Here is a 144,179-nt window from a genome sequence, read left to right as displayed (position 1 = left end):
GGTTGGCCAAGAGACAAGTGGTCCACAGCTTTGAGATATTTTGTACATGTGGTCAGAGGACATTGTTGGCCATGAGAAAAGTGGGCCACAGCTTTGAGATATTTTGTACATGTGGTCACTGAACAGGGTTGGCCAGGAGAAAAGTGGGCCACAGCTTTGAGGTATTTTGTACATGTGGTCACAGGAAGGGGTTGGCCAAGAGAAAAGTGGGCCACAGCTTTGAGATATTTTTTACGCGTGGTCACAGGACAGTGTTGGCCAAGAGAAAAGTGGTCCACAGCTTTGAGATATTTTGTTCATGTGGTCACAGGACAGAGTTGGCCAAGAGAAAAGTGGGCCACAGCTTCGAGATATTTTGTACATGTGGTCACAGGACAGGGTTGGCCAAGAAAAAAGTGGGCCACAGCTTTGAGATATTTTGTACATGTGGTCACAGGACAGGTTTGGCCAAGAGAAAAGTGGGCCACGGCTTTGAAATATTTTTTACGTGTGGTCACAGGACAGCGTTGGTCAAGATAAAAGTGGGCCACAGCTTTGAGATATTTTGTACATGTGGTCACAGGACAGGTTTGACCAAGAGACAAGTGGGCCACAGCTTTGAGATATTTTGTACTTGTGGTCACAGGACAGGGTTGGCCAAGAGAAAAGTGGGCCACAGCTTTGAGATATTTTGTACATGTGGTCACAGGACAGGTTTGGCCAAAAGACAAGTGGTCCACAGCTTTGAGATATTTTGTACATGTGGTCACAGGACAGGGTTGGCCAAGAGACAAGTGGTCCACAGCTTTGAGATATTTTGTACATGTGGTCACAGGACAGGTTTGGCCAAGAGACAAGTGGGCCACAGCGTTGAGATATTTTGTACATGTGGTCACAGGACAGGGTTGGCCAAGAGAAAAGTGGGCCACAGCTTTGAGATATTTTGTACATGTGGTCACAGGACAGGTTTGGCCGAAAGTCAAGTGGTCCACAGCTTTGAGATATTTTGTACATGTGGTCACAGGACAGGGTTGGCCAAGAGAAAAGTGGGCCACAGCTTTAGGATATTTTGTACATGTGGTCAGAGGACAGGGTTGGCCAAGAGAAAAGTGGGCCACAGCTTTGAGATATTTTGTACATGTGGTCAAAGGACAGGGTTGGCAAAAAGAAAAGTGGGCCACAGCTTTGAGATATTTTGTACATGTGGTCACAGGACAGGGTTGGCCAAGAAAAAAGTGGGCCACAACTTTGAGATATTTTGTACATGTGGTCACAGGACAGGTTTGGCCAAGAGACAAGTGGGCCACAGCTTTGAGATATTTTGTACATGTGGTCACAGGACAGGGTTGGCCAAGAGAAAAGAGGGCCACAGCTTCGAGATATTTTGTACATGTGGTCACAGGACAGGGTTGTCCAAGAGAAATGTGGGCCACAGCTTTGAGATATTTTGTACATGTGGTCACATGACAGGGTTGGCCAAGAAAAAAGTGGGCCACAGCTTTGAGATATTTTGTACATGTGGTCACAGGACAGGTTTGGCCAAGAGACAAGTGGGCCACAGCTTTGAGATATTTTGTACATGTGGTCACAGGACAGGGTTGGCCAAGAGAAAAGAGGGCCACAGCTTCGAGATATTTTGTACATGTGGTCACAGGACAGGGTTGTCCAAGAGAAATGTGGGCCACAGCTTTGAGATATTTTGTACATGTGGTCACAGGACAGGTTTGACCAAGAGACAAGTGGGCCACAGCTTTGAGATATTTTGTACTTGTGGTCACAGGACAGGGTTGGCCAAGAGACAAGTGGTCCACAGCTTTGAGATATTTTGTACATGTGGTCACAGGACAGGGTTGGCCAAGAGAAAAGTGGGCCACAGCTTTGAGATATTTTCTACATGTGGTCACAGGACAGGTTTGGCCAAGAGACAAGTGGTCCACAGCTTTGAGATATTTTGTACATGTGGTCACAGGACAGGTTTGGCCAAGAGACAAGTGGGCCACAGCTTTGAGATATTTTGTACATGTGGTCACATGACAGGGTTGGCCAAGAAAAAAGTGGGCCACAGCTTTGAGATATTTTGTACATGTGGTCAGAGGACATTGTTGGCCAAGAGAAAAGTGGGCCACAGCTTTGAGATATTTTGTACATGTGGTCACAGGACAGGGTTGGCCAAGAGAAAAGTGGGCCGCAGCTTTGAGATATTTTGTACATGTGGTCATAGGACCGGTTTGGCCAAGAGACAAGTGGTCCACAGCTTTGAGATATTTTGTACATATGGTCACAGGACAGGGTTGGCCAATAGAAAAGTGGGCCACAGCTTTGAGATATTTTGTACATGTGGTCAGAGGACAGGGTTGGCCAAGAGAAAAGTGGGCCACAGTTTTAGATATTTTGTACATGTGGTCACAGGACAGGGTTGGCCAAGAGAAAAGTGGGCCACAGCTTTGAGACATTTTGTACATGTGGTCACAGGACAGGTTTGGCCAAGAGACAAGTGGTCCACAGCTTTGAGACATTTTGTACATGTGGTCACAGGACAGGTTTGGCCAAGAGACAAGTGGGCCACAGCTTTGAGATATTTTGTACGTGTGGTCACAGGACAGGGTTGGCCAAGAGAAAAGTGGGCCACAGCTTTGAGATATTTTGTACATGGGGTCACAGGACAGGTTTGGCCAAGAGACAAGTGGTCCACAGCTTTGAGATATTTTGTACATGTGGTCACAGGACAGGTTTGGCCAAGAGACAAGTGGGCCACAGCTTTGAGATATTTTTGACATGTGGTCACAGGACAGGGTTGGCCAAGAGAAAAGTGGGCCACAGCTTTGAGATATTTTGTACATGTGGTCACAGGACAGGTTTGGCCAAAAGACAAGTGGTCCACAGCTTTGAGATATTTTGTACATGTGGTCACAGGACAGGGTTGGCCAAGAGAAAAGTGGGCCACAGCTTTAAGATATTTTGTACATGTGGTCAGAGGACAGGGTTGGCCAAGAGAAAAGTGGGCCACAGCTTTGAGATATTTTGTACATATGGTCACAGGACAGGGTTGGCAAAGAGAAAAGTGGGCCACAGCTTTGAGATATTTTGTACATGTGGTCACAGGACAGGGTTGGCCAAGAAAAAATTGAGCCACAACTTTGAGATATTTTGTACATGTGGTCACAGAACAGGGTTGGCCAAGAGAAAAGTGGGCCACAGCTTTGAGGTATTTTGTACATGTGGTCACAGGAAGGGGTTGGCCAAGAGAAAAGTGGGCCACAGCTTTGAGATATTTTGTACATGTGGTCACAGGACAGGGTTGGCAAAGAGAAAAGTGGGCCACAGCTTTGAGATATTTTGTACATGTGGTCAGAGTACAGGGTTGGCCAAGAGAAAAGTGGGCCACAGTTTGAGATATTTTGTACATGTGGTCACAGGACAGGGTTGGCCAAGAGAAAAGTGGGCCACAGCTTTGAGACATTTTGTACATGTGGTCACAGGACAGGTTTGGCCAAGAGACAAGTGATCCACAGCTTTGAGACATTTTGTACATGTGGTCACAGGACAGGTTTGGCCAAGAGACAAGTGGGCCACAGCTTTGAGATATTTTGTACATGTGGTCACAGGACAGGGTTGGCCAAGAGAAAAGTCGGCCACAGCTTTGAGATATTTTGTACATGGGGTCACAGGACAGGTTTGGCCAAGAGACAAGTGGTCCACAGCTTTGAGATATTTTATACATGTGGTCACAGGACAGGTTTGGCCAAGAGACAAGTGGGCCACAGCGTTGAGATATTTTGTACATGTGGTCACAGGACAGGGTTGGCCAAGAGAAAAGTGGGCCACAGCTTTGAGATATTTTGTACATGTGGTCACAGGACAGGTTTGGCCAAAAGTCAAGTGGTCCACAGCTTTGAGATATTTTGTACATGTGGTCACAGGACAGGGTTGGCCAAGAGAAAAGTGGGCCACAGCTTTAGGATATTTTGTACATATGGTCAGAGGACAGGGTTGGCCAAGAGAAAAGTGGGCCACAGCTTTGAGATATTTTGTACATGTGGTCACAGGACAGGGTTGGCAAAAAGAAAAGTGGGCCACAGCTTTGACATATTTTGTACATGTGGTCACAGGACAGGGTTGGCCAAGAAAAAAGTGGGCCACAACTTTGAGATATTTTGTACATGTGGTCACTGAACAGGGTTGGCCAAGAGAAAAGTGGGCCACAGCTTTGAGGTATTTTGTACATGTGGTCACAGGAAGGGGTTGGCCAAGAGAAAAGTGGGCCACAGCTTTGAGATATTTTTTACGCGTGGTCACAGGACAGCGTTGGCCAAGAGAAAAGTGGTCCACAGCTTTGAGATATTTTGTTCATGTGGTCACAGGACAGAGTTGGCCAAGAGAAAAGTGGGCCACAGCTTCGAGATATTTTGTACATGTGGTCACAGGACAGGGTTGGCCAAGAAAAAAGTGGGCCACAGCTTTGAGATATTTTGTACATGTGGTCACAGGACAGGTTTGGCCAAGAGAAAAGTGGGCCACGGCTTTGAAATATTTTTTACGTGTGGTCACAGGACAGCGTTGGTCAAGATAAAAGTGGGCCACAGCTTTGAGATATTTTGTACATGTGGTCACAGGACAGGTTTGACCAAGAGACAAGTGGGCCACAGCTTTGAGATATTTTGTACTTGTGGTCACAGGACAGGGTTGGCCAAGAGAAAAGTGGGCCACAGCTTTGAGATATTTTGTACATGTGGTCACAGGACAGATTTGGCCAAAAGACAAGTGGTCCACAGCTTTGAGATATTTTGTACATGTGGTCACAGGACAGGGTTGGCCAAGAGACAAGTGGTCCACAGCTTTGAGATATTTTGTACATGTGGTCACAGGACAGGTTTGGCCAGGAGACAAGTGGGCCACAGCGTTGAGATATTTTGTACATGTGGTCAGAGGACAGGGTTGGCCAAGAGAAAAGTGGGCCACAGCTTTGAGATATTTTGTACATGTGGTCACAGGACAGGTTTGGCCGAAAGTCAAGTGGTCCACAGCTTTGAGATATTTTGTACATGTGGTCACAGGACAGGGTTGGCCAAGAGAAAAGTGGGCCACAGCTTTAGGATATTTTGTACATGTGGTCAGAGGACAGGGTTGGCCAAGAGAAAAGTGGGCCACAGCTTTGAGATATTTTGTACATGTGATCACAGGACAGGGTTGGCAAAAAGAAAAGTGGGCCACAGCTTTGAGATATTTTGTACATGTGGTCACAGGACAGGGTTGGCCAAGAAAAAAGTGGGCCACAACTTTGAGATATTTTGTACATGTGGTCACACGACAGGTTTGGCCAAGAGACAAGTGGGCCACAGCTTTGAGATATTTTCTACATGTGGTCACAGGACAGGGTTGGCCAAGAGAAAAGAGGGCCACAGCTTCGAGATATTTTGTACATGTGGTCACAGGACAGGGTTGTCCAAGAGAAATGTGGGCCACAGCTTTGAGATATTTTGTACATGTGGTCACATGACAGGGTTGGCCAAGAAAAAAGTGGGCCACAGCTTTGAGATATATTGTACATGTGGTCAGAGGACATTGTTGGCCATGAGAAAAGTGGGCCACAGCTTTGAGATATTTTGTACATGTGGTCACAGGACAGGGTTGGCCAAGAGAAAAGTGGGCCACAGCTTTGAGATATTTTGTACATGTGGTCACAGGACAGGTTTGGCCAAGAGACAAGTGGTCCACAGCTTTGAGATATTTTGTACATGTGGTCACAGGACAGGTTTGACCAAGAGACAAGTGGGCCACAGCTTAGAGATATTTTGTACTTGTGGTCACAGGACAGGGTTGGCCAAGAGACAAGTGGTCCACAGCTTTGAGATATTTTGTACATGTGGTCACAGGACAGGGTTGGCCAAGAGAAAAGTGGGCCACAGCTTTGAGATATTTTCTACATGTGGTCACAGGACAGATTTGGCCAAGAGACAAGTGGTCCACAGCTTTGAGATATTTTGTACATGTGGTCACAGGACAGGTTTGGCCAAGAGACAAGTGGGCCACAGCTTTGAGATATTTTGTACATGTGGTCACAGGACAGGGTTGGCAAAAAGAAAAGTGGGCCACAGCTTTGACATATTTTGTACATGTGGTCACAGGACAGGGTTGGCAAAGAAAAAAGTGGGCCACAACTTTGAGATATTTTGTACATGTGGTCACTGAAGAGGGTTGGCCAAGAGAAAAGTGGGCCACAGCTTTGAGGTATTTTGTACATGTGGTCACAGGAAGGGGTTGGCCAAGAGAAAAGTGGGCCACAGCTTTGAGATATTTTTTACGCGTGGTCACAGGACAGCGTTGGCCAAGAGAAAAGTGGTCCACAGCTTTGAGATATTTTGTTCATGTGGTCACAGGACAGAGTTGGCCAAGAGAAAAGTGGGCCACAGCTTCGAGATATTTTGTACATGTGGTCACAGGACAGGGTTGGCCAAGAAAAAAGTGGGCCACAGCTTTGAGATATTTTGTACATGTGGTCACAGGACAGGTTTGGCCAAGAGAAAAGTGGGCCACAGCTTTGAAATATTTTTTACGTGTGGTCACAGGACAGCGTTGGTCAAGATAAAAGTGGGCCACAGCTTTGAGATATTTTGTACATGTGGTCACAGGACAGGTTTGACCAAGAGACAAGTGGGCCACAGCTTTGAGATATTTTGTACTTGTGGTCACAGGACAGGGTTGGCCAAGAGAAAAGTGGGCCACAGCTTTGAGATATTTTGTACATGTGGTCACAGGACAGATTTGGCCAAAAGACAAGTGGTCCACAGCTTTGAGATATTTTGTACATGTGGTCACAGGACAGGGTTGGCCTAGAGACAAGTGGTCAACAGCTTTGAGATATTTTGTACATGTGGTCACAGGACAGGTTTGGCCAAGAGACAAGTGGGCCACAGCGTTGAGATATTTTGTACATGTGGTCACAGGACAGGGTTGGCCAAGAGAAAAGTGGGCCACAGCTTTGAGATATTTTGTACATGTGGTCACAGGACAGGTTTGGCCGAAAGTCAAGTGGTCCACAGCTTTGAGATATTTTGTACATGTGGTCACAGGACAGGGTTGGCCAAGAGAAAAGTGGGCCACAGCTTTAGGATATTTTGTACATGCGGTCAGAGGACAGGGTTGGCCAAGAGAAAAGTGGGCCACAGCTTTGAGATATTTTGTACATGTGGTCACAGGACAGGGTTGGCAAAAAGAAAAGTGGGCCACAGCTTTGAGATATTTTGTACATGTGGTCACAGGACAGGGTTGGCCAAGAAAAAAGTGGGCCACAACTTTGAGATATTTTGTACATGTGGTCACAGGACAGGTTTGGCCAAGAGACAAGTGGGCCACAGCTTTGAGATATTTTGTACATGTGGTCACAGGACAGGGTTGGCCAAGAGAAAAGAGGGCCACAGCTTCGAGATATTTTGTACATGTGGTCACAGGACAGGGTTGTCCAAGAGAAATGTGGGCCACAGCTTTGAGATATTTTGTACATGTGGTCACAGGACAGGTTTGGCCAAGAGACAAGTGATCCACAGCTTTGAGACATTTTGTACATGTGGTCACAGGACAGGTTTGGCCAAGAGACAAGTGGGCCACAGCTTTGAGATATTTTGTACATGTGGTCACAGGACAGGGTTGGCCAAGAGAAAAGTCGGCCACAGCTTTGAGATATTTTGTACATGGGGTCACAGGACAGGTTTGGCCAAGAGACAAGTGGTCCACAGCTTTGAGATATTTTGTACATGTGGTCACAGGACAGGTTTGGCCAAGAGACAAGTGGTCCACAGCTTTGAGATATTTTGTACATGTGGTCACAGGACAGGGTTGGCCAAGAGAAAAGTGGGCCACAGCTTTGAGATATTTTCTACATGTGGTCACAGGACAGGTTTGGCCAAGAGACAAGTGGTCCACAGCTTTGAGATATTTTGTACATGTGGTCACAGGACAGGGTTGGCCAAGAGAAAAGTGGGCCACAGCTTTAGGATATTTTGTACATATGGTCAGAGGACAGGGTTGGCCAAGAGAAAAGTGGGCCACAGCTTTGAGATATTTTGTACATGTGGTCACAGGACAGGGTTGGCAAAAAGAAAAGTGGGCCACAGCTTTGACATATTTTGTACATGTGGTCACAGGACAGGGTTGGCCAAGAAAAAAGTGGGCCACAACTTTGAGATATTTTGTACATGTGGTCACTGAACAGGGTTGGCCAAGAGAAAAGTGGGCCACAGCTTTGAGGTATTTTGTACATGTGGTCACAGGAAGGGGTTGGCCAAGAGAAAAGTGGGCCACAGCTTTGAGATATTTTTTACGCGTGGTCACAGGACAGCGTTGGCCAAGAGAAAAGTGGTCCACAGCTTTGAGATATTTTGTTCATGTGGTCACAGGACAGAGTTGGCCAAGAGAAAAGTGGGCCACAGCTTCGAGATATTTTGTACATGTGGTCACAGGACAGGGTTGGCCAAGAAAAAAGTGGGCCACAGCTTTGAGATATTTTGTACATGTGGTCACAGGACAGGTTTGGCCAAGAGAAAAGTGGGCCACGGCTTTGAAATATTTTTTACGTGTGGTCACAGGACAGCGTTGGTCAAGATAAAAGTGGGCCACAGCTTTGAGATATTTTGTACATGTGGTCACAGGACAGGTTTGACCAAGAGACAAGTATGCCACAGCTTTGAGGTATTTTGTACTTGTGGTCACAGGACAGGGTTGGCCAAGAGAAAAGTGGGCCACAGCTTTGAGATATTTTGTACATGTGGTCACAGGACAGATTTGGCCAAAAGACAAGTGGTCCACAGCTTTGAGATATTTTGTACATGTGGTCACAGGACAGGGTTGGCCAAGAGACAAGTGGTCCACAGCTTTGAGATATTTTGTACATGTGGTCACAGGACAGGTTTGGCCAGGAGACAAGTGGGCCACAGCGTTGAGATATTTTGTACATGTGGTCACAGGACAGGGTTGGCCAAGAGAAAAGTGGGCCACAGCTTTGAGATATTTTGTACATGTGGTCACAGGACAGGTTTGGCCGAAAGTCAAGTGGTCCACAGCTTTGAGATATTTTGTACATGTGGTCAGAGGACAGGGTTGGCCAAGAGAAAAGTGGGCCACAGCTTTGAGATATTTTGTACATGTGATCACAGGACAGGGTTGGCAAAAAGAAAAGTGGGCCACAGCTTTGAGATATTTTGTACATGTGGTCACAGGACAGGGTTGGCCAAGAAAAAAGTGGGCCACAACTTTGAGATATTTTGTACATGTGGTCACAGGACAGGTTTGGCCAAGAGACAAGTGGGCCACAGCTTTGAGATATTTTGTACATGTGGTCACAGGACAGGGTTGGCCAAGAGAAAAGAGGGCCACAGCTTCGAGATATTTTGTACATGTGGTCACAGGACAGGGTTGTCCAAGAGAAATGTGGGCCACAGCTTTGAGATATTTTGTACATGTGGTCACATGACAGGGTTGGCCAAGAAAAAAGTGGGCCACAGCTTTGAGATATATTGTACATGTGGTCAGAGGACATTGTTGGCCATGAGAAAAGTGGGCCACAGCTTTGAGATATTTTGTACATGTGGTCACAGGACAGGGTTGGCCAAGAGAAAAGTGGGCCACAGCTTTGAGATATTTTGTACATGTGGTCACAGGACAGGTTTGGCCAAGAGACAAGTGGTCCACAGCTTTGAGATATTTTGTACATGTGGTCACAGGACAGGTTTGACCAAGAGACAAGTGGGCCACAGCTTTGAGATATTTTGTACTTGTGGTCACAGGACAGGGTTGGCCAAGAGACAAGTGGTCCACAGCTTTGAGATATTTTGTACATGTGGTCACAGGACAGGGTTGGCCAAGAGAAAAGTGGGCCACAGCTTTGAGATATTTTCTACATGTGGTCACAGGACAGGTTTGGCCAAGAGACAAGTGGTCCACAGCTTTGAGATATTTTGTACATGTGGTCACAGGACAGGTTTGGCCAAGAGACAAGTGGGCCACAGCTTTGAGATATTTTGTACATGTGGTCACATGACAGGGTTGGCCAAGAAAAAAGTGGGCCACAGCTTTGAGATATTTTGTACATGTGGTCAGAGGACATTGTTGGCCAAGAGAAAAGTGGGCCACAGCTTTGAGATATTTTGTACATGTGGTCACAGGACAGGGTTGGCCAAGAGAAAAGTGGGCCGCAGCTTTGAGATATTTTGTACATGTGGTCATAGGACCGGTTTGGCCAAGAGACAAGTGGTCCACAGCTTTGAGATATTTTGTACATATGGTCACAGGACAGGGTTGGCCAATAGAAAAGTTTGCCACAGCTTTGAGATATTTTGTACATGTGGTCAGAGGACAGGGTTGGCCAAGAGAAAAGTGGGCCACAGTTTGAGATATTTTGTACATGTGGTCACAGGACAGGGTTGGCCAAGAGAAAAGTGGGCCACAGCTTTGAGACATTTTGTACATGTGGTCACAGGACAGGTTTGGCCAAGAGACAAGTGGTCCACAGCTTTGAGACATTTTGTACATGTGGTCACAGGACAGGTTTGGCCAAGAGACAAGTGGGCCACAGCTTTGAGATATTTTGTACGTGTGGTCACAGGACAGGGTTGGCCAAGAGAAAAGTGGGCCACAGCTTTGAGATATTTTGTACATGGGGTCACAGGACAGGTTTGGCCAAGAGACAAGTGGTCCACAGCTTTGAGATATTTTGTACATGTGGTCACAGGACAGGTTTGGCCAAGAGACAAGTGGGCCACAGCTTTGAGATATTTTTGACATGTGGTCACAGGACAGGGTTGGCCAAGAGAAAAGTGGGCCACAGCTTTGAGATATTTTGTACATGTGGTCACAGGACAGGTTTGGCCAAAAGACAAGTGGTCCACAGCTTTGAGATATTTTGTACATGTGGTCACAGGACAGGGTTGGCCAAGAGAAAAGTGGGCCACAGCTTTAAGATATTTTGTACATGTGGTCAGAGGACAGTGTTGGCCAAGAGAAAAGTGGGCCACAGCTTTGAGATATTTTGTACATATGGTCACAGGACAGGGTTGGCAAAGAGAAAAGTGGGCCACAGCTTTGAGATATTTTGTACATGTGGTCACAGGACAGGGTTGGCCAAGAAAAAATTGAGCCACAACTTTGAGATATTTTGTACATGTGGTCACATAACAGGGTTGGCCAAGAGAAAAGTGGGCCACAGCTTTGAGGTATTTTGTACATGTGGTCACAGGAAGGGGTTGGCCAAGAGAAAAGTGGGCCACAGCTTTGAGATATTTTTTACGCGTGGTCACAGGACAGCGTTGGCCAAGAGAAAAGTGGTCCACAGCTTTGAGATATTTTGTACATGTGGTCACAGGACAGAGTTGGCCAAGACAAAAGTGGGCCACAGCTTTGAGATATTTTGTACATGTGGTCACAGGACAGGGTTGGCCAAGAGAAAAGTGGGCCACAGCTTTGAGATATTTTGTACATGTGGTCACAGGACAGGTTTGGCCAAGAGAAAAGTGGGCCACAGCTTTGAGATATTTTTTACATGTGGTCACAGGACAGCATTGGCCAAAATAAAAGTGGGCCGCAGCTTTGAGATATTTTGTACATGTGGTCACAGGACAGGGTTGGCCAAGAGAAAAGTGGGCCACAGCTTCGAGATATTTTGTAGATGTGGTCACAGGACAGGGTTGTCCAAGAGAAATGTGGGCCACAGCTTTGAGATATTTTGTACATGTGGTCACATGACAGGGTTGGCCAAGAAAAAAGTGGGCCACAGCTTTGAGATATTTTGTACATGTGGTCAGAGGACATTGTTGGCCATGAGAAAAGTGGGCCACAGCTTTGAGATATTTTGTACATGTGGTCACAGGACAGGGTTGGCCAAGAGACAAGTGGTCCACAGCTTTGAGATATTTTGTACATATGGTCACAGGACAGGGTTGCCCAAGAGAAAAGTGGGCCACAGCTTTGAGATATTTTTACATGTGGTCAGAGGACAGGGTTGGCCAAGAGAAAAGTGGGCCACAGTTTGAGATAATTTGTACATGTGGTCACAGGACAGGGTTGGCAAAGAGAAAAGTGGGCCACAGCTTTGAGATATTTTCTACATGTGGTCACAGGACAGGTTTGGCCAAGAGACAAGTGGTCCACAGCTTTGAGATATTTTGTACATGTGGTCACAGGACAGGTTTGGCCAAAAGTCAAGTGGTCCACAGCTTTGAGATATTTTGTACATGTGGTCACAGGACAGGGTTGGCCAAGAGAAAAGTGGGCCCCAGCTTTAGGATATTTTGTACATGTGGTCAGAGGACAGGGTTGGCCAAGAGAAAAGTGGGCCACAGCTTTGATATATTTTGTACATGTGGTCACAGGACAGGGTTGGCAAAAAGAAAAGTGGGCCACAGCTTTGAGATATTTTGTACATGTGGTCACAGGACAGGGTTGGCCAAGAAAAAAGTGGGCCACAACTTTGAGATATTTTGTACATGTGGTCACTGAACAGGGTTGGCCAAGAGAAAAGTGGGCCACAGCTTTGAGGTATTTTGTACATGTGGTCACAGGAAGGGGTTGGCCAAGAGAAAAGTGGGCCACAGCTTTGAGATATTTTTTACGCATGGTCACAGGACAGCATTGGCCAAGAGAAAAGTGGTCCACAGCTTTGAGATATTTTGTTCATGTGGTCACAGGACAGAGTTGGCCAAGAGAAAAGTGGGCCACAGCTTCGAGATATTTTGTACATGTGGTCACAGGACAGGGTTGGCCAAGAAAAAAGTGGGCCACAGCTTTGAGATATTTTGTACATGTGGTCACAGGACAGGTTTGGCCAAGAGAAAAGTGGGCCACGGCTTTGAAATATTTTTTACGTGTGGTCACAGGACAGCGTTGGTCAAGATAAAAGTGGGCCCAAGCTTTGAGATATTTTGTACATGTGGTCACAGGACAGGTTTGACCAAGAGACAAGTGGGCCACAGCTTTGAGATATTTTGTACTTGTGGTCACAGGACAGGGTTGGCCAAGAGACAAGTGGGCCACAGCTTTGAGATATTTTGTACATGTGGTCACAGGACAGGTTTGGCCAAGACAAGTGGTCCACAGCTTTGAGATATTTTGTACATGTGGTCACAGGACAGGGTTGGCCAAGAGACAAGTGGTCCACAGCTTTGAGATATTTTGTACATGTGGTCACAGGACAGGTTTGGCCAAGAGACAAGTGGGCCACAGCGTTGAGATATTTTGTACATGTGGTCACAGGACAGGGTTGGCCAAGAGAAAAGTGGGCCACAGCTTTGAGATATTTTGTACATGTGGTCACAGGACAGGTTTGGCCGAAAGTCAAGTGGTCCACAGCTTTGAGATATTTTGTACATGTGGTCACAGGACAGGGTTGGCCAAGAGAAAAGTGGGCCACAGCTTTAGGATATTTTGTACATGTGGTCAGAGGACAGGGTTGGCCAAGAGAAAAGTGGGCCACAGCTTTGAGATATTTTGTACATGTGGTCACAGGACAGGGTTGGCAAAAAGAAAAGTGGGCCACAGCTTTGAGATATTTTGTACATGTGGTCACAGGACAGGGTTGGCCAAGAAAAAAGTGGGCCACAACTTTGAGATATTTTGTACATGTGTTCACAGGACAGGTTTGGCCAAGAGACAAGTGGGCCACAGCTTTGAGATATTTTGTACATGTGGTCACAGGACAGGGTTGGCCAAGAGAAAAGAGGGCCACAGCTTCGAGATATTTTGTACATGTGGTCACAGGACAGGGTTGTCCAAGAGAAATGTGGGCCACAGCTTTGAGATATTTTGTACATGTGGTCACATGACAGGGTTGGCCAAGAAAAAAGTGGGCCACAGCTTTGAGATATTTTGTACATGTGGTCAGAGGACATTGTTGTTAATGAGAAAAGTGGGCCACAGCTTTGAGATATTTTGTACATGTGGTCACTGGACAGGGTTGGCCAAGAGAAAAGTGGGCCACAGCTTTGATATATTTTGTACATGTGGTCACAGGACAGGTTTGGCCAAGAGACAAGTGGTCCACAGCTTTGAGATATTTTGTACATGTGGTCACAGGACAGGTTTGACCAAGAGACAAGTGGGCCACAGCTTTGAGATATTTTGTACTTGTGGTCACAGGACAGGGTTGGCCAAGAGACAAGTGGTCCACAGCTTTGAGATATTTTGTACATGTGGTCACAGGACAGGGTTGGCCAAGAGAAAAGTGGGACACAGCTTTGAGATATTTTCTACATGTGGTCACAGGACAGGTTTGGCCAAGAGACAAGTGGTCCACAGCTTTGAGATATTTTGTACATGTGGTCACAGGACAGGTTTGGCCAAGAGACAAGTGGGCCACAGCTTTGAGATATTTTGTACATGTGGTCATATGACAGGGTTGGCCAAGAAAAAAGTGGGCCACAGCTTTGAGATATTTTGTACATGTGGTCAGAGGACATTGTTGGCCAAGAGAAAAGTGGGCCACAGCTTTGAGATATTTTGTACATGTGGTCACAGGACAGGGTTGGCCAAGAGAAAAGTGGGCCGCAGCTTTGAGATATTTTGTACATGTGGTCATAGGACCGGTTTGGCCAAGAGACAAGTGGTCCACAGCTTTGAGATATTTTGTACATATGGTCACAGGACAGGTTTGGCCAAGAGACAAGTGGTCCACAGCTTTGAGACATTTTGTACATGTGGTCACAGGACAGGTTTGGCCAAGAGACAAGTGGGCCACAGCGTTGAGATATTTTGTACGTGTGGTCACAGGACAGGGTTGGCCAAGAGAAAAGTGGGCCACAGCTTTGAGATATTTTGTACATGGGGTCACAGGACAGGTTTGGCCAAGAGACAAGTGGTCCACAGCTTTGAGATATTTTGTACATGTGGTCACAGGACAGGTTTGGCCAAGAGACAAGTGGGCCACAGCTTTGAGATATTTTTGACATGTGGTCACAGGACAGGGTTGGCCAAGAGAAAAGTGGGCCACAGCTTTGAGATATTTTGTACATGTGGTCACAGGACAGGGTTGGCCAAGAGAAAAGTGGGCCACAGCTTTAAGATATTTTGTACATGTGGTCAGAGGACAGGGTTGGCCAAGAGAAAAGTGGGCCACAGCTTTGAGATATTTTGTACATATGGTCACAGGACAGGGTTGGCAAAGAGAAAAGTGGGCCACAGCTTTGAGATATTTTGTACATGTGGTCACAGGACAGGGTTGGCCAAGAAAAAATTGAGCCACAACTTTGAGATATTTTGTACATGTGGTCACAGAACAGGGTTGGCCAAGAGAAAAGTGGGCCACAGCTTTGAGGTATTTTGTACATGTGGTCACAGGAAGGGGTTGGCCAAGAGAAAAGTGGGCCACAGCTTTGAGATATTTTTTACGCGTGGTCACAGGACAGAAAAGTGGTCCACAGCTTTGAGATATTTTGTACATGTGGTCACAGGACAGAGTTATCCAAGACAAAAGTGGGCCACAGCTTTGAGATATTTTGTACATGTGGTCACAGGACAGGGTTGGCCAAGAGAAAAGTGGGCCACAGCTTTGAGATATTTTGTACATGTGGTCACAGGACAGGTTTGGCCAAGAGAAAAGTGGGCCACAGCTTTGAGATATTTTTTACGTGTGGTCACAGGACAGCATTGGCCAAGATAAAAGTGGGCCACAGCTTTGAGATATTTTGTACATGTGGTCACAGGACAGGGTTGGCCAAGAGAAAAGTGGGCCACAGCTTCGAGATATTTTGTACATGTGGTCACAGGACAGGGTTGTCCAAGAGAAATGTGGGCCACAGCTTTGAGATATTTTGTACATGTGGTCACTGAACAGGGTTGGCCAAGAGAAAAGTGGGCCACAGCTTTGAGATATTTTGTACATGTGGTCACAGGACAGGGTTGGCCAAGAGAAAAGTGGGCCACAGCTTTGAGATATTTTGTACATGTGGTCACAGGACAGGTTTGGCCAAGAGGAAAGTGGGCACAGCTTTGAGATATTTTTTACGTGTGGTCACAGGACAGCATTGGCCAAGATAAAAGTGGGCCACAGCTTTGAGATATTTTGTACATGTGGTCACAGGACAGGGTTGGCCAAGAGAAAAGTGGTCCACAGCTTTGAGATATTTTGTACATGTGGTCACAGGACAGGTTTGGCCAAGAGACAAGTGGGCCACAGCGTTGAGATATTTTGTACATGTGGTCACAGGACAGGGTTGGCCAAGAGAAAAGTGGGCCACAGCTTTGAGATATTTTGTACATGTGGTCACAGGACAGGTTTGGCCAAAAGTCAAGTGGTCCACAGCTTTGAGATATTTTGTACATGTGGTCACAGGACAGGGTTGGCCAAGAGAAAAGTGGGCCACAGCTTTAGGATATTTTGTACATGTGGTCAGAGGACAGGTTTGGCCAAAAGTCAAGTGGTCCACAGCTTTGAGATATTTTGTACATATGGTCACAGGACAGGGTTGGCCAATAGAAAAGTGGGCCACAGCTTTGAGATATTTTGTACATGTGGTCAGAGGACAGGGTTGGCCAAGAGAAAAGTGGGCCACAGCTTTGAGGTATTTTGTACATGTGGTCACAGGAAGGGGTTGGCCAAGAGAAAAGTGGGCCACAGCTTTGAGATATTTTTTACGCGTGGTCACAGGACAGCGTTGGCCAAGAGAAAAGTGGTCCACAGCTTTGAGATATTTTGTACATGTGGTCACAGGACAGAGTTGGCCAAGACAAAAGTGGGCCACAGCTTTGTGATATTTTGTACATGTGGTCACAGGACAGGGTTGGCCAAGAGAAAAGTGGGCCACAGCTTTGAGATATTTTGTACATGTGGTCACAGGACAGGTTTGGCCAAGAGAAAAGTGGGCCACAGCTTTGAGATATTTTTTACGTGTGGTCACAGGACAGCATTGGCCAAGATAAAAGTGGGCCGCAGCTTTGAGATATTTTGTACATGTGGTCACAGGACAGGGTTGGCCAAGAGAAAAGTGGGCCACAGCTTCGAGATATTTTGTACATGTGGTCACAGGACAGGGTTGTCCAAGAGAAATGTGGGCCACAGCTTTGAGATATTTTGTACATGTGGTCACATGACAGGGTTGGCCAAGAAAAAAGTGGGCCACAGCTTTGAGATATTTTGTACATGTGGTCAGAGGACATTGTTGGCCATGAGAAAAGTGGGCCACAGCTTTGAGATATTTTGTACATGTGGTCACAGGACAGGGTTGGCCAAGAGACAAGTGGTCCACAGCTTTGAGATATTTTGTACATATGGTCACAGGACAGGGTTGCCCAAGAGAAAAGTGGGCCACAGCTTTGAGATATTTTTACATGTGGTCAGAGGACAGGGTTGGCCAAGAGAAAAGTGGGCCACAGTTTGAGATAATTTGTACATGTGGTCACAGGACAGGGTTGGCAAAGAGAAAAGTGGGCCACAGCTTTGAGATATTTTCTACATGTGGTCACAGGACAGGTTTGGCCAAGAGACAAGTGGTCCACAGCTTTGAGATATTTTGTACATGTGGTCACAGGACAGGTTTGGCCAAAAGTCAAGTGGTCCACAGCTTTGAGATATTTTGTACATGTGGTCACAGGACAGGGTTGGCCAAGAGAAAAGTGGGCCACAGCTTTAGGATATTTTGTACATGTGGTCAGAGGACAGGGTTGGCCAAGAGAAAAGTGGGCCACAGCTTTGAGATATTTTGTACATGTGGTCACAGGACAGGGTTGGCAAAAAGAAAAGTGGGCCACAGCTTTGAGATATTTTGTACATGTGGTCACAGGACAGGGTTGGCCAAGAAAAAAGTGGGCCACAACTTTGAGATATTTTGTACATGTGGTCACTGAACAGGGTTGGCCAAGAGAAAAGTGGGCCACAGCTTTGAGGTATTTTGTACATGTGATCACAGGAAGGGGTTGGCCAAGAGAAAAGTGGGCCACAGCTTTGAGATATTTTTTACGCGTGGTCACAGGACAGCGTTGGCCAAGAGAAAAGTGGTCCACAGCTTTGAGATATTTTGTTCATGTGGTCACAGGACAGAGTTGGCCAAGAGAAAAGTGGGCCACAGCTTCGAGATATTTTGTACATGTGGTCACAGGACAGGGTTGGCCAAGAAAAAAGTGGGCCACAGCTTTGAGATATTTTGTACATGTGGTCACAGGACAGGTTTGGCCAAGAGAAAAGTGGGCCACGGCTTTGAAATATTTTTTACGTGTGGTCACAGGACAGCGTTGGTCAAGATAAAAGTGGGCCACAGCATTGAGATATTTTGTACATGTGGTCACAGGACAGGTTTGACCAAGAGACAAGTGGGCCACAGCTTTGAGATATTTTGTACTTGTGGTCACAGGACAGGGTTGGCCAAGAGAAAAGTGGGCCACAGCTTTGAGATATTTTGTACATGTGGTCACAGGACAGGTTTGGCCAAAAGACAAGTGGTCCACAGCTTTGAGATATTTTGTACATGTGGTCACAGGACAGGGTTGGCCAAGAGACAAGTGATCCACAGCTTTGAGATATTTTGTACATGTGGTCACAGGACAGGTTTGGCCAAGAGACAAGTGGGCCACAGCGTTGAGATATTTTGTACATGTGGTCACAGGACAGGGTTGGCCAAGAGAAAAGTGGGCCACAGCTTTGAGATATTTTGTACATGTGGTCACAGGACAGGTTTGGCCGAAAGTCAAGTGGTCCACAGCTTTGAGATATTTTGTACATGTGGTCACAGGACAGGGTTGGCCAAGAGAAAAGTGGGCCACAGCTTTAGGATATTTTGTACATGTGGTCAGAGGGCAGGGTTGGCCAAGAGAAAAGTGGGCCACAGCTTTGAGATATTTTGTACATGTGGTCACAGGACAGGGTTGGCAAAAAGAAAAGTGGGCCACAGCTTTGAGATATTTTGTACATGTGGTCACAGGACAGGGTTGGCCAAGAAAAAAGTGGGCCACAACTTTGAGATATTTTGTACATGTGGTCACAGGACAGGTTTGGCCAAGAGACAAGTGGGCCACAGCTTTGAGATATTTTGTACATGTGGTCACAGGACAGGGTTGGCCAAGAGAAAAGAGGGCCACAGCTTCGAGATATTTTGTACATGTGGTCACAGGACAGGGTTGTCCAAGAGAAATGTGGGCCACAGCTTTGAGATATTTTGTACATGTGGTCACATGACAGGGTTGGCCAAGAAAAAAGTGGGCCACAGCTTTGAGATATTTTGTACATGTGGTCAGAGGACATTGTTGTTAATGAGAAAAGTGGGCCACGGCTTTGAGATATTTTGTACATGTGGTCACAGGACAGGGTTGGCCAAGAGAAAAGTGGGCCACAGCTTTGAGATATTTTGTACATGTGGTCACAGGACAGGTTTGGCCAAGAGACAGGTGGTCCACAGCTTTGAGATATTTTGTACATGTGGTCACAGGACAGGTTTGACCAAGAGACAAGTGGGCCACAGCTTTGAGATATTTTGTACTTGTGGTCACAGGACAGGGTTGTCCAAGAGACAAGTGGTCCACAGCTTTGAGATATTTTGTACATGTGGTCACAGGACAGGGTTGGCCAAGAGAAAAGTGGGCCACAGCTTTGAGATATTTTCTACATGTGGTCACAGGACAGGTTTGGCCAAGAGACAAGTGGTCCACAGCTTTGAGATATTTTGTACATGTGGTCACAGGACAGGTTTGGCCAAGAGACAAGTGGGCCGCAGCTTTGAGATATTTTGTACATGTGGTCACATGACAGGGTTGGCCAAGAAAAAAGTGGGCCACAGCTTTGAGATATTTTGTACATGTGGTCAGAGGACATTGTTGGCCAAGAGAAAAGTGGGCCACAGCTTTGAGATATTTTGTACATGTGGTCACAGGACAGGGTTGGCCAAGAGAAAAGTGGGCCGCAGCTTTGAGATATTTTGTACATGTGGTCATAGGACCGGTTTGGCCAAGAGACAAGTGGTCCACAGCTTTGAGATATTTTGTACATATGGTCACAGGACAGGGTTGGCCAATAGAAAAGTGGGCCACAGCTTTGAGATATTTTGTACATGTGGTCAGAGGACAGGGTTGGCCAAGAGAAAAGTGGGCCACAGTTTGAGATATTTTGTACATGTGGTCACAGGACAGGGTTGGCCAAGAGAAAAGTGGGCCACAGCTTTGAGACATTTTGTACATGTGGTCACAGGACAGGTTTGGCCAAGAGACAAGTGGTCCACAGCTTTGAGACATTTTGTACATGTGGTCACAGGACAGGTTTGGCCAAGAGACAAGTGGGCCACAGCTTTGAGATATTTTGTACGTGTGGTCACAGGACAGGGTTGGCCAAGAGAAAAGTGGGCCACAGCTTTGAGATATTTTGTACATGGGGTCACAGGACAGGTTTGGCCAAGAGACAAGTGGTCCACAGCTTTGAGATATTTTGTACATGTGGTCACAGGACAGGTTTGGCCAAGAGACAAGTGGGCCACAGCTTTGAGATATTTTTGACATGTGGTCACAGGACAGGGTTGGCCAAGAGAAAAGTGGGCCACATCTTTGAGATATTTTGTACATGTGGTTACAGGACAGGTTTGGCCAAAAGACAAGTGGTCCACAGCTTTGAGATATTTTGTACATGTGGTCACAGGACAGGGTTGGCCAAGAGAAAAGTGGGCCACAGCTTTAAGATATTTTGTACATGTGGTCAGAGGACAGGGTTGGCCAAGAGAAAAGTGGGCCACAGCTTTGAGATATTTTGTACATATGGTCACAGGACAGGGTTGGCAAAGAGAAAAGTGGGCCACAGCTTTGAGATATTTTGTACATGTGGTCACAGGACAGGGTTGGCCAAGAAAAAATTGAGCCACAACTTTGAGATATTTTGTACATGTGGTCACAGGACAGGGTTGGCCAAGAGAAAAGTGGGCCACAGCTTTGAGATATTTTGTACATGTGGTCACAGGACAGGTTTGGCCAAGAGAAAAGTGGGCCACAGCTTTGAGATATTTTTTACGTGTGGTCACAGGACAGCATTGGCCAAGATAAAAGTGGGCCACAGCTTTGAGATATTTTGTACATGTGGTCACAGGACAGGGTTGGCCAAGAGAAAAGTGGGCCACAGCTTCGAGATGTTTTGTACATGTGGTCACAGGACAGGGTTGTCCAAGAGAAATGTGGGCCACAGCTTTGAGATATTTTGTGCATGTGGTCACTGAACAGGGTTGGCCAAGAGAAAAGTGGGCCACAGCTTTGAGATATTTTGTACATGTGGTCACAGGACAGGGTTGGCCAAGAGAAAAGTGGGCCACAGCTTTGAGATATTTTGTACATGTGGTCACAGGACAGGTTTGGCCAAGAGAAAAGTGGGCCACAGCTTTGAGATATTTTTTACGTGTGGTCACAGGACAGCATTGGCCAAGATAAAAGTGGGCCACAGCTTTGAGATATTTTGTACATGTGGTCACAGGACAGGGTTGGCCAAGAGAAAAGTGGTCCACAGCTTTGAGATATTTTGTACATGTGGTCACAGGACAGGTTTGGCCAAGAGACAAGTGGGCCACAACATTGAGATATTTTGTACATGTGGTCACAGGACAGGGTTGGCCAAGAGAAAAGTGGGCCACAGCTTTGAGATATTTTGTACATGTGGTCACAGGACAGGTTTGGCCAAAAGTCAAGTGGTCCACAGCTTTGAGATATTTTGTACATGTGGTCACAGGACAGGGTTGGCCAAGAGAAAAGTGGGCCACAGCTTTAGGATATTTTGTACATGTGGTCAGAGGACAGGGTTGGCCAAGAGAAAAGTGGGCCACAGCTTTGAGATATTTTGTACATGTGGTCACAGGACAGGGTTGGCAAAAAGAAAAGTGGGCCACAGCTTTGAGATATTTTGTACATGTGGTCACAGGACAGGGTTGGCCAAGAAAAAAGTGGGCCACAACTTTGAGATATTTTGTACATGTGGTCACAGGACAGGTTTGGCCAAGAGACAAGTGGGCCACAGCTTTGAGATATTTTGTACATGTGGTCACAGGACAGGGTTGGCCAAGAGAAAAGAGGGCCACAGCTTCGAGATATTTTGTACATGTGGTCACAGGACAGGGTTGTCCAAGAGAAATGTGGGCCACAGCTTTGAGATATTTTGTACATGTGGTCACATGACAGGGTTGGCCAAGAAAAAAGTGGGCCACAGCTTTGAGATATTTTGTACATGTGGTCAGAGGACATTGTTGTTAATGAGAAAAGTGGGCCACAGCTTTGAGATATTTTGTACATGTGGTCACAGGACAGGGTTGGCCAAGAGAAAAGTGGGCCACAGCTTTGAGATATTTTGTACATGTGGTCACAGGACAGGTTTGGCCAAGAGACAGGTGGTCCACAGCTTTGAGATATTTTGTACATGTGGTCACAGGACAGGTTTGACCAAGAGACAAGTGGGCCACAGCTTTGAGATATTTTGTACTTGTGGTCACAGGACAGGGTTGTCCAAGAGACAAGTGGTCCACAGCTTTGAGATATTTTGTACATGTGGTCACAGGACAGGGTTGGCCAAGAGAAAAGTGGGCCACAGCTTTGAGATATTTTCTACATGTGGTCACAGGACAGGTTTGGCCAAGAGACAAGTGGTCCACAGCTTTGAGATATTTTGTACATGTGGTCACAGGACAGGTTTGGCCAAGAGACAAGTGGGCCGCAGCTTTGAGATATTTTGTACATGTGGTCACATGACAGGGTTGGCCAAGAAAAAAGTGGGCCACAGCTTTGAGATATTTTGTACATGTGGTCAGAGGACATTGTTGGCCAAGAGAAAAGTGGGCCACAGCTTTGAGATATTTTGTACATGTGGTCACAGGACAGGGTTGGCCAAGAGAAAAGTGGGCCGCAGCTTTGAGATATTTTGTACATGTGGTCATAGGACCGGTTTGGCCAAGAGACAAGTGGTCCACAGCTTTGAGATATTTTGTACATATGGTCACAGGACAGGGTTGGCCAATAGAAAAGTGGGCCACAGCTTTGAGATATTTTGTACATGTGGTCAGAGGACAGGGTTGGCCAAGAGAAAAGTGGGCCACAGTTTGAGATATTTTGTACATGTGGTCACAGGACAGGGTTGGCCAAGAGAAAAGTGGGCCACAGCTTTGAGACATTTTGTACATGTGGTCACAGGACAGGTTTGGCCAAGAGACAAGTGGTCCACAGCTTTGAGACATTTTGTACATGTGGTCACAGGACAGGTTTGGCCAAGAGACAAGTGGGCCACAGCTTTGAGATATTTTGTACGTGTGGTCACAGGACAGGGTTGGCCAAGAGAAAAGTGGGCCACAGCTTCGAGATGTTTTGTACATGTGGTCACAGGACAGGGTTGTCCAAGAGAAATGTGGGCCACAGCTTTGAGATATTTTGTACATGTGGTCACTGAACAGGGTTGGCCAAGAGAAAAGTGGGCCACAGCTTTGAGATATTTTGTACATGTGGTCACAGGACAGGGTTGGCCAAGAGAAAAGTGGGCCACAGCTTTGAGATATTTTGTACATGTGGTCACAGGACAGGTTTGGCCAAGAGAAAAGTGGGCCACAGCTTTGAGATATTTTTTACGTGTGGTCACAGGACAGCATTGGCCAAGATAAAAGTGGGCCACAGCTTTGAGATATTTTGTACATGTGGTCACAGGACAGGGTTGGCCAAGAGAAAAGTGGTCCACAGCTTTGAGATATTTTGTACATGTGGTCACAGGACAGGTTTGGCCAAGAGACAAGTGGGCCACAACATTGAGATATTTTGTACATGTGGTCACAGGACAGGGTTGGCCAAGAGAAAAGTGGGCCACAGCTTTGAGATATTTTGTACATGTGGTCACAGGACAGGTTTGGCCAAAAGTCAAGTGGTCCACAGCTTTGAGATATTTTGTACATGTGGTCACAGGACAGGGTTGGCCAAGAGAAAAGTGGGCCACAGCTTTAGGATATTTTGTACATGTGGTCAGAGGACAGGGTTGGCCAAGAGAAAAGTGGGCCACAGCTTTGAGATATTTTGTACATGTGGTCACAGGACAGGGTTGGCAAAAAGAAAAGTGGGCCACAGCTTTGAGATATTTTGTACATGTGGTCACAGGACAGGGTTGGCCAAGAAAAAAGTGGGCCACAACTTTGAGATATTTTGTACATGTGGTCACAGGACAGGTTTGGCCAAGAGACAAGTGGGCCACAGCTTTGAGATATTTTGTACATGTGGTCACAGGACAGGGTTGGCCAAGAGAAAAGAGGGCCACAGCTTCGAGATATTTTGTACATGTGGTCACAGGACAGGGTTGTCCAAGAGAAATGTGGGCCACAGCTTTGAGATATTTTGTACATGTGGTCACATGACAGGGTTGGCCAAGAAAAAAGTGGGCCACAGCTTTGAGATATTTTGTACATGTGGTCAGAGGACATTGTTGTTAATGAGAAAAGTGGGCCACAGCTTTGAGATATTTTGTACATGTGGTCACAGGACAGGGTTGGCCAAGAGAAAAGTGGGCCACAGCTTTGAGATATTTTGTACATGTGGTCACAGGACAGGTTTGGCCAAGAGACAGGTGGTCCACAGCTTTGAGATATTTTGTACATGTGGTCACAGGACAGGTTTGACCAAGAGACAAGTGGGCCACAGCTTTGAGATATTTTGTACTTGTGGTCACAGGACAGGGTTGTCCAAGAGACAAGTGGTCCACAGCTTTGAGATATTTTGTACATGTGGTCACAGGACAGGGTTGGCCAAGAGAAAAGTGGGCCACAGCTTTGAGATATTTTCTACATGTGGTCACAGGACAGGTTTGGCCAAGAGACAAGTGGTCCACAGCTTTGAGATATTTTGTACATGTGGTCACAGGACAGGTTTGGCCAAGAGACAAGTGGGCCGCAGCTTTGAGATATTTTGTACATGTGGTCACATGACAGGGTTGGCCAAGAAAAAAGTGGGCCACAGCTTTGAGATATTTTGTACATGTGGTCAGAGGACATTGTTGGCCAAGAGAAAAGTGGGCCACAGCTTTGAGATATTTTGTACATGTGGTCACAGGACAGGGTTGGCCAAGAGAAAAGTGGGCCGCAGCTTTGAGATATTTTGTACATGTGGTCATAGGACCGGTTTGGCCAAGAGACAAGTGGTCCACAGCTTTGAGATATTTTGTACATATGGTCACAGGACAGGGTTGGCCAATAGAAAAGTGGGCCACAGCTTTGAGATATTTTGTACATGTGGTCAGAGGACAGGGTTGGCCAAGAGAAAAGTGGGCCACAGTTTGAGATATTTTGTACATGTGGTCACAGGACAGGGTTGGCCAAGAGAAAAGTGGGCCACAGCTTTGAGACATTTTGTACATGTGGTCACAGGACAGGTTTGGCCAAGAGACAAGTGGTCCACAGCTTTGAGACATTTTGTACATGTGGTCACAGGACAGGTTTGGCCAAGAGACAAGTGGGCCACAGCTTTGAGATATTTTGTACGTGTGGTCACAGGACAGGGTTGGCCAAGAGAAAAGTGGGCCACAGCTTTGAGATATTTTGTACATGGGGTCACAGGACAGGTTTGGCCAAGAGACAAGTGGTCCACAGCTTTGAGATATTTTGTACATGTGGTCACAGGACAGGTTTGGCCAAGAGACAAGTGGGCCACAGCTTTGAGATATTTTTGACATGTGGTCACAGGACAGGGTTGGCCAAGAGAAAAGTGGGCCACATCTTTGAGATATTTTGTACATGTGGTTACAGGACAGGTTTGGCCAAAAGACAAGTGGTCCACAGCTTTGAGATATTTTGTACATGTGGTCACAGGACAGGGTTGGCCAAGAGAAAAGTGGGCCACAGCTTTAAGATATTTTGTACATGTGGTCAGAGGACAGGGTTGGCCAAGAGAAAAGTGGGCCACAGCTTTGAGATATTTTGTACATATGGTCACAGGACAGGGTTGGCAAAGAGAAAAGTGGGCCACAGCTTTGAGATATTTTGTACATGTGGTCACAGGACAGGGTTGGCCAAGAAAAAATTGAGCCACAACTTTGAGATATTTTGTACATGTGGTCACAGGACAGGGTTGGCCAAGAGAAAAGTGGGCCACAGCTTTGAGATATTTTGTACATGTGGTCACAGGACAGGTTTGGCCAAGAGAAAAGTGGGCCACAGCTTTGAGATATTTTTTACGTGTGGTCACAGGACAGCATTGGCCAAGATAAAAGTGGGCCACAGCTTTGAGATATTTTGTACATGTGGTCACAGGACAGGGTTGGCCAAGAGAAAAGTGGGCCACAGCTTCGAGATGTTTTGTACATGTGGTCACAGGACAGGGTTGTCCAAGAGAAATGTGGGCCACAGCTTTGAGATATTTTGTACATGTGGTCACTGAACAGGGTTGGCCAAGAGAAAAGTGGGCCACAGCTTTGAGATATTTTGTACATGTGGTCACAGGACAGGGTTGGCCAAGAGAAAAGTGGGCCACAGCTTTGAGATATTTTGTACATGTGGTCACAGGACAGGTTTGGCCAAGAGAAAAGTGGGCCACAGCTTTGAGATATTTTTTACGTGTGGTCACAGGACAGCATTGGCCAAGATAAAAGTGGGCCACAGCTTTGAGATATTTTGTACATGTGGTCACAGGACAGGGTTGGCCAAGAGAAAAGTGGTCCACAGCTTTGAGATATTTTGTACATGTGGTCACAGGACAGGTTTGGCCAAGAGACAAGTGGGCCACAACATTGAGATATTTTGTACATGTGGTCACAGGACAGGGTTGGCCAAGAGAAAAGTGGGCCACAGCTTTGAGATATTTTGTACATGTGGTCACAGGACAGGTTTGGCCAAAAGTCAAGTGGTCCACAGCTTTGAGATATTTTGTACATGTGGTCACAGGACAGGGTTGGCCAAGAGAAAAGTGGGCCACAGCTTTAGGATATTTTGTACATGTGGTCAGAGGACAGGGTTGGCCAAGAGAAAAGTGGGCCACAGCTTTGAGATATTTTGTACATGTGGTCACAGGACAGGGTTGGCAAAAAGAAAAGTGGGCCACAGCTTTGAGATATTTTGTACATGTGGTCACAGGACAGGGTTGGCCAAGAAAAAAGTGGGCCACAACTTTGAGATATTTTGTACATGTGGTCACAGGACAGGTTTGGCCAAGAGACAAGTGGGCCACAGCTTTGAGATATTTTGTACATGTGGTCACAGGACAGGGTTGGCCAAGAGAAAAGAGGGCCACAGCTTCGAGATATTTTGTACATGTGGTCACAGGACAGGGTTGTCCAAGAGAAATGTGGGCCACAGCTTTGAGATATTTTGTACATGTGGTCACATGACAGGGTTGGCCAAGAAAAAAGTGGGCCACAGCTTTGAGATATTTTGTACATGTGGTCAGAGGACATTGTTGTTAATGAGAAAAGTGGGCCACAGCTTTGAGATATTTTGTACATGTGGTCACAGGACAGGGTTGGCCAAGAGAAAAGTGGGCCACAGCTTTGAGATATTTTGTACATGTGGTCACAGGACAGGTTTGGCCAAGAGACAGGTGGTCCACAGCTTTGAGATATTTTGTACATGTGGTCACAGGACAGGTTTGACCAAGAGACAAGTGGGCCACAGCTTTGAGATATTTTGTACTTGTGGTCACAGGACAGGGTTGTCCAAGAGACAAGTGGTCCACAGCTTTGAGATATTTTGTACATGTGGTCACAGGACAGGGTTGGCCAAGAGAAAAGTGGGCCACAGCTTTGAGATATTTTCTACATGTGGTCACAGGACAGGTTTGGCCAAGAGACAAGTGGTCCACAGCTTTGAGATATTTTGTACATGTGGTCACAGGACAGGTTTGGCCAAGAGACAAGTGGGCCACAGCTTTGAGATATTTTGTACATGTGGTCACATGACAGGGTTGGCCAAGAAAAAAGTGGGCCACAGCTTTGAGATATTTTGTACATGTGGTCAGAGGACATTGTTGGCCAAGAGAAAAGTGGGCCACAGCTTTGAGATATTTTGTACATGTGGTCACAGGACAGGGTTGGCCAAGAGAAAAGTGGACCGCAGCTTTGAGATATTTAGTACATGTGGTCATAGGACCGGTTTGGCCAAGAGACAAGTGGTCCACAGCTTTGAGATATTTTGTACATATGGTCACAGGACAGGGTTGGCCAATAGAAAAGTGGGCCACAGCTTTGAGATATTTTGTACATGTGGTCAGAGGACAGGGTTGGCCAAGAGAAAAGTGGGCCACAGTTTGAGATATTTTGTACATGTGGTCACAGGACAGGGTTGGCCAAGAGAAAAGTGGGCCACAGCTTTGAGACATTTTGTACATGTGGTCACAGGACAGGTTTGGCCAAGAGACAAGTGGTCCACAGCTTTGAGACATTTTGTACATGTGGTCACAGGACAGGTTTGGCCAAGAGACAAGTGGGCCACAGCTTTGAGATATTTTGTACATGGGGTCACAGGACAGGTTTGGCCAAGAGACAAGTGGTCCACAGCTTTGAGATATTTTGTACATGTGGTCACAGGACAGGTTTGGCCAAGAGACAAGTGGGCCACAGCTTTGAGATATTTTTGACATGTGGTCACAGGACAGGGTTGGCCAAGAGAAAAGTGGGCCACATCTTTGAGATATTTTGTACATGTGGTTACAGGACAGGTTTGGCCAAAAGACAAGTGGTCCACAGCTTTGAGATATTTTGTACATGTGGTCACAGGACAGGGTTGGCCAAGAGAAAAGTGGGCCACAGCTTTAAGATATTTTGTACATGTGGTCAGAGGACAGGGTTGGCCAAGAGAAAAGTGGGCCACAGCTTTGAGATATTTTGTACATATGGTCACAGGACAGGGTTGGCAAAGAGAAAAGTGGGCCACAGCTTTGAGATATTTTGTACATGTGGTCACAGGACAGGGTTGGCCAAGAAAAAATTGAGCCACAACTTTGAGATATTTTGTACATGTGGTCACAGGACAGGGTTGGCCAAGAGAAAAGTGGGCCACAGCTTTGAGATATTTTGTACATGTGGTCACAGGACAGGTTTGGCCAAGAGAAAAGTGGGCCACAGCTTTGAGATATTTTTTACGTGTGGTCACAGGACAGCATTGGCCAAGATAAAAGTGGGCCACAGCTTTGAGATATTTTGTACATGTGGTCACAGGACAGGGTTGGCCAAGAGAAAAGTGGGCCACAGCTTCGAGATGTTTTGTACATGTGGTCACAGGACAGGGTTGTCCAAGAGAAATGTGGGCCACAGCTTTGAGATATTTTGTACATGTGGTCACTGAACAGGGTTGGCCAAGAGAAAAGTGGGCCACAGCTTTGAGATATTTTGTACATGTGGTCACAGGACAGGGTTGGCCAAGAGAAAAGTGGGCCACAGCTTTGAGATATTTTGTACATGTGGTCACAGGACAGGTTTGGCCAAGAGAAAAGTGGGCCACAGCTTTGAGATATTTTTTACGTGTGGTCACAGGACAGCATTGGCCAAGATAAAAGTGGGCCACAGCTTTGAGATATTTTGTACATGTGGTCACAGGACAGGGTTGGCCAAGAGAAAAGTGGTCCACAGCTTTGAGATATTTTGTACATGTGGTCACAGGACAGGTTTGGCCAAGAGACAAGTGGGCCACAGCATTGAGATATTTTGTACATGTGGTCACAGGACAGGGTTGGCCAAGAGAAAAGTGGGCCACAGCTTTGAGATATTTTGTACATGTGGTCACAGGACAGGTTTGGCCAAAAGTCAAGTGGTCCACAGCTTTGAGATATTTTGTACATGTGGTCACAGGACAGGGTTGGCCAAGAGAAAAGTGGGCCACAGCTTTAGGATATTTTGTACATGTGGTCAGAGGACAGGGTTGGCCAAGAGAAAAGTGGGCCACAGCTTTGAGATATTTTGTACATGTGGTCACAGGACAGGGTTGGCAAAAAGAAAAGTGGGCCACAGCTTTGAGATATTTTGTACATGTGGTCACAGGACAGGGTTGGCCAAGAAAAAAGTGGGCCACAACTTTGAGATATTTTGTACATGTGGTCACTGAACAGGGTTGGCCAAGAGAAAAGTGGGCCACAGCTTTGAGGTATTTTGTACATGTGGTCACAGGAAGGGGTTGGCCAAGAGAAAAGTGGGCCACAGCTTTGAGATATTTTTTACGTGTGGTCACAGGACAGCGTTGGCCAAGAGAAAAGTGGTCCACAGCTTTGAGATATTTTGTTCATGTGGTCACAGGACAGAGTTGGCCAAGAGAAAAGTGGGCCACAGCTTCGAGATATTTTGTACATGTGGTCACAGGACAGGGTTGGCCAAGAAAACAGTGGGCCACAGCTTTGAGATATTTTGTACATGTGGTCACAGGACAGGTTTGGCCAAGAGAAAAGTGGGCCACGGCTTTGAAATATTTTTTACGTGTGGTCACAGGACAGCGTTGGTCAAGATAAAAGTGGGCCACAGCTTTGAGATATTTTGTACATGTGGTCACAGGACAGGTTTGACCAAGAGACAAGTGGGCCACAGCTTTGAGATATTTTGTACTTGTGGTCACAGGACAGGGTTGGCCAAGAGAAAAGTGGGCCACAGCTTTGAGATATTTTGTACATGTGGTCACAGGACAGGTTTGGCCAAAAGACAAGTGGTCCACAGCTTTGAGATATTTTGTACATGTGGTCACAGGACAGGGTTGGCCAAGAGACAAGTGGTCCACAGCTTTGAGATATTTTGTACATGTGGTCACAGGACAGGTTTGGCCAAGAGACAAGTGGGCCACAGCATTGAGATATTTTGTACATGTGGTCACAGGACAGGGTTGGCCAAGAGAAAAGTGGGCCACAGCTTTGAGATATTTTGTACATGTGGTCACAGGACAGGTTTGGCCAAAAGACAAGTGGTCCACAGCTTTGAGATATTTTGTACATGTGGTCACAGGACAGGGTTGGCCAAGAGACAAGTGGTCCACAGCTTTGAGATATTTTGTACATGTGGTCACAGGACAGGTTTGGCCAAGAGACAAGTGGGCCACAGCGTTGAGATATTTTGTACATGTGGTCACAGGACAGGGTTGGCCAAGAGAAAAGTGGGCCACAGCTTTGAGATATTTTGTACATGTGGTCAGGGGCAGGGTTGGCCAAGAGAAAAGTGGGCCACAGCTTTGAGATATTTTGTACATGTGGTCACAGGACAGGGTTGGCAAAAAGAAAAGTGGGCCACAGCTTTGAGATATTTTGTACATGTGGTCACAGGACAGGGTTGGCCAAGAAAAAAGTGGGCCACAACTTTGAGATATTTTGTACATGTGGTCACAGGACAGGTTTGGCCAAGAGACAAGTGGGCCACAGCTTTGAGATATTTTGTACATGTGGTCACAGGACAGGGTTGGCGAAGAGAAAAGAGGGCCACAGCTTCGAGATATTTTGTACATGTGGTCACAGGACAGGGTTGTCCAAGAGAAATGTGGGCCACAGCTTTGAGATATTTTGTACATGTGGTCACATGACAGGGTTGGCCAAGAAAAAAGTGGGCCACAGCTTTGAGATATTTTGTACATGTGGTCAGAGGACATTGTTGTTAATGAGAAAAGTGGGCCACAGCTTTGAGATATTTTGTACATGTGGTCACAGGACAGGGTTGGCCAAGAGAAAAGTGGGCCACAGCTTTGAGATATTTTGTACATGTGGTCACAGGACAGGTTTGGCCAAGAGACAGGTGGTCCACAGCTTTGAGATATTTTGTACATGGGGTCACAGGACAGGTTTGACCAAGAGACAAGTGGGCCACAGCTTTGAGATATTTTGTACCTGTGGTCACAGGACAGGGTTGGCCAAGAGACAAGTGGTCCACAGCTTTGAGATATTTTGTACATGTGGTCACAGGACAGGGTTGGCCAAGAGAAAAGTGGGCCACAGCTTTGAGATATTTTCTACATGTGGTCACAGGACAGGTTTGGCCAAGAGACAAGTGGTCCACAGCTTTGAGATATTTTGTACATGTGGTCACAGGACAGGTTTGGCCAAGAGACAAGTGGGCCACAGCTTTGAGATATTTTGTACATGTGGTCACATGACAGGGTTGGCCAAGAAAAAAGTGGGCCACAGCTTTGAGATATTTTGTACATGTGGTCAGAGGACATTGTTGGCCAAGAGAAAAGTGGGCCACAGCTTTGAGATATTTTGTACATGTGGTCACAGGACAGGGTTGGCCAAGAGAAAAGTGGGCCGCAGCTTTGAGATATTTTGTACATGTGGTCATAGGACCGGTTTGGCCAAGAGACAAGTGGTCCACAGCTTTGAGATATTTTGTACATATGGTCACAGGACAGGGCTGGCCAATAGAAAAGTGGGCCACAGCTTTGAGATATTTTGTACATGTGGTCAGAGGACAGGGTTGGCCAAGAGAAAAGTGGGCCACAGTTTGAGATATTTTGTACATGTGGTCACAGGACAGGGTTGGCCAAGAGAAAAGTGGGCCACAGCTTTGAGACATTTTGTACATGTGGTCACAGGACAGGTTTGGCCAAGAGACAAGTGGTCCACAGCTTTGAGACATTTTGTACATGTGGTCACAGGACAGGTTTGGCCAAGAGACAAGTGGGCCACAGCTTTGAGATATTTTGTACGTGTGGTCACAGGACAGGGTTGGCCAAGAGAAAAGTGGGCCACAGCTTTGAGATATTTTGTACATGGGGTCACAGGACAGGTTTGGCCAAGAGACAAGTGGTCCACAGCTTTGAGATATTTTGTACATGTGGTCACAGGACAGGTTTGGCCAAGAGACAAGTGGGCCACAGCTTTGAGATATTTTTGACATGTGGTCACAGGACAGGGTTGGCCAAGAGAAAAGTGGGCCACATCTTTGAGATATTTTGTACATGTGGTTACAGGACAGGTTTGGCCAAAAGACAAGTGGTCCACAGCTTTGAGATATTTTGTACATGTGGTCACAGGACAGGGTTGGCCAAGAGAAAAGTGGGCCACAGCTTTAAGATATTTTGTACATGTGGTCAGAGGACAGGGTTGGCCAAGAGAAAAGTGGGCCACAGCTTTGAGATATTTTGTACATATGGTCACAGGACAGGGTTGGCAAAGAGAAAAGTGGGCCACAGCTTTGAGATATTTTGTACATGTGGTCACAGGACAGGGTTGGCCAAGAAAAAATTGAGCCACAACTTTGAGATATTTTGTACATGTGGTCACAGGACAGGGTTGGCCAAGAGAAAAGTGGGCCACAGCTTTGAGATATTTTGTACATGTGGTCACAGGACAGGTTTGGCCAAGAGAAAAGTGGGCCACAGCTTTGAGATATTTTTTACGTGTGGTCACAGGACAGCATTGGCCAAGATAAAAGTGGGCCACAGCTTTGAGATATTTTGTACATGTGGTCACAGGACAGGGTTGGCCAAGAGAAAAGTGGGCCACAGCTTCGAGATATTTTGTACATGTGGTCACAGGACAGGGTTGTCCAAGAGAAATGTGGGCCACAGCTTTGAGATATTTTGTACATGTGGTCACTGAACAGGGTTGGCCAAGAGAAAAGTGGGCCACAGCTTTGAGATATTTTGTACATGTGGTCACAGGACAGGGTTGGCCAAGAGAAAAATGGGCCACAGCTTTGAGATATTTTGTACATGTGGTCACAGGACAGGTTTGGCCAAGAGAAAAGTGGGCCACAGCTTTGAGATATTTTTTACGTGTGGTCACAGGACAGCATTGGCCAAGATAAAAGTGGGCCACAGCTTTGAGATATTTTGTACATGTGGTCACAGGACAGGGTTGGCCAAGAGAAAAGTGGTCCACAGCTTTGAGATATTTTGTACATGTGGTCACAGGACAGGTTTGGCCAAGAGACAAGTGGGCCACAGCGTTGAGATATTTTGTACATGTGGTCACAGGACAGGGTTGGCCAAGAGAAAAGTGGGCCACAGCTTTGAGATATTTTGTACATGTGGTCACAGGACAGGTTTGGCCAAAAGTCAAGTGGTCCACAGCTTTGAGATATTTTGTACATGTGGTCACAGGACAGGGTTGGCCAAGAGAAAAGTGGGCCACAGCTTTAGGATATTTTGTACATGTGGTCAGAGGACAGGGTTGGCCAAGAGAAAAGTGGGCCACAGCTTTGAGATATTTTGTACATGTGGTCACAGGACAGGGTTGGCAAAAAGAAAAGTGGGCCACAGCTTTGAGATATTTTGTACATGTGGTCACAGGACAGGGTTGGCCAAGAAAAAAGTGGGCCACAACTTTGAGATATTTTGTACATGTGGTCACTGAACAGGGTTGGCCAAGAGAAAAGTGGGCCACAGCTTTGAGGTATTTTGTACATGTGGTCACAGGAAGGGGTTGGCCAAGAGAAAAGTGGGCCACAGCTTTGAGATATTTTTTACATGTGGTCACAGGACAGCATTGGCCAAGAGAAAAGTGGTCCACAGCTTTGAGATATTTTGTTCATGTGGTCACAGGACAGAGTTGGCCAAGAGAAAAGTGGGCCACAGCTTCGAGATATTTTGTACATGTGGTCACAGGACAGGGTTGGCCAAGAAAACAGTGGGCCACAGCTTTGAGATATTTTTTACATGTGGTCACAGGACAGCATTGGCCAAGAGAAAAGTGGTCCACAGCTTTGAGATATTTTGTTCATGTGGTCACAGGACAGAGTTTGCCAAGAGAAAAGTGGGCCACAGCTTTGAGATATTTTGTACTTGTGGTCACAGGACAGGGTTGGCCAAGAGAAAAGTGGGCCACAGCTTTGAGATATTTTGTACATGTGGTCACAGGACAGGTTTGGCCAAAAGACAAGTGGTCCACAGCTTTGAGATATTTTGTACATGTGGTCACAGGACAGGGTTGGCCAAGAGACAAGTGGTCCACAGCTTTGAGATATTTTGTACATGTGGTCACAGGACAGGTTTGGCCAAGAGACAAGTGGGCCACAGCGTTGAGATATTTTGTACATGTGGTCACAGGACAGGGTTGGCCAAGAGAAAAGTGGGCCACAGCTTTGAGATATTTTGTACATGTGGTCACAGGACAGGTTTGGCCGAAAGTCAAGTGGTCCACAGCTTTGAGATATTTTGTACATGTGGTCACAGGACAGGGTTGGCCAAGAGAAAAGTGGGCCACAGCTTTAGGATATTTTGTACATGTGGTCAGAGGACAGGTTTGGCCAAGAGAAAAGTGGGCCACAGCTTTGAGATATTTTGTACATGTGGACACAGGACAGGGTTGGCAAAAAGAAAAGTGGGCCACAGCTTTGAGATATTTTGTACATGTGGTCACAGGACAGAGTTGGCCAAGAGAAAAGTGGGCCACAGCTTCGAGATATTTTGTACATGTGGTCACAGGACAGGGTTGGCCAAGAAAACAGTGGGCCACAGCTTTGAGATATTTTGTACATGTGGTCACAGGACAGGTTTGGCCAAGAGAAAAGTGGGCCACGGCTTTGAAATATTTTTTACGTGTGGTCACAGGACAGCGTTGGTCAAGATAAAAGTGGGCCACAGCTTTGAGATATTTTGTACATGTGGTCACAGGACAGGTTTGACCAAGAGACAAGTGGGCCACAGCTTTGAGATATTTTGTACTTGTGGTCACAGGACAGGGTTGGCCAAGAGAAACGTGGGCCACAGCTTTGAGATATTTTGTACATGTGGTCACAGGACAGGTTTGGCCAAAAGACAAGTGGTCCACAGCTTTGAGATATTTTGTACATGTGGTCACAGGACAGGGTTGGCCAAGAGACAAGTGGTCCACAGCTTTGAGATATTTTGTACATGTGGTCACAGGACAGGTTTGGCCAAGAGACAAGTGGGCCACAGCGTTGAGATATTTTGTACATGTGGTCACAGGACAGGGTTGGCCAAGAGAAAAGTGGGCCACAGCTTTGAGATATTTTGTACATGTGGTCACAGGACAGGTTTGGCCGAAAGTCAAGTGGTCCACAGCTTTGAGATATTTTGTACATGTGGTCACAGGACAGGGTTGGCCAAGAGAAAAGTGGGCCACAGCTTTAGGATATTTTGTACATGTGGTCAGAGGACAGGGTTGGCCAAGAGAAAAGTGGGCCACAGCTTTGAGATATTTTGTACATGTGGTCACAGGACAGGGTTGGCAAAAAGAAAAGTGGGCCACAGCTTTGAGATATTTTGTACATGTGGTCACAGGACAGGGTTGGCCAAGAAAAAAGTGGGCCACAACTTTGAGATATTTTGTACATGTGGTCACAGGACAGGGTTGGCCAAGAGAAAAGAGGGCCACAGCTTCGAGATATTTTGTACATGTGGTCACAGGACAGGGTTGTCCAAGAGAAATGTGGGCCACAGCTTTGAGATATTTTGTACATGTGGTCACATGACAGGGTTGGCCAAGAAAAAAGTGGGCCACAGCTTTGAGATATTTTGTACATGTGGTCAGAGGACATTGTTGGCCATGAGAAAAGTGGGCCACAGCTTTGAGATATTTTGTACATGTGGTCACAGGACATGGTTGGCCAAGAGAAAAGTGGGCCACAGCTTTGAGATATTTTGTACATGTGGTCACAGGACAGGTTTGGCCAAGAGACAAGTGGTCCACAGCTTTGAGATATTTTGTACATGTGGTCACAGGACAGGTTTGACCAAGAGACAAGTGGGCCACAGCTTTGAGATATTTTGTACTTGTGGTCACAGGACAGGGTTGGCCAAGAGACAAGTGGTCCACAGCTTTGAGATATTTTGTACATGTGGTCACAGGACAGGGTTGGCCAAGAGAAAAGTGGGCCACAGCTTTGAGATATTTTCTACATGTGGTCACAGGACAGGTTTGGCCAAGAGACAAGTGGTCCACAGCTTTGAGATATTTTGTACATGTGGTCACAGGACAGGTTTGGCCAAGAGACAAGTGGGCCACAGCTTTGAGATATTTTGTACATGTGGTCACATGACAGGGTTGGCCAAGAAAAAAGTGGGCCACAGCTTTGAGATATTTTGTACATGTGGTCAGAGGACATTGTTGGCCAAGAGAAAAGTGGGCCACAGCTTTGAGATATTTTGTACATGTGGTCACAGGACAGGGTTGGCCAAGAGAAAAGTGGGCCGCAGCTTTGAGATATTTTGTACATGTGGTCATAGGACCGGTTTGGCCAAGAGACAAGTGGTCCACAGCTTTGAGATATTTTGTACATATGGTCACAGGACAGGGTTGGCCAATAGAAAAGTGGGCCACAGCTTTGAGATATTTTGTACATGTGGTCAGAGGACAGGGTTGGCCAAGAGAAAAGTGGGCCACAGTTTGAGATATTTTGTACATGTGGTCACAGGACAGGGTTGGCCAAGAGAAAAGTGGGCCACAGCTTTGAGACATTTTGTACATGTGGTCACAGGACAGGTTTGGCCAAGAGACAAGTGGTCCACAGCTTTGAGACATTTTGTACATGTGGTCACAGGACAGGTTTGGCCAAGAGACAAGTGGGCCACAGCTTTGAGATATTTTGTACGTGTGGTCACAGGACAGGGTTGGCCAAGAGAAAAGTGGGCCACAGCTTTGAGATATTTTGTACGTGTGGTCACAGGACAGGGTTGGCCAAGAGAAAAGTGGGCCACAGCTTTGAGATATTTTGTACATGGGGTCACAGGACAGGTTTGGCCAAGAGACAAGTGGTCCACAGCTTTGAGATATTTTGTACATGTGGTCACAGGACAGGTTTGGCCAAGAGACAAGTGGGCCACAGCTTTGAGATATTTTTGACATGTGGTCACAGGACAGGGTTGGCCAAGAGAAAAGTGGGCCACATCTTTGAGATATTTTGTACATGTGGTTACAGGACAGGTTTGGCCAAAAGACAAGTGGTCCACAGCTTTGAGATATTTTGTACATGTGGTCACAGGACAGGGTTGGCCAAGAGAAAAGTGGGCCACAGCTTTAAGATATTTTGTACATGTGGTCAGAGGACAGGGTTGGCCAAGAGAAAAGTGGGCCACAGCTTTGAGATATTTTGTACATATGGTCACAGGACAGGGTTGGCAAAGAGAAAAGTGGGCCACAGCTTTGAGATATTTTGTACATGTGGTCACAGGACAGGGTTGGCCAAGAAAAAATTGAGCCACAACTTTGAGATATTTTGTACATGTGGTCACAGGACAGGGTTGGCCAAGAGAAAAGTGGGCCACAGCTTTGAGATATTTTGTACATGTGGTCACAGGACAGGTTTGGCCAAGAGAAAAGTGGGCCACAGCTTTGAGATATTTTTTACGTGTTGTCACAGGACAGCATTGGCCAAGATAAAAGTGGGCCACAGCTTTGAGATATTTTGTACATGTGGTCACAGGACAGGGTTGGCCAAGAGAAAAGTGGGCCACAGCTTCGAGATATTTTGTACATGTGGTCACAGGACAGGGTTGTCCAAGAGAAATGTGGGCCACAGCTTTGAGATATTTTGTACATGTGGTCACTGAACAGGGTTGGCCAAGAGAAAAGTGGGCCACAGCTTTGAGATATTTTGTACATGTGGTCACAGGACAGGGTTGGCCAAGAGAAAAGTGGGCCACAGCTTTGAGATATTTTGTACATGTGGTCACAGGACAGGTTTGGCCAAGAGAAAAGTGGGCCACAGCTTTGAGATATTTTTTACGTGTGGTCACAGGACAGCATTGGCCAAGATAAAAGTGGGCCACAGCTTTGAGATATTCTGTACATGTGGTCACAGGACAGGGTTGGCCAAGAGAAAAGTGGTCCACAGCTTTGAGATATTTTGTACATGTGGTCACAGGACAGGTTTGGCCAAGAGACAAGTGGGCCACAGCGTTGAGATATTTTGTACATGTGGTCACAGGACAGGGTTGGCCAAGAGAAAAGTGGGCCACAGCTTTGAGATATTTTGTACATGTGGTCACAGGACAGGTTTGGCCAAAAGTCAAGTGGTCCACAGCTTTGAGATATTTTGTACATGTGGTCACAGGACAGGGTTGGCCAAGAGAAAAGTGGGCCACAGCTTTAGGATATTTTGTACATGTGGTCAGAGGACAGGGTTGGCCAAGAGAAAAGTGGGCCACAGCTTTGAGATATTTTGTACATGTGGTCACAGGACAGGGTTGGCAAAAAGAAAAGTGGGCCACAGCTTTGAGATATTTTGTACATGTGGTCACAGGACAGGGTTGGCCAAGAAAAAAGTGGGCCACAACTTTGAGATATTTTGTACATGTGGTCACTGAACAGGGTTGGCCAAGAGAAAAGTGGGCCACAGCTTTGAGGTATTTTGTACATGTGGTCACAGGAAGGGGTTGGCCAAGAGAAAAGTGGGCCACAGCTTTGAGATATTTTTTACATGTGGTCACAGGACAGCGTTGGCCAAGAGAAAAGTGGTCCACAGCTTTGAGATATTTTGTTCATGTGGTCACAGGACAGAGTTGGCCAAGAGAAAAGTGGGCCACAGCTTCGAGATATTTTGTACATGTGGTCACAGGACAGGGTTGGCCAAGAAAACAGTGGGCCACAGCTTTGAGATATTTTGTACATGTGGTCACAGGACAGGTTTGGCCAAGAGAAAAGTGGGCCACGGCTTTGAAATATTTTTTACGTGTGGTCACAGGACAGCGTTGGTCAAGATAAAAGTGGGCCACAGCTTTGAGATATTTTGTACATGTGGTCACAGGACAGGTTTGACCAAGAGACAAGTGGGCCACAGCTTTGAGATATTTTGTACTTGTGGTCACAGGACAGGGTTGGCCAAGAGAAAAGTGGGCCACAGCTTTGAGATATTTTGTACATGTGGTCACAGGACAGGTTTGGCCAAAAGACAAGTGGTCCACAGCTTTGAGATATTTTGTACATGTGGTCACAGGACAGGGTTGGCCAAGAGACAAGTGGTCCACAGCTTTGAGATATTTTGTACATGTGGTCACAGGACAGGTTTGGCCAAGAGACAAGTGGGCCACAGCGTTGAGATATTTTGTACATGTGGTCACAGGACAGGGTTGGCCAAGAGAAAAGTGGGCCACAGCTTTGAGATATTTTGTACATGTGGTCACAGGACAGGTTTGGCCGAAAGTCAAGTGGTCCACAGCTTTGAGATATTTTGTACATGTGGTCACAGGACAGGGTTGGCCAAGAGAAAAGTGGGCCACAGCTTTAGGATATTTTGTACATGTGGTCAGAGGACAGGGTTGGCCAAGAGAAAAGTGGGCCACAGCTTTGAGATATTTTGTACATGTGGTCACAGGACAGGGTTGGCAAAAAGAAAAGTGGGCCACAGCTTTGAGATATTTTGTACATGTGGTCACAGGACAGGGTTGGCCAAGAAAAAAGTGGGCCACAACTTTGAGATATTTTGTACATGTGGTCACAGGACAGGTTTGGCCAAGAGACAAGTGGGCCACAGCTTTGAGATATTTTGTACATGTGGTCACAGGACAGGGTTGGCCAAGAGAAAAGAGGGCCACAGCTTCGAGATATTTTGTACATGTGGTCACAGGACAGGGTTGTCCAAGAGAAATGTGGGCCACAGCTTTGAGATATTTTGTACATGTGGTCACATGACAGGGTTGGCCAAGAAAAAAGTGGGCCACAGCTTTGAGATATTTTGTACATGTGGTCAGAGGACATTGTTGGCCATGAGAAAAGTGGGCCACAGCTTTGAGATATTTTGTACATGTGGTCACAGGACATGGTTGGCCAAGAGAAAAGTGGGCCACAGCTTTGAGATATTTTGTACATGTGGTCACAGGACAGGTTTGGCCAAGAGACAAGTGGTCCACAGCTTTGAGATATTTTGTACATGTGGTCACAGGACAGGTTTGACCAAGAGACAAGTGGGCCACAGCTTTAGGATATTTTGTACATGTGGTCAGAGGACAGGGTTGGCCAAGAGAAAAGTGGGCCACAGCTTTGAGATATTTTGTACATGTGGTCACAGGACAGGTTTGGCCAAAAGTCAAGTGGTCCACAGCTTTGAGATATTTTGTACATGTGGTCACAGGACAGGGTTGGCCAAGAGAAAAGTGGGCCACAGCTTTAGGATATTTTGTACATGTGGTCAGAGGACAGGGTTGGCCAAGAGAAAAGTGGGCCACAGCTTTGAGATATTTTGTACATGTGGTCACAGGACAGGGTTGGCAAAAAGAAAAGTGGGCCACAGCTTTGAGATATTTTGTACATGTGGTCACAGGACAGGGTTGGCCAAGAAAAAAGTGGGCCACAACTTTGAGATATTTTGTACATGTGGTCACTGAACAGGGTTGGCCAAGAGAAAAGTGGGCCACAGCTTTGAGGTATTTTGTACATGTGGTCACAGGAAGGGGTTGGCCAAGAGAAAAGTGGGCCACAGCTTTGAGATATTTTTTACGTGTGGTCACAGGACAGCGTTGGCCAAGAGAAAAGTGGTCCACAGCTTTGAGATATTTTGTTCATGTGGTCACAGGACAGAGTTGGCCAAGAGAAAAGTGGGCCACAGCTTCGAGATATTTTGTACATGTGGTCACAGGACAGGGTTGGCCAAGAAAACAGTGGGCCACAGCTTTGAGATATTTTGTACATGTGGTCACAGGACAGGTTTGGCCAAGAGAAAAGTGGGCCACGGCTTTGAAATATTTTTTACGTGTGGTCACAGGACAGCGTTGGTCAAGATAAAAGTGGGCCACAGCTTTGAGATATTGTGTACATGTGGTCACAGGACAGGTTTGACCAAGAGACAAGTGGGCCACAGCTTTGAGATATTTTGTACTTGTGGTCACAGGACAGGGTTGGCCAAGAGAAAAGTGGGCCACAGCTTTGAGATATTTTGTACATGTGGTCACAGGACAGGTTTGGCCAAAAGACAAGTGGTCCACAGCTTTGAGATATTTTGTACATGTGGTCACAGGACAGGGTTGGCCAAGAGACAAGTGGTCCACAGCTTTGAGATATTTTGTACATGTGGTCACAGGACAGGTTTGGCCAAGAGACAAGTGGGCCACAGCGTTGAGATATTTTGTACATGTGGTCACAGGACAGGGTTGGCCAAGAGAAAAGTGGGCCACAGCTTTGAGATATTTTGTACATGTGGTCACAGGACAGGTTTGGCCGAAAGTCAAGTGGTCCACAGCTTTGAGATATTTTGTACATGTGGTCACAGGACAGGGTTGGCCAAGAGAAAAGTGGGCCACAGCTTTAGGATATTTTGTACATGTGGTCAGAGGACAGGGTTGGCCAAGAGAAAAGTGGGCCACAGCTTTGAGATATTTTGTACATGTGGTCACAGGACAGGGTTGGCAAAAAGAAAAGTGGGCCACAGCTTTGAGATATTTTGTACATGTGGTCACAGGACAGGGTTGGCCAAGAAAAAAGTGGGCCACAACTTTGAGATATTTTGTACATGTGGTCACAGGACAGGTTTGGCCAAGAGACAAGTGGGCCACAGCTTTGAGATATTTTGTACATGTGGTCACAGGACAGGGTTGGCCAAGAGAAAAGAGGGCCACAGCTTCGAGATATTTTGTACATGTGGTCACAGGACAGGGTTGTCCAAGAGAAATGTGGGCCACAGCTTTGAGATATTTTGTACATGTGGTCACATGACAGGGTTGGCCAAGAAAAAAGTGGGCCACAGCTTTGAGATATTTTGTACATGTGGTCAGAGGACATTGTTGGCCATGAGAAAAGTGGGCCACAGCTTTGAGATATTTTGTACATGTGGTCACAGGACATGGTTGGCCAAGAGAAAAGTGGGCCACAGCTTTGAGATATTTTGTACATGTGGTCACAGGACATGGTTGGCCAAGAGAAAAGTGGGCCACAGCTTTGAGATATTTTGTACATGTGGTCACAGGACAGGTTTGGCCAAGAGACAAGTGGGCCACAGCTTTAGGATATTTTGTACATGTGGTCAGAGGACAGGGTTGGCCAAGAGAAAAGTGGGCCACAGCTTTGAGATATTTTGTACATGTGGTCACAGGACAGGGTTGGCAAAAAGAAAAGTGGGCCACAGCTTTGAGATATTTTGTACATGTGGTCACTGAACAGGGTTGGCCAAGAGAAAAGTGGGCCACAGCTTTGAGGTATTTTGTACATGTGGTCACAGGAAGGGGTTGGCCAAGAGAAAAGTGGGCCACAGCTTTGAGATATTTTTTACGTGTGGTCACAGGACAGCGTTGGCCAAGAGAAAAGTGGTCCACAGCTTTGAGATATTTTGTTCATGTGGTCACAGGACAGAGTTGGCCAAGAGAAAAGTGGGCCACAGCTTCGAGATATTTTGTACATGTGGTCACAGGACAGGGTTGGCCAAGAAAACAGTGGGCCACAGCTTTGAGATATTTTGTACATGTGGTCACAGGACAGGTTTGGCCAAGAGAAAAGTGGGCCACGGCTTTGAAATATTTTTTACGTGTGGTCACAGGACAGCGTTGGTCAAGATAAAAGTGGGCCACAGCTTTGAGATATTTTGTACATGTGGTCACAGGACAGGTTTGACCAAGAGACAAGTGGGCCACAGCTTTGAGATATTTTGTACTTGTGGTCACAGGACAGGGTTGGCCAAGAGAAAAGTGGGCCACAGCTTTGAGATATTTTGTACATGTGGTCACAGGACAGGTTTGGCCAAAAGACAAGTGGTCCACAGCTTTGAGATATTTTGTACATGTGGTCACAGGACAGGGTTGGCCAAGAGACAAGCGGTCCACAGCTTTGAGATATTTTGTACATGTGGTCACAGGACAGGTTTGGCCAAGAGACAAGTGGGCCACAGCGTTGAGATATTTTGTACATGTGGTCACAGGACAGGGTTGGCCAAGAGAAAAGTGGGCCACAGCTTTGAGATATTTTGTACATGTGGTCACAGGACAGGTTTGGCCAAAAGACAAGTGGTCCACAGCTTTGAGATATTTTGTACATGTGGTCACAGGACAGGGTTGGCCAAGAGACAAGTGGTCCACAGCTTTGAGATATTTTGTACATGTGGTCACAGGACAGGTTTGGCCAAGAGACAAGTGGGCCACAGCGTTGAGATATTTTGTACATGTGGTCACAGGACAGGGTTGGCCAAGAGAAAAGTGGGCCACAGCTTTGAGATATTTTGTACATGTGGTCAGAGGGCAGGGTTGGCCAAGAGAAAAGTGGGCCACAGCTTTGAGATATTTTGTACATGTGGTCACAGGACAGGGTTGGCAAAAAGAAAAGTGGGCCACAGCTTTGAGATATTTTGTACATGTGGTCACAGGACAGGGTTGGCCAAGAAAAAAGTGGGCCACAACTTTGAGATATTTTGTACATGTGGTCACAGGACAGGTTTGGCCAAGAGACAAGTGGGCCACAGCTTTGAGATATTTTGTACATGTGGTCACAGGACAGGGTTGGCGAAGAGAAAAGAGGGCCACAGCTTCGAGATATTTTGTACATGTGGTCACAGGACAGGGTTGTCCAAGAGAAATGTGGGCCACAGCTTTGAGATATTTTGTACATGTGGTCACATGACAGGGTTGGCCAAGAAAAAAGTGGGCCACAGCTTTGAGATATTTTGTACATGTGGTCAGAGGACATTGTTGTTAATGAGAAAAGTGGGCCACAGCTTTGAGATATTTTGTACATGTGGTCACAGGACAGGGTTGGCCAAGAGAAAAGTGGGCCACAGCTTTGAGATATTTTGTACATGTGGTCACAGGACAGGTTTGGCCAAGAGACAGGTGGTCCACAGCTTTGAGATATTTTGTACATGGGGTCACAGGACAGGTTTGACCAAGAGACAAGTGGGCCACAGCTTTGAGATATTTTGTACTTGTGGTCACAGGACAGGGTTGGCCAAGAGACAAGTGGTCCACAGCTTTGAGATATTTTGTACATGTGGTCACAGGACAGGGTTGGCCAAGAGAAAAGTGGGCCACAGCTTTGAGATATTTTCTACATGTGGTCACAGGACAGGTTTGGCCAAGAGACAAGTGGTCCACAGCTTTGAGATATTTTGTACATGTGGTCACAGGACAGGTTTGGCCAAGAGACAAGTGGGCCACAGCTTTGAGATATTTTGTACATGTGGTCACATGACAGGGTTGGCCAAGAAAAAAGTGGGCCACAGCTTTGAGATATTTTGTACATGTGGTCAGAGGACATTGTTGGCCAAGAGAAAAGTGGGCCACAGCTTTGAGATATTTTGTACATGTGGTCACAGGACAGGGTTGGCCAAGAGAAAAGTGGGCCGCAGCTTTGAGATATTTTGTACATGTGGTCATAGGACCGGTTTGGCCAAGAGACAAGTGGTCCACAGCTTTGAGATATTTTGTACATATGGTCACAGGACAGGGCTGGCCAATAGAAAAGTGGGCCACAGCTTTGAGATATTTTGTACATGTGGTCAGAGGACAGGGTTGGCCAAGAGAAAAGTGGGCCACAGTTTGAGATATTTTGTACATGTGGTCACAGGACAGGGTTGGCCAAGAGAAAAGTGGGCCACAGCTTTGAGACATTTTGTACATGTGGTCACAGGACAGGTTTGGCCAAGAGACAAGTGGTCCACAGCTTTGAGACATTTTGTACATGTGGTCACAGGACAGGTTTGGCCAAGAGACAAGTGGGCCACAGCTTTGAGATATTTTGTACGTGTGGTCACAGGACAGGGTTGGCCAAGAGAAAAGTGGGCCACAGCTTTGAGATATTTTGTACATGGGGTCACAGGACAGGTTTGGCCAAGAGACAAGTGGTCCACAGCTTTGAGATATTTTGTACATGTGGTCACAGGACAGGTTTGGCCAAGAGACAAGTGGGCCACAGCTTTGAGATATTTTTGACATGTGGTCACAGGACAGGATTGGCCAAGAGAAAAGTGGGCCACATCTTTGAGATATTTTGTACATGTGGTTACAGGACAGGTTTGGCCAAAAGACAAGTGGTCCACAGCTTTGAGATATTTTGTACATGTGGTCACAGGACAGGGTTGGCCAAGAGAAAAGTGGGCCACAGCTTTAAGATATTTTGTACATGTGGTCAGAGGACAGGGTTGGCCAAGAGAAAAGTGGGCCACAGCTTTGAGATATTTTGTACATATGGTCACAGGACAGGGTTGGCAAAGAGAAAAGTGGGCCACAGCTTTGAGATATTTTGTACATGTGGTCACAGGACAGGGTTGGCCAAGAAAAAATTGAGCCACAACTTTGAGATATTTTGTACATGTGGTCACAGGACAGGGTTGGCCAAGAGAAAAGTGGGCCACAGCTTTGAGATATTTTGTACATGTGGTCACAGGACAGGTTTGGCCAAGAGAAAAGTGGGCCACAGCTTTGAGATATTTTTTACGTGTGGTCACAGGACAGCATTGGCCAAGATAAAAGTGGGCCACAGCTTTGAGATATTTTGTACATGTGGTCACAGGACAGGGTTGGCCAAGAGAAAAGTGGGCCACAGCTTCGAGATATTTTGTACATGTGGTCACAGGACAGGGTTGTCCAAGAGAAATGTGGGCCACATCTTTGAGATATTTTGTACATGTGGTTACAGGACAGGTTTGGCCAAAAGACAAGTGGTCCACAGCTTTGAGATATTTTGTACATGTGGTCACAGGACAGGGTTGGCCAAGAGAAAAGTGGGCCACAGCTTTAAGATATTTTGTACATGTGGTCAGAGGACAGGGTTGGCCAAGAGAAAAGTGGGCCACAGCTTTGAGATATTTTGTACATATGGTCACAGGACAGGGTTGGCAAAGAGAAAAGTGGGCCACAGCTTTGAGATATTTTGTACATGTGGTCACAGGACAGGGTTGGCCAAGAAAAAATTGAGCCACAACTTTGAGATATTTTGTACATGTGGTCACAGGACAGGGTTGGCCAAGAGAAAAGTGGGCCACAGCTTTGAGATATTTTGTACATGTGGTCACAGGACAGGTTTGGCCAAGAGAAAAGTGGGCCACAGCTTTGAGATATTTTTTACGTGTGGTCACAGGACAGCATTGGCCAAGATAAAAGTGGGCCACAGCTTTGAGATATTTTGTACATGTGGTCACAGGACAGGGTTGGCCAAGAGAAAAGTGGGCCACAGCTTCGAGATATTTTGTACATGTGGTCACAGGACAGGGTTGTCCAAGAGAAATGTGGGCCACAGCTTTGAGATATTTTGTACATGTGGTCACTGAACAGGGTTGGCCAAGAGAAAAGTGGGCCACAGCTTTGAGATATTTTGTACATGTGGTCACAGGACAGGGTTGGCCAAGAGAAAAGTGGGCCACAGCTTTGAGATATTTTGTACATGTGGTCACAGGACAGGTTTGGCCAAGAGAAAAGTGGGCCACAGCTTTGAGATATTTTTTACGTGTGGTCACAGGACAGCGTTGGTCAAGATAAAAGTGGGCCACAGCTTTGAGATATTTTGTACATGTGGTCACAGGACAGGTTTGACCAAGAGACAAGTGGGCCACAGCTTTGAGATATTTTGTACTTGTGGTCACAGGACAGGGTTGGCCAAGAGAAAAGTGGGCCACAGCTTTGAGATATTTTGTACATGTGGTCACAGGACAGGTTTGGCCAAAAGACAAGTGGTCCACAGCTTTGAGATATTTTGTACATGTGGTCACAGGACAGGGTTGGCCAAGAGACAAGTGGTCCACAGCTTTGAGATATTTTGTACATGTGGTCACAGGACAGGTTTGGCCAAGAGACAAGTGGGCCACAGCGTTGAGATATTTTGTACATGTGGTCACAGGACAGGGTTGGCCAAGAGAAAAGTGGGCCACAGCTTTGAGATATTTTGTACATGTGGTCACAGGACAGGTTTGGCCGAAAGTCAAGTGGTCCACAGCTTTGAGATATTTTGTACATGTGGTCACAGGACAGGGTTGGCCAAGAGAAAAGTGGGCCACAGCTTTAGGATATTTTGTACATGTGGTCACAGGACAGCGTTGGCCAAGAGAAAAGTGGTCCACAGCTTTGAGATATTTTGTTCATGTGGTCACAGGACAGAGTTGGCCAAGAGAAAAGTGGGCCACAGCTTCGAGATATTTTGTACATGTGGTCACAGGACAGGGTTGGCCAAGAAAACAGTGGGCCACAGCTTTGAGATATTTTGTACATGTGGTCACAGGACAGGTTTGGCCAAGAGAAAAGTGGGCCACGGCTTTGAAATATTTTTTACGTGTGGTCACAGGACAGCGTTGGTCAAGATAAAAGTGGGCCACAGCTTTGAGATATTTTGTACATGTGGTCACAGGACAGGTTTGACCAAGAGACAAGTGGGCCACAGCTTTGAGATATTTTGTACTTGTGGTCACAGGACAGGGTTGGCCAAGAGAAAAGTGGGCCACAGCTTTGAGATATTTTGTACATGTGGTCACAGGACAGGGTTGGCAAAAAGAAAAGTGGGCCACAGCTTTGAGATATTTTGTACATGTGGTCACAGGACAGGGTTGGCCAAGAAAAAAGTGGGCCACAACTTTGAGATATTTTGTACATGTGGTCACAGGACAGGTTTGGCCAAGAGACAAGTGGGCCACAGCTTTGAGATATTTTGTACATGTGGTCACAGGACAGGGTTGGCCAAGAGAAAAGAGGGCCACAGCTTCGAGATATTTTGTACATGTGGTCACAGGACAGGGTTGTCCAAGAGAAATGTGGGCCACAGCTTTGAGATATTTTGTACATGTGGTCACATGACAGGGTTGGCCAAGAAAAAAGTGGGCCACAGCTTTGAGATATTTTGTACATGTGGTCAGAGGACATTGTTGGCCATGAGAAAAGTGGGCCACAGCTTTGAGATATTTTGTACATGTGGTCACAGGACATGGTTGGCCAAGAGAAAAGTGGGCCACAGCTTTGAGATATTTTGTACATGTGGTCACAGGACAGGTTTGGCCAAGAGACAAGTGGTCCACAGCTTTGAGATATTTTGTACATGTGGTCACAGGACAGGTTTGACCAAGAGACAAGTGGGCCACAGCTTTGAGATATTTTGTACTTGTGGTCACAGGACAGGGTTGGCCAAGAGACAAGTGGTCCACAGCTTTGAGATATTTTGTACATGTGGTCACAGGACAGGGTTGGCCAAGAGAAAAGTGGGCCACAGCTTTGAGATATTTTCTACATGTGGTCACAGGACAGGTTTGGCCAAGAGACAAGTGGTCCACAGCTTTGAGATATTTTGTACATGTGGTCACAGGACAGGTTTGGCCAAGAGACAAGTGGGCCACAGCTTTGAGATATTTTGTACATGTGGTCACTGAACAGGGTTGGCCAAGAGAAAAGTGGGCCACAGCTTTGAGGTATTTTGTACATGTGGTCACAGGAAGGGGTTGGCCAAGAGAAAAGTGGGCCACAGCTTTGAGATATTTTTTACATGTGGTCACAGGACAGCGTTGGCCAAGAGAAAAGTGGTCCACAGCTTTGAGATATTTTGTTCATGTGGTCACAGGACAGAGTTGGCCAAGAGAAAAGTGGGCCACAGCTTCGAGATATTTTGTACATGTGGTCACAGGACAGGGTTGGCCAAGAAAACAGTGGGCCACAGCTTTGAGATATTTTGTACATGTGGTCACAGGACAGGTTTGGCCAAGAGAAAAGTGGGCCACGGCTTTGAAATATTTTTTACGTGTGGTCACAGGACAGCGTTGGTCAAGATAAAAGTGGGCCACAGCTTTGAGATATTTTGTACATGTGGTCACAGGACAGGTTTGACCAAGAGACAAGTGGGCCACAGCTTTGAGATATTTTGTACTTGTGGTCACAGGACAGGGTTGGCCAAGAGAAAAGTGGGCCACAGCTTTGAGATATTTTGTACATGTGGTCACAGGACAGGTTTGGCCGAAAGTCAAGTGGTCCACAGCTTTGAGATATTTTGTACATGTGGTCACAGGACAGGGTTGGCCAAGAGAAAAGTGGGCCACAGCTTTAGGATATTTTGTACATGTGGTCAGAGGACAGGGTTGGCCAAGAGAAAAGTGGGCCACAGCTTTGAGATATTTTGTACATGTGGTCACAGGACAGGGTTGGCAAAAAGAAAAGTGGGCCACAGCTTTGAGATATTTTGTACATGTGGTCACAGGACAGGGTTGGCCAAGAAAAAAGTGGGCCACAACTTTGAGATATTTTGTACATGTGGTCACAGGACAGGTTTGGCCAAGAGACAAGTGGGCCACAGCTTTGAGATATTTTGTACATGTGGTCACAGGACAGGGTTGGCCAAGAGAAAAGAGGGCCACAGCTTCGAGATATTTTGTACATGTGGTCACAGGACAGGGTTGTCCAAGAGAAATGTGGGCCACAGCTTTGAGATATTTTGTACATGTGGTCACATGACAGGGTTGGCCAAGAAAAAAGTGGGCCACAGCTTTGAGATATTTTGTACATGTGGTCAGAGGACATTGTTGGCCATGAGAAAAGTGGGCCACAGCTTTGAGATATTTTGTACATGTGGTCACAGGACATGGTTGGCCAAGAGAAAAGTGGGCCACAGCTTTGAGATATTTTCTACATGTGGTCACAGGACAGGTTTGGCCAAGAGACAAGTGGTCCACAGCTTTGAGATATTTTGTACATGTGGTCACAGGACAGGTTTGACCAAGAGACAAGTGGGCCACAGCTTTGAGATATTTTGTACTTGTGGTCACAGGACAGGGTTGGCCAAGAGACAAGTGGTCCACAGCTTTGAGATATTTTGTACATGTGGTCACAGGACAGGGTTGGCCAAGAGAAAAGTGGGCCACAGCTTTGAGATATTTTCTACATGTGGTCACAGGACAGGTTTGGCCAAGAGACAAGTGGTCCACAGCTTTGAGATATTTTGTACATGTGGTCACAGGACAGGTTTGGCCAAGAGACAAGTGGGCCACAGCTTTGAGATATTTTGTACATGTGGTCACATGACAGGGTTGGCCAAGAAAAAAGTGGGCCACAGCTTTGAGATATTTTGTACATGTGGTCAGAGGACATTGTTGGCCAAGAGAAAAGTGGGCCACAGCTTTGAGATATTTTGTACATGTGGTCACAGGACAGGGTTGGCCAAGAGAAAAGTGGGCCGCAGCTTTGAGATATTTTGTACATGTGGTCATAGGACCGGTTTGGCCAAGAGACAAGTGGTCCACAGCTTTGAGATATTTTGTACATATGGTCACAGGACAGGGTTGGCCAATAGAAAAGTGGGCCACAGCTTTGAGATATTTTGTACATGTGGTCAGAGGACAGGGTTGGCCAAGAGAAAAGTGGACCACAGTTTGAGATATTTTGTACATGTGGTCACAGGACAGGGTTGGCCAAGAGAAAAGTGGGCCACAGCTTTGAGACATTTTGTACATGTGGTCACAGGACAGGTTTGGCCAAGAGACAAGTGGTCCACAGCTTTGAGACATTTTGTACATGTGGTCACAGGACAGGTTTGGCCAAGAGACAAGTGGGCCACAGCTTTGAGATATTTTGTACGTGTGGTCACAGGACAGGGTTGGCCAAGAGAAAAGTGGGCCACAGCTTTGAGATATTTTGTACGTGTGGTCACAGGACAGGGTTGGCCAAGAGAAAAGTGGGCCACAGCTTTGAGATATTTTGTACATGGGGTCACAGGACAGGTTTGGCCAAGAGACAAGTGGTCCACAGCTTTGAGATATTTTGTACATGTGGTCACAGGACAGGTTTGGCCAAGAGACAAGTGGGCCACAGCTTTGAGATATTTTTGACATGTGGTCACAGGACAGGGTTGGCCAAGAGAAAAGTGGGCCACATCTTTGAGATATTTTGTACATGTGGTTACAGGACAGGTTTGGCCAAAAGACAAGTGGTCCACAGCTTTGAGATATTTTGTACATGTGGTCACAGGACAGGGTTGGCCAAGAGAAAAGTGGGCCACAGCTTTAAGATATTTTGTACATGTGGTCAGAGGACAGGGTTGGCCAAGAGAAAAGTGGGCCACAGCTTTGAGATATTTTGTACATATGGTCACAGGACAGGGTTGGCAAAGAGAAAAGTGGGCCACAGCTTTGAGATATTTTGTACATGTGGTCACAGGACAGGGTTGGCCAAGAAAAAATTGAGCCACAACTTTGAGATATTTTGTACATGTGGTCACAGGACAGGGTTGGCCAAGAGAAAAGTGGGCCACAGCTTTGAGATATTTTGTACATGTGGTCACAGGACAGGTTTGGCCAAGAGAAAAGTGGGCCACAGCTTTGAGATATTTTTTACGTGTGGTCACAGGACAGCATTGGCCAAGATAAAAGTGGGCCACAGCTTTGAGATATTTTGTACATGTGGTCACAGGACAGGGTTGGCCAAGAGAAAAGTGGGCCACAGCTTCGAGATATTTTGTACATGTGGTCACAGGACAGGGTTGTCCAAGAGAAATGTGGGCCACAGCTTTGAGATATTTTGTACATGTGGTCACTGAACAGGGTTGGCCAAGAGAAAAGTGGGCCACAGCTTTGAGATATTTTGTACATGTGGTCACAGGACAGGGTTGGCCAAGAGAAAAGTGGGCCACAGCTTTGAGATATTTTTTACGTGTGGTCACAGGACAGCATTGGCCAAGATAAAAGTGGGCCACAGCTTTGAGATATTTTGTACATGTGGTCACAGGACAGGGTTGGCCAAGAGAAAAGTGGTCCACAGCTTTGAGATATTTTGTACATGTGGTCACAGGACAGGTTTGGCCAAGAGACAAGTGGGCCACAGCGTTGAGATATTTTGTACATGTGGTCACAGGACAGGGTTGGCCAAGAGAAAAGTGGGCCACGGCTTTGAAATATTTTTTACGTGTGGTCACAGGACAGCGTTGGTCAAGATAAAAGTGGGCCACAGCTTTGAGATATTTTGTACATGTGGTCACAGGACAGGTTTGACCAAGAGACAAGTGGGCCACAGCTTTGAGATATTTTGTACTTGTGGTCACAGGACAGGGTTGGCCAAGAGAAAAGTGGGCCACAGCTTTGAGATATTTTGTACATGTGGTCACAGGACAGGTTTGGCCAAAAGACAAGTGGTCCACAGCTTTGAGATATTTTGTACATGTGGTCACAGGACAGGGTTGGCCAAGAGACAAGTGGTCCACAGCTTTGAGATATTTTGTACATGTGGTCACAGGACAGGTTTGGCCAAGAGACAAGTGGGCCACAGCGTTGAGATATTTTGTACATGTGGTCACAGGACAGGGTTGGCCAAGAGAAAAGTGGGCCACAGCTTTGAGATATTTTGTACATGTGGTCACAGGACAGGTTTGGCCGAAAGTCAAGTGGTCCACAGCTTTGAGATATTTTGTACATGTGGTCACAGGACAGGGTTGGCCAAGAGAAAAGTGGGCCACAGCTTTAGGATATTTTGTACATGTGGTCAGAGGACAGGGTTGGCCAAGAGAAAAGTGGGCCACAGCTTTGAGATATTTTGTACATGTGGTCACAGGACAGGGTTGGCAAAAAGAAAAGTGGGCCACAGCTTTGAGATATTTTGTACATGTGGTCACAGGACAGGGTTGGCCAAGAAAAAAGTGGGCCACAACTTTGAGATATTTTGTACATGTGGTCACAGGACAGGTTTGGCCAAGAGACAAGTGGGCCACAGCTTTGAGATATTTTGTACATGTGGTCACAGGACAGGGTTGGCCAAGAGAAAAGAGGGCCACAGCTTCGAGATATTTTGTACATGTGGTCACAGGACAGGGTTGTCCAAGAGAAATGTGGGCCACAGCTTTGAGATATTTTGTACATGTGGTCACATGACAGGGTTGGCCAAGAAAAAAGTGGGCCACAGCTTTGAGATATTTTGTACATGTGGTCAGAGGACATTGTTGGCCATGAGAAAAGTGGGCCACAGCTTTGAGATATTTTGTACATGTGGTCACAGGACATGGTTGGCCAAGAGAAAAGTGGGCCACAGCTTTGAGATATTTTGTACATGTGGTCACAGGACAGGTTTGGCCAAGAGACAAGTGGTCCACAGCTTTGAGATATTTTGTACATGTGGTCACAGGACAGGTTTGACCAAGAGACAAGTGGGCCACAGCTTTGAGATATTTTGTACTTGTGGTCACAGGACAGGGTTGGCCAAGAGACAAGTGGTCCACAGCTTTGAGATATTTTGTACATGTGGTCACAGGACAGGGTTGGCCAAGAGAAAAGTGGGCCACAGCTTTGAGATATTTTCTACATGTGGTCACAGGACAGGTTTGGCCAAGAGACAAGTGGTCCACAGCTTTGAGATATTTTGTACATGTGGTCACAGGACAGGTTTGGCCAAGAGACAAGTGGGCCACAGCTTTGAGATATTTTGTACATGTGGTCACATGACAGGGTTGGCCAAGAAAAAAGTGGGCCACAGCTTTGAGATATTTTGTACATGTGGTCAGAGGACATTGTTGGCCAAGAGAAAAGTGGGCCACAGCTTTGAGATATTTTGTACATGTGGTCACAGGACAGGGTTGGCCAAGAGAAAAGTGGGCCGCAGCTTTGAGATATTTTGTACATGTGGTCATAGGACCGGTTTGGCCAAGAGACAAGTGGTCCACAGCTTTGAGATATTTTGTACATATGGTCACAGGACAGGGTTGGCCAATAGAAAAGTGGGCCACAGCTTTGAGATATTTTGTACATGTGGTCAGAGGACAGGGTTGGCCAAGAGAAAAGTGGGCCACAGTTTGAGATATTTTGTACATGTGGTCACAGGACAGGGTTGGCCAAGAGAAAAGTGGGCCACAGCTTTGAGACATTTTGTACATGTGGTCACAGGACAGGTTTGGCCAAGAGACAAGTGGTCCACAGCTTTGAGACATTTTGTACATGTGGTCACAGGACAGGTTTGGCCAAGAGACAAGTGGGCCACAGCTTTGAGATATTTTGTACGTGTGGTCACAGGACAGGGTTGGCCAAGAGAAAAGTGGGCCACAGCTTTGAGATATTTTGTACGTGTGGTCACAGGACAGGGTTGGCCAAGAGAAAAGTGGGCCACAGCTTTGAGATATTTTGTACATGGGGTCACAGGACAGGTTTGGCCAAGAGACAAGTGGTCCACAGCTTTGAGATATTTTGTACATGTGGTCACAGGACAGGTTTGGCCAAGAGACAAGTGGGCCACAGCTTTGAGATATTTTTGACATGTGGTCACAGGACAGGGTTGGCCAAGAGAAAAGTGGGCCACATCTTTGAGATATTTTGTACATGTGGTTACAGGACAGGTTTGGCCAAAAGACAAGTGGTCCACAGCTTTGAGATATTTTGTACATGTGGTCACAGGACAGGGTTGGCCAAGAGAAAAGTGGGCCACAGCTTTAAGATATTTTGTACATGTGGTCAGAGGACAGGGTTGGCCAAGAGAAAAGTGGGCCACAGCTTTGAGATATTTTGTACATATGGTCACAGGACAGGGTTGGCAAAGAGAAAAGTGGGCCACAGCTTTGAGATATTTTGTACATGTGGTCACAGGACAGGGTTGGCCAAGAAAAAATTGAGCCACAACTTTGAGATATTTTGTACATGTGGTCACAGGACAGGGTTGGCCAAGAGAAAAGTGGGCCACAGCTTTGAGATATTTTGTACATGTGGTCACAGGACAGGTTTGGCCAAGAGAAAAGTGGGCCACAGCTTTGAGATATTTTTTACGTGTGGTCACAGGACAGCATTGGCCAAGATAAAAGTGGGCCACAGCTTTGAGATATTTTGTACATGTGGTCACAGGACAGGGTTGGCCAAGAGAAAAGTGGGCCACAGCTTCGAGATATTTTGTACATGTGGTCACAGGACAGGGTTGTCCAAGAGAAATGTGGGCCACAGCTTTGAGATATTTTGTACATGTGGTCACTGAACAGGGTTGGCCAAGAGAAAAGTGGGCCACAGCTTTGAGATATTTTGTACATGTGGTCACAGGACAGGGTTGGCCAAGAGAAAAGTGGGCCACAGCTTTGAGATATTTTGTACATGTGGTCACAGGACAGGTTTGGCCAAGAGAAAAGTGGGCCACAGCTTTGAGATATTTTTTACGTGTGGTCACAGGACAGCATTGGCCAAGATAAAAGTGGGCCACAGCTTTGAGATATTTTGTACATGTGGTCACAGGACAGGGTTGGCCAAGAGAAAAGTGGTCCACAGCTTTGAGATATTTTGTACATGTGGTCACAGGACAGGTTTGGCCAAGAGACAAGTGGGCCACAGCATTGAGATATTTTGTACATGTGGTCACAGGACAGGGTTGGCCAAGAGAAAAGTGGGCCACAGCTTTGAGATATTTTGTACATGTGGTCACAGGACAGGTTTGGCCAAAAGTCAAGTGGTCCACAGCTTTGAGATATTTTGTACATGTGGTCACAGGACAGGGTTGGCCAAGAGAAAAGTGGGCCACAGCTTTAGGATATTTTGTACATGTGGTCAGAGGACAGGGTTGGCCAAGAGAAAAGTGGGCCACAGCTTTGAGATATTTTGTACATGTGGTCACAGGACAGGGTTGGCAAAAAGAAAAGTGGGCCACAGCTTTGAGATATTTTGTACATGTGGTCACAGGACAGGGTTGGCCAAGAAAAAAGTGGGCCACAACTTTGAGATATTTTGTACATGTGGTCACTGAACAGGGTTGGCCAAGAGAAAAGTGGGCCACAGCTTTGAGGTATTTTGTACATGTGGTCACAGGAAGGGGTTGGCCAAGAGAAAAGTGGGCCACAGCTTTGAGATATTTTTTACATGTGGTCACAGGACAGCGTTGGCCAAGAGAAAAGTGGTCCACAGCTTTGAGATATTTTGTTCATGTGGTCACAGGACAGAGTTGGCCAAGAGAAAAGTGGGCCACAGCTTCGAGATATTTTGTACATGTGGTCACAGGACAGGGTTGGCCAAGAAAACAGTGGGCCACAGCTTTGAGATATTTTGTACATGTGGTCACAGGACAGGTTTGGCCAAGAGAAAAGTGGGCCACGGCTTTGAAACATTTTTTACGTGTGGTCACAGGACAGCGTTGGTCAAGATAAAAGTGGGCCACAGCTTTGAGATATTTTGTACATGTGGTCACAGGACAGGGTTGGCCAAGAAAAAAGTGGGCCACAACTTTGAGATATTTTGTACATGTGGTCACAGGACAGGTTTGGCCAAGAGACAAGTGGGCCACAGCTTTGAGATATTTTGTACATGTGGTCACAGGACAGGGTTGGCCAAGAGAAAAGAGGGCCACAGCTTCGAGATATTTTGTACATGTGGTCACAGGACAGGGTTGTCCAAGAGAAATGTGGGCCACAGCTTTGAGATATTTTGTACATGTGGTCACATGACAGGGTTGGCCAAGAAAAAAGTGGGCCACAGCTTTGAGATATTTTGTACATGTGGTCAGAGGACATTGTTGGCCATGAGAAAAGTGGGCCACAGCTTTGAGATATTTTGTACATGTGGTCACAGGACATGGTTGGCCAAGAGAAAAGTGGGCCACAGCTTTGAGATATTTTGTACATGTGGTCACAGGACAGGTTTGGCCAAGAGACAAGTGGTCCACAGCTTTGAGATATTTTGTACATGTGGTCACAGGACAGGTTTGACCAAGAGACAAGTGGGCCACAGCTTTGAGATATTTTGTACTTGTGGTCACAGGACAGGGTTGGCCAAGAGACAAGTGGTCCACAGCTTTGAGATATTTTGTACATGTGGTCACAGGACAGGGTTGGCCAAGAGAAAAGTGGGCCACAGCTTTGAGATATTTTCTACATGTGGTCACAGGACAGGTTTGGCCAAGAGACAAGTGGTCCACAGCTTTGAGATATTTTGTACATGTGGTCACAGGACAGGTTTGGCCAAGAGACAAGTGGGCCACAGCTTTGAGATATTTTGTACATGTGGTCACATGACAGGGTTGGCCAAGAAAAAAGTGGGCCACAGCTTTGAGATATTTTGTACATGTGGTCAGAGGACATTGTTGGCCAAGAGAAAAGTGGGCCACAGCTTTGAGATATTTTGTACATGTGGTCACAGGACAGGGTTGGCCAAGAGAAAAGTGGGCCGCAGCTTTGAGATATTTTGTACATGTGGTCATAGGACCGGTTTGGCCAAGAGACAAGTGGTCCACAGCTTTGAGATATTTTGTACATATGGTCACAGGACAGGGTTGGCCAATAGAAAAGTGGGCCACAGCTTTGAGATATTTTGTACATGTGGTCAGAGGACAGGGTTGGCCAAGAGAAAAGTGGGCCACAGTTTGAGATATTTTGTACATGTGGTCACAGGACAGGGTTGGCCAAGAGAAAAGTGGGCCACAGCTTTGAGACATTTTGTACATGTGGTCACAGGACAGGTTTGGCCAAGAGACAAGTGGTCCACAGCTTTGAGACATTTTGTACATGTGGTCACAGGACAGGTTTGGCCAAGAGACAAGTGGGCCACAGCTTTGAGATATTTTGTACGTGTGGTCACAGGACAGGGTTGGCCAAGAGAAAAGTGGGCCACAGCTTTGAGATATTTTGTACGTGTGGTCACAGGACAGGGTTGGCCAAGAGAAAAGTGGGCCACAGCTTTGAGATATTTTGTACATGGGGTCACAGGACAGGTTTGGCCAAGAGACAAGTGGTCCACAGCTTTGAGATATTTTGTACATGTGGTCACAGGACAGGTTTGGCCAAGAGACAAGTGGGCCACAGCTTTGAGATATTTTTGACATGTGGTCACAGGACAGGGTTGGCCAAGAGAAAAGTGGGCCACATCTTTGAGATATTTTGTACATGTGGTTACAGGACAGGTTTGGCCAAAAGACAAGTGGTCCACAGCTTTGAGATATTTTGTACATGTGGTCACAGGACAGGGTTGGCCAAGAGAAAAGTGGGCCACAGCTTTAAGATATTTTGTACATGTGGTCAGAGGACAGGGTTGGCCAAGAGAAAAGTGGGCCACAGCTTTGAGATATTTTGTACATATGGTCACAGGACAGGGTTGGCAAAGAGAAAAGTGGGCCACAGCTTTGAGATATTTTGTACATGTGGTCACAGGACAGGGTTGGCCAAGAAAAAATTGAGCCACAACTTTGAGATATTTTGTACATGTGGTCACAGGACAGGGTTGGCCAAGAGAAAAGTGGGCCACAGCTTTGAGATATTTTGTACATGTGGTCACAGGACAGGTTTGGCCAAGAGAAAAGTGGGCCACAGCTTTGAGATATTTTTTACGTGTGGTCACAGGACAGCATTGGCCAAGATAAAAGTGGGCCACAGCTTTGAGATATTTTGTACATGTGGTCACAGGACAGGGTTGGCCAAGAGAAAAGTGGGCCACAGCTTCGAGATATTTTGTACATGTGGTCACAGGACAGGGTTGTCCAAGAGAAATGTGGGCCACAGCTTTGAGATATTTTGTACATGTGGTCACTGAACAGGGTTGGCCAAGAGAAAAGTGGGCCACAGCTTTGAGATATTTTGTACATGTGGTCACAGGACAGGGTTGGCCAAGAGAAAAGTGGGCCACAGCTTTGAGATATTTTGTACATGTGGTCACAGGACAGGTTTGGCCAAGAGAAAAGTGGGCCACAGCTTTGAGATATTTTTTACGTGTGGTCACAGGACAGCATTGGCCAAGATAAAAGTGGGCCACAGCTTTGAGATATTTTGTACATGTGGTCACAGGACAGGGTTGGCCAAGAGAAAAGTGGTCCACAGCTTTGAGATATTTTGTACATGTGGTCACAGGACAGGTTTGGCCAAGAGACAAGTGGGCCACAGCGTTGAGATATTTTGTACATGTGGTCACAGGACAGGGTTGGCCAAGAGAAAAGTGGGCCACAGCTTTGAGATATTTTGTACATGTGGTCACAGGACAGGTTTGGCCAAAAGTCAAGTGGTCCACAGCTTTGAGATATTTTGTACATGTGGTCACAGGACAGGGTTGGCCAAGAGAAAAGTGGGCCACAGCTTTAGGATATTTTGTACATGTGGTCAGAGGACAGGGTTGGCCAAGAGAAAAGTGGGCCACAGCTTTGAGATATTTTGTACATGTGGTCACAGGACAGGGTTGGCAAAAAGAAAAGTGGGCCACAGCTTTGAGATATTTTGTACATGTGGTCACAGGACAGGGTTGGCCAAGAAAAAAGTGGGCCACAACTTTGAGATATTTTGTACATGTGGTCACTGAACAGGGTTGGCCAAGAGAAAAGTGGGCCACAGCTTTGAGGTATTTTGTACATGTGGTCACAGGAAGGGGTTGGCCAAGAGAAAAGTGGGCCACAGCTTTGAGATATTTTTTACATGTGGTCACAGGACAGCGTTGGCCAAGAGAAAAGTGGTCCACAGCTTTGAGATATTTTGTTCATGTGGTCACAGGACAGAGTTGGCCAAGAGAAAAGTGGGCCACAGCTTCGAGATATTTTGTACATGTGGTCACAGGACAGGGTTGGCCAAGAAAACAGTGGGCCACAGCTTTGAGATATTTTGTACATGTGGTCACAGGACAGGTTTGGCCAAGAGAAAAGTGGGCCACGGCTTTGAAACATTTTTTACGTGTGGTCACAGGACAGCGTTGGTCAAGATAAAAGTGGGCCACAGCTTTGAGATATTTTGTACATGTGGTCACAGGACAGGTTTGACCAAGAGACAAGTGGGCCACAGCTTTGAGATATTTTGTACTTGTGGTCACAGGACAGGGTTGGCCAAGAGAAAAGTGGGCCACAGCTTTGAGATATTTTGTACATGTGGTCACAGGACAGGTTTGGCCAAGAGACAAGTGGGCCACAGCGTTGAGATATTTTGTACATGTGGTCACAGGACAGGGTTGGCCAAGAGAAAAGTGGGCCACAGCTTTGAGATATTTTTTACGTGTGGTCACAGGACAGCGTTGGTCAAGATAAAAGTGGGCCACAGCTTTGAGATATTTTGTACATGTGGTCACAGGACAGGTTTGGCCAAGAGACAAGTGGGCCACAGCTTTGAGATATTTTGTACGTGTGGTCACAGGACAGGGTTGGCCAAGAGAAAAGTGGGCCACAGCTTTGAGATATTTTGTACGTGTGGTCACAGGACAGGGTTGGCCAAGAGAAAAGTGGGCCACAGCTTTGAGATATTTTGTACATGGGGTCACAGGACAGGTTTGGCCAAGAGACAAGTGGTCCACAGCTTTGAGATATTTTGTACATGTGGTCACAGGACAGGTTTGGCCAAGAGACAAGTGGGCCACAGCTTTGAGATATTTTTGACATGTGGTCACAGGACAGGGTTGGCCAAGAGAAAAGTGGGCCACATCTTTGAGATATTTTGTACATGTGGTTACAGGACAGGTTTGGCCAAAAGACAAGTGGTCCACAGCTTTGAGATATTTTGTACATGTGGTCACAGGACAGGGTTGGCCAAGAGAAAAGTGGGCCACAGCTTTAAGATATTTTGTACATGTGGTCAGAGGACAGGGTTGGCCAAGAGAAAAGTGGGCCACAGCTTTGAGATATTTTGTACATATGGTCACAGGACAGGGTTGGCAAAGAGAAAAGTGGGCCACAGCTTTGAGATATTTTGTACATGTGGTCACAGGACAGGGTTGGCCAAGAAAAAATTGAGCCACAACTTTGAGATATTTTGTACATGTGGTCACAGGACAGGGTTGGCCAAGAGAAAAGTGGGCCACAGCTTTGAGATATTTTGTACATGTGGTCACAGGACAGGTTTGGCCAAGAGAAAAGTGGGCCACAGCTTTGAGATATTTTTTACGTGTGGTCACAGGACAGCATTGGCCAAGATAAAAGTGGGCCACAGCTTTGAGATATTTTGTACATGTGGTCACAGGACAGGGTTGGCCAAGAGAAAAGTGGGCCACAGCTTCGAGATATTTTGTACATGTGGTCACAGGACAGGGTTGTCCAAGAGAAATGTGGGCCACAGCTTTGAGATATTTTGTACATGTGGTCACTGAACAGGGTTGGCCAAGAGAAAAGTGGGCCACAGCTTTGAGATATTTTGTACATGTGGTCACAGGACAGGGTTGGCCAAGAGAAAAGTGGGCCACAGCTTTGAGATATTTTGTACATGTGGTCACAGGACAGGTTTGGCCAAGAGAAAAGTGGGCCACAGCTTTGAGATATTTTTTACGTGTGGTCACAGGACAGCATTGGCCAAGATAAAAGTGGGCCACAGCTTTGAGATATTTTGTACATGTGGTCACAGGACAGGGTTGGCCAAGAGAAAAGTGGTCCACAGCTTTGAGATATTTTGTACATGTGGTCACAGGACAGGTTTGGCCAAGAGACAAGTGGGCCACAGCGTTGAGATATTTTGTACATGTGGTCACAGGACAGGGTTGGCCAAGAGAAAAGTGGGCCACAGCTTTGAGATATTTTGTACATGTGGTCACAGGACAGGTTTGGCCAAAAGTCAAGTGGTCCACAGCTTTGAGATATTTTGTACATGTGGTCACAGGACAGGGTTGGCCAAGAGAAAAGTGGGCCACAGCTTTAGGATATTTTGTACATGTGGTCAGAGGACAGGGTTGGCCAAGAGAAAAGTGGGCCACAGCTTTGAGATATTTTGTACATGTGGTCACAGGACAGGGTTGGCAAAAAGAAAAGTGGGCCACAGCTTTGAGATATTTTGTACATGTGGTCACAGGACAGGGTTGGCCAAGAAAAAAGTGGGCCACAACTTTGAGATATTTTGTACATGTGGTCACTGAACAGGGTTGGCCAAGAGAAAAGTGGGCCACAGCTTTGAGGTATTTTGTACATGTGGTCACAGGAAGGGGTTGGCCAAGAGAAAAGTGGGCCACAGCTTTGAGATATTTTTTACATGTGGTCACAGGACAGCGTTGGCCAAGAGAAAAGTGGTCCACAGCTTTGAGATATTTTGTTCATGTGGTCACAGGACAGAGTTGGCCAAGAGAAAAGTGGGCCACAGCTTCGAGATATTTTGTACATGTGGTCACAGGACAGGGTTGGCCAAGAAAACAGTGGGCCACAGCTTTGAGATATTTTGTACATGTGGTCACAGGACAGGTTTGGCCAAGAGAAAAGTGGGCCACGGCTTTGAAACATTTTTTACGTGTGGTCACAGGACAGCGTTGGTCAAGATAAAAGTGGGCCACAGCTTTGAGATATTTTGTACATGTGGTCACAGGACAGGTTTGACCAAGAGACAAGTGGGCCACAGCTTTGAGATATTTTGTACTTGTGGTCACAGGACAGGGTTGGCCAAGAGAAAAGTGGGCCACAGCTTTGAGATATTTTGTACATGTGGTCACAGGACAGGTTTGGCCAAGAGACAAGTGGGCCACAGCGTTGAGATATTTTGTACATGTGGTCACAGGACAGGGTTGGCCAAGAGAAAAGTGGGCCACAGCTTTGAGATATTTTTTACGTGTGGTCACAGGACAGCGTTGGTCAAGATAAAAGTGGGCCACAGCTTTGAGATATTTTGTACATGTGGTCACAGGACAGGTTTGACCAAGAGACAAGTGGGCCACAGCTTTGAGATATTTTGTACTTGTGGTCACAGGACAGGGTTGGCCAAGAGAAAAGTGGGCCACAGCTTTGAGATATTTTGTACATGTGGTCACAGGACAGGTTTGGCCAAAAGACAAGTGGTCCACAGCTTTGAGATATTTTGTACATGTGGTCACAGGACAGGGTTGGCCAAGAGACAAGTGGTCCACAGCTTTGAGATATTTTGTACATGTGGGCACAGGACAGGTTTGGCCAAGAGACAAGTGGGCCACAGCGTTGAGATATTTTGTACATGTGGTCACAGGACAGGGTTGGCCAAGAGAAAAGTGGGCCACAGCTTTGAGATATTTTGTACATGTGGTCACAGGACAGGTTTGGCCGAAAGTCAAGTGGTCCACAGCTTTGAGATATTTTGTACATGTGGTCACAGGACAGGGTTGGCCAAGAGAAAAGTGGGCCACAGCTTTAGGATATTTTGTACATGTGGTCAGAGGACAGGGTTGGCCAAGAGAAAAGTGGGCCACAGCTTTGAGATATTTTGTACATGTGGTCACAGGACAGGGTTGGCAAAAAGAAAAGTGGGCCACAGCTTTGAGATATTTTGTACATGTGGTCACAGGACAGGGTTGGCCAAGAAAAAAGTGGGCCACAACTTTGAGATATTTTGTACATGTGGTCACAGGACAGGTTTGGCCAAGAGATAAGTGGGCCACAGCTTTGAGATATTTTGTACATGTGGTCACAGGACAGGGTTGGCCAAGAGAAAAGAGGGCCACAGCTTCGAGATATTTTGTACATGTGGTCACAGGACAGGGTTGTCCAAGAGAAATGTGGGCCACAGCTTTGAGATATTTTGTACATGTGGTCACAGGACAGGGTTGGCCAAGAGAAAAGAGGGCCACAGCTTCGAGATATTTTGTACATGTGGTCACAGGACAGGGTTGTCCAAGAGAAATGTGGGCCACAGCTTTGAGATATTTTGTACATGTGGTCACATGACAGGGTTGGCCAAGAAAAAAGTGGGCCACAGCTTTGAGATATTTTGTACATGTGGTCAGAGGACATTGTTGGCCATGAGAAAAGTGGGCCAGAGCTTTGAGATATTTTGTACATGTGGTCACAGGACATGGTTGGCCAAGAGAAAAGTGGGCCACAGCTTTGAGATATTTTGTACATGTGGTCACAGGACAGGTTTGGCCAAGAGACAAGTGGTCCACAGCTTTGAGATATTTTGTACATGTGGTCACAGGACAGGTTTGACCAAGAGACAAGTGGGCCACAGCTTCGAGATATTTTGTACTTGTGGTCACAGGACAGGGTTGGCCAAGAGACAAGTGGTCCACAGCTTTGAGATATTTTGTACATGTGGTCACAGGACAGGGTTGGCCAAGAGAAAAGTGGGCCACAGCTTTGAGGTATTTTGTACATGTGGTCACAGGAAGGGGTTGGCCAAGAGAAAAGTGGGCCACAGCTTTGAGATATTTTTTACGTGTGGTCACAGGACAGCGTTGGCCAAGAGAAAAGTGGTCCACAGCTTTGAGATATTTTGTTCATGTGGTCACAGGACAGAGTTGGCCAAGAGAAAAGTGGGCCACAGCTTCGAGATATTTTGTACATGTGGTCACAGGACAGGGTTGGCCAAGAAAACAGTGGGCCACAGCTTTGAGATATTTTGTACATGTGGTCACAGGACAGGTTTGGCCAAGAGAAAAGTGGGCCACGGCTTTGAAATATTTTTTACGTGTGGTCACAGGACAGCGTTGGTCAAGATAAAAGTGGGCCACAGCTTTGAGATATTTTGTACATGTGGTCACAGGACAGGTTTGACCAAGAGACAAGTGGGCCACAGCTTTGAGATATTTTGTACTTGTGGTCACAGGACAGGGTTGGCCAAGAGAAAAGTGGGCCACAGCTTTGAGATATTTTGTACATGTGGTCACAGGACAGGTTTGGCCAAAAGACAAGTGGTCCACAGCTTTGAGATATTTTGTACATGTGGTCACAGGACAGGGTTGGCCAAGAGACAAGTGGTCCACAGCTTTGAGATATTTTGTACATGTGGTCACAGGACAGGTTTGGCCAAGAGACAAGTGGGCCACAGCGTTGAGATATTTTGTACATGTGGTCACAGGACAGGGTTGGCCAAGAGAAAAGTGGGCCACAGCTTTGAGATATTTTGTACATGTGGTCACAGGACAGGTTTGGCCAAAAGACAAGTGGTCCACAGCTTTGAGATATTTTGTACATGTGGTCACAGGACAGGGTTGGCCAAGAGACAAGTGGTCCACAGCTTTGAGATATTTTGTACATGTGGTCACAGGACAGGTTTGGCCAAGAGACAAGTGGGCCACAGCGTTGAGATATTTTGTACATGTGGTCACAGGACAGGGTTGGCCAAGAGAAAAGTGGGCCACAGCTTTGAGATATTTTGTACATGTGGTCAGAGGGCAGGGTTGGCCAAGAGAAAAGTGGGCCACAGCTTTGAGATATTTTGTACATGTGGTCACAGGACAGGGTTGGCAAAAAGAAAAGTGGGCCACAGCTTTGAAATATTTTGTACATGTGGTCACAGGACAGGGTTGGCCAAGAAAAAAGTGGGCCACAACTTTGAGATATTTTGTACATGTGGTCACAGGACAGGTTTGGCCAAGAGACAAGTGGGCCACAGCTTTGAGATATTTTGTACATGTGGTCACAGGACAGGGTTGGCGAAGAGAAAAGAGGGCCACAGCTTCGAGATATTTTGTACATGTGGTCACAGGACAGGGTTGTCCAAGAGAAATGTGGGCCACAGCTTTGAGATATTTTGTACATGTGGTCACATGACAGGGTTGGCCAAGAAAAAAGTGGGCCACAGCTTTGAGATATTTTGTACATGTGGTCAGAGGACATTGTTGTTAATGAGAAAAGTGGGCCACAGCTTTGAGATATTTTGTACATGTGGTCACAGGACAGGGTTGGCCAAGAGAAAAGTGGGCCACAGCTTTGAGATATTTTGTACATGTGGTCACAGGACAGGTTTGGCCAAGAGACAGGTGGTCCACAGCTTTGAGATATTTTGTACATGGGGTCACAGGACAGGTTTGACCAAGAGACAAGTGGGCCACAGCTTTGAGATATTTTGTACTTGTGGTCACAGGACAGGGTTGGCCAAGAGACAAGTGGTCCACAGCTTTGAGATATTTTGTACATGTGGTCACAGGACAGGGTTGGCCAAGAGAAAAGTGGGCCACAGCTTTGAGATATTTTCTACATGTGGTCACAGGACAGGTTTGGCCAAGAGACAAGTGGTCCACAGCTTTGAGATATTTTGTACATGTGGTCACAGGACAGGTTTGGCCAAGAGACAAGTGGGCCACAGCTTTGAGATATTTTGTACATGTGGTCACATGACAGGGTTGGCCAAGAAAAAAGTGGGCCACAGCTTTGAGATATTTTGTACATGTGGTCAGAGGACATTGTTGGCCAAGAGAAAAGTGGGCCACAGCTTTGAGATATTTTGTACATGTGGTCACAGGACAGGGTTGGCCAAGAGAAAAGTGGGCCGCAGCTTTGAGATATTTTGTACATGTGGTCATAGGACCGGTTTGGCCAAGAGACAAGTGGTCCACAGCTTTGAGATATTTTGTACATATGGTCACAGGACAGGGCTGGCCAATAGAAAAGTGGGCCACAGCTTTGAGATATTTTGTACATGTGGTCAGAGGACAGGGTTGGCCAAGAGAAAAGTGGGCCACAGTTTGAGATATTTTGTACATGTGGTCACAGGACAGGGTTGGCCAAGAGAAAAGTGGGCCACAGCTTTGAGACATTTTGTACATGTGGTCACAGGACAGGTTTGGCCAAGAGACAAGTGGTCCACAGCTTTGAGACATTTTGTACATGTGGTCACAGGACAGGTTTGGCCAAGAGACAAGTGGGCCACAGCTTTGAGATATTTTGTACGTGTGGTCACAGGACAGGGTTGGCCAAGAGAAAAGTGGGCCACAGCTTTGAGATATTTTGTACATGGGGTCACAGGACAGGTTTGGCCAAGAGACAAGTGGTCCACAGCTTTGAGATATTTTGTACATGTGGTCACAGGACAGGTTTGGCCAAGAGACAAGTGGGCCACAGCTTTGAGATATTTTTGACATGTGGTCACAGGACAGGATTGGCCAAGAGAAAAGTGGGCCACATCTTTGAGATATTTTGTACATGTGGTTACAGGACAGGTTTGGCCAAAAGACAAGTGGTCCACAGCTTTGAGATATTTTGTACATGTGGTCACAGGACAGGGTTGGCCAAGAGAAAAGTGGGCCACAGCTTTAAGATATTTTGTACATGTGGTCAGAGGACAGGGTTGGCCAAGAGAAAAGTGGGCCACAGCTTTGAGATATTTTGTACATATGGTCACAGGACAGGGTTGGCAAAGAGAAAAGTGGGCCACAGCTTTGAGATATTTTGTACATGTGGTCACAGGACAGGGTTGGCCAAGAAAAAATTGAGCCACAACTTTGAGATATTTTGTACATGTGGTCACAGGACAGGGTTGGCCAAGAGAAAAGTGGGCCACAGCTTTGAGATATTTTGTACATGTGGTCACAGGACAGGTTTGGCCAAGAGAAAAGTGGGCCACAGCTTTGAGATATTTTTTACGTGTGGTCACAGGACAGCATTGGCCAAGATAAAAGTGGGCCACAGCTTTGAGATATTTTGTACATGTGGTCACAGGACAGGGTTGGCCAAGAGAAAAGTGGGCCACAGCTTCGAGATATTTTGTACATGTGGTCACAGGACAGGGTTGTCCAAGAGAAATGTGGGCCACAGCTTTGAGATATTTTGTACATGTGGTCACTGAACAGGGTTGGCCAAGAGAAAAGTGGGCCACAGCTTTGAGATATTTTGTACATGTGGTCACAGGACAGGGTTGGCCAAGAGAAAAGTGGGCCACAGCTTTGAGATATTTTGTACATGTGGTCACAGGACAGGTTTGGCCAAGAGAAAAGTGGGCCACAGCTTTGAGATATTTTTTACGTGTGGTCACAGGACAGCGTTGGTCAAGATAAAAGTGGGCCACAGCTTTGAGATATTTTGTACATGTGGTCACAGGACAGGTTTGACCAAGAGACAAGTGGGCCACAGCTTTGAGATATTTTGTACTTGTGGTCACAGGACAGGGTTGGCCAAGAGAAAAGTGGGCCACAGCTTTGAGATATTTTGTACATGTGGTCACAGGACAGGTTTGGCCAAAAGACAAGTGGTCCACAGCTTTGAGATATTTTGTACATGTGGTCACAGGACAGGGTTGGCCAAGAGACAAGTGGTCCACAGCTTTGAGATATTTTGTACATGTGGTCACAGGACAGGTTTGGCCAAGAGACAAGTGGGCCACAGCGTTGAGATATTTTGTACATGTGGTCACAGGACAGGGTTGGCCAAGAGAAAAGTGGGCCACAGCTTTGAGATATTTTGTACATGTGGTCACAGGACAGGTTTGGCCGAAAGTCAAGTGGTCCACAGCTTTGAGATATTTTGTACATGTGGTCACAGGACAGGGTTGGCCAAGAGAAAAGTGGGCCACAGCTTTAGGATATTTTGTACATGTGGTCACAGGACAGCGTTGGCCAAGAGAAAAGTGGTCCACAGCTTTGAGATATTTTGTTCATGTGGTCACAGGACAGAGTTGGCCAAGAGAAAAGTGGGCCACAGCTTCGAGATATTTTGTACATGTGGTCACAGGACAGGGTTGGCCAAGAAAACAGTGGGCCACAGCTTTGAGATATTTTGTACATGTGGTCACAGGACAGGTTTGGCCAAGAGAAAAGTGGGCCACGGCTTTGAAATATTTTTTACGTGTGGTCACAGGACAGCGTTGGTCAAGATAAAAGTGGGCCACAGCTTTGAGATATTTTGTACATGTGGTCACAGGACAGGGTTGGCCAAGAAAAAAGTGGGCCACAACTTTGAGATATTTTGTACATGTGGTCACAGGACAGGTTTGGCCAAGAGACAAGTGGGCCACAGCTTTGAGATATTTTGTACATGTGGTCACAGGACAGGGTTGGCCAAGAGAAAAGAGGGCCACAGCTTCGAGATATTTTGTACATGTGGTCACAGGACAGGGTTGTCCAAGAGAAATGTGGGCCACAGCTTTGAGATATTTTGTACATGTGGTCACATGACAGGGTTGGCCAAGAAAAAAGTGGGCCACAGCTTTGAGATATTTTGTACATGTGGTCAGAGGACATTGTTGGCCATGAGAAAAGTGGGCCACAGCTTTGAGATATTTTGTACATGTGGTCACAGGACATGGTTGGCCAAGAGAAAAGTGGGCCACAGCTTTGAGATATTTTGTACATGTGGTCACAGGACAGGTTTGGCCAAGAGACAAGTGGTCCACAGCTTTGAGATATTTTGTACATGTGGTCACAGGACAGGTTTGACCAAGAGACAAGTGGGCCACAGCTTTGAGATATTTTGTACTTGTGGTCACAGGACAGGGTTGGCCAAGAGACAAGTGGTCCACAGCTTTGAGATATTTTGTACATGTGGTCACAGGTCAGGGTTGGCCAAGAGAAAAGTGGGCCACAGCTTTGAGATATTTTCTACATGTGGTCACAGGACAGGTTTGGCCAAGAGACAAGTGGTCCACAGCTTTGAGATATTTTGTACATGTGGTCACAGGACAGGTTTGGCCAAGAGACAAGTGGGCCACAGCTTTGAGATATTTTGTACATGTGGTCACTGAACAGGGTTGGCCAAGAGAAAAGTGGGCCACAGCTTTGAGGTATTTTGTACATGTGGTCACAGGAAGGGGTTGGCCAAGAGAAAAGTGGGCCACAGCTTTGAGATATTTTTTACATGTGGTCACAGGACAGCGTTGGCCAAGAGAAAAGTGGTCCACAGCTTTGAGATATTTTGTTCATGTGGTCACAGGACAGAGTTGGCCAAGAGAAAAGTGGGCCACAGCTTCGAGATATTTTGTACATGTGGTCACAGGACAGGGTTGGCCAAGAAAACAGTGGGCCACAGCTTTGAGATATTTTGTACATGTGGTCACAGGACAGGTTTGGCCAAGAGAAAAGTGGGCCATGGCTTTGAAATATTTTTTACGTGTGGTCACAGGACAGCGTTGGTCAAGATAAAAGTGGGCCACAGCTTTGAGATATTTTGTACATGTGGTCACAGGACAGGTTTGACCAAGAGACAAGTGGGCCACAGCTTTGAGATATTTTGTACTTGTGGTCACAGGACAGGGTTGGCCAAGAGAAAAGTGGGCCACAGCTTTGAGATATTTTGTACATGTGGTCACAGGACAGGTTTGGCCAAAAGACAAGTGGTCCACAGCTTTGAGATATTTTGTACATGTGGTCACAGGACAGGGTTGGCCAAGAGACAAGTGGTCCACAGCTTTGAGATATTTTGTACATGTGGTCACAGGACAGGTTTGGCCAAGAGACAAGTGGGCCACAGCGTTGAGATATTTTGTACATGTGGTCACAGGACAGGGTTGGCCAAGAGAAAAGTGGGCCACAGCTTTGAGATATTTTGTACATGTGGTCACAGGACAGGTTTGGCCGAAAGTCAAGTGGTCCACAGCTTTGAGATATTTTGTACATGTGGTCACAGGACAGGGTTGGCCAAGAGAAAAGTGGGCCACAGCTTTAGGATATTTTGTACATGTGGTCAGAGGACAGGGTTGGCCAAGAGAAAAGTGGGCCACAGCTTTGAGATATTTTGTACATGTGGTCACAGGACAGGGTTGGCAAAAAGAAAAGTGGGCCACAGCTTTGAGATATTTTGTACATGTGGTCACAGGACAGGGTTGGCCAAGAAAAAAGTGGGCCACAACTTTGAGATATTTTGTACATGTGGTCACAGGACAGGTTTGGCCAAGAGACAAGTGGGCCACAGCTTTGAGATATTTTGTACATGTGGTCACAGGACAGGGTTGGCCAAGAGAAAAGAGGGCCACAGCTTCGAGATATTTTGTACATGTGGTCACAGGACAGGGTTGTCCAAGAGAAATGTGGGCCACAGCTTTGAGATATTTTGTACATGTGGTCACATGACAGGGTTGGCCAAGAAAAAAGTGGGCCACAGCTTTGAGATATTTTGTACATGTGGTCAGAGGACATTGTTGGCCATGAGAAAAGTGGGCCACAGCTTTGAGATATTTTGTACATGTGGTCACAGGACATGGTTGGCCAAGAGAAAAGTGGGCCACAGCTTTGAGATATTTTGTACATGTGGTCACAGGACAGGTTTGGCCAAGAGACAAGTGGTCCACAGCTTTGAGATATTTTGTACATGTGGTCACAGGACAGGTTTGACCAAGAGACAAGTGGGCCACAGCTTTGAGATATTTTGTACTTGTGGTCACAGGACAGGGTTGGCCAAGAGACAAGTGGTCCACAGCTTTGAGATATTTTGTACATGTGGTCACAGGACAGGGTTGGCCAAGAGAAAAGTGGGCCACAGCTTTGAGATATTTTCTACATGTGGTCACAGGACAGGTTTGGCCAAGAGACAAGTGGTCCACAGCTTTGAGATATTTTGTACATGTGGTCACAGGACAGGTTTGGCCAAGAGACAAGTGGGCCACAGCTTTGAGATATTTTGTACATGTGGTCACATGACAGGGTTGGCCAAGAAAAAAGTGGGCCACAGCTTTGAGATATTTTGTACATGTGGTCAGAGGACATTGTTGGCCAAGAGAAAAGTGGGCCACAGCTTTGAGATATTTTGTACATGTGGTCACAGGACAGGGTTGGCCAAGAGAAAAGTGGGCCGCAGCTTTGAGATATTTTGTACATGTGGTCATAGGACCGGTTTGGCCAAGAGACAAGTGGTCCACAGCTTTGAGATATTTTGTACATATGGTCACAGGACAGGGTTGGCCAATAGAAAAGTGGGCCACAGCTTTGAGATATTTTGTACATGTGGTCAGAGGACAGGGTTGGCCAAGAGAAAAGTGGGCCACAGTTTGAGATATTTTGTACATGTGGTCACAGGACAGGGTTGGCCAAGAGAAAAGTGGGCCACAGCTTTGAGACATTTTGTACATGTGGTCACAGGACAGGTTTGGCCAAGAGACAAGTGGTCCACAGCTTTGAGACATTTTGTACATGTGGTCACAGGACAGGTTTGGCCAAGAGACAAGTGGGCCACAGCTTTGAGATATTTTGTACGTGTGGTCACAGGACAGGGTTGGCCAAGAGAAAAGTGGGCCACAGCTTTGAGATATTTTGTACGTGTGGTCACAGGACAGGGTTGGCCAAGAGAAAAGTGGGCCACAGCTTTGAGATATTTTGTACATGGGGTCACAGGACAGGTTTGGCCAAGAGACAAGTGGTCCACAGCTTTGAGATATTTTGTACATGTGGTCACAGGACAGGTTTGGCCAAGAGACAAGTGGGCCACAGCTTTGAGATATTTTTGACATGTGGTCACAGGACAGGGTTGGCCAAGAGAAAAGTGGGCCACATCTTTGAGATATTTTGTACATGTGGTTACAGGACAGGTTTGGCCAAAAGACAAGTGGTCCACAGCTTTGAGATATTTTGTACATGTGGTCACAGGACAGGGTTGGCCAAGAGAAAAGTGGGCCACAGCTTTAAGATATTTTGTACATGTGGTCAGAGGACAGGGTTGGCCAAGAGAAAAGTGGGCCACAGCTTTGAGATATTTTGTACATATGGTCACAGGACAGGGTTGGCAAAGAGAAAAGTGGGCCACAGCTTTGAGATATTTTGTACATGTGGTCACAGGACAGGGTTGGCCAAGAAAAAATTGAGCCACAACTTTGAGATATTTTGTACATGTGGTCACAGGACAGGGTTGGCCAAGAGAAAAGTGGGCCACAGCTTTGAGATATTTTGTACATGTGGTCACAGGACAGGTTTGGCCAAGAGAAAAGTGGGCCACAGCTTTGAGATATTTTTTACGTGTGGTCACAGGACAGCATTGGCCAAGATAAAAGTGGGCCACAGCTTTGAGATATTTTGTACATGTGGTCACAGGACAGGGTTGGCCAAGAGAAAAGTGGGCCACAGCTTCGAGATATTTTGTACATGTGGTCACAGGACAGGGTTGTCCAAGAGAAATGTGGGCCACAGCTTTGAGATATTTTGTACATGTGGTCACTGAACAGGGTTGGCCAAGAGAAAAGTGGGCCACAGCTTTGAGATATTTTGTACATGTGGTCACAGGACAGGGTTGGCCAAGAGAAAAGTGGGCCACAGCTTTGAGATATTTTGTACATGTGGTCACAGGACAGGTTTGGCCAAGAGAAAAGTGGGCCACAGCTTTGAGATATTTTTTACGTGTGGTCACAGGACAGCATTGGCCAAGATAAAAGTGGGCCACAGCTTTGAGATATTTTGTACATGTGGTCACAGGACAGGGTTGGCCAAGAGAAAAGTGGTCCACAGCTTTGAGATATTTTGTACATGTGGTCACAGGACAGGTTTGGCCAAGAGACAAGTGGGCCACAGCGTTGAGATATTTTGTACATGTGGTCACAGGACAGGGTTGGCCAAGAGAAAAGTGGGCCACGGCTTTGAAATATTTTTTACGTGTGGTCACAGGACAGCGTTGGTCAAGATAAAAGTGGGCCACAGCTTTGAGATATTTTGTACATGTGGTCACAGGACAGGTTTGACCAAGAGACAAGTGGGCCACAGCTTTGAGATATTTTGTACTTGTGGTCACAGGACAGGGTTGGCCAAGAGAAAAGTGGGCCACAGCTTTGAGATATTTTGTACATGTGGTCACAGGACAGGTTTGGCCAAAAGACAAGTGGTCCACAGCTTTGAGATATTTTGTACATGTGGTCACAGGACAGGGTTGGCCAAGAGACAAGTGGTCCACAGCTTTGAGATATTTTGTACATGTGGTCACAGGACAGGTTTGGCCAAGAGACAAGTGGGCCACAGCGTTGAGATATTTTGTACATGTGGTCACAGGACAGGGTTGGCCAAGAGAAAAGTGGGCCACAGCTTTGAGATATTTTGTACATGTGGTCACAGGACAGGTTTGGCCGAAAGTCAAGTGGTCCACAGCTTTGAGATATTTTGTACATGTGGTCACAGGACAGGGTTGGCCAAGAGAAAAGTGGGCCACAGCTTTAGGATATTTTGTACATGTGGTCAGAGGACAGGGTTGGCCAAGAGAAAAGTGGGCCACAGCTTTGAGATATTTTGTACATGTGGTCACAGGACAGGGTTGGCAAAAAGAAAAGTGGGCCACAGCTTTGAGATATTTTGTACATGTGGTCACAGGACAGGGTTGGCCAAGAAAAAAGTGGGCCACAACTTTGAGATATTTTGTACATGTGGTCACAGGACAGGTTTGGCCAAGAGACAAGTGGGCCACAGCTTTGAGATATTTTGTACATGTGGTCACAGGACAGGGTTGGCCAAGAGAAAAGAGGGCCACAGCTTCGAGATATTTTGTACATGTGGTCACAGGACAGGGTTGTCCAAGAGAAATGTGGGCCACAGCTTTGAGATATTTTGTACATGTGGTCACATGACAGGGTTGGCCAAGAAAAAAGTGGGCCACAGCTTTGAGATATTTTGTACATGTGGTCAGAGGACATTGTTGGCCATGAGAAAAGTGGGCCACAGCTTTGAGATATTTTGTACATGTGGTCACAGGACATGGTTGGCCAAGAGAAAAGTGGGCCACAGCTTTGAGATATTTTGTACATGTGGTCACAGGACAGGTTTGGCCAAGAGACAAGTGGTCCACAGCTTTGAGATATTTTGTACATGTGGTCACAGGACAGGTTTGACCAAGAGACAAGTGGGCCACAGCTTTGAGATATTTTGTACTTGTGGTCACAGGACAGGGTTGGCCAAGAGACAAGTGGTCCACAGCTTTGAGATATTTTGTACATGTGGTCACAGGACAGGGTTGGCCAAGAGAAAAGTGGGCCACAGCTTTGAGATATTTTCTACATGTGGTCACAGGACAGGTTTGGCCAAGAGACAAGTGGTCCACAGCTTTGAGATATTTTGTACATGTGGTCACAGGACAGGTTTGGCCAAGAGACAAGTGGGCCACAGCTTTGAGATATTTTGTACATGTGGTCACATGACAGGGTTGGCCAAGAAAAAAGTGGGCCACAGCTTTGAGATATTTTGTACATGTGGTCAGAGGACATTGTTGGCCAAGAGAAAAGTGGGCCACAGCTTTGAGATATTTTGTACATGTGGTCACAGGACAGGGTTGGCCAAGAGAAAAGTGGGCCGCAGCTTTGAGATATTTTGTACATGTGGTCATAGGACCGGTTTGGCCAAGAGACAAGTGGTCCACAGCTTTGAGATATTTTGTACATATGGTCACAGGACAGGGTTGGCCAATAGAAAAGTGGGCCACAGCTTTGAGATATTTTGTACATGTGGTCAGAGGACAGGGTTGGCCAAGAGAAAAGTGGGCCACAGTTTGAGATATTTTGTACATGTGGTCACAGGACAGGGTTGGCCAAGAGAAAAGTGGGCCACAGCTTTGAGACATTTTGTACATGTGGTCACAGGACAGGTTTGGCCAAGAGACAAGTGGTCCACAGCTTTGAGACATTTTGTACATGTGGTCACAGGACAGGTTTGGCCAAGAGACAAGTGGGCCACAGCTTTGAGATATTTTGTACGTGTGGTCACAGGACAGGGTTGGCCAAGAGAAAAGTGGGCCACAGCTTTGAGATATTTTGTACGTGTGGTCACAGGACAGGGTTGGCCAAGAGAAAAGTGGGCCACAGCTTTGAGATATTTTGTACATGGGGTCACAGGACAGGTTTGGCCAAGAGACAAGTGGTCCACAGCTTTGAGATATTTTGTACATGTGGTCACAGGACAGGTTTGGCCAAGAGACAAGTGGGCCACAGCTTTGAGATATTTTTGACATGTGGTCACAGGACAGGGTTGGCCAAGAGAAAAGTGGGCCACATCTTTGAGATATTTTGTACATGTGGTTACAGGACAGGTTTGGCCAAAAGACAAGTGGTCCACAGCTTTGAGATATTTTGTACATGTGGTCACAGGACAGGGTTGGCCAAGAGAAAAGTGGGCCACAGCTTTAAGATATTTTGTACATGTGGTCAGAGGACAGGGTTGGCCAAGAGAAAAGTGGGCCACAGCTTTGAGATATTTTGTACATATGGTCACAGGACAGGGTTGGCAAAGAGAAAAGTGGGCCACAGCTTTGAGATATTTTGTACATGTGGTCACAGGACAGGGTTGGCCAAGAAAAAATTGAGCCACAACTTTGAGATATTTTGTACATGTGGTCACAGGACAGGGTTGGCCAAGAGAAAAGTGGGCCACAGCTTTGAGATATTTTGTACATGTGGTCACAGGACAGGTTTGGCCAAGAGAAAAGTGGGCCACAGCTTTGAGATATTTTTTACGTGTGGTCACAGGACAGCATTGGCCAAGATAAAAGTGGGCCACAGCTTTGAGATATTTTGTACATGTGGTCACAGGACAGGGTTGGCCAAGAGAAAAGTGGGCCACAGCTTCGAGATATTTTGTACATGTGGTCACAGGACAGGGTTGTCCAAGAGAAATGTGGGCCACAGCTTTGAGATATTTTGTACATGTGGTCACTGAACAGGGTTGGCCAAGAGAAAAGTGGGCCACAGCTTTGAGATATTTTGTACATGTGGTCACAGGACAGGGTTGGCCAAGAGAAAAGTGGGCCACAGCTTTGAGATATTTTGTACATGTGGTCACAGGACAGGTTTGGCCAAGAGAAAAGTGGGCCACAGCTTTGAGATATTTTTTACGTGTGGTCACAGGACAGCATTGGCCAAGATAAAAGTGGGCCACAGCTTTGAGATATTTTGTACATGTGGTCACAGGACAGGGTTGGCCAAGAGAAAAGTGGTCCACAGCTTTGAGATATTTTGTACATGTGGTCACAGGACAGGTTTGGCCAAGAGACAAGTGGGCCACAGCGTTGAGATATTTTGTACATGTGGTCACAGGACAGGGTTGGCCAAGAGAAAAGTGGGCCACAGCTTTGAGATATTTTGTACATGTGGTCACAGGACAGGTTTGGCCAAAAGTCAAGTGGTCCACAGCTTTGAGATATTTTGTACATGTGGTCACAGGACAGGGTTGGCCAAGAGAAAAGTGGGCCACAGCTTTAGGATATTTTGTACATGTGGTCAGAGGACAGGGTTGGCCAAGAGAAAAGTGGGCCACAGCTTTGAGATATTTTGTACATGTGGTCACAGGACAGGGTTGGCAAAAAGAAAAGTGGGCCACAGCTTTGAGATATTTTGTACATGTGGTCACAGGACAGGGTTGGCCAAGAAAAAAGTGGGCCACAACTTTGAGATATTTTGTACATGTGGTCACTGAACAGGGTTGGCCAAGAGAAAAGTGGGCCACAGCTTTGAGGTATTTTGTACATGTGGTCACAGGAAGGGGTTGGCCAAGAGAAAAGTGGGCCACAGCTTTGAGATATTTTTTACATGTGGTCACAGGACAGCGTTGGCCAAGAGAAAAGTGGTTTACAGCTTTGAGATATTTTGTTCATGTGGTCACAGGACAGAGTTGGCCAAGAGAAAAGTGGGCCACAGCTTCGAGATATTTTGTACATGTGGTCACAGGACAGGGTTGGCCAAGAAAACAGTGGGCCACAGCTTTGAGATATTTTGTACATGTGGTCACAGGACAGGTTTGGCCAAGAGAAAAGTGGGCCACGGCTTTGAAACATTTTTTACGTGTGGTCACAGGACAGCGTTGGTCAAGATAAAAGTGGGCCACAGCTTTGAGATATTTTGTACATGTGGTCACAGGACAGGTTTGACCAAGAGACAAGTGGGCCACAGCTTTGAGATATTTTGTACTTGTGGTCACAGGACAGGGTTGGCCAAGAGAAAAGTGGGCCACAGCTTTGAGATATTTTGTACATGTGGTCACAGGACAGGTTTGGCCAAGAGACAAGTGGGCCACAGCGTTGAGATATTTTGTACATGTGGTCACAGGACAGGGTTGGCCAAGAGAAAAGTGGGCCACAGCTTTGAGATATTTTTTACGTGTGGTCACAGGACAGCGTTGGTCAAGATAAAAGTGGGCCACAGCTTTGAGATATTTTGTACATGTGGTCACAGGACAGGTTTGACCAAGAGACAAGTGGGCCACAGCTTTGAGATATTTTGTACTTGTGGTCACAGGACAGGGTTGGCCAAGAGAAAAGTGGGCCACAGCTTTGAGATATTTTGTACATGTGGTCACAGGACAGGTTTGGCCAAAAGACAAGTGGTCCACAGCTTTGAGATATTTTGTACATGTGGTCACAGGACAGGGTTGGCCAAGAGACAAGTGGTCCACAGCTTTGAGATATTTTGTACATGTGGTCACAGGACAGGTTTGGCCAAGAGACAAGTGGGCCACAGCGTTGAGATATTTTGTACATGTGGTCACAGGACAGGGTTGGCCAAGAGAAAAGTGGGCCACAGCTTTGAGATATTTTGTACATGTGGTCACAGGACAGGTTTGGCCGAAAGTCAAGTGGTCCACAGCTTTGAGATATTTTGTACATGTGGTCACAGGACAGGGTTGGCCAAGAGAAAAGTGGGCCACAGCTTTAGGATATTTTGTACATGTGGTCAGAGGACAGGGTTGGCCAAGAGAAAAGTGGGCCACAGCTTTGAGATATTTTGTACATGTGGTCACAGGACAGGGTTGGCAAAAAGAAAAGTGGGCCACAGCTTTGAGATATTTTGTACATGTGGTCACAGGACAGGGTTGGCCAAGAAAAAAGTGGGCCACAACTTTGAGATATTTTGTACATGTGGTCACAGGACAGGTTTGGCCAAGAGATAAGTGGGCCACAGCTTTGAGATATTTTGTACATGTGGTCACAGGACAGGGTTGGCCAAGAGAAAAGAGGGCCACAGCTTCGAGATATTTTGTACATGTGGTCACAGGACAGGGTTGTCCAAGAGAAATGTGGGCCACAGCTTTGAGATATTTTGTACATGTGGTCACATGACAGGGTTGGCCAAGAAAAAAGTGGGCCACAGCTTTGAGATATTTTGTACATGTGGTCAGAGGACATTGTTGGCCATGAGAAAAGTGGGCCACAGCTTTGAGATATTTTGTACATGTGGTCACAGGACATGGTTGGCCAAGAGAAAAGTGGGCCACAGCTTTGAGATATTTTGTACATGTGGTCACAGGACAGGTTTGGCCAAGAGACAAGTGGTCCACAGCTTTGAGATATTTTGTACATGTGGTCACAGGACAGGTTTGACCAAGAGACAAGTGGGCCACAGCTTTGAGATATTTTGTACTTGTGGTCACAGGACAGGGTTGGCCAAGAGACAAGTGGTCCACAGCTTTGAGATATTTTGTACATGTGGTCACAGGACAGGGTTGGCCAAGAGAAAAGTGGGCCACAGCTTTGAGATATTTTCTACATGTGGTCACAGGACAGGTTTGGCCAAGAGACAAGTGGTCCACAGCTTTGAGATATTTTGTACATGTGGTCACAGGACAGGTTTGGCCAAGAGACAAGTGGGCCACAGCTTTGAGATATTTTGTACATGTGGTCACTGAACAGGGTTGGCCAAGAGAAAAGTGGGCCACAGCTTTGAGGTATTTTGTACATGTGGTCACAGGAAGGGGTTGGCCAAGAGAAAAGTGGGCCACAGCTTTGAGATATTTTTTACATGTGGTCACAGGACAGCGTTGGCCAAGAGAAAAGTGGTCCACAGCTTTGAGATATTTTGTTCATGTGGTCACAGGACAGAGTTGGCCAAGAGAAAAGTGGGCCACAGCTTCGAGATATTTTGTACATGTGGTCACAGGACAGGGTTGGCCAAGAAAACAGTGGGCCACAGCTTTGAGATATTTTGTACATGTGGTCACAGGACAGGTTTGGCCAAGAGAAAAGTGGGCCACGGCTTTGAAATATTTTTTACGTGTGGTCACAGGACAGCGTTGGTCAAGATAAAAGTGGGCCACAGCTTTGAGATATTTTGTACATGTGGTCACAGGACAGGTTTGACCAAGAGACAAGTGGGCCACAGCTTTGAGATATTTTGTACTTGTGGTCACAGGACAGGGTTGGCCAAGAGAAAAGTGGGCCACAGCTTTGAGATATTTTGTACATGTGGTCACAGGACAGGTTTGGCCAAAAGACAAGTGGTCCACAGCTTTGAGATATTTTGTACATGTGGTCACAGGACAGGGTTGGCCAAGAGACAAGTGGTCCACAGCTTTGAGATATTTTGTACATGTGGTCACAGGACAGGTTTGGCCAAGAGACAAGTGGGCCACAGCGTTGAGATATTTTGTACATGTGGTCACAGGACAGGGTTGGCCAAGAGAAAAGTGGGCCACAGCTTTGAGATATTTTGTACATGTGGTCACAGGACAGGTTTGGCCGAAAGTCAAGTGGTCCACAGCTTTGAGATATTTTGTACATGTGGTCACAGGACAGGGTTGGCCAAGAGAAAAGTGGGCCACAGCTTTAGGATATTTTGTACATGTGGTCAGAGGACAGGGTTGGCCAAGAGAAAAGTGGGCCACAGCTTTGAGATATTTTGTACATGTGGTCACAGGACAGGGTTGGCAAAAAGAAAAGTGGGCCACAGCTTTGAGATATTTTGTACATGTGGTCACAGGACAGGGTTGGCCAAGAAAAAAGTGGGCCACAACTTTGAGATATTTTGTACATGTGGTCACAGGACAGGTTTGGCCAAGAGACAAGTGGGCCACAGCTTTGAGATATTTTGTACATGTGGTCACAGGACAGGGTTGGCCAAGAGAAAAGAGGGCCACAGCTTCGAGATATTTTGTACATGTGGTCACAGGACAGGGTTGTCCAAGAGAAATGTGGGCCACAGCTTTGAGATATTTTGTACATGTGGTCACATGACAGGGTTGGCCAAGAAAAAAGTGGGCCACAGCTTTGAGATATTTTGTACATGTGGTCAGAGGACATTGTTGGCCATGAGAAAAGTGGGCCACAGCTTTGAGATATTTTGTACATGTGGTCACAGGACATGGTTGGCCAAGAGAAAAGTGGGCCACAGCTTTGAGATATTTTGTACATGTGGTCACAGGACAGGTTTGGCCAAGAGACAAGTGGTCCACAGCTTTGAGATATTTTGTACATGTGGTCACAGGACAGGTTTGACCAAGAGACAAGTGGGCCACAGCTTCGAGATATTTTGTACTTGTGGTCACAGGACAGGGTTGGCCAAGAGACAAGTGGTCCACAGCTTTGAGATATTTTGTACATGTGGTCACAGGACAGGGTTGGCCAAGAGAAAAGTGGGCCACAGCTTTGAGATATTTTCTACATGTGGTCACAGGATAGGTTTGGCCAAGAGACAAGTGGTCCACAGCTTTGAGATATTTTGTACATGTGGTCACAGGACAGGTTTGGCCAAGAGACAAGTGGGCCACAGCTTTGAGATATTTTGTACATGTGGTCACATGACAGGGTTGGCCAAGAAAAAAGTGGGCCACAGCTTTGAGATATTTTGTACATGTGGTCAGAGGACATTGTTGGCCAAGAGAAAAGTGGGCCACAGCTTTGAGATATTTTGTACATGTGGTCACAGGACAGGGTTGGCCAAGAGAAAAGTGGGCCGCAGCTTTGAGATATTTTGTACATGTGGTCATAGGACCGGTTTGGCCAAGAGACAAGTGGTCCACAGCTTTGAGATATTTTGTACATATGGTCACAGGACAGGGTTGGCCAATAGAAAAGTGGGCCACAGCTTTGAGATATTTTGTACATGTGGTCAGAGGACAGGGTTGGCCAAGAGAAAAGTGGGCCACAGTTTGAGATATTTTGTACATGTGGTCACAGGACAGGGTTGGCCAAGAGAAAAGTGGGCCACAGCTTTGAGACATTTTGTACATGTGGTCACAGGACAGGTTTGGCCAAGAGACAAGTGGTCCACAGCTTTGAGACATTTTGTACATGTGGTCACAGGACAGGTTTGGCCAAGAGACAAGTGGGCCACAGCTTTGAGATATTTTGTACGTGTGGTCACAGGACAGGGTTGGCCAAGAGAAAAGTGGGCCACAGCTTTGAGATATTTTGTACGTGTGGTCACAGGACAGGGTTGGCCAAGAGAAAAGTGGGCCACAGCTTTGAGATATTTTGTACATGGGGTCACAGGACAGGTTTGGCCAAGAGACAAGTGGTCCACAGCTTTGAGATATTTTGTACATGTGGTCACAGGACAGGTTTGGCCAAGAGACAAGTGGGCCACAGCTTTGAGATATTTTTGACATGTGGTCACAGGACAGGGTTGGCCAAGAGAAAAGTGGGCCACATCTTTGAGATATTTTGTACATGTGGTTACAGGACAGGTTTGGCCAAAAGACAAGTGGTCCACAGCTTTGAGATATTTTGTACATGTGGTCACAGGACAGGGTTGGCCAAGAGAAAAGTGGGCCACAGCTTTAAGATATTTTGTACATGTGGTCAGAGGACAGGGTTGGCCAAGAGAAAAGTGGGCCACAGCTTTGAGATATTTTGTACATATGGTCACAGGACAGGGTTGGCAAAGAGAAAAGTGGGCCACAGCTTTGAGATATTTTGTACATGTGGTCACAGGACAGGGTTGGCCAAGAAAAAATTGAGCCACAACTTTGAGATATTTTGTACATGTGGTCACAGGACAGGGTTGGCCAAGAGAAAAGTGGGCCACAGCTTTGAGATATTTTGTACATGTGGTCACAGGACAGGTTTGGCCAAGAGAAAAGTGGGCCACAGCTTTGAGATATTTTTTACGTGTGGTCACAGGACAGCATTGGCCAAGATAAAAGTGGGCCACAGCTTTGAGATATTTTGTACATGTGGTCACAGGACAGGGTTGGCCAAGAGAAAAGTGGGCCACAGCTTCGAGATATTTTGTACATGTGGTCACAGGACAGGGTTGTCCAAGAGAAATGTGGGCCACAGCTTTGAGATATTTTGTACATGTGGTCACTGAACAGGGTTGGCCAAGAGAAAAGTGGGCCACAGCTTTGAGATATTTTGTACATGTGGTCACAGGACAGGGTTGGCCAAGAGAAAAGTGGGCCACAGCTTTGAGATATTTTGTACATGTGGTCACAGGACAGGTTTGGCCAAGAGAAAAGTGGGCCACAGCTTTGAGATATTTTTTACGTGTGGTCACAGGACAGCATTGGCCAAGATAAAAGTGGGCCACAGCTTTGAGATATTTTGTACATGTGGTCACAGGACAGGGTTGGCCAAGAGAAAAGTGGTCCACAGCTTTGAGATATTTTGTACATGTGGTCACAGGACAGGTTTGGCCAAGAGACAAGTGGGCCACAGCGTTGAGATATTTTGTACATGTGGTCACAGGACAGGGTTGGCCAAGAGAAAAGTGGGCCACAGCTTTGAGATATTTTGTACATGTGGTCACAGGACAGGTTTGGCCAAAAGTCAAGTGGTCCACAGCTTTGAGATATTTTGTACATGTGGTCACAGGACAGGGTTGGCCAAGAGAAAAGTGGGCCACAGCTTTAGGATATTTTGTACATGTGGTCAGAGGACAGGGTTGGCCAAGAGAAAAGTGGGCCACAGCTTTGAGATATTTTGTACATGTGGTCACAGGACAGGGTTGGCAAAAAGAAAAGTGGGCCACAGCTTTGAGATATTTTGTACATGTGGTCACAGGACAGGGTTGGCCAAGAAAAAAGTGGGCCACAACTTTGAGATATTTTGTACATGTGGTCACTGAACAGGGTTGGCCAAGAGAAAAGTGGGCCACAGCTTTGAGGTATTTTGTACATGTGGTCACAGGAAGGGGTTGGCCAAGAGAAAAGTGGGCCACAGCTTTGAGATATTTTTTACATGTGGTCACAGGACAGCGTTGGCCAAGAGAAAAGTGGTCCACAGCTTTGAGATATTTTGTTCATGTGGTCACAGGACAGAGTTGGCCAAGAGAAAAGTGGGCCACAGCTTCGAGATATTTTGTACATGTGGTCACAGGACAGGGTTGGCCAAGAAAACAGTGGGCCACAGCTTTGAGATATTTTGTACATGTGGTCACAGGACAGGTTTGGCCAAGAGAAAAGTGGGCCACGGCTTTGAAATATTTTTTACGTGTGGTCACAGGACAGCATTGGTCAAGATAAAAGTGGGCCACAGCTTTGAGATATTTTGTACATGTGGTCACAGGACAGGTTTGACCAAGAGACAAGTGGGCCACAGCTTTGAGATATTTTGTACTTGTGGTCACAGGACAGGGTTGGCCAAGAGAAAAGTGGGCCACAGCTTTGAGATATTTTGTACATGTGGTCACAGGACAGGTTTGGCCAAGAGACAAGTGGGCCACAGCATTGAGATATTTTGTACATGTGGTCACAGGACAGGGTTGGCCAAGAGAAAAGTGGGCCACAGCTTTGAGATATTTTGTACATGTGGTCACAGGACAGGTTTGGCCGAAAGTCAAGTGGTCCACAGCTTTGAGATATTTTGTACATGTGGTCACAGGACAGGGTTGGCCAAGAGAAAAGTGGGCCACAGCTTTAGGATATTTTGTACATGTGGTCAGAGGACAGGGTTGGCCAAGAGAAAAGTGGGCCACAGCTTTGAGATATTTTGTACATGTGGTCACAGGACAGGGTTGGCAAAAAGAAAAGTGGGCCACAGCTTTGAGATATTTTGTACATGTGGTCACAGGACAGGGTTGGCCAAGAAAAAAGTGGGCCACAACTTTGAGATATTTTGTACATGTGGTCACAGGACAGGTTTGGCCAAGAGACAAGTGGGCCACAGCTTTGAGATATTTTGTACATGTGGTCACAGGACAGGGTTGGCCAAGAGAAAAGAGGGCCACAGCTTCGAGATATTTTGTACATGTGGTCACAGGACAGGGTTGTCCAAGAGAAATGTGGGCCACAGCTTTGAGATATTTTGTACATGTGGTCACATGACAGGGTTGGCCAAGAAAAAAGTGGGCCACAGCTTTGAGATATTTTGTACATGTGGTCAGAGGACATTGTTGGCCATGAGAAAAGTGGGCCACAGCTTTGAGATATTTTGTACATGTGGTCACAGGACATGGTTGGCCAAGAGAAAAGTGGGCCACAGCTTTGAGATATTTTGTACATGTGGTCACAGGACAGGTTTGGCCAAGAGACAAGTGGTCCACAGCTTTGAGATATTTTGTACATGTGGTCACAGGACAGGTTTGACCAAGAGACAAGTGGGCCACAGCTTTGAGATATTTTGTACTTGTGGTCACAGGACAGGGTTGGCCAAGAGACAAGTGGTCCACAGCTTTGAGATATTTTGTACATGTGGTCACAGGACAGGGTTGGCCAAGAGAAAAGTGGGCCACAGCTTTGAGATATTTTCTACATGTGGTCACAGGACAGGTTTGGCCAAGAGACAAGTGGTCCACAGCTTTGAGATATTTTGTACATGTGGTCACAGGACAGGTTTGGCCAAGAGACAAGTGGGCCACAGCTTTGAGATATTTTGTACATGTGGTCACATGACAGGGTTGGCCAAGAAAAAAGTGGGCCACAGCTTTGAGATATTTTGTACATGTGGTCAGAGGACATTGTTGGCCAAGAGAAAAGTGGGCCACAGCTTTGAGATACTTTGTACATGTGGTCACAGGACAGGGTTGGCCAAGAGAAAAGTGGGCCGCAGCTTTGAGATATTTTGTACATGTGGTCATAGGACCGGTTTGGCCAAGAGACAAGTGGTCCACAGCTTTGAGATATTTTGTACATATGGTCACAGGACAGGGTTGGCCAATAGAAAAGTGGGCCACAGCTTTGAGATATTTTGTACATGTGGTCAGAGGACAGGGTTGGCCAATAGAAAAGTGGGCCACAGCTTTGAGATATTTTGTACATGTGGTCAGAGGACAGGGTTGGCCAAGAGAAAAGTGGGCCACAGTTTGAGATATTTTGTACATGTGGTCACAGGACAGGGTTGGCCAAGAGAAAAGTGGGCCACAGCTTTGAGACATTTTGTACATGTGGTCACAGGACAGGTTTGGCCAAGAGACAAGTGGTCCACAGCTTTGAGACATTTTGTACATGTGGTCACAGGACAGGTTTGGCCAAGAGACAAGTGGGCCACAGCTTTGAGATATTTTGTACGTGTGGTCACAGGACAGGGTTGGCCAAGAGAAAAGTGGGCCACAGCTTTGAGATATTTTGTACATGTGGTCACAGGACAGGTTTGGCCAAAAGACAAGTGGTCCACAGCTTTGAGATATTTTGTACATGTGGTCACAGGACAGGGTTGGCCAAGAGAAAAGTGGGCCACAGCTTTAAGATATTTTGTACATGTGGTCAGAGGACAGGGTTGGCCAAGAGAAAAGTGGGCCACAGCTTTGAGATATTTTGTACATATGGTCACAGGACAGGGTTGGCAAAGAGAAAAGTGGGCCACAGCTTTGAGATATTTTGTACATGTGGTCACAGGACAGGGTTGGCCAAGAAAAAATTGAGCCACAACTTTGAGATATTTTGTACATGTGGTCACAGAACAGGGTTGGCCAAGAGAAAAGTGGGCCACAGCTTTGAGGTATTTTGTACATGTGGTCACAGGAAGGGGTTGGCCAAGAGAAAAGTGGGCCACAGCTTTGAGATATTTTTACGCGTGGTCACAGGACAGCGTTGGCCAAGAGAAAAGTGGTCCACAGCTTTGAGATATTTTGTACATGTGGTCACAGGACAGAGTTGGCCAAGACAAAAGTGGGCCACAGCTTTGAGATATTTTGTACATGTGGTCACAGGACAGGGTTGGCCAAGAGAAAAGTGGGCCACAGCTTTGAGATATTTTGTACATGTGGTCACAGGACAGGTTTGGCCAAGAGAAAAGTGGGCCACAGCTTTGAGATATTTTTTACGTGTGGTCACAGGACAGCATTGGCCAAGATAAAAGTGGGCCACAGCTTTGAGATATTTTGTACATGTGGTCACAGGACAGGGTTGGCCAAGAGAAAAGTGGGCCACAGCTTCGAGATATTTTGTACATGTGGTCACAGGACAGGGTTGTCCAAGAGAAATGTGGGCCACAGCTTTGAGATATTTTGTACATGTGGTCACATGACAGGGTTGGCCAAGAAAAAAGTGGGCCACAGCTTTGAGATATTTTGTACATGTGGTCAGAGGACATTGTTGGCCATGAGAAAAGTGGGCCACAGCTTTGAGATATTTTGTACATGTGGTCACAGGACAGGGTTGGCCAAGAGACAAGTGGTCCACAGCTTTGAGATATTTTGTACATATGGTCACAGGACAGGGTTGCCCAAGAGAAAAGTGGGCCACAGCTTTGAGATATTTTTACATGTGGGCAGAGGACAGGGTTGGCCAAGAGAAAAGTGGGCCACAGTTTGAGATAATTTGTACATGTGGTCACAGGACAGGGTTGGCAAAGAGAAAAGTGGGCCACAGCTTTGAGATATTTTCTACATGTGGTCACAGGACAGGTTTGGCCAAGAGACAAGTGGTCCACAGCTTTGAGATATTTTGTACATGTGGTCACAGGACAGGTTTGGCCAAAAGTCAAGTGGTCCACAGCTTTGAGATATTTTGTACATGTGGTCACAGGACAGGGTTGGCCAAGAGAAAAGTGGGCCACAGCTTTAGGATATTTTGTACATGTGGTCAGAGGACAGGGTTGGCCAAGAGAAAAGTGGGCCACAGCTTTGAGATATTTTGTACATGTGGTCACAGGACAGGGTTGGCAAAAAGAAAAGTGGGCCACAGCTTTGAGATATTTTGTACATGTGGTCACAGGACAGGGTTGGCCAAGAAAAAAGTGGGCCACAACTTTGAGATATTTTGTACATGTGGTCACTGAACAGGGTTGGCCAAGAGAAAAGTGGGCCACAGCTTTGAGGTATTTTGTACATGTGGTCACAGGAAGGGGTTGGCCAAGAGAAAAGTGGGCCACAGCTTTGAGATATTTTTTACGCGTGGTCACAGGACAGCGTTGGCCAAGAGAAAAGTGGTCCACAGCTTTGAGATATTTTGTTCATGTGGTCACAGGACAGAGTTGGCCAAGAGAAAAGTGGGCCACAGCTTCGAGATATTTTGTACATGTGGTCACAGGACAGGTTTGGCCAAGAGAAAAGTGGGCCACGGCTTTGAAATATTTTTTACGTGTGGTCACAGGACAGCGTTGGTCAAGATAAAAGTGGGCCACAGCTTTGAGATATTTTGTACATGTGGTCACAGGACAGGTTTGACCAAGAGACAAGTGGGCCACAGCTTTGAGATATTTTGTACTTGTGGTCACAGGACAGGGTTGGCCAAGAGAAAAGTGGGCCACAGCTTTGAGATATTTTGTACATGTGGTCACAGGACAGGTTTGGCCAAAAGACAAGTGGTCCACAGCTTTGAGACATTTTGTACATGTGGTCACAGGACAGGGTTGGCCAAGAGACAAGTGGTCCACAGCTTTGAGATATTTTGTACATGTGGTCACAGGACAGGTTTGGCCAAGAGACAAGTGGGCCACAGTGTTGAGATATTTTGTACATGTGGTCACAGGACAGGGTTGGCCAAGAGAAAAGTGGGCCACAGCTTTGAGATATTTTGTACATGTGGTCACAGGACAGGTTTGGCCGAAAGTCAAGTGGTCCACAGCTTTGAGATATTTTGTACATGTGGTCACAGGACAGGGTTGGCCAAGAGAAAAGTGGGCCACAGCTTTAGGATATTTTGTACATGTGGTCAGAGGACAGGGTTGGCCAAGAGAAAAGTGGGCCACAGCTTTGAGATATTTTGTACATGTGGTCACAGGACAGGGTTGGCAAAAAGAAAAGTGGGCCACAGCTTTGAGATATTTTGTACATGTGGTCACAGGACAGGGTTGGCCAAGAAAAAAGTGGGCCACAACTTTGAGATATTTTGTACATGTGGTCACAGGACAGGTTTGGCCAAGAGACAAGTGGGCCACAGCTTTGAGATATTTTGTACATGTGGTCACAGGACAGGGTTGGCCAAGAGAAAAGAGGGCCACAGCTTCGAGATATTTTGTACATGTGGTCACAGGACAGGGTTGTCCAAGAGAAATGTGGGCCACAGCTTTGAGATATTTTGTACATGTGGTCACATGACAGGGTTGGCCAAGAAAAAAGTGGGCCACAGCTTTGAGATATTTTGTACATGTGGTCAGAGGACATTGTTGGCCATGAGAAAAGTGGGCCACAGCTTTGAGATATTTTGTACATGTGGTCACAGGACAGGGTTGGCCAAGAGAAAAGTGGGCCACAGCTTTGAGATATTTTGTACATGTGGTCACAGGACAGGTTTGGCCAAGAGACAAGTGGTCCACAGCTTTGAGATATTTTGTACATGTGGTCACAGGACAGGTTTGACCAAGAGACAAGTGGGCCACAGCTTTGAGATATTTTGTACTTGTGGTCACAGGACAGGGTTGGCCAAGAGACAAGTGGTCCACAGCTTTGAGATATTTTGTACATGTGGTCACAGGACAGGGTTGGCCAAGAGAAAAGTGGGCCACAGCTTTGAGATATTTTCTACATGTGGTCACAGGACAGGTTTGGCCAAGAGAAAAGTGGGCCATGGCTTTGAAATATTTTTTACGTGTGGTCACAGGACAGCGTTGGTCAAGATAAAAGTGGGCCACAGCTTTGAGATATTTTGTACATGTGGTCACAGGACAGGTTTGACCAAGAGACAAGTGGGCCACAGCTTTGAGATATTTTGTACTTGTGGTCACAGGACAGGGCTGGCCAAGAGAAAAGTGGGCCACAGCTTTGAGATATTTTGTACATGTGGTCACAGGACAGGTTTGGCCAAAAGACAAGTGGTCCACAGCTTTGAGACATTTTGTACATGTGGTCATAGGACAGGGTTGGCCAAGAGACAAGTGGTCCACAGCTTTGAGATATTTTGTACATGTGGTCACAGGACAGGTTTGGCCAAGAGACAAGTGGGCCACAGCGTTGAGATATTTTGTACATGTGGTCACAGGACAGGGTTGGCCAAGAGAAAAGTGGGCCACAGCTTTGAGATATTTTGTACATGTGGTCACAGGACAGGTTTGGCCGAAAGTCAAGTGGTCCACAGCTTTGAGATATTTTGTACATGTGGTCACAGGACAGGGTTGGCCAAGAGAAAAGTGGGCCACAGCTTTAGGATATTTTGTACATGTGGTCAGAGGACAGGGTTGGCCAAGAGAAAAGTGGGCCACAGCTTTGAGATATTTTGTACATGTGGTCACAGGACAGGGTTGGCAAAAAGAAAAGTGGGCCACAGCTTTGAGATATTTTGTACATGTGGTCACAGGACAGGGTTGGCCAAGAAAAAAGTGGGCCACAACTTTGAGATATTTTGTACATGTGGTCACAGGACAGGTTTGGCCAAGAGACAAGTGGGCCACAGCTTTGAGATATTTTGTACATGTGGTCACAGGACAGGGTTGGCCAAGAGAAAAGAGGGCCACAGCTTCGAGATATTTTGTACATGTGGTCACAGGACAGGGTTGTCCAAGAGAAATGTGGGCCACAGCTTTGAGATATTTTGTACATGTGGTCACATGACAGGGTTGGCCAAGAAAAAAGTGGGCCACAGCTTTGAGATATTTTGTACATGTGGTCAGAGGACATTGTTGGCCATGAGAAAAGTGGGCCACAGCTTTGAGATATTTTGTACATGTGGTCACAGGACAGGGTTGGCCAAGAGAAAAGTGGGCCACAGCTTTGAGATATTTTTTACATGTGGTCACAGGACAGGTTTGGCCAAGAGACAAGTGGTCCACAGCTTTGAGATATTTTGTACATGTGGTCACAGGACAGGTTTGACCAAGAGACAAGTGGGCCACAGCTTTGAGATATTTTGTACTTGTGGTCACAGGACAGGGTTGGCAGAGAGACAAGTGGTCCACAGCTTTGAGATATTTTGTACATGTGGTCACAGGACAGGGTTGGCCAAGAGAAAAGTGGGCCACAGCTTTGAGATATTTTCTACATGTGGTCACAGGACAGGTTTGGCCAAGAGACAAGTGGTCCACAGCTTTGAGATATTTTGTACATGTGGTCACAGGACAGGTTTGGCCAAGAGACAAGTGGGCCACAGCTTTGAGATATTTTGTACATGTGGTCACATGACAGGGTTGGCCAAGAAAACAGTGGGCCACAGCTTTGAGATATTTTGTACATGTGGTCAGAGGACATTGTTGGCCAAGAGAAAAGTGGGCCACAGCTTTGAGATATTTTGTACATGTGGTCACAGGACAGGGTTGGCCAAGAGAAAAGTGGGCCGCAGCTTTGAGATATTTTGTACATGTGGTCATAGGACCGGTTTGGCCAAGAGACAAGTGGTCCACAGCTTTGAGATATTTTGTACATATGGTCACAGGACAGGGTTGGCCAATAGAAAAGTGGGCCACAGCTTTGAGATATTTTGTACATGTGGTCAGAGGACAGGGTTGGCCAAGAGAAAAGTGGGCCACAGTTTGAGATATTTTGTACATGTGGTCACAGGACAGGGTTGGCCAAGAGAAAAGTGGGCCACAGCTTTGAGACATTTTGTACATGTGGTCACAGGACAGGTTTGGCCAAGAGACAAGTGGTCCACAGCTTTGAGACATTTTGTACATGTGGTCACAGGACAGGTTTGGCCAAGAGACAAGTGGGCCACAGCTTTGAGATATTTTGTACGTGTGGTCACAGGACAGGGTTGGCCAAGAGAAAAGTGGGCCACAGCTTTGAGATATTTTGTACATGGGGTCACAGGACAGGTTTGGCCAAGAGACAAGTGGTCCACAGCTTTGAGATATTTTGTACATGTGGTCACAGGACAGGTTTGGCCAAGAGACAAGTGGGCCACAGCTTTGAGATATTTTTGACATGTGGTCACAGGACAGGGTTGGCCAAGAGAAAAGTGGGCCACAGCTTTGAGATATTTTGTACATGTGGTCACAGGACAGGTTTGGCCAAAAGACAAGTGGTCCACAGCTTTGAGATATTTTGTACATGTGGTCACAGGACAGGGTTGGCCAAGAGAAAAGTGGGCCACAGCTTTAAGATATTTTGTACATGAGTCAGAGGACAGGGTTGGCCAAGAAAAAAGTGGGCCACAACTTTGAGATATTTTGTACATGTGGTCACTGAACAGGGTTGGCCAAGAGAAAAGTGGGCCACAGCTTTGAGGTATTTTGTACATGTGGTCACAGGAAGGGGTTGGCCAAGAGAAAAGTGGGCCACAGCTTTGAGATATTTTTTACGCGTGGTCACAGGACAGCATTGGCCAAGAGAAAAGTGGTCCACAGCTTTGAGATATTTTGTTCATGTGGTCACAGGACAGAGTTGGCCAAGAGAAAAGTGGGCCACAGCTTCGAGATATTTTGTACATGTGGTCACAGGACAGGGTTGGCCAAGAAAAAAGTGGGCCACAGCTTTGAGATATTTTGTACATGTGGTACAGGACAGGTTTGGCCAATAGAAAAGTGGGCCACGGCTTTGAAATATTTTTTACGTGTGGTCACAGGACAGCGTTGGTCAAGATAAAAGTGGGCCACAGCTTTGAGATATTTTGTACATGTGGTCACAGGACAGGTTTGACCAAGAGACAAGTGGGCCACAGCTTTGAGATATTTTGTACTTGTGGTCACAGGACAGGGTTGGCCAAGAGAAAAGTGGGCCACAGCTTTGAGATATTTTGTACATGTGGTCACAGGACAGGTTTGGCCAAAAGACAAGTGGTCCACAGCTTTGAGATATTTTGTACATGTGGTCACAGGACAGGGTTGGCCAAGAGACAAGTGGTCCACAGCTTTGAGATATTTTGTACATGTGGTCACAGGACAGGTTTGGCCAAGAGACAAGTGGGCCACAGCGTTGAGATATTTTGTACATGTGGTCACAGGACAGGGTTGGCCAAGAGAAAAGTGGGCCACAGCTTTGAGATATTTTGTACATGTGGTCACAGGACAGGTTTGGCCGAAAGTCAAGTGGTCCACAGCTTTGAGATATTTTGTACATGTGGTCACAGGACAGGGTTGGCCAAGAGAAAAGTGGGCCACAGCTTTAGGATATTTTGTACATGTGGTCAGAGGACAGGGTTGGCCAAGAGAAAAGTGGGCCACAGCTTTGAGATATTTTGTACATGTGGTCACAGGACAGGGTTGGCAAAAAGAAAAGTGGGCCACAGCTTTGAGATATTTTGTACATGTGGTCACAGGACAGGGTTGGCCAAGAAAAAAGTGGGCCACAACTTTGAGATATTTTGTACATGTGGTCACAGGACAGGTTTGGCCAAGAGACAAGTGGGCCACAGCTTTGAGATATTTTGTACATGTGGTCACAGGACAGGGTTGGCCAAGAGAAAAGAAGGCCACAGCTTCGAGATATTTTGTACATGTGGTCACAGGACAGGGTTGTCCAAGAGAAATGTGGGCCACAGCTTTGAGATATTTTGTACATGTGGTCACATGACAGGGTTGGCGAAGAAAAAAGTGGGCCACAGCTTTGAGATATTTTGTACATGTGGTCAGAGGACATTGTTGGCCATGAGAAAAGTGGGCCACAGCTTTGAGATATTTTGTACATGTGGTCACAGGACAGGGTTGGCCAAGAGACAAGTGGTCCACAGCTTTGAGATATTTTGTACATGTGGTCACAGGACAGGTTTGACCAAGAGACAAGTGGGCCACAGCTTTGAGATATTTTGTACTTGTGGTCACAGGACAGGGTTGGCCAAGAGACAAGTGGTCCACAGCTTTGAGATATTTTGTACATGTGGTCACAGGACAGGGTTGGCCAAGAGAAAAGTGGGCCACAGCTTTGAGATATTTTCTACATGTGGTCACAGGACAGGTTTGGCCAAGAGACAAGTGGTCCACAGCTTTTAGATATTTTGTACATGTGGTCACAGGACAGGTTTGGCCAAGAGACAAGTGGGCCACAGCTTTGAGATATTTTTTACATGTGGTCACATGACAGGGTTGGCTAAGAAAAAAGTGGGCCACAGCTTTGAGATATTTTGTACATGTGGTCAGAGGACATTGTTGGCCAAGAGAAAAGTGGGCCACAGCTTTGAGATATTTTGTACATGTGGTCACAGGACAGGGTTGGCCAAGAGAAAAGTGGGCCGCAGCTTTGAGATATTTTGTACATGTGGTCATAGGACCGGTTTGGCCAAGAGACAAGTGGTCCACAGCTTTGAGATATTTTGTACATATGGTCACAGGACAGGGTTGGCCAATAGAAAAGTGGGCCACAGCTTTGAGATATTTTGTACATGTGGTCAGAGGACAGGGTTGGCCAAGAGAAAAGTGGGCCACAGTTTGAGATATTTTGTACATGTGGTCACAGGACAGGGTTGGCCAAGAGAAAAGTGGGCCACAGCTTTGAGACATTTTGTACATGTGGTCACAGGACAGGTTTGGCCAAGAGACAAGTGGTCCACAGCTTTGAGACATTTTGTACATGTGGTCACAGGACAGGTTTGGCCAAGAGACAGGTGGGCCACAGCTTTGAGATATTTTGTACATGTGGTCACAGGACAGGGTTGGCCAAGAGAAAAGTGGGCCACAGCTTTGAGATATTTTCTACATGTGGTCACAGGACAGGTTTGGCCAAGAGACAAGTGGTCCACAGCTTTGAGATATTTTGTACATGTGGTCACAGGACAGGTTTGGCCAAGAGACAAGTGGGCCACAGCTTTGAGATATTTTGTACATGTGGTCACATGACAGGGTTGGCCAAGAAAAAAGTGGGCAACAGCTTTGAGATATTTTGTACATGTGGTCAGAGGACATTGTTGGCCAAGAGAAAAGTGGGCCACAGCTTTGAGATATTTTGTACATGTGGTCACAGGACAGGGTTGGCCAAGAGAAAAGTGGGCCGCAGCTTTGAGATATTTTGTACATGTGGTCATAGGACCGGTTTGGCCAAGAGACAAGTGGTCCACAGCTTTGAGATATTTTGTACATATGGTCACAGGACAGGGTTGGCCAATAGAAAAGTGGGCCACAGCTTTGAGATATTTTGTACATGTGGTCAGAGGACAGGGTTGGCCAAGAGAAAAGTGGGCCACAGTTTGAGATATTTTGTACATGTGGTCACAGGACAGGGTTGGCCAAGAGAAAAGTGGGCCACAGCTTTGAGACATTTTGTACATGTGGTCACAGGACAGGTTTGGCCAAGAGACAAGTGGTCCACAGCTTTGAGACATTTTGTACATGTGGTCACAGGACAGGTTTGGCCAAGAGACAAGTGGGCCACAGCTTTGAGATATTTTGTACGTGTGGTCACAGGACAGGGTTGGCCAAGAGAAAAGTGGGCCACAGCTTTGAGATATTTTGTACATGGGGTCACAGGACAGGTTTGGCCAAGAGACAAGTGGTCCACAGCTTTGAGATATTTTGTACATGTGGTCACAGGACAGGTTTGGCCAAGAGACAAGTGGGCCACAGCTTTGAGATATTTTTGACATGTGGTCACAGGACAGGGTTGGCCAAGAGAAAAGTGGGCCACAGCTTTGAGATATTTTGTACATGTGGTCACAGGACAGGTTTGGCCAAAAGACAAGTGGTCCACAGCTTTGAGATATTTTGTACATGTGGTCACAGGACAGGGTTGGCCAAGAGAAAAGTGGGCCACAGCTTTAAGATATTTTGTACATGTGGTCAGAGGACAGGGTTGGCCAAGAGAAAAGTGGGCCACAGCTTTGAGATATTTTGTTGTACATATGGTCACAGGACAGGGTTGGCAAAGAGAAAAGTGGGCCACAGCTTTGAGATATTTTGTACATGTGGTCACAGGACAGGGTTGGCCAAGAGAAAAGTGGGCCACAGCTTTGAGGTATTTTGTACATGTGGTCACAGGAAGGGGTTGGCCAAGAGAAAAGTGGGCCACAGCTTTGAGATATTTTTTACGCGTGGTCACAGGACAGCGTTGGCCAAGAGAAAAGTGGTCCACAGCTTTGAGATATTTTGTACATGTGGTCACAGGACAGAGTTGGCCAAGACAAAAGTGGGCCACAGCTTTGAGATATTTTGTACATGTGGTCACAGGACAGGGTTGGCCAAGAGAAAAGTGGGCCACAGCTTTGAGATATTTTGTACATGTGGTCACAGGACAGGTTTGGCCAAGAGAAAAGTGGGCCACAGCTTTGAGATATTTTTTACGTGTGGTCACAGGACAGCATTGGCCAAGATAAAAGTGGGCCACAGCTTTGAGATATTTTGTACATGTGGTCACAGGACAGGGTTGGCCAAGAGAAAAGTGGGCCACAGCTTCGAGATATTTTGTACATGTGGTCACAGGACAGGGTTGTCCAAGAGAAATGTGGGCCACAGCTTTGAGATATTTTGTACATGTGGTCACATGACAGGGTTGGCCAAGAAAAAAGTGGGCCACAGCTTTGAGATATTTTGTACATGTGGTCAGAGGACATTGTTGGCCATGAGAAAAGTGGGCCACAGCTTTGAGATATTTTGTACATGTGGTCACAGGACAGGGTTGGCCAAGAGACAAGTGGTCCACAGCTTTGAGATATTTTGTACATATGGTCACAGGACAGGGTTGCCCAAGAGAAAAGTGGGCCACAGCTTTGAGATATTTTTACATGTGGTCAGAGGACAGGGTTGGCCAAGAGAAAAGTGGGCCACAGTTTGAGATAATTTGTACATGTGGTCACAGGACAGGGTTGGCAAAGAGAAAAGTGGGCCACAGCTTTGAGATATTTTCTACATGTGGTCACAGGACAGGTTTGGCCAAGAGACAAGTGGTCCACAGCTTTGAGATATTTTGTACATGTGGTCACAGGACAGGTTTGGCCAAAAGTCAAGTGGTCCACAGCTTTGAGATATTTTGTACATGTGGTAACAGGACAGGGTTGGCCAAGAGAAAAGTGGGCCACAGCTTTAGGATATTTTGTACATGTGGTCAGAGGACAGGGTTGGCCAAGAGAAAAGTGGGCCACAGCTTTGAGATATTTTGTACATGTGGTCACAGGACAGGGTTGGCAAAAAGAAAAGTGGGCCACAGCTTTGAGATATTTTGTACATGTGGTCACAGGACAGGGTTGGCCAAGAAAAAAGTGGGCCACAACTTTGAGATATTTTGTACATGTGGTCACTGAACAGGGTTGGCCAAGAGAAAAGTGGGCCACAGCTTTGAGGTATTTTGTACATGTGGTCACAGGAAGGGGTTGGCCAAGAGAAAAGTGGGCCACAGCTTTGAGATATTTTTTACGCGTGGTCACAGGACAGCGTTGGCCAAGAGAAAAGTGGTCCACAGCTTTGAGATATTTTGTTCATGTGGTCACAGGACAGAGTTGGCCAAGAGAAAAGTGGGCCACAGCTTCGAGATATTTTGTACATGTGGTCACAGGACAGGGTTGGCCAAGAAAAAAGTGGGCCACAGCTTTGAGATATTTTGTACATGTGGTCACAGGACAGGTTTGGCCAAGAGAAAAGTGGGCCACGGCTTTGAAATATTTTTTACGTGTGGTCACAGGACAGCGTTGGTCAAGATAAAAGTGGGCCACAGCTTTGAGATATTTTGTACATGTGGTCACAGGACAGGTTTGACCAAGAGACAAGTGGGCCACAGCTTTGAGATATTTTGTACTTGTGGTCACAGGACAGGGTTGGCCAAGAGAAAAGTGGGCCACAGCTTTGAGATATTTTGTACATGTGGTCACAGGACAGGTTTGGCCAAAAGACAAGTGGTCCACAGCTTTGAGATATTTTGTACATGTGGTCACAGGACAGGGTTGGCCAAGAGACAAGTGGTCCACAGCTTTGAGATATTTTGTACATGTGGTCACAGGACAGGTTTGGCCAAGAGACAAGTGGGCCACAGCGTTGAGATATTTTGTACATGTGGTCACAGGACAGGGTTGGCCAAGAGAAAAGTGGGCCACAGCTTTGAGATATTTTGTACATGTGGTCACAGGACAGGTTTGGCCGAAAGTCAAGTGGTCCACAGCTTCGAGATATTTTGTACATGTGGTCACAGGACAGGGTTGGCCAAGAGAAAAGTGGGCCACAGCTTTAGGATATTTTGTACATGTGGTCAGAGGACAGGGTTGGCCAAGAGAAAAGTGGGCCACAGCTTTGAGATATTTTGTACATGTGGTCACAGGACAGGGTTGGCAAAAAGAAAAGTGGGCCACAGCTTTGAGATATTTTGTACATGTGGTCACAGGACAGGGTTGGCCAAGAAAAAAGTGGGCCACAACTTTGAGATATTTTGTACATGTGGTCACAGGACAGGTTTGGCCAAGAGACAAGTGGGCCACAGCTTTGAGATATTTTGTACATGTGGTCACAGGACAGGGTTGGCCAAGAGAAAAGAGGGCCACAGCTTCGAGATATTTTGTACATGTGGTCACAGGACAGGGTTGTCCAAGAGAAATGTGGGCCACAGCTTTGAGATATTTTGTACATGTGGTCACATGACAGGGTTGGCCAAGAAAAAAGTGGGCCACAGCTTTGAGATATTTTGTACATGTGGTCAGAGGACATTGTTGGCCATGAGAAAAGTGGGCCACAGCTTTGAGATATTTTCTACATGTGGTCACAGGACAGGTTTGGCCAAGAGACAAGTGGTCCACAGCTTTGAGATATTTTGTACATGTGGTCACAGGACAGGTTTGGCCAAAAGTCAAGTGGTCCACAGCTTTGAGATATTTTGTACATGTGGTCACAGGACAGGGTTGGCCAAGAGAAAAGTGGGCCACAGCTTTAGGATATTTTGTACATGTGGTCAGAGGACAGGGTTGGCCAAGAGAAAAGTGGGCCACAGCTTTGAGATATTTTGTACATGTGGTCACAGGACAGGGTTGGCAAAAAGAAAAGTGGGCCACAGCTTTGAGATATTTTGTACATGTGGTCACAGGACAGGGTTGGCCAAGAAAAAAGTGGGCCACAACTTTGAGATATTTTGTACATGTGGTCACTGAACAGGGTTGGCCAAGAGAAAAGTGGGCCACAGCTTTGAGGTATTTTGTACATGTGGTCACAGGAAGGGGTTGGCCAAGAGAAAAGTGGGCCACAGCTTTGAGATATTTTTTACGCGTGGTCACAGGACAGCGTTGGCCAAGAGAAAAGTGGTCCACAGCTTTGAGATATTTTGTTCATGTGGTCACAGGACAGAGTTGGCCAAGAGAAAAGTGGGCCACAGCTTCAAGATATTTTGTACATGTGGTCACAGGACAGGGTTGGCCAAGAAAAAAGTGGGCCACAGCTTTGAGATATTTTGTACATGTGGTCACAGGACAGGTTTGGCCAAGAGAAAAGTGGGCCACGGCTTTGAAATATTTTTTACGTGTGGTCACAGGACAGCGTTGGTCAAGATAAAAGTGGGCCACAGCTTTGAGATATTTTGTACATGTGGTCACAGGACAGGTTTGACCAAGAGACAAGTGGGCCACAGCTTTGAGATATTTTGTACTTGTGGTCACAGGACAGGGTTGGCCAAGAGAAAAGTGGGCCACAGCTTTGAGATATTTTGTACATGTGGTCACAGGACAGGTTTGGCCAAAAGACAAGTGGTCCACAGCTTTGAGATATTTTGTACATGTGGTCACAGGACAGGGTTGGCCAAGAGACAAGTGGTCCACAGCTTTGAGATATTTTGTACATGTGGTCACAGGACAGGTTTGGCCAAGAGACAAGTGGGCCACAGCGTTGAGATATTTTGTACATGTGGTCACAGGACAGGGTTGGCCAAGAGAAAAGTGGGCCACAGCTTTGAGATATTTTGTACATGTGGTCACAGGACAGGTTTGGCCGAAAGTCAAGTGGTCCACAGCTTCGAGATATTTTGTACATGTGGTCACAGGACAGGGTTGGCCAAGAGAAAAGTGGGCCACAGCTTTAGGATATTTTGTACATGTGGTCAGAGGACAGGGTTGGCCAAGAGAAAAGTGGGCCACAGCTTTGAGATATTTTGTACATGTGGTCACAGGACAGGGTTGGCAAAAAGAAAAGTGGGCCACAGCTTTGAGATATTTTGTACATGTGGTCACAGGACAGGGTTGGCCAAGAAAAAAGTGGGCCACAACTTTGAGATATTTTGTACATGTGGTCACAGGACAGGTTTGGCCAAGAGACAAGTGGGCCACAGCTTTGAGATATTTTGTACATGTGGTCACAGGACAGGGTTGGCCAAGAGAAAAGAGGGCCACAGCTTCGAGATATTTTGTACATGTGGTCACAGGACAGGGTTGTCCAAGAGAAATGTGGGCCACAGCTTTGAGATATTTTGTACATGTGGTCACATGACAGGGTTGGCCAAGAAAAAAGTGGGCCACAGCTTTGAGATATTTTGTACATGTGGTCAGAGGACATTGTTGGCCATGAGAAAAGTGGGCCACAGCTTTGAGATATTTTGTACATGTGGTCACAGGACAGGGTTGGCCAAGAGAAAAGTGGGCCACAGCTTTGAGATATTTTGTACATGTGGTCACAGGACAGGTTTGGCCAAGAGACAAGTGGTCCACAGCTTTGAGATATTTTGTACATGTGGTCACAGGACAGGTTTGACCAAGAGACAAGTGGGCCACAGCTTTGAGATATTTTGTACTTGTGGTCACAGGACAGGGTTGGCCAAGAGACAAGTGGTCCACAGCTTTGAGATATTTTGTACATGTGGTCACAGGACAGGGTTGGCCAAGAGAAAAGTGGGCCACAGCTTTGAGATATTTTCTACATGTGGTCACAGGACAGGTTTGGCCAAGAGACAAGTGGTCCACAGCTTTGAGATATTTTGTACATGTGGTCACAGGACAGGTTTGGCCAAGAGACAAGTGGGCCACAGCTTTGAGATATTTTGTACATGTGGTCACATGACAGGGTTGGCCAAGAAAACAGTGGGCCACAGCTTTGAGATATTTTGTACATGTGGTCAGAGGACATTGTTGGCCAAGAGAAAAGTGGGCCACAGCTTTGAGATATTTTGTACATGTGGTCACAGGACAGGGTTGGCCAAGAGAAAAGTGGGCCGCAGCTTTGAGATATTTTGTACATGTGGTCATAGGACCGGTTTGGCCAAGAGACAAGTGGTCCACAGCTTTGAGATATTTTGTACATATGGTCACAGGACAGGGTTGGCCAATAGAAAAGTGGGCCACAGCTTTGAGATATTTTGTACATGTGGTCAGAGGACAGGGTTGGCCAAGAGAAAAGTGGGCCACAGTTTGAGATATTTTGTACATGTGGTCACAGGACAGGGTTGGCCAAGAGAAAAGTGGGCCACAGCTTTGAGACATTTTGTACATGTGGTCACAGGACAGGTTTGGCCAAGAGACAAGTGGTCCACAGCTTTGAGACATTTTGTACATGTGGTCACAGGACAGGTTTGGCCAAGAGACAAGTGGGCCACAGCTTTGAGATATTTTGTACGTGTGGTCACAGGACAGGGTTGGCCAAGAGAAAAGTGGGCCACAGCTTTGAGATATTTTGTACATGGGGTCACAGGACAGGTTTGGCCAAGAGACAAGTGGTCCACAGCTTTGAGATATTTTGTACATGTGGTCACAGGACAGGTTTGGCCAAGAGACAAGTGGGCCACAGCTTTGAGATATTTTTGACATGTGGTCACAGGACAGGGTTGGCCAAGAGAAAAGTGGGCCACAGCTTTGAGATATTTTGTACATGTGGTCACAGGACAGGTTTGGCCAAAAGACAAGTGGTCCACAGCTTTGAGATATTTTGTACATGTGGTCACAGGACAGGGTTGGCCAAGAGAAAAGTGGGCCACAGCTTTAAGATATTTTGTACATGAGTCAGAGGACAGGGTTGGCCAAGAAAAAAGTGGGCCACAACTTTGAGATATTTTGTACATGTGGTCACTGAACAGGGTTGGCCAAGAGAAAAGTGGGCCACAGCTTTGAGGTATTTTGTACATGTGGTCACAGGAAGGGGTTGGCCAAGAGAAAAGTGGGCCACAGCTTTGAGATATTTTTTACGCGTGGTCACAGGACAGCGTTGGCCAAGAGAAAAGTGGTCCACAGCTTTGAGATATTTTGTTCATGTGGTCACAGGACAGAGTTGGCCAAGAGAAAAGTGGGCCACAGCTTCGAGATATTTTGTACATGTGGTCACAGGACAGGGTTGGCCAAGAAAAAAGTGGGCCACAGCTTTGAGATATTTTGTACATGTGGTCACAGGACAGGTTTGGCCAAGAGAAAAGTGGGCCACGGCTTTGAAATATTTTTTACGTGTGGTCACAGGACAGCGTTGGTCAAGATAAAAGTGGGCCACAGCTTTGAGATATTTTGTACATGTGGTCACAGGACAGGTTTGACCAAGAGACAAGTGGGCCACAGCTTTGAGATATTTTGTACTTGTGGTCACAGGACAGGGTTGGCCAAGAGAAAAGTGGGCCACAGCTTTGAGATATTTTGTACATGTGGTCACAGGACAGGTTTGGCCAAAAGACAAGTGGTCCACAGCTTTGAGATATTTTGTACATGTGGTCACAGGACAGGGTTGGCCAAGAGACAAGTGGTCCACAGCTTTGAGATATTTTGTACATGTGGTCACAGGACAGGTTTGGCCAAGAGACAAGTGGGCCACAGCATTGAGATATTTTGTACATGTGGTCACAGGACAGGGTTGGCCAAGAGAAAAGTGGGCCACAGCTTTGAGATATTTTGTACATGTGGTCACAGGACAGGTTTGGCCGAAAGTCAAGTGGTCCACAGCTTTGAGATATTTTGTACATGTGGTCACAGGACAGGGTTGGCCAAGAGAAAAGTGGGCCACAGCTTTAGGATATTTTGTACATGTGGTCAGAGGACAGGGTTGGCCAAGAGAAAAGTGGGCCACAGCTTTGAGATATTTTGTACATGTGGTCACAGGACAGGGTTGGCAAAAAGAAAAGTGGGCCACAGCTTTGAGATATTTTGCACATGTGGTCACAGGACAGGGTTGGCCAAGAAAAAAGTGGGCCACAACTTTGAGATATTTTGTACATGTGGTCACAGGACAGGTTTGGCCAAGAGACAAGTGGGCCACAGCTTTGAGATATTTTGTACATGTGGTCACAGGACAGGGTTGGCCAAGAGAAAAGAGGGCCACAGCTTCGAGATATTTTGTACATGTGGTCACAGGACAGGTTTGTCCAAGAGAAATGTGGGCCACAGCTTTGAGATATTTTGTACATGTGGTCACATGACAGGGTTGGCCAAGAAAAAAGTGGGCCACAGCTTTGAGATATTTTGTACATGTGGTCAGAGGACATTGTTGGCCATGAGAAAAGTGGGCCACAGCTTTGAGATATTTTGTACATGTGGTCACAGGACAGGGTTGGCCAAGAGAAAAGTGGGCCACAGCTTTGAGATATTTTGTACATGTGGTCACAGGACAGGTTTGGCCAAGAGACAAGTGGTCCACAGCTTTGAGATATTTTGTACATGTGGTCACAGGACAGGTTTGACCAAGAGACAAGTGGGCCACAGCTTTGAGATATTTTGTACTTGTGGTCACAGGACAGGGTTGGCCAAGAGACAAGTGGTCCACAGCTTTGAGATATTTTGTACATGTGGTCACAGGACAGGGTTGGCCAAGAGAAAAGTGGGCCACAGCTTTGAGATATTTTCTACATGTGGTCACAGGACAGGTTTGGCCAAGAGACAAGTGGTCCACAGCTTTGAGATATTTTGTACATGTGGTCACAGGACAGGTTTGGCCAAGAGACAAGTGGGCCACAGCTTTGAGATATTTTGTACATGTGGTCACATGACAGGGTTGGCCAAGAAAAAAGTGGGCCACACCTTTGAGATATTTTGTACATGTGGTCAGAGGACATTGTTGGCCAAGAGAAAAGTGGGCCACAGCTTTGAGATATTTTGTACATGTGGTCACAGGACAGGGTTGGCCAAGAGAAAAGTGGGCCGCAGCTTTGAGATATTTTGTACATGTGGTCATAGGACCGGTTTGGCCAAGAGACAAGTGGTCCACAGCTTTGAGATATTTTGTACATATGGTCACAGGACAGGGTTGGCCAATAGAAAAGTGGGCCACAGCTTTGAGATATTTTGTACATGTGGTCAGAGGACAGGGTTGGCCAAGAGAAAAGTGGGCCACAGTTTGAGATATTTTGTACATGTGGTCACAGGACAGGGTTGGCCAAGAGAAAAGTGGGCCACAGCTTTGAGACATTTTGTACATGTGGTCACAGGACAGGTTTGGCCAAGAGACAAGTGGTCCACAGCTTTGAGACATTTTGTACATGTGGTCACAGGACAGGTTTGGCCAAGAGACAAGTGGGCCACAGCTTTGAGATATTTTGTACGTGTGGTCACAGGACAGGGTTGGCCAAGAGAAAAGTGGGCCACAGCTTTGAGATATTTTGTACATGGGGTCACAGGACAGGTTTGGCCAAGAGACAAGTGGTCCACAGCTTTGAGATATTTTGTACATGTGGTCACAGGACAGGTTTGGCCAAGAGACAAGTGGGCCACAGCTTTGAGATATTTTTGACATGTGGTCACAGGACAGGGTTGGCCAAGAGAAAAGTGTGCCACAGCTTTGAGATATTTTGTACATGTGGTCACAGGACAGGTTTGGCCAAAAGACAAGTGGTCCACAGCTTTGAGATATTTTGTACATGTGGTCACAGGACAGGGTTGGCCAAGAGAAAAGTGGGCCACAGCTTTAAGATATTTTGTACATGAGTCAGAGGACAGGGTTGGCCAAGAGAAAAGTGGGCCACAGCTTTGAGATATTTTGTACATATGGTCACAGGACAGGGTTGGCAAAGAGAAAAGTGGGCCACAGCTTTGAGATATTTTGTACATGTGGTCACAGGACAGGGTTGGCCAAGAAAAAATTGAGCCACAACTTTGAGATATTTTGTACATGTGGTCACAGGACAGGTTTGGCCAAGAGAAAAGTGGGCCACAGCTTTGAGATATTTTTTACGTGTGGTCACAGGACAGCATTGGCCAAGATAAAAGTGGGCCACAGCTTTGAGATATTTTGTACATGTGGTCACAGGACAGGGTTGGCCAAGAGAAAAGTGGGCCACAGCTTGGAGATATTTTGTACATGTGGTCACAGGAAGGGGTTGGCCAAGAGAAAAGTGGGCCACAGCTTTGAGATATTTTTTACGCGTGGTCACAGGACAGCGTTGGCCAAGAGAAAAGTGGTCCACAGCTTTGAGATATTTTGTACATGTGGTCACAGGACAGAGTTGGCCAAGACAAAAGTGGGCCACAGCTTTGAGATATTTTGTACATGTGGTCACAGGACAGGGTTGGCCAAGAGAAAAGTGGGCCACAGCTTTGAGATATTTTGTACATGTGGTCACAGGACAGGTTTGGCCAAGAGAAAAGTGGGCCACAGCTTTGAGATATTTTTTACGTGTGGTCACAGGACAGCATTGGCCAAGATAAAAGTGGGCCACAGCTTTGAGATATTTTGTACATGTGGTCACAGGACAGGGTTGGCCAAGAGAAAAGTGGGCCACAGCTTCGAGATATTTTGTACATGTGGTCACAGGACAGGGTTGTCCAAGAGAAATGTGGGCCACAGCTTTGAGATATTTTGTACATGTGGTCACATGACAGGGTTGGCCAAGAAAAAAGTGGGCCACAGCTTTGAGATATTTTGTACATGTGGTCAGAGGACATTGTTGGCCATGAGAAAAGTGGGCCACAGCTTTGAGATATTTTGTACATGTGGTCACAGGACAGGGTTGGCCAAGAGACAAGTGGTCCACAGCTTTGAGATATTTTGTACATATGGTCACAGGACAGGGTTGCCCAAGAGAAAAGTGGGCCACAGCTTTGAGAAATTTTTACATGTGGTCAGAGGACAGGGTTGGCCAAGAGAAAAGTGGGCCACAGCTTTGAGATATTTTGTACATGTGGTCACAGGACAGGGTTGGCAAAAAGAAAAGTGGGCCACAGCTTTGAGATATTTTGTACATGTGGTCACAGGACAGGGTTGGCCAAGAAAAAAGTGGGCCACAACTTTGAGATATTTTGTACATGTGGTCACTGAACAGGGTTGGCCAAGAGAAAAGTGGGCCACAGCTTTGAGGTATTTTGTACATGTGGTCACAGGAAGGGGTTGGCCAAGAGAAAAGTGGGCCACAGCTTTGAGATATTTTTTACGCGTGGTCACAGGACAGCGTTGGCCAAGAGAAAAGTGGTCCACAGCTTTGAGATATTTTGTTCATGTGGTCACAGGACAGAGTTGGCCAAGAGAAAAGTGGGCCACAGCTTCGAGATATTTTGTACATGTGGTCACAGGACAGGGTTGGCCAAGAAAAAAGTGGGCCACAGCTTTGAGATATTTTGTACATGTGGTCACAGGACAGGTTTGGCCAAGAGAAAAGTGGGCCACGGCTTTGAAATATTTTTTACGTGTGGTCACAGGACAGCGTTGGTCAAGATAAAAGTGGGCCACAGCTTTGAGATATTTTGTACATGTGGTCACAGGACAGGTTTGACCAAGAGACAAGTGGGCCACAGCTTTGAGATATTTTGTACTTGTGGTCACAGGACAGGGTTGGCCAAGAGAAAAGTGGGCCACAGCTTTGAGATATTTTGTACATGTGGTCACAGGACAGGTTTGGCCAAAAGACAAGTGGTCCACAGCTTTGAGATATTTTGTACATGTGGTCACAGGACAGGGTTGGCCAAGAGACAAGTGGTCCACAGCTTTGAGATATTTTGTACATGTGGTCACAGGACAGGTTTGGCCAAGAGACAAGTGGGCCACAGCGTTGAGATATTTTGTACATGTGTTCACAGGACAGGGTTGGCCAAGAGAAAAGTGGGCCACAGCTTTGAGATATTTTGTACATGTGGTCACAGGACAGCTTGGGCCGAAAGTCAAGTGGTCCACAGCTTTGAGATATTTTGTACATGTGGTCACAGGACAGGGTTGACCAAGAGAAAAGTGGGCCACAGCTTTAGGATATTTTGTACATGTGGTCAGAGGACAGGGTTGGCCAAGAGAAAAGTGGGCCACAGCTTTGAGATATTTTGTACATGTGGTCACAGGACAGGGTTGGCAAAAAGAAAAGTGGGCCACAGCTTTGAGATATTTTGTACATGTGGTCACAGGACAGGGTTGGCCAAGAAAAAAGTGGGCCACAACTTTGAGATATTTTGTACATGTGGTCACAGGACAGGTTTGGCCAAGAGACAAGTGGGCCACAGCTTTGAGATATTTTGTACATGTGGTCACAGGACAGGGTTGGCCAAGAGAAAAGAGGGCCACAGCTTCGAGATATTTTGTACATGTGGTCACAGGACAGGGTTGTCCAAGAGAAATGTGGGCCACAGCTTTGAGATATTTTGTACATGTGGTCACATGACAGGGTTGGCCAAGAAAAAAGTGGGCCACAGCTTTGAGATATTTTGTACATGTGGTCAGAGGACATTGTTGGCCATGAGAAAAGTGGGCCACAGCTTTGAGATATTTTGTACATGTGGTCACAGGACATGGTTGGCCAAGAGAAAAGTGGGCCACAGCTTTGAGATATTTTGTACGTGTGGTCACAGGACAGGTTTGGCCAAGAGACAAGTGGTCCACAGCTTTGAGATATTTTGTACATGTGGTCACAGGACAGGTTTGACCAAGAGACAAGTGGGCCACAGCTTTGAGATATTTTGTACTTGTGGTCACAGGACAGGGTTGGCCAAGAGACAAGTGGTCCACAGCTTTGAGATATTTTGTACATGTGGTCACAGGACAGGGTTGGCCAAGAGAAAAGTGGGCCACAGCTTTGAGATATTTTCTACATGTGGTCACTGGACAGGTTTGGCCAAGAGACAAGTGGTCCACAGCTTTGAGATATTTTGTACATGTGGTCACAGGACAGGTTTGGCCAAGAGACAAGTGGGCCACAGCTTTGAGATATTTTGTACATGTGGTCACATGAGAGGGTTGGCCAAGAAAAAAGTGGGCCACAGCTTTGAGATATTTTGTACATGTGGTCAGAGGACATTGTTGGCCAAGAGAAAAGTGGGCCACAGCTTTGAGATATTTTGTACATGTGGTCACAGGACAGGGTTGGCCAAGAGAAAAGTGGGCCGCAGCTTTGAGATATTTTGTACATGTGGTCATAGGACCGGTTTGGCCAAGAGACAAGTGGTCCACAGCTTTGAGATATTTTGTACATATGGTCACAGGACAGGGTTGGCCAATAGAAAAGTGGGCCACAGCTTTGAGATATTTTGTACATGTGGTCAGAGGACAGGGTTGGCCAAGAGAAAAGTGGGCCACAGTTCGAGATAATTTGTACATGTGGTCACAGGACAGGGTTGGCCAAGAGAAAAGTGGGCCACAGCTTTGAGACATTTTGTACATGTGGTCACAGGACAGGTTTGGCCAAGAGACAAGTGGTCCACAGCTTTGAGACATTTTGTACATGTGGTCACAGGACAGGTTTGGCCAAGAGACAAGTGGGCCACAGCTTTGAGATATTTTGTACGTGTGGTCACAGGACAGGGTTGGCCAAGAGAAAAGTGGGCCACAGCTTTGAGATATTTTGTACATGGGGTCACAGGACAGGTTTGGCCAAGAGACAAGTGGTCCACAGCTTTGAGATATTTTGTACATGTGGTCACAGGACAGGTTTGGCCAAGAGACAAGTGGGCCACAGCTTTGAGATATTTTTGACATGTGGTCACAGGACAGGGTTGGCCAAGAGAAAAGTGGGCCACAGCTTTGAGATATTTTGTACATGTGGTCACAGGACAGGTTTGGCCAAAAGACAAGTGGTCCACAGCTTTGAGATATTTTGTACATGTGGTCACAGGACAGGGTTGGCCAAGAGAAAAGTGGGCCACAGCTTTAAGATATTTTGTACATGTGGTCAGAGGACAGGGTTGGCCAAGAGAAAAGTGGGCCACAGCTTTGAGATATTTTGTACATATGGTCACAGGACAGGGTTGGCAAAGAGAAAAGTGGGCCACAGCTTTGAGATATTTTGTACATGTGGTCACAGGACAGGGTTGGCCAAGAAAAAATTGAGCCACAACTTTGAGATATTTTGTACATGTGGTCACAGAAGAGGGTTGGCCAAGAGAAAAGTGGGCCACAGCTTTGAGGTATTTTGTACATGTGGTCACAGGAAGGGGTTGGCCAAGAGAAAAGTGGGCCACAGCTTTGAGATATTTTTTACGCGTGGTCACAGGACAGCGTTGGCCAAGAGAAAAGTGGTCCACAGCTTTGAGATATTTTGTACATGTGGTCACAGGACAGAGTTGGCCAAGACAAAAGTGGGCCACAGCTTTGAGATATTTTGTACATGTGGTCACCGGACAGGGTTGGCCAAGAGAAAAGTGGGCCACAGCTTTGAGATATTTTGTACATGTGGTCACAGGACAGGTTTGGCCAAGAGAAATGTGGGCCACAGCTTTGAGATATTTTTTACGTGTGGTCACAGGACAGCATTGGCCAAGATAAAAGTGGGCCACAGCTTTGAGATATTTTGTACATGTGGTCACAGGACAGGGTTGGCCAAGAGAAAAGTGGGCCACAGCTTCGAGATATTTTGTACATGTGGTCACAGGACAGGGTTGTCCAAGAGAAATGTGGGCCACAGCTTAGAGATATTTTGTACATGTGGTCACATGACAGGGTTGGCCAAGAAAAAAGTGGGCCACAGCTTTGAGATATTTTGTACATGTGGTCAGAGGACATTGTTGGCCATGAGAAAAGTGGGCCACAGCTTTGAGATATTTTGTACATGTGGTCACAGGACAGGGTTGGCCAAGAGACAAGTGGTCCACAGCTTTGAGATATTTTGTACATATGGTCACAGGACAGGGTTGCCCAAGAGAAAAGTGGGCCACAGCTTTGAGATATTTTTACATGTGGTCAGAGGACAGGGTTGGCCAAGAGAAAAGTGGGCCACAGTTTGAGATATTTTGTACATGTGGTCACAGGACAGGGTTGGCCAAGAGAAAAGTGGGCCACAGCTTTGAGACATTTTGTACATGTGGTCACAGGACAGGTTTGGCCAAGAGACAAGTGGTCCACAGCTTTGAGACATTTTGTACATGTGGTCACAGGACAGGTTTGGCCAAGAGACAAGTGGGCCACAGCTTTGAGATATTTTGTGCGTGTGGTCACAGGACAGGGTTGGCCAAGAGAAAAGTGGGCCACAGCTTTGAGATATTTTGTACATGGGGTCACAGGACAGGTTTGGCCAAGAGACAAGTGGTCCACAGCTTTGAGATATTTTGTACATGTGGTCACAGGACAGGTTTGGCCAAGAGACAAGTGGGCCACAGCTTTGAGATATTTTTGACATGTGGTCACAGGACAGGGTTGGCCAAGAGAAAAGTGGGCCACAGCTTTGAGATATTTTGTACATGTGGTCACAGGACAGGTTTGGCCAAAAGACAAGTGGTCCACAGCTTTGAGATATTTTGTACATGTGGTCACAGGACAGGGTTGGCCAAGAGAAAAGTGGGCCACAGCTTTAAGAAATTTTGTACATGTGGTAAGAGTTCATGGTTGGCCAAGAGAAAAGTGGGCCACAGCTTTGAGATATTTTGTACATATGGTCACAGGACAGGGTTGGCAAAGAGAAAAGTGGGCCACAGCTTTCAGATATTTTGTACATGTGGTCACAGGACAGGGTTGGCCAAGAAAAAATTGAGCCACAACTTTTAGATATTTTGTACATGTGGTCACAGAACAGGGTTGGCCAAGAGAAAAGTGGGCCACAGCTTTGAGGTATTTTGTACATGTGGTCACAGGAAGGGGTTGGCCAAGAGAAAAGTGGGCCACAGCTTTGAGATATTTTTTACGCGTGGTCACAGGACAGCGTTGGCCAAGAGAAAAGTGGTCCACAGCTTTGAGATATTTTGTACATGTGGTCACAGGACAGAGTTGGCCAAGACAAAAGTGGGCCACAGCTTTGAGATATTTTGTACATGTGGTCACAGGACAGGGTTGGCCAAGAGAAAAGTGGGCCACAGCTTTGAGATATTTTGTACATGTGGTCACAGGACAGGTTTGGCCAAGAGAAAAGTGGGCCACAGCTTTGAGATATTTTTTACGTGTGGTCACAGGACAGCATTGGCCAAGATAAAAGTGGGCCACAGCTTTGAGATATTTTGTACATGTGGTCACAGGACAGGGTTGGCCAAGAGAAAAGTGGGCCACAGCTTCGAGATATTTTGTACATGTGGTCACAGGACAGGGTTGTCCAAGAGAAATGTGGGCCACAGCTTTGAGATATTTTGTACATGTGGTCACATGACAGGGTTGGCCAAGAAAAAAGTGGGCCACAGCTTTGAGATATTTTGTACATGTGGTCAGAGGACATTGTTGGCCATGAGAAAAGTGGGCCACAGCTTTGAGATATTTTGTACATGTGGCCACAGGACAGGGTTGGCCAAGAGACAAGTGGTCCACAGCTTTGAGATATTTTGTACATATGGTCACAGGACAGGGTTGCCCAAGAGAAAAGTGGGCCACAGCTTTGAGATATTTTTACATGTGGTCAGAGGACAGGGTTGGCCAAGAGAAAAGTGGGCCACAGTTTGAGATAATTTGTACATGTGGTCACAGGACAGGGTTGGCAAAGAGAAAAGTGGGCCACAGCTTTGAGATATTTTCTACATGTGGTCACAGGACAGGTTTGGCCAAGAGACAAGTGGTCCACAGCTTTGAGATATTTTGTACATGTGGTCACAGGACAGGTTTGGCCAAAAGTCAAGTGGTCCACAGCTTTGAGATATTTTGTACATGTGGTCACAGGACAGGGTTGGCCAACAGAAAAGTGGGCCACAGCTTTAGGATATTTTGTACATGTGGTCAGAGGACAGGGTTGGCCAAGAGAAAAGTGGGCCACAGCTTTGAGATATTTTGTACATGTGGTCACAGGACAGGGTTGGCAAAAAGAAAAGTGGGCCACAGCTTTGAGATATTTTGTACATGTGGTCACAGGACAGGGTTGGCCAAGAAAAAAGTGGGCCACAACTTTGAGATATTTTGTACATGTGGTCACTGAACAGGGTTGGCCAAGAGAAAAGTGGGCCACAGCTTTGAGGTATTTTGTACATGTGGTCACAGGAAGGGGTTGGCCAAGAGAAAAGTGGGCCACAGCTTTGAGATATTTTTTACGCGTGGTCACAGGACAGTGTTGGCCAAGAGAAAAGTGGTCCACAGCTTTGAGATATTTTGTTCATGTGGTCACAGGACAGAGTTGGCCAAGAGAAAAGTGGTCCACAGCTTTGAGATATTTTGTACATGTGGTCACAGGACAGGGTTGGCCAAGAGACAAGTGGTCCACAGCTTTGAGATATTTTGTACATGTGGTCACAGGACAGGTTTGGCCAAGAGACAAGTGGGCCACAGCGTTGAGATATTTTGTACATGTGGTCACAGGACAGGGTTGGCCAAGAGAAAAGCGGGCCACAGCTTTGAGATATTTTGTACATGTGGTCACAGGACAGGTTTGGCCGAAAGTCAAGTGGTCCACAGCTTTGAGATATTTTGTACATGTGGTCACAGGACAGGGTTGGCCAAGAGAAAAGTGGGCCACAGCTTTAGGATATTTTGTACATGTGGTCAGAGGACAGGGTTGGCCAAGAGAAAAGTGGGCCACAGCTTTGAGATATTTTGTACATGTGGTCACAGGACAGGGTTGGCAAAAAGAAAAGTGGGCCACAGCTTTGAGATATTTTGTACATGTGGTCACAGGACAGGGTTGGCCAAGAAAAAAGTGGGCCACAACTTTGAGATATTTTGTACATGTGGTCACAGGACAGGTTTGGCCAAGAGACAAGTGGGCCACAGCTTTGAGATAATTTGTACATGTGTTCACAGGACAGGGTTGGCCAAGAGAAAAGAGGGCCACAGCTTCGAGATATTTTGTACATGTGGTCACAGGACACGGTTGTCCAAGAGAAAATTGGGCCACAGCTTTGAGATATTTTGTACATGTGGTCACATGACAGGGTTGGCCAAGAAAAAAGTGGGCCACAGCTTTGAGATATTTTGTACATGTGGTCAGAGGACATTGTTTGCCATGAGAAAAGTGGGCCACAGCTTTGAGATATTTTGTACATGTGGTCACAGGACAGGGTTGGCCAAGAGAAAAGTGGGCCACAGCTTTGAGATATTTTGTACATGTGGTCACAGGACAGGTTTGGCCAAAAGACAAGTGGTCCACAGCTTTGAGATATTTTGTACATGTGGTCACAGGACAGGGTTGGCCAAGAGACAAGTGGTCCACAGCTTTGAGATATTTTGTACATGTGGTCACAGGACAGGTTTGGCCATGAGACAAGTGGGCCACAGCGTTGAGATATTTTGTACATGTGGTCACAGGACAGGGTTGGCCAAGAGAAAAGTGGGCCACAGCTTTGAGATATTTTGTACATGTGGTCACAGGACAGGGTTGGCCAAGAGAAAAGTGGGCCACAGCTTTAGGATATTTTGTACATGTGGTCAGAGGACAGGGTTGGCCAAGAGAAAAGTGGGCCACAGCTTTGAGATATTTTGTACATGTGGTCACAGGACAGGGTTGGCAAAAAGAAAAGTGGGCCACAGCTTTGAGATATTTTGTACATGTGGTCACAGGACAGGGTTGGCCAAGGAAAAAGTGGGCCACAACTTTGAGATATTTTGTACATGTGGTCACAGGACAGGTTTGGCCAAGAGACAAGTGGGCCACAGCTTTGAGATATTTTGTACATGTGGTCACAGGACAGGGTTGGCCAAGAGAAAAGAGGGCCACAGCTTCGAGATATTTTGTACATGTGGTCACAGGACAGGGTTGTCCAAGAGAAATGTGGGCCACAGCTTTGAGATATTTTGTACATGTGGTCACATGACAGGGTTGGCCAAGAAAAAAGTGGGCCACAGCTTTGAGATATTTTGTACATGTGGTCAGAGGACATTGTTGGCCATGAGAAAAGTGGGCCACAGCTTTGAGATATTTTGTACATGTGGTCACAGGACAGGGTTGGCCAAGGAAAAAGTGGGCCACAACTTTGAGATATTTTGTACATGTGGTCACAGGACAGGTTTGGCCAAGAGACAAGTGGGCCACAGCTTTGAGATATTTTGTACATGTGGTCACAGGACAGGGTTGGCCAAGAGAAAAGAGGGCCACAGCTTTGAGATATTTTGTACATGTGGTCACAGGACAGGTTTGGCCAAGAGACAAGTGGTCCACAGCTTTGAGATATTTTGTACATGTGGTCACAGGACAGGTTTGACCAAGAGACAAGTGGGCCACAGCTTTGAGATATTTTGTACTTGTGGTCACAGGACAGGGTTGGCCAAGATACAAGTGGTCCACAGCTTTGAGATATTTTGTACATGTGGTCACAGGACAGGGTTGGCCAAGAGAAAAGTGGGCCACAGCTTTGAGATATTTTCTACATGTGGTCACAGGACAGGTTTGGCCAAGAGACAAGTGGTCCACAGCTTTGAGATATTTTGTACATGTGGTCACAGGACAGGTTTGGCCAAGAGACAAGTGGGCCACAGCTTTGAGATATTTTGTACATGTGGTCACATGACAGGGTTGGCCAAGAAAAAAGTGGGCCACAGCTTTGAGATATTTTGTACATGTGGTCAGAGGACATTGTTGGCCAAGAGAAAAGTGGGCCACAGCTTTGAGATATTTTGTACATGTGGTCACAGGACAGGGTTGGCCAAGAGAAAAGTGGGCCGCAGCTTTGAGATATTTTGTACATGTGGTCATAGGACCGGTTTGGCCAAGAGACAAGTGGTCCACAGCTTTGAGATATTTTGTACATATGGTCACAGGACAGGGTTGGCCAATAGAAAAGTGGGCCACAGCTTTGAGATATTTTGTACATGTGGTCAGAGGACAGGGTTGGCCAAGAGAAAAGTGGGCCACAGTTTGAGATGTTTTGTACATGTGGTCACAGGACAGGGTTGGCCAAGAGAAAAGTGGGCCACAGCTTTGAGACATTTTGTACATGTGGTCACAGGACAGGTTTGGCCAAGAGACAAGTGGTCCACAGCTTTGAGACATTTTGTACATGTGGTCACAGGACAGGTTTGGCCAAGAGACAAGTGGGCCACAGCTTTGAGATATTTTGTACGTGTGGTCACAGGACAGGGTTGGCCAAGAGAAAAGTGGGCCACAGCTTTGAGATATTTTGTACATGGGGTCACAGGACAGGTTTGGCCAAGAGACAAGTGGTCCACAGCTTTGAGATATTTTGTACATGTGGTCACAGGACAGGTTTGGCCAAGAGACAAGTGGGCCACAGCTTTGAGATATTTTTGACATGTGGTCACAGGACAGGGTTGGCCAAGAGAAAAGTGGGCCACAGCTTTGAGATATTTTGTACATGTGTTCACAGGACAGGTTTGGCCAAAAGACAAGTGGTCCACAGCTTTGAGATATTTTGTACATGTGGTCACAGGACAGGGTTGGCCAAGAGAAAAGTGGGCCACAGCTTTAAGATATTTTGTACATGTGGTCACAGGAAGGGGTTGGCCAAGAGAAAAGTGGGCCACAGCTTTGAGATATTTTTTACGCGTGGTCACAGGACAGCGTTGGCCAAGAGAAAAGTGGTCCACAGCTTTGAGATATTTTGTACATGTGGTCACAGGACAGATTTGGCCAAGACAAAAGTGGGCCACAGCTTTGAGATATTTTGTACATATGGTCACAGGACAGGGTTGGCAAAGAGAAAAGTGGGCCACAGCTTTGAGATATTTTGTACATGTGGTCACAGGACAGGGTTGGCCAAGAAAAAATTGAGCCACAACTTTGAGATATTTTGTACATGTGGTCACAGGACAGGTTTGGCCAAGAGAAAAGTGGGCCACAGCTTTGAGATATTTTTTACGTGTGGTCACAGGACAGCATTGGCCAAGATAAAAGTGGGCCACAGCTTTGAGATATTTTGTACATGTGGTCACAGGACAGGGTTGGCCAAGAGAAAAGTCGGCCACAGCTTGGAGATATTTTGTACATGTGGTCACAGGAAGGGGTTGGCCAAGAGAAAAGTGGGCCACAGCTTTGAGATATTTTTTACGCGTGGTCACAGGACAGCGTTGGCCAAGAGAAAAGTGGTCCACAGCTTTGAGATATTTTGTACATGTGGTCACAGGACAGATTTGGCCAAGACAAAAGTGGGCCACAGCTTTGAGATATTTTGTACATGTGGTCACAGGACAGGGTTGGCCAAGAGAAAAGTGGGCCACAGCTTTGAGATATTTTGTACATGTGGTCACAGGACAGGTTTGGCCAAGAGAAAAGTGGGCCACAGCTTTGAGATATTTTTTACGTGTGGTCACAGGACAGCATTGGCCAAGATAAAAGTGGGCCACAGCTTTGAGATATTTTGTACATGTGGTCACAGGACAGGGTTGGCCAAGAGAAAAGTGGGCCACAGCTTCGAGATATTTTGTACATGTGGTCACAGGACAGGGTTGTCCAAGAGAAATGTGGGCCACAGCTTTGAAATATTTTGTACATGTGGTCACATGACAGGGTTGGCCAAGAAAAAAGTGGGCCACAGCTTTGAGATATTTTGTACATGTGGTCAGAGGACATTGTTGGCCATGAGAAAAGTGGGCCACAGCTTTGAGATATTTTGTACATGTGGTCACAGGACAGGGTTGGCCAAGAGACAAGTGGTCCACAGCTTTGAGATATTTTGTACATATGGTCACAGGACAGGGTTGCCCAAGAGAAAAGTGGGCCACAGCTTTGAGAAATTTTTACATGTGGTCAGAGGACAGGGTTGGCCAAGAGAAAAGTGGGCCACAGCTTTGAGATATTTTGTACATGTGGTCACAGGACAGGGTTGGCAAAAAGAAAAGTGGGCCACAGCTTTGAGATATTTTGTACATGTGGTCACAGGACAGGGTTGGCCAAGAAAAAAGTGGGCCACAACTTTGAGATATTTTGTACATGTGGTCACTGAACAGGGTTGGCCAAGAGAAAAGTGGGCCACAGCTTTGAGGTATTTTGTACATGTGGTCACAGGAAGGGGTTGGCCAAGAGAAAAGTGGGCCACAGCTTTGAGATATTTTTTACGCGTGGTCACAGGACAGCGTTGGCCAAGAGAAAAGTGGTCCACAGCTTTGAGATATTTTGTTCATGTGGTCACAGGACAGAGTTGGCCAAGAGAAAAGTGGGCCACAGCTTCGAGATATTTTGTACATGTGGTCACAGGACAGGGTTGGCCAAGAAAAAAGTGGGCCACAGCTTTGAGATATTTTGTACATGTGGTCACAGGACAGGTTTGGCCAAGAGAAAAGTGGGCCACGGCTTTGAAATATTTTTTACGTGTGGTCACAGGACAGCGTTGGTCAAGATAAAAGTGGGCCACAGCTTTGAGATATTTTGTACATGTGGTCACAGGACAGGTTTGACCAAGAGACAAGTGGGCCACAGCTTTGAGATATTTTGTACTTGTGGTCACAGGACAGGGTTGGCCAAGAGAAAAGTGGGCCACAGCTTTGAGATATTTTGTACATGTGGTCACAGGACAGGTTTGGCCAAAAGACAAGTGGTCCACAGCTTTGAGATATTTTGTAAATGTGGTCACAGGACAGGGTTGGCCAAGAGACAAGTGGTCCACAGCTTTGAGATATTTTGTACATGTGGTCACAGGACAGGTTTGGCCAAGAGACAAGTGGGCCACAGCGTTGAGATATTTTGTACATGTGGTCACAGGACAGGGTTGGCCAAGAGAAAAGTGGGCCACAGCTTTGAGATATTTTGTACATGTGGTCACAGGACAGCTTGAGCCAAAAGTCAAGTGGTCCACAGCTTTGAGATATTTTGTACATGTGGTCACAGGACAGGGTTGGCCAAGAGAAAAGTGGGCCACAGCTTTAGGATATTTTGTACATGTGGTCAGAGGACAGGGTTGGCCAAGAGAAAAGTGGGCCACAGCTTTGAGATATTTTGTACATGTGGTCACAGGACAGGGTTGGCAAAAAGAAAAGTGGGCCACAGCTTTGAGATATTTTGTACATGTGGTCACAGGACAGGGTTGGCCAAGAAAAAAGTGGGCCACAACTTTGAGATATTTTGTACATGTGGTCACAGGACAGGTTTGGCCAAGAGACAAGTGGGCCACAGCTTTGAGATATTTTGTACATGTGGTCACAGGACAGGGTTGGCCAAGAGAAAAGAGGGCCACAGCTTCGAGATATTTTGTACATGTGGTCACAGGACAGGGTTGGCCAAGAAAAAAGTGGGCCACAGCTTTGAGATATTTTGTACATGTGGTCACAGGACAGGTTTGGCCAAGAGAAATGTGGGCCACAGCTTTGAGATATTTTGTACATGTGGTCACATGACAGGGTTGGCCAAGAAAAAAGTGGGCCACAGCTTTGAGATATTTTGTACATGTGGTCAGAGGACATTGTTGGCCATGAGAAAAGTGGGCCACAGCTTTGAGATATTTTGTACATGTGGTCACAGGACATGGTTGGCCAAGAGAAAAGTGGGCCACAGCTTTGAGATATTTTGTACATGTGGTCACAGGACAGGTTTGGCCAAGAGACAAGTGGTCCACAGCTTTGAGATATTTTGTACATGTGGTCACAGGACAGGTTTGACCAAGAGACAAGTGGGCCACAGCTTTGAGATATTTTGTACTTGTGGTCACAGGACAGGGTTGGCCAAGAGACAAGTGGTCCACAGCTTTGAGATATTTTGTACATGTGGTCACAGGACAGGGTTGGCCAAGAGAAAAGTGGGCCACAGCTTTGAGATATTTTCTACATGTGGTCACAGGACAGGTTTGGCCAAGAGACAAGTGGTCCACAGCTTTGAGATATTTTGTACATGTGGTCACAGGACAGGTTTGGCCAAGAGACAAGTGGGCCACAGCTTTGAGATATTTTGTACATGTGGTCACATGAGAGGGTTGGCCAAGAAAAAAGTGGGCCACAGCTTTGAGATATTTTGTACATGTGGTCAGAGGACATTGTTGGCCAAGAGAAAAGTGGGCCACAGCTTTGAGATATTTTGTACATGTGGTCACAGGACAGGGTTGGCCAAGAGAAAAGTGGGCCGCAGCTTTGAGATATTTTGTACATGTGGTCATAGGACCGGTTTGGCCAAGAGACAAGTGGTCCACAGCTTTGAGATATTTTGTACATATGGTCACAGGACAGGGTTGGCCAATAGAAAAGTGGGCCACAGCTTTGAGATATTTTGTACATGTGGTCAGAGGACAGGGTTGGCCAAGAGAAAAGTGGGCCACAGTTCGAGATATTTTGTACATGTGGTCACAGGACAGGGTTGGCCAAGAGAAAAGTGGGCCACAGCTTTGAGACATTTTGTACATGTGGTCACAGGACAGGTTTGGCCAAGAGACAAGTGGTCCACAGCTTTGAGACATTTTGTACATGTGGTCACAGGACAGGTTTGGCCAAGAGACAAGTGGGCCACAGCTTTGAGATATTTTGTACGTGTGGTCACAGGACAGGGTTGGCCAAGAGAAAAGTGGGCCACAGCTTTGAGATATTTTGTACATGGGGTCACAGGACAGGTTTGGCCAAGAGACAAGTGGTCCACAGCTTTGAGATATTTTGTACATGTGGTCACAGGACAGGTTTGGCCAAGAGACAAGTGGGCCACAGCTTTGAGATATTTTTGACATGTGGTCACAGGACAGGGTTGGCCAAGAGAAAAGTGGGCCAAAGCTTTGAGATATTTTGTACATGTGGTCACAGGACAGGTTTGGCCAAAAGACAAGTGGTCCACAGCTTTGAGATATTTTGTACATGTGGTCACAGGACAGGGTTGGCCAAGAGAAAAGTGGGCCACAGCTTTAAGATATTTTGTACATGTGGTCAGAGGACAGGGTTGGCCAAGAGAAAAGTGGGCCACAGCTTTGAGATATTTTGTACATATGGTCACAGGACAGGGTTGGCAAAGAGAAAAGTGGGCCACAGCTTTGAGATATTTTGTACATGTGGTCACAGGACAGGGTTGGCCAAGAAAAAATTGAGCCACAACTTTGAGATATTTTGTACATGTGGTCACAGAAGAGGGTTGGCCAAGAGAAAAGTGGGCCACAGCTTTGAGGTATTTTGTACATGTGGTCACAGGAAGGGGTTGGCCAAGAGAAAAGTGGGCCACAGCTTTGAGATATTTTTTACGCGTGGTCACAGGACAGCGTTGGCCAAGAGAAAAGTGGGCCACAGCTTTGAGATATTTTGTACATGTGGTCACCGGACAGGGTTGGCCAAGAGAAAAGTGGGCCACAGCTTTGAGATATTTTGTACATGTGGTCACAGGACAGGTTTGGCCAAGAGAAAAGTGGGCCACAGCTTTGAGATATTTTTTACGTGTGGTCACAGGACAGCATTGGCCAAGATAAAAGTGGGCCACAGCTTTGAGATATTTTGTACATGTGGTCACAGGACAGGGTTGGCCAAGAGAAAAGTGGGCCACAGCTTCGAGATATTTTGTACATGTGGTCACAGGACAGGGTTGTCCAAGAGAAATGTGGGCCACAGCTTAGAGATATTTTGTACATGTGGTCACATGACAGGGTTGGCCAAGAAAAAAGTGGGCCACAGCTTTGAGATATTTTGTACATGTGGTCAGAGGACATTGTTGGCCATGAGAAAAGTGGGCCACAGCTTTGAGATATTTTGTACATGTGGTCACAGGACAGGGTTGGCCAAGAGACAAGTGGTCCACAGCTTTGAGATATTTTGTACATATGGTCACAGGACAGGGTTGCCCAAGAGAAAAGTGGGCCACAGCTTTGAGATATTTTTACATGTGGTCAGAGGACAGGGTTGGCCAAGAGAAAAGTGGGCCACAGTTTGAGATATTTTGTACATGTGGTCACAGGACAGGGTTGGCCAAGAGAAAAGTGGGCCACAGCTTTGAGACATTTTGTACATGTGGTCACAGGACAGGTTTGGCCAAGAGACAAGTGGTCCACAGCTTTGAGACATTTTGTACATGTGGTCACAGGACAGGTTTGGCCAAGAGACAAGTGGGCCACAGCTTTGAGATATTTTGTACGTGTGGTCACAGGACAGGGTTGGCCAAGAGAAAAGTGGGCCACAGCTTTGAGATATTTTGTACATGGGGTCACAGGACAGGTTTGGCCAAGAGACAAGTGGTCCACAGCTTTGAGATATTTTGTACATGTGGTCACAGGACAGGTTTGGCCAAGAGACAAGTGGGCCACAGCTTTGAGATATTTTTGACATGTGGTCACAGGACAGGGTTGGCCAAGAGAAAAGTGGGCCACAGCTTTGAGATATTTTGTACATGTGGTCACAGGACAGGTTTGGCCAAAAGACAAGTGGTCCACAGCTTTGAGATATTTTGTACATGTGGTCACAGGACAGGGTTGGCCAAGAGAAAAGTGGGCCACAGCTTTAAGAAATTTTGTACATGTGGTAAGAGGACAGGGTTGGCCAAGAGAAAAGTGGGCCACGGCTTTGAGATATTTTGTACATATGGTCACAGGACAGGGTTGGCAAAGAGAAAAGTGGGCCACAGCTTTCAGATATTTTGTACATGTGGTCACAGGACAGGGTTGGCCAAGAAAAAATTGAGCCACAACTTTGAGATATTTTGTACATGTGGTCACAGAACAGGGTTGGCCAAGAGAAAAGTGGGCCACAGCTTTGAGGTATTTTGTACATGTGGTCACAGGAAGGGGTTGGCCAAGAGAAAAGTGGGCCACAGCTTTGAGATATTTTTTACGCGTGGTCACAGGACAGCGTTGGCCAAGAGAAAAGTGGTCCACAGCTTTGAGATATTTTGTACATGTGGTCACAGGACAGAGTTGGCCAAGACAAAAGTGGGCCACAGCTTTGAGATATTTTGTACATGTGGTCACTGGACAGGGTTGGCCAAGAGAAAAGTGGGCCACAGCTTTGAGATATTTTGTACATGTGGTCACAGGACAGGTTTGGCCAAGAGAAAAGTGGGCCACAGCTTTGAGATATTTTTTACGTGTGGTCACAGGACAGCATTGGCCAAGATAAAAGTGGGCCACAGCTTTGAGATATTTTGTACATGTGGTCACAGGACAGGGTTGGCCAAGAGAAAAGTGGGCCACAGCTTCGAGATATTTTGTACATGTGGTCACAGGACAGGGTTGGCAAAAAGAAAAGTGGGCCACAGCTTTGAGATATTTTGTACATGTGGTCACAGGACAGGGTTGGCCAAGGAAAAAGTGGGCCACAACTTTGAGATATTTTGTACATGTGGTCACAGGACAGGTTTGGCCAAGAGACAAGTGGGCCACAGCTTTGAGATATTTTGTACATGTGGTCACAGGACAGGGTTGGCCAAGAGAAAAGAGGGCCACAGCTTCGAGATATTTTGTACATGTGGTCACAGGACAGGGTTGTCCAAGAGAAATGTGGGCCACAGCTTTGAGATATTTTGTACATGTGGTCACATGACAGGGTTGGCCAAGAAAAAAGTGGGCCACAGCTTTGAGATATTTTGTACATGTGGTCAGAGGACATTGTTGGCCATGAGAAAAGTGGGCCACAGCTTTGAGATATTTTGTACATGTGGTCACAGGACAGGGTTGGCCAAGGAAAAAGTGGGCCACAACTTTGAGATATTTTGTACATGTGGTCACAGGACAGGTTTGGCCAAGAGACAAGTGGGCCACAGCTTTGAGATATTTTGTACATGTGGTCACAGGACAGGGTTGGCCAAGAGAAAAGAGGGCCACAGCTTTGAGATATTTTGTACATGTGGTCACAGGACAGGTTTGGCCAAGAGACAAGTGGTCCACAGCTTTGAGATATTTTGTACATGTGGTCACAGGACAGGTTTGACCAAGAGACAAGTGGGCCACAGCTTTGAGATATTTTGTACTTGTGGTCACAGGACAGGGTTGGCCAAGATACAAGTGGTCCACAGCTTTGAGATATTTTGTACATGTGGTCACAGGACAGGGTTGGCCAAGAGAAAAGTGGGCCACAGCTTTGAGATATTTTCTACATGTGGTCACAGGACAGGTTTGGCCAAGAGACAAGTGGTCCACAGCTTTGAGATATTTTGTACATGTGGTCACAGGACAGGTTTGGCCAAGAGACAAGTGGGCCACAGCTTTGAGATATTTTGTACATGTGGTCACATGACAGGGTTGGCCAAGAAAAAAGTGGGCCACAGCTTTGAGATATTTTGTACATGTGGTCAGAGGACATTGTTGGCCAAGAGAAAAGTGGGCCACAGCTTTGAGATATTTTGTACATGTGGTCACAGGACAGGGTTGGCCAAGAGAAAAGTGGGCCGCAGCTTTGAGATATTTTGTACATGTGGTCATAGGACCGGTTTGGCCAAGAGACAAGTGGTCCACAGCTTTGAGATATTTTGTACATATGGTCACAGGACAGGGTTGGCCAATAGAAAAGTGGGCCACAGCTTTGAGATATTTTGTACATGTGGTCAGAGGACAGGGTTGGCCAAGAGAAAAGTGGGCCACAGTTTGAGATGTTTTGTACATGTGGTCACAGGACAGGGTTGGCCAAGAGAAAAGTGGGCCACAGCTTTGAGACATTTTGTACATGTGGTCACAGGACAGGTTTGGCCAAGAGACAAGTGGTCCACAGCTTTGAGACATTTTGTACATGTGGTCACAGGACAGGTTTGGCCAAGAGACAAGTGGGCCACAGCTTTGAGATATTTTGTACGTGTGGTCACAGGACAGGGTTGGCCAAGAGAAAAGTGGGCCACAGCTTTGAGATATTTTGTACATGGGGTCACAGGACAGGTTTGGCCAAGAGACAAGTGGTCCACAGCTTTGAGATATTTTGTACATGTGGTCACAGGACAGGTTTGGCCAAGAGACAAGTGGGCCACAGCTTTGAGATATTTTTGACATGTGGTCACAGGACAGGGTTGGCCAAGAGAAAAGTGGGCCACAGCTTTGAGATATTTTGTACATGTGTTCACAGGACAGGTTTGGCCAAAAGACAAGTGGTCCACAGCTTTGAGATATTTTGTACATGTGGTCACAGGACAGGGTTGGCCAGGAGAAAAGTGGGCCACAGCTTTAAGATATTTTGTACATGAGTCAGAGGACAGGGTTGGCCAAGAGAAAAGTGGGCCACAGCTTTGAGATATTTTGTACATATGGTCACAGGACAGGGTTGGCAAAGAGAAAAGTGGGCCACAGCTTTGAGATATTTTGTACATGTGGTCACAGGACAGGGTTGGCCAAGAAAAAATTGAGCCACAACTTTGAGATATTTTGTACATGTGGTCACAGGACAGGTTTGGCCAAGAGAAAAGTGGGCCACAGCTTTGAGATATTTTTTACGTGTGGTCACAGGACAGCATTGGCCAAGATAAAAGTGGGCCACAGCTTTGAGATATTTTGTACATGTGGTCACAGGACAGGGTTGGCCAAGAGAAAAGTCGGCCACAGCTTGGAGATATTTTGTACATGTGGTCACAGGAAGGGGTTGGCCAAGAGAAAAGTGGGCCACAGCTTTGAGATATTTTTTACGCGTGGTCACAGGACAGCGTTGGCCAAGAGAAAAGTGGTCCACAGCTTTGAGATATTTTGTACATGTGGTCACAGGACAGATTTGGCCAAGACAAAAGTGGGCCACAGCTTTGAGATATTTTGTACATGTGGTCACAGGACAGGGTTGGCCAAGAGAAAAGTGGGCCACAGCTTTGAGATATTTTGTACATGTGGTCACAGGACAGGTTTGGCCAAGAGAAAAGTGGGCCACAGCTTTGAGATATTTTTTACGTGTGGTCACAGGACAGCATTGGCCAAGATAAAAGTGGGCCACAGCTTTGAGATATTTTGTACATGTGGTCACAGGACAGGGTTGGCCAAGAGAAAAGTGGGCCACAGCTTCGAGATATTTTGTACATGTGGTCACAGGACAGGGTTGTCCAAGAGAAATGTGGGCCACAGCTTTGAAATATTTTGTACATGTGGTCACATGACAGGGTTGGCCAAGAAAAAAGTGGGCCACAGCTTTGAGATATTTTGTACATGTGGTCAGAGGACATTGTTGGCCATGAGAAAAGTGGGCCACAGCTTTGAGATATTTTGTACATGTGGTCACAGGACAGGGTTGGCCAAGAGACAAGTGGTCCACAGCTTTGAGATATTTTGTACATATGGTCACAGGACAGGGTTGCCCAAGAGAAAAGTGGGCCACAGCTTTGAGAAATTTTTACATGTGGTCAGAGGACAGGGTTGGCCAAGAGAAAAGTGGGCCACAGCTTTGAGATATTTTGTACATGTGGTCACAGGACAGGGTTGGCAAAAAGAAAAGTGGGCCACAGCTTTGAGATATTTTGTACATGTGGTCACAGGACAGGGTTGGCCAAGAAAAAAGTGGGCCACAACTTTGAGATATTTTGTACATGTGGTCACTGAACAGGGTTGGCCAAGAGAAAAGTGGTCCACAGCTTTGAGATATTTTGTTCATGTGGTCACAGGACAGAGTTGGCCAAGAGAAAAGTGGGCCACAGCTTCGAGATATTTTGTACATGTGGTCACAGGACAGGGTTGGCCAAGAAAAAAGTGGGCCACAGCTTTGAGATATTTTGTACATGTGGTCACAGGACAGGTTTGGCCAAGAGAAAAGTGGGCCACGGCTTTGAAATATTTTTTACGTGTGGTCACAGGACAGCGTTGGTCAAGATAAAAGTGGGCCACAGCTTTGAGATATTTTGTACATGTGGTCACAGGACAGGTTTGACCAAGAGACAAGTGGGCCACAGCTTTGAGATATTTTGTACTTGTGGTCACAGGACAGGGTTGGCCAAGAGAAAAGTGGGCCACAGCTTTGAGATATTTTGTACATGTGGTCACAGGACAGGTTTGGCCAAAAGACAAGTGGTCCACAGCTTTGAGATATTTTGTACATGTGGTCACAGGACAGGGTTGGCCAAGAGACAAGTGGTCCACAGCTTTGAGATATTTTGTACATGTGGTCACAGGACAGGTTTGGCCAAGAGACAAGTGGGCCACAGCGTTGAGATATTTTGTACATGTGGTCACAGGACAGGGTTGGCCAAGAGAAAAGTGGGCCACAGCTTTGAGATATTTTGTACATGTGGTCACAGGACAGCTTGAGCCAAAAGTCAAGTGGTCCACAGCTTTGAGATATTTTGTACATGTGGTCACAGGACAGGGTTGGCCAAGAGAAAAGTGGGCCACAGCTTTAGGATATTTTGTACATGTGGTCAGAGGACAGGGTTGGCCAAGAGAAAAGTGGGCCACAGCTTTGAGATATTTTGTACATGTGGTCACAGGACAGGGTTGGCAAAAAGAAAAGTGGGCCACAGCTTTGAGATATTTTGTACATGTGGTCACAGGACAGGGTTGGCCAAGAAAAAAGTGGGCCACAACTTTGAGATATTTTGTACATGTGGTCACAGGACAGGTTTGGCCAAGAGACAAGTGGGCCACAGCTTTGAGATATTTTGTACATGTGGTCACAGGACAGGGTTGGCCAAGAGAAAAGAGGGCCACAGCTTCGAGATATTTTGTACATGTGGTCACAGGACAGGGTTGGCCAAGAAAAAAGTGGGCCACAGCTTTGAGATATTTTGTACATGTGGTCACAGGACAGGTTTGGCCAAGAGAAATGTGGGCCACAGCTTTGAGATATTTTGTACATGTGGTCACATGACAGGGTTGGCCAAGAAAAAAGTGGGCCACAGCTTTGAGATATTTTGTACATGTGGTCAGAGGACATTGTTGGCCATGAGAAAAGTGGGCCACAGCTTTGAGATATTTTGTACATGTGGTCACAGGACATGGTTGGCCAAGAGAAAAGTGGGCCACAGCTTTGAGATATTTTGTACATGTGGTCACAGGACAGGTTTGGCCAAGAGACAAGTGGTCCACAGCTTTGAGATATTTTGTACATGTGGTCACAGGACAGGTTTGACCAAGAGACAAGTGGGCCACAGCTTTGAGATATTTTGTACTTGTGGTCACAGGACAGGGTTGGCCAAGAGACAAGTGGTCCACAGCTTTGAGATATTTTGTACATGTGGTCACAGGACAGGGTTGGCCAAGAGAAAAGTGGGCCACAGCTTTGAGATATTTTCTACATGTGGTCACAGGACAGGTTTGGCCAAGAGACAAGTGGTCCACAGCTTTGAGATATTTTGTACATGTGGTCACAGGACAGGTTTGGCCAAGAGACAAGTGGGCCACAGCTTTGAGATATTTTGTACATGTGGTCACATGAGAGGGTTGGCCAAGAAAAAAGTGGGCCACAGCTTTGAGATATTTTGTACATGTGGTCAGAGGACATTGTTGGCCAAGAGAAAAGTGGGCCACAGCTTTGAGATATTTTGTACATGTGGTCACAGGACAGGGTTGGCCAAGAGAAAAGTGGGCCGCAGCTTTGAGATATTTTGTACATGTGGTCATAGGACCGGTTTGGCCAAGAGACAAGTGGTCCACAGCTTTGAGATATTTTGTACATATGGTCACAGGACAGGGTTGGCCAATAGAAAAGTGGGCCACAGCTTTGAGATATTTTGTACATGTGGTCAGAGGACAGGGTTGGCCAAGAGAAAAGTGGGCCACAGTTCGAGATATTTTGTACATGTGGTCACAGGACAGGGTTGGCCAAGAGAAAAGTGGGCCACAGCTTTGAGACATTTTGTACATGTGGTCACAGGACAGGTTTGGCCAAGAGACAAGTGGTCCACAGCTTTGAGACATTTTGTACATGTGGTCACAGGACAGGTTTGGCCAAGAGACAAGTGGGCCACAGCTTTGAGATATTTTGTACGTGTGGTCACAGGACAGGGTTGGCCAAGAGAAAAGTGGGCCACAGCTTTGAGATATTTTGTACATGGGGTCACAGGACAGGTTTGGCCAAGAGACAAGTGGTCCACAGCTTTGAGATATTTTGTACATGTGGTCACAGGACAGGTTTGGCCAAGAGACAAGTGGGCCACAGCTTTGAGATATTTTTGACATGTGGTCACAGGACAGGGTTGGCCAAGAGAAAAGTGGGCCAAAGCTTTGAGATATTTTGTACATGTGGTCACAGGACAGGTTTGGCCAAAAGACAAGTGGTCCACAGCTTTGAGATATTTTGTACATGTGGTCACAGGACAGGGTTGGCCAAGAGAAAAGTGGGCCACAGCTTTAAGATATTTTGTACATGTGGTCAGAGGACAGGGTTGGCCAAGAGAAAAATGGGCCACAGCTTTGAGATATTTTGTACATATGGTCACAGGACAGGGTTGGCAAAGAGAAAAGTGGGCCACAGCTTTGAGATATTTTGTACATGTGGTCACAGGACAGGGTTGGCCAAGAAAAAATTGAGCCACAACTTTGAGATATTTTGTACATGTGGTCACAGAAGAGGGTTGGCCAAGAGAAAAGTGGGCCACAGCTTTGAGGTATTTTGTACATGTGGTCACAGGAAGGGGTTGGCCAAGAGAAAAGTGGGCCACAGCTTTGAGATATTTTTTACGCGTGGTCACAGGACAGCGTTGGCCAAGAGAAAAGTGGGCCACAGCTTTGAGATATTTTGTACATGTGGTCACCGGACAGGGTTGGCCAAGAGAAAAGTGGGCCACAGCTTTGAGATATTTTGTACATGTGGTCACAGGACAGGTTTGGCCAAGAGAAAAGTGGGCCACAGCTTTGAGATATTTTTTACGTGTGGTCACAGGACAGCATTGGCCAAGATAAAAGTGGGCCACAGCTTTGAGATATTTTGTACATGTGGTCACAGGACAGGGTTGGCCAAGAGAAAAGTGGGCCACAGCTTCGAGATATTTTGTACATGTGGTCACAGGACAGGGTTGTCCAAGAGAAATGTGGGCCACAGCTTAGAGATATTTTGTACATGTGGTCACATGACAGGGTTGGCCAAGAAAAAAGTGGGCCACAGCTTTGAGATATTTTGTACATGTGGTCAGAGGACATTGTTGGCCATGAGAAAAGTGGGCCACATCTTTGAGATATTTTGTACATGTGGTCACAGGACAGGGTTGGCCAAGAGACAAGTGGTCCACAGCTTTTAGATATTTTGTACATATGGTCACAGGACAGGGTTGCCCAAGAGAAAAGTGGGCCACAGCTTTGAGATATTTTTACATGTGGTCAGAGGACAGGGTTGGCCAAGAGAAAAGTGGGCCACAGTTTGAGATATTTTGTACATGTGGTCACAGGACAGGGTTGGCCAAGAGAAAAGTGGGCCACAGCTTTGAGACATTTTGTACATGTGGTCACAGGACAGGTTTGGCCAAGAGACAAGTGGTCCACAGCTTTGAGACATTTTGTACATGTGGTCACAGGACAGGTTTGGCCAAGAGACAAGTGGGCCACAGCTTTGAGATATTTTGTACGTGTGGTCACAGGACAGGGTTGGCCAAGAGAAAAGTGGGCCACAGCTTTGAGATATTTTGTACATGGGGTCACAGGACAGGTTTGGCCAAGAGACAAGTGGTCCACAGCTTTGAGATATTTTGTACATGTGGTCACAGGACAGGTTTGGCCAAGAGACAAGTGGGCCACAGCTTTGAGATATTTTTGACATGTGGTCACAGGACAGGGTTGGCCAAGAGAAAAGTGGGCCACAGCTTTGAGATATTTTGTACATGTGGTCACAGGACAGGTTTGGCCAAAAGACAAGTGCTCCACAGCTTTGAGATATTTTGTACATGTGGTCACAGGACAGGGTTGGCCAAGAGAAAAGTGGGCCACAGCTTTAAGAAATTTTGTACATGTGGTAAGAGGACAGGGTTGGCCAAGAGAAAAGTGGGCCACAGCTTTGAGATATTTTGTACATATGGTCACAGGACAGGGTTGGCAAAGAGAAAAGTGGGCCACAGCTTTCAGATATTTTGTACATGTGGTCACAGGACAGGGTTGGCCAAGAAAAAATTGAGCCACAACTTTGAGATATTTTGTACATGTGGTCACAGAACAGGGTTGGCCAAGAGAAAAGTGGGCCACAGCTTTGAGGTATTTTGTACATGTGGTCACAGGAAGGGGTTGGCCAAGAGAAAAGTGGGCCACAGCTTTGAGATATTTTTTACGCGTGGTCACAGGACAGCGTTGGCCAAGAGAAAAGTGGTCCACAGCTTTGAGATATTTTGTACATGTGGTCACAGGACAGAGTTGGCCAAGACAAAAGTGGGCCACAGCTTTGAGATATTTTGTACATGTGGTCACAGGACAGGGTTGGCCAAGAGAAAAGTGGGCCACAGCTTTGAGATATTTTGTACATGTGGTCACAGGACAGGTTTGGCCAAGAGAAAAGTGGGCCACAGCTTTGAGATATTTTTTACGTGTGGTCACAGGACAGCATTGGCCAAGATAAAAGTGGGCCACAGCTTTGAGATATTTTGTACATGTGGTCACAGGACAGGGTTGGCCAAGAGAAAAGTGGGCCACAGCTTCGAGATATTTTGTACATGTGGTCACAGGACAGGGTTGTCCAAGAGAAATGTGGGCCACAGCTTTGAGATATTTTGTACATGTGGTCACATGACAGGGTTGGCCAAGAAAAAAGTGGGCCACAGCTTTGAGATATTTTGTACATGTGGTCAGAGGACATTGTTGGCCATGAGAAAAGTGGGCCACAGCTTTGAGATATTTTGTACATGTGGTCACAGGACAGGGTTGGCCAAGAGACAAGTGGTCCACAGCTTTGAGATATTTTGTACATATGGTCACAGGACAGGGTTGCCCAAGAGAAAAGTGGGCCACAGCTTTGAGATATTTTTACATGTGGTCAGAGGACAGGGTTGGCCAAGAGAAAAGTGGGCCACAGTTTGAGATAATTTGTACATGTGGTCACAGGACAGGGTTGGCAAAGAGAAAAGTGGGCCACAGCTTTGAGATATTTTCTACATGTGGTCACAGGACAGGTTTGGCCAAGAGACAAGTGGTCCACAGCTTTGAGATATTTTGTACATGTGGTCACAGGACAGGTTTGGCCAAAAGTCAAGTGGTCCACAGCTTTGAGATATTTTGTACATGTGGTCACAGGACAGGGTTGGCCAAGAGAAAAGTGGGCCACAGCTTTAGGATATTTTGTACATGTGGTCAGAGGACAGGGTTGGCCAAGAGAAAAGTGGGCCACAGCTTTGAGATATTTTGTACATGTGGTCACAGGACAGGGTTGGCAAAAAGAAAAGTGGGCCACAGCTTTGAGATATTTTGTACATGTGGTCACAGGACAGGGTTGGCCAAGAAAAAAGTGGGCCACAACTTTGAGATATTTTGTACATGTGGTCACTGAACAGGGTTGGCCAAGAGAAAAGTGGGCCACAGCTTTGAGGTATTTTGTACATGTGGTCACAGGAAGGGGTTGGCCAAGAGAAAAGTGGGCCACAGCTTTGAGATATTTTTTACGCGTGGTCACAGGACAGCATTGGCCAAGAGAAAAGTGGTCCACAGCTTTGAGATATTTTGTTCATGTGGTCACAGGACAGAGTTGGCCAAGAGAAAAGTGGGCCACAGCTTCGAGATATTTTGTACATGTGGTCACAGGACAGGGTTGGCCAAGAAAAAAGTGGGCCACAGCTTTGAGATATTTTGTACATGTGGTCACAGGACAGGTTTGGCCAAGAGAAAAGTGGGCCACGGCTTTGAAATATTTTTTACGTGTGGTCACAGGACAGCGTTGGTCAAGATAAAAGTGGGCCACAGCTTTGAGATATTTTGTACATGTGGTCACAGGACAGGTTTGACTAGAGACAAGTGGGCCACAGCTTTGAAATATTTTGTACTTGTGGTCACAGGACAGGGTTGGCCAAGAGAAAAGTGGGCCACAGCTTTGAGATATTTTGTACATGTGGTCACAGGACAGGTTTGGCCAAAAGACAAGTGGTCCACAGCTTTGAGATATTTTGTACATGTGGTCACAGGACAGGGTTGGCCAAGAGACAAGTGGTCCACAGCTTTGAGATATTTTTTACATGTGGTCACAGGACAGGTTTGGCCAAGAGACAAGTGGGCCACAGCGTTGAGATATTTTGTACATGTGGTCACAGGACAGGGTTGGCCAAGAGAAAAGTGGGCCACAGCTTTGAGATATTTTGTACATGTGGTCACAGGACAGGTTTGGCCGAAAGTCAAGTGGTCCACAGCTTTGAGATATTTTGTACATGTGGTCACAGGACAGGGTTGGCCAAGAGAAAAGTGGGCCACAGCTTTAGGATATTTTGTACATGTGGTCAGAGGACAGGGTTGGCCAAGAGAAAAGTGGGCCACAGCTTTGAGATATTTTGTACATGTGGTCACAGGACAGGGTTGGCAAAAAGAAAAGTGGGCCACAGCTTTGAGATATTTTGTACATGTGGTCACAGGACAGGGTTGGCCAAGAAAAAAGTGGGCCACAACTTTGAGATATTTTGTACATGTGGTCACAGGACAGGTTTGGCCAAGAGACAAGTGGGCCACAGCTTTGAGATATTTTGTACATGTGTTCACAGGACAGGGTTGGCCAAGAGAAAAGAGGGCCACAGCTTCGAGATATTTTGTACATGTGGTCACAGGACAGGGTTGTCCAAGAGAAATGTGGGCCACAGCTTTGAGATATTTTGTACATGTGGTCACATGACAGGGTTGGCCAAGAAAAAAGTGGGCCACAGCTTTGAGATATTTTGTACATGTGGTCAGAGGACATTGTTGGCCATGAGAAAAGTGGGCCACAGCTTTGAGATATTTTGTACATGTGGTCACAGGACAGGGTTGGCCAAGAGAAAAGTGGGCCACAGCTTTGAGATATTTTGTACATGTGGTCACAGGACAGGTTTGGCCAAGAGACAAGTGGTCCACAGCTTTGAGATATTTTGTACATGTGGTCACAGGACAGGTTTGACCAAGAGACAAGTGGGCCACAGCTTTGAGATATTTTGTACTTGTGGTCACAGGACAGGGTTGGCCAAGAGACAAGTGGTCCACAGCTTTGAGATATTTTGTACATGTGGTCACAGGACAGGGTTGGCCAAGAGAAAAGTGGGCCACAGCTTTGAGATATTTTCTACATGTGGTCACAGGACAGGTTTGGCCAAGAGACAAGTGGTCCACAGCTTTGAGATATTTTGTACATGTGGTCACAGGACAGGTTTGGCCAAGAGACAAGTGGGCCACAGCTTTGAGATATTTTGTACATGTGGTCACATGACAGGGTTGGCCAAGAAAAAAGTGGGCCACAGCTTTGAGATATTTTGTACATGTGGTCAGAGGACATTGTTGGCCAAGAGAAAAGTGGGCCACAGCTTTGAGATATTTTGTACATGTGGTCACAGGACAGGGTTGGCCAAGAGAAAAGTGGGCCGCAGCTTTGAGATATTTTGTACATGTGGTCATAGGACCGGTTTGGCCAAGAGACAAGTGGTCCACAGCTTTGAGATATTTTGTACATATGGTCACAGGACAGGGTTGGCCAATAGAAAAGTGGGCCACAGCTTTGAGATATTTTGTACATGTGGTCAGAGGACAGGGTTGGCCAAGAGAAAAGTGGGCCACAGTTTGAGATATTTTGTACATGTGGTCACAGGACAGGGTTGGCCAAGAGAAAAGTGGGCCACAGCTTTGAGACATTTTGTACATGTGGTCACAGGACAGGTTTGGCCAAGAGACAAGTGGTCCACAGCTTTGAGACATTTTGTACATGTGGTCACAGGACAGGTTTGGCCAAGAGACAAGTGGGCCACAGCTTTGAGATATTTTGTACGTGTGGTCACAGGACAGGGTTGGCCAAGAGAAAAGTGGGCCACAGCTTTGAGATATTTTGTACATGGGGTCACAGGACAGGTTTGGCCAAGAGACAAGTGGTCCACAGCTTTGAGATATTTTGTACATGTGGTCACAGGACAGGTTTGGCCAAGAGACAAGTGGGCCACAGCTTTGAGATATTTTTGACATGTGGTCACAGGACAGGGTTGGCCAAGAGAAAAGTGGGCCACATCTTTGAGATATTTTGTACATGTGGTCACAGGACAGGTTTGGCCAAAAGACAAGTGGTCCACAGCTTTGAGATATTTTGTACATGTGGTCACAGGACAGGGTTGGCCAAGAGAAAAGTGGGCCACAGCTTTAAGATATTTTGTACATGTGGTCAGAGGACAGGGTTGGCCAAGAGAAAAGTGGGCCACAGCTTTGAGATATTTTGTACATATGGTCACAGGACAGGGTTGGCAAAGAGAAAAGTGGGCCACAGCTTTGAGATATTTTGTACATGTGGTCACAGGACAGGGTTGGCCAAGAAAAAATTAAGCCACAACTTTGAGATATTTTGTACATGTGGTCACAGAACAGGGTTGGCCAAGAGAAAAGTGGGCCACAGCTTTGAGGTATTTTGTACATGTGGTCACAGGAAGGGGTTGGCCAAGAGAAAAGTGGGCCACAGCTTTGAGATATTTTTTACGCGTGGTCACAGGACAGCGTTGGCCAAGAGAAAAGTGGTCCACAGCTTTGAGATATTTTGTACATGTGGTCACAACAGAGTTGGCCAAGACAAAAGTGGGCCACAGCTTTGAGATATTTTGTACATGTGGTCACAGGACAGGGTTGGCCAAGAGAAAATTGGGCCACAGCTTTGAGATATTTTGTACATGTGGTCACAGGACAGGGTTGGCCAAGAGAAAAGTGGGCCACAGCTTTGAGACATTTTGTACATGTGGTCACAGGACAGGTTTGGCCAAGAGACAAGTGGTCCACAGCTTTGAGACATTTTGTACATGTGGTCACAGGACAGGTTTGGCCAAGAGACAAGTGGGCCACAGCTTTGAGATATTTTGTACGTGTGGTCACAGGACAGGGTTGGCCAAGAGAAAAGTGGGCCACAGCTTTGAGATATTTTGTACATGGGGTCACAGGACAGGTTTGGCCAAGAGACAAGTGGTCCACAGCTTTGAGATATTTTGTACATGTGGTCACAGGACAGGTTTGGCCAAGAGACAAGTGGGCCACAGCTTTGAGATATTTTTGACATGTGGTCACAGGACAGGGTTGGCCAAGAGAAAAGTGGGCCACAGCATTGAGATATTTTGTACATGTGGTCACAGGACAGGTTTGGCCAAAAGACAAGTGGTCCACAGCTTTGAGATATTTTGTACATGTGGTCACAGGACAGGGTTGGCCAAGAGAAAAGTGGGCCACAGCTTTAAGATATTTTGTACATGTGGTCAGAGGACAGGGTTGGCCAAGAGAAAAGTGGGCCACAGCTTTGAGATATTTTGTACATATGGTCACAGGACAGGTTTGGCAAAGAGAAAAGTGGGCCACAGCTTTGAGATATTTTGTGCATGTGGTCACAGGACAGGGTTGGCCAAGAAAAAATTGAGCCACAACTTTGAGATATTTTGTACATGTGGTCACAGAACAGGGTTGGCCAAGAGAAAAGTGGGCCACAGCTTTGAGGTATTTTGTACATGTGGTCACAGGAAGGGGTTGGCCAAGAGAAAAGTGGGCCACAGCTTTGAGATATTTTTTACGCGTGGTCACAGGACAGCGTTGGCCAAGAGAAAAGTGGTCCACAGCTTTGAGATATTTTGTACATGTGGTCACAGGACAGAGTTGGCCAAGACAAAAGTGGGCCACAGCTTTGAGATATTTTGTACATGTGGTCACAGGACAGGGTTGGCCAAGAGAAAAGTGGGCCACAGCTTTGAGATATTTTGTACATGTGGTCACAGGACAGGTTTGGCCAAGAGAAAAGTGGGCCACAGCTTTGAGATATTTTTTACGTGTGGTCACAGGACAGCATTGGCCAAGATAAAAGTGGGCCACAGCTTTGAGATATTTTGTACATGTGGTCACAGGACAGGGTTGGCCAAGAGAAAAGTGGGCCACAGCTTCGAGATATTTTGTACATGTGGTCACAGGACAGGGTTGTCCAAGAGAAATGTGGGCCACAGCTTTGAGATATTTTGTACATGTGGTCACATGACAGGGTTGGCCAAGAAAAAAGTGGGCCACAGCTTTGAGATATTTTGTACATGTGGTCAGAGGACATTGTTGGCCATGAGAAAAGTGGGCCACAGCTTTGAGATATTTTGTACATGTGGTCACAGGACAGGGTTGGCCAAGAGACAAGTGGTCCACAGCTTTGAGATATTTTGTACATATGGTCACAGGACAGGGTTGCCCAAGAGAAAAGTGGGCCACAGCTTTCAGATATTTTTACATGTGGTCAGAGGACAGGGTTGGCCAAGAGAAAAGTGGGCCACAGTTTGAGATAATTTGTACATGTGGTCACAGGACAGGGTTGGCAAAGAGAAAAGTGGGCCACAGCTTTGAGATATTTTCTACATGTGGTCACAGGACAGGTTTGGCCAAGAGACAAGTGGTCCACAGCTTTGAGATATTTTGTACATGTGGTCACAGGACAGGTTTGGCCAAAAGTCAAGTGGTCCACAGCTTTGAGATATTTTGTACATGTGGTCACAGGACAGGGTTGGCCAAGAGAAAAGTGGGCCACAGCTTTAGGATATTTTGTACATGTGGTCAGAGGACAGGGTTGGCCAAGAGAAAAGTGGGCCACAGCTTTGAGATATTTTGTACATGTGGTCACAGGACAGGGTTGGCAAAAAGAAAAGTGGGCCACAGCTTTGAGATATTTTGTACATGTGGTCACAGGACAGGGTTGGCCAAGAAAAAAGTGGGCCACAACTTTGAGATATTTTGTACATGTGGTCACTGAACAGGGTTGGCCAAGAGAAAAGTGGGCCACAGCTTTGAGGTATTTTGTACATGTGGTCACAGGAAGGGGTTGGCCAAGAGAAAAGTGGGCCACAGCTTTGAGATATTTTTTACGCGTGGTCACAGGACAGCGTTGGCCAAGAGAAAAGTGGTCCACAGCTTTGAGATATTTTGTTCATGTGGTCACAGGACAGAGTTGGCCAAGAGAAAAGTGGGCCACAGCTTTAGGATATTTTGTACATGTGGTCAGAGGACAGGGTTGGCCAAGAGAAAAGTGGGCCACAGCTTTGAGATATTTTGTACATGTGGTCACAGGACAGGGTTGGCAAAAAGAAAAGTGGGCCACAGCTTTGAGATATTTTGTACATGTGGTCACAGGACAGGGTTGGCCAAGAAAAAAGTGGGCCACAACTTTGAGATATTTTGTACATGTGGTCACTGAACAGGGTTGGCCAAGAGAAAAGTGGGCCACAGCTTCGAGATATTTTGTACATGTGGTCACAGGACAGGGTTGGCCAAGAAAAAAGTGGGCCACAGCTTTGAGATATTTTGTACATGTGGTCACAGGACAGGTTTGGCCAAGAGAAAAGTGGGCCACGGCTTTGAAATATTTTTTACGTGTGGTCACAGGACAGCGTTGGTCAAGATAAAAGTGGGCCACAGCTTCGAGATATTTTGTACATGTGGTCACAGGACAGGTTTGACCAAGAGACAAGTGGGCCACAGCTTTGAGATATTTTGTACTTGTGGTCACAGGACAGGGTTGGCCAAGAGAAAAGTGGGCCACAGCTTTGAGATATTTTGTACATGTGGTCACAGGACAGGTTTGGCCAAAAGACAAGTGGTCCACAGCTTTGAGATATTTTGTACATGTGGTCACAGGACAGGGTTGGCCAAGAGACAAGTGGTCCACAGCTTTGAGATATTTTGTACATGTGGTCACAGGACAGGTTTGGCCAAGAGACAAGTGGGCCACAGCATTGAGATATTTTGTACATGTGGTCACAGGACAGGGTTGGCCAAGAGAAAAGTGGGCCACAGCTTTGAGATATTTTGTACATGTGGTCACAGGACAGGTTTGGCCGAAAGTCAAGTGGTCCACAGCTTTGAGATATTTTGTACATGTGGTCACAGGACAGGGTTGGCCAAGAGAAAAGTGGGCCACAGCTTTAGGATATTTTGTACATGTGGTCAGAGGACAGGGTTGGCCAAGAGAAAAGTGGGCCACAGCTTTGAGATATTTTGTACATGTGGTCACAGGACAGGGTTGGCAAAAAGAAAAGTGGGCCACAGCTTTGAGATATTTTGTACATGTGGTCACAGGACAGGGTTGGCCAAGAAAAAAGTGGGCCACAACTTTGAGATATTTTGTACATGTGGTCACAGGACAGGTTTGGCCAAGAGACAAGTGGGCCACAGCTTTGAGATATTTTGTACATGTGTTCACTGGACAGGGTTGGCCAAGAGAAAAGAGGGCCACAGCTTCGAGATATTTTGTACATGTGGTCACAGGACAGGGTTGTCCAAGAGAAAAGTGGGCCACAGCTTTGAGATATTTTTTACGCGTGGTCACAGGACAGCGTTGGCCAAGAGAAAAGTGGTCCACAGCTTTGAGATATTTTGTTCATGTGGTCACAGGACAGAGTTGGCCAAGAGAAAAGTGGGCCACAGCTTTAGGATATTTTGTACATGTGGTCAGAGGACAGGGTTGGCCAAGAGAAAAGTGGGCCACAGCTTTGAGATATTTTGTACATGTGGTCACAGGACAGGGTTGGCAAAAAGAAAAGTGGGCCACAGCTTTGAGATATTTTGTACATGTGGTCACAGGACAGGGTTGGCCAAGAAAAAAGTGGGCCACAACTTTGAGATATTTTGTACATGTGGTCACTGAACAGGGTTGGCCAAGAGAAAAGTGGGCCACAGCTTCGAGATATTTTGTACATGTGGTCACAGGACAGGGTTGGCCAAGAAAAAAGTGGGCCACAGCTTTGAGATATTTTGTACATGTGGTCACAGGACAGGTTTGGCCAAGAGAAAAGTGGGCCACGGCTTTGAAATATTTTTTACGTGTGGTCACAGGACAGCGTTGGTCAAGATAAAAGTGGGCCACAGCTTCGAGATATTTTGTACATGTGGTCACAGGACAGGTTTGACCAAGAGACAAGTGGGCCACAGCTTTGAGATATTTTGTACTTGTGGTCACAGGACAGGGTTGGCCAAGAGAAAAGTGGGCCACAGCTTTGAGATATTTTGTACATGTGGTCACAGGACAGGTTTGGCCAAAAGACAAGTGGTCCACAGCTTTGAGATATTTTGTACATGTGGTCACAGGACAGGGTTGGCCAAGAGACAAGTGGTCCACAGCTTTGAGATATTTTGTACATGTGGTCACAGGACAGGTTTGGCCAAGAGACAAGTGGGCCACAGCATTGAGATATTTTGTACATGTGGTCACAGGACAGGGTTGGCCAAGAGAAAAGTGGGCCACAGCTTTGAGATATTTTGTACATGTGGTCACAGGACAGGTTTGGCCGAAAGTCAAGTGGTCCACAGCTTTGAGATATTTTGTACATGTGGTCACAGGACAGGGTTGGCCAAGAGAAAAGTGGGCCACAGCTTTAGGATATTTTGTACATGTGGTCAGAGGACAGGGTTGGCCAAGAGAAAAGTGGGCCACAGCTTTGAGATATTTTGTACATGTGGTCACAGGACAGGGTTGGCAAAAAGAAAAGTGGGCCACAGCTTTGAGATATTTTGTACATGTGGTCACAGGACAGGGTTGGCCAAGAAAAAAGTGGGCCACAACTTTGAGATATTTTGTACATGTGGTCACAGGACAGGTTTGGCCAAGAGACAAGTGGGCCACAGCTTTGAGATATTTTGTACATGTGTTCACTGGACAGGGTTGGCCAAGAGAAAAGAGGGCCACAGCTTCGAGATATTTTGTACATGTGGTCACAGGACAGGGTTGTCCAAGAGAAATGTGGGCCACAGCTTTGAGATATTTTGTACATGTGGTCACATGACAGGGTTGGCCAAGAAAAAAGTGGGCGCAGCTTTGAGATATTTTGTACATGTGGTCAGAGGACATTGTTGGCCATGAGAAAAGTGGGCCACAGCTTTGAGATATTTTGTACATGTGGTCACAGGACAGGGTTGGCACAGAGAAAAGTGGGCCACAGCTTTGAGATATTTTGTACATGTGGTCACTGGACAGGTTTGACCAAGAGACAAGTGGGCCACAGCTTTGAGATATTTTGTACTTGTGGTCACAGGACAGGGTTGGCCAAGAGACAAGTGGGCCACAGCTTTGAGATATTTTGTACATGTGGTCACAGGACAGGGTTGGCCAAGAGAAAAGTGGGCCACAGCTTTGAGATATTTTCTACATGTGGTCACAGGACAGGTTTGGCCAAGAGACAAGTGGTCCACAGCTTTGAGATATTTTGTACATGTGGTCACAGGACAGGTTTGGCCAAGAGACAAGTGGGCCACAGCTTTGAGATATTTTGTACATGTGGTCACATGACAGGGTTGGCCAAAAAAAAGTGGGTTACAGCTTTGAGATATTTTGTACATGTGGTCAGAGGACATTGTTGGCCAAGAGAAAAGTGGGCCACAGCTTTGAGATATTTTGTACATGTGGTCACAGGACAGGGTTGGCCAAGAGAAAAGTGGGCCGCAGCTTTGAGATATTTTGTACATGTGGTCATAGGACCGGTTTGGCCAAGAGACAAGTGGTCCACAGCTTTGAGATATTTTGTACATATGGTCACAGGACAGAGTTGGCCAATAGAAAAGTGGGCCACAGCTTTGAGATATTTTGTACATGTGGTCAGAGGACAGGGTTGGCCAAGAGAAAAGTGGGCCACAGTTTGAGATATTTTGTACATGTGGTCACAGGACAGGGTTGGCCAAGAGAAAAGTGGGCCACAGCTTTGAGACATTTTGTACATGTGGTCACAGGACAGGTTTGGCCAAGAGACAAGTGGTCCACAGCTTTGAGACATTTTGTACATGTGGTCACAGGACAGGTTTGGCCAAGAGACAAGTGGTCCACAGCTTTGAGATATTTTGTACATGTGGTCACAGGACAGGTTTGGCCAAGAGACAAGTGGGCCACAGCTTTGAGATATTTTTGACATGTGGTCACAGGACAGGGTTGGCCAAGAGAAAAGTGGGCCACAGCATTGAGATATTTTGTACATGTGGTCACAGGACAGGTTTGGCCAAAAGACAAGTGGTCCACAGCTTTGAGATATTTTGTACATGTGGTCACAGGACAGGGTTGGCCAAGAGAAAAGTGGGCCACAGCTTTAAGATATTTTGTACATGTGGTCAGAGGACAGGGTTGGCCAAGAGAAAAGTGGGCCACAGCTTTGAGATATTTTGTACATATGGTCACAGGACAGGTTTGGCAAAGAGAAAAGTGGGCCACAGCTTTGAGATATTTTGTACATGTGGTCACAGGACAGGGTTGGCCAAGAAAAAATTGAGCCACAACTTTGAGATATTTTGTACATGTGGTCACAGAACAGGGTTGGCCAAGAGAAAAGTGGGCCACAGCTTTGAGGTATTTTGTACATGTGGTCACAGGAAGGGGTTGGCCAAGAGAAAAGTGGGCCACAGCTTTGAGATATTTTTTACGCGTGGTCACAGGACAGCGTTGGCCAAGAGAAAAGTGGTCCACAGCTTTGAGATATTTTGTACATGTGGTCACAGGACAGGTTTGGCCAAGAGACAAGTGGGCCACAGCTTTGAGATATTTTTGACATGTGGTCACAGGACAGGGTTGGCCAAGAGAAAAGTGGGCCACAGCATTGAGATATTTTGTACATGTGGTCACAGGACAGGTTTGGCCAAAAGACAAGTGGTCCACAGCTTTGAGATATTTTGTACATGTGGTCACAGGACAGGGTTGGCCAAGAGAAAAGTGGGCCACAGCTTTAAGATATTTTGTACATGTGGTCAGAGGACAGGGTTGGCCAAGAGAAAAGTGGGCCACAGCTTTGAGATATTTTGTACATATGGTCACAGGACAGGTTTGGCAAAGAGAAAAGTGGGCCACAGCTTTGAGATATTTTGTACATGTGGTCACAGGACAGGGTTGGCCAAGAAAAAATTGAGCCACAACTTTGAGATATTTTGTACATGTGGTCACAGAACAGGGTTGGCCAAGAGAAAAGTGGGCCACAGCTTTGAGGTATTTTGTACATGTGGTCACAGGAAGGGGTTGGCCAAGAGAAAAGTGGGCCACAGCTTTGAGATATTTTTTACGCGTGGTCACAGGACAGCGTTGGCCAAGAGAAAAGTGGTCCACAGCTTTGAGATATTTTGTACATGTGGTCACAGGACAGAGTTGGCCAAGACAAAAGTGGGCCACAGCTTTGAGATATTTTGTACATGTGGTCACAGGACAGGGTTGGCCAAGAGAAAAGTGGGCCACAGCTTTGAGATATTTTGTACATGTGGTCACAGGACAGGTTTGGCCAAGAGAAAAGTGGGCCACAGCTTTGAGATATTTTTTACGTGTGGTCACAGGACAGCATTGGCCAAGATAAAAGTGGGCCACAGCTTTGAGATATTTTGTACATGTGGTCACAGGACAGGGTTGGCCAAGAGAAAAGTGGGCCACAGCTTCGAGATATTTTGTACATGTGGTCACAGGACAGGGTTGTCCAAGAGAAATGTGGGCCACAGCTTTGAGATATTTTGTACATGTGGTCACATGACAGGGTTGGCCAAGAAAAAAGTGGGCCACAGCTTTGAGATATTTTGTACATGTGGTCAGAGGACATTGTTGGCCATGAGAAAAGTGGGCCACAGCTTTGAGATATTTTGTACATGTGGTCACAGGACAGGGTTGGCCAAGAGACAAGTGGTCCACAGCTTTGAGATATTTTGTACATATGGTCACAGGACAGGGTTGCCCAAGAGAAAAGTGGGCCACAGCTTTCAGATATTTTTACATGTGGTCAGAGGACAGGGTTGGCCAAGAGAAAAGTGGACCACAGTTTGAGATAATTTGTACATGTGGTCACAGGACAGGGTTGGCAAAGAGAAAAGTGGGCCACAGCTTTGAGATATTTTCTACATGTGGTCACAGGACAGGTTTGGCCAAGAGACAAGTGGTCCACAGCTTTGAGATATTTTGTACATGTGGTCACAGGACAGGTTTGGCCAAAAGTCAAGTGGTCCACAGCTTTGAGATATTTTGTACATGTGGTCACAGGACAGGGTTGGCCAAGAGAAAAGTGGGCCACAGCTTTAGGATATTTTGTACATGTGGTCAGAGGACAGGGTTGGCCAAGAGAAAAGTGGGCCACAGCTTTGAGATATTTTGTACATGTGGTCACAGGACAGGGTTGGCAAAAAGAAAAGTGGGCCACAGCTTTGAGATATTTTGTACATGTGGTCACAGGACAGGGTTGGCCAAGAAAAAAGTGGGCCACAACTTTGAGATATTTTGTACATGTGGTCACTGAACAGGGTTGGCCAAGAGAAAAGTGGGCCACAGCTTTGAGGTATTTTGTACATGTGGTCACAGGAAGGGGTTGGCCAAGAGAAAAGTGGGCCACAGCTTTGAGATATTTTTTACGCGTGGTCACAGGACAGCGTTGGCCAAGAGAAAAGTGGTCCACAGCTTTGAGATATTTTGTTCATGTGGTCACAGGACAGAGTTGGCCAAGAGAAAAGTGGGCCACAGCTTTAGGATATTTTGTACATGTGGTCAGAGGACAGGGTTGGCCAAGAGAAAAGTGGGCCACAGCTTTGAGATATTTTGTACATGTGGTCACAGGACAGGGTTGGCCAAGAGAAAAGTGGGCCACAGCTTTAGGATATTTTGTACATGTGGTCAGAGGACAGGGTTGGCCAAGAGTAAAGTGGGCCACAGCTTTGAGATATTTTGTACATGTGGTCACAGGACAGGGTTGGCAAAAAGAAAAGTGGGCCACAGCTTTGAGATATTTTGTACATGTGGTCACAGGACAGGGTTGGCCAAGAAAAAAGTGGGCCACAACTTTGAGATATTTTGTACATGTGGTCACTGAACAGGGTTGGCCAAGAGAAAAGTGGGCCACAGCTTTGAGGTATTTTGTACATGTGGTCACAGGAAGGGGTTGGCCAAGAGAAAAGTGGGCCACAGCTTTGAGATATTTTTTACGCGTGGTCACAGGACAGCGTTGGCCAAGAGAAAAGTGGTCCACAGCTTTGAGATATTTTGTTCATGTGGTCACAGGACAGAGTTGGCCAAGAGAAAAGTGGGCCACAGCTTTAGGATATTTTGTACATGTGGTCAGAGGACAGGGTTGGCCAAGAGAAAAGTGGGCCACAGCTTTGAGATATTTTGTACATGTGGTCACAGGACAGGGTTGGCAAAAAGAAAAGTGGGCCACAGCTTTGAGATATTTTGTACATGTGGTCACAGGACAGGGTTGGCCAAGAAAAAAGTGGGCCACAACTTTGAGATATTTTGTACATGTGG

Source organism: Amblyomma maculatum, chromosome 10, assembly GCF_055883805.1.
Source record: "Amblyomma maculatum isolate TAMU_Amacu chromosome 10, ASM5588380v1, whole genome shotgun sequence".
NCBI classification, from domain to species: domain Eukaryota; kingdom Metazoa; phylum Arthropoda; class Arachnida; order Ixodida; family Ixodidae; genus Amblyomma; species Amblyomma maculatum.
Note: the sequence above shows the minus strand (reverse complement) of the source record.